Source organism: Castanea sativa, chromosome 4 (assembly GCF_040712315.1).
Source record: "Castanea sativa cultivar Marrone di Chiusa Pesio chromosome 4, ASM4071231v1".
NCBI classification, from domain to species: Eukaryota; Viridiplantae; Streptophyta; class Magnoliopsida; order Fagales; family Fagaceae; genus Castanea; species Castanea sativa.
In genome coordinates, this window is record NC_134016.1 from 51,616,197 (window position 1) to 51,740,884 (window position 124,688).

The 124,688-nt window shown below is 35.6% G+C and overlaps 11 protein-coding genes across 25 annotated transcripts; 9 read left to right on the top strand and 2 right to left on the bottom strand.

The window, feature by feature from the left end:
* The first annotated feature begins 2,159 nt into the window (after window positions 1-2,159).
* Window positions 2,160-15,809, top strand: LOC142631556 (uncharacterized). Of its 7 annotated transcripts, XM_075805736.1 has the most exons (9): window positions 2,166-2,298; window positions 4,151-5,002; window positions 5,532-5,690; window positions 6,241-6,501; window positions 6,866-6,903; window positions 12,186-12,984; window positions 13,618-13,776; window positions 14,460-14,729; window positions 15,294-15,809. In XM_075805736.1, the coding sequence occupies exons 2-9, from the start codon at window positions 4,157-4,159 to the stop codon at window positions 15,303-15,305; spliced, it is 2,544 nt and encodes an 847-aa protein (XP_075661851.1). In that variant the 5' UTR covers window positions 2,166-2,298; window positions 4,151-4,156; the 3' UTR covers window positions 15,306-15,809. The 7 variants fall into 7 exon arrangements, with proteins under 7 accessions (XP_075661849.1, XP_075661851.1, XP_075661850.1 ...); XM_075805733.1 differs by lacking the exons at window positions 2,166-2,298; window positions 4,151-5,002; window positions 5,532-5,690; window positions 6,241-6,501; window positions 6,866-6,903 and adding an exon at window positions 10,905-11,043 and having other exon boundaries at window positions 12,114-12,984; window positions 15,261-15,809; XM_075805731.1 differs by lacking the exons at window positions 2,166-2,298; window positions 4,151-5,002; window positions 5,532-5,690; window positions 6,241-6,501; window positions 6,866-6,903 and adding an exon at window positions 10,905-11,043 and having other exon boundaries at window positions 12,114-12,984.
* Window positions 15,810-21,078: 5,269 nt separating this feature from the next.
* LOC142633111 (calcium-dependent mitochondrial ATP-magnesium/phosphate carrier protein 2-like) lies at window positions 21,079-24,354 on the top strand. Its single transcript, XM_075807382.1, has 4 exons — window positions 21,079-21,748; window positions 22,468-23,253; window positions 23,380-23,470; window positions 23,628-24,354. Exons 1-4 carry the CDS (start codon window positions 21,283-21,285, stop codon window positions 23,818-23,820), a joined length of 1,536 nt encoding a protein of 511 aa, XP_075663497.1. The 5' UTR covers window positions 21,079-21,282; the 3' UTR covers window positions 23,821-24,354.
* Window positions 24,355-26,927: 2,573 nt separating this feature from the next.
* Window positions 26,928-28,602, top strand: LOC142631193 (pentatricopeptide repeat-containing protein At5g61800). Its single transcript, XM_075805292.1, has one exon. It carries the CDS (start codon window positions 27,038-27,040, stop codon window positions 28,583-28,585), a length of 1,548 nt encoding a protein of 515 aa, XP_075661407.1. The 5' UTR covers window positions 26,928-27,037; the 3' UTR covers window positions 28,586-28,602.
* Window positions 28,603-29,763: 1,161 nt separating this feature from the next.
* On the top strand, window positions 29,764-30,770 carry LOC142631194 (uncharacterized). The gene is made up of 2 exons (XM_075805293.1): window positions 29,764-30,059; window positions 30,160-30,770. Exons 1-2 carry the CDS (start codon window positions 30,042-30,044, stop codon window positions 30,619-30,621), a joined length of 480 nt encoding a protein of 159 aa, XP_075661408.1. The 5' UTR covers window positions 29,764-30,041; the 3' UTR covers window positions 30,622-30,770.
* A 1,926-nt stretch (window positions 30,771-32,696) lies between these two features.
* On the top strand, window positions 32,697-36,092 carry LOC142631192 (calnexin homolog). Its single transcript, XM_075805291.1, has 6 exons — window positions 32,697-32,962; window positions 33,056-33,125; window positions 34,106-35,235; window positions 35,333-35,404; window positions 35,489-35,605; window positions 35,720-36,092. Exons 1-6 carry the CDS (start codon window positions 32,864-32,866, stop codon window positions 35,858-35,860), a joined length of 1,629 nt encoding a protein of 542 aa, XP_075661406.1. The 5' UTR covers window positions 32,697-32,863; the 3' UTR covers window positions 35,861-36,092.
* Window positions 36,093-47,863: 11,771 nt separating this feature from the next.
* Window positions 47,864-55,899, bottom strand: LOC142631852 (ribonuclease TUDOR 1). Its single transcript, XM_075806174.1, has 17 exons — window positions 55,631-55,899; window positions 54,878-55,053; window positions 54,379-54,453; window positions 54,179-54,292; window positions 53,981-54,085; window positions 52,994-53,200; window positions 52,656-52,871; window positions 52,467-52,574; window positions 51,576-51,746; window positions 51,289-51,486; window positions 50,848-51,210; window positions 50,522-50,752; window positions 50,253-50,441; window positions 50,101-50,178; window positions 49,820-50,014; window positions 48,789-49,166; window positions 47,864-48,326 (listed from the first exon to the last, which is right to left on the bottom strand). The coding sequence occupies exons 2-17, from the start codon at window positions 55,034-55,036 to the stop codon at window positions 48,138-48,140; spliced, it is 2,976 nt and encodes a 991-aa protein (XP_075662289.1). The 5' UTR covers window positions 55,037-55,053; window positions 55,631-55,899; the 3' UTR covers window positions 47,864-48,137.
* Window positions 55,900-65,333: 9,434 nt separating this feature from the next.
* LOC142630809 (uncharacterized) lies at window positions 65,334-74,763 on the bottom strand. Of its 3 annotated transcripts, none has more exons than XM_075804857.1 (12): window positions 74,313-74,763; window positions 73,236-73,337; window positions 72,880-73,104; window positions 70,492-70,574; window positions 70,297-70,397; window positions 69,291-69,414; window positions 69,043-69,197; window positions 68,110-68,246; window positions 67,854-68,024; window positions 67,447-67,671; window positions 66,128-66,361; window positions 65,334-65,809 (listed from the first exon to the last, which is right to left on the bottom strand). In XM_075804857.1, the coding sequence occupies exons 1-12, from the start codon at window positions 74,439-74,441 to the stop codon at window positions 65,672-65,674; spliced, it is 1,824 nt and encodes a 607-aa protein (XP_075660972.1). In that variant the 5' UTR covers window positions 74,442-74,763; the 3' UTR covers window positions 65,334-65,671. The 3 variants fall into 3 exon arrangements, with proteins under 3 accessions (XP_075660972.1, XP_075660974.1, XP_075660973.1); XM_075804859.1 differs by having other exon boundaries at window positions 73,236-73,332; window positions 74,313-74,452; XM_075804858.1 differs by lacking the exon at window positions 74,313-74,763 and adding an exon at window positions 73,428-73,792 and having other exon boundaries at window positions 73,236-73,332.
* Window positions 74,739-81,171, top strand: LOC142630810 (inositol polyphosphate multikinase beta). 5 transcript variants are annotated; one of them, XM_075804863.1, is made up of 2 exons: window positions 74,739-75,260; window positions 79,968-81,171. In XM_075804863.1, the coding sequence occupies exon 2, from the start codon at window positions 79,996-79,998 to the stop codon at window positions 80,905-80,907; it is 912 nt and encodes a 303-aa protein (XP_075660978.1). In that variant the 5' UTR covers window positions 74,739-75,260; window positions 79,968-79,995; the 3' UTR covers window positions 80,908-81,171. The 5 variants fall into 5 exon arrangements, with proteins under 5 accessions (XP_075660978.1, XP_075660975.1, XP_075660976.1 ...); XM_075804860.1 differs by having other exon boundaries at window positions 74,743-75,260; window positions 79,961-81,171; XM_075804861.1 differs by lacking the exon at window positions 74,739-75,260 and adding an exon at window positions 75,504-75,816 and having other exon boundaries at window positions 79,961-81,171.
* Window positions 81,172-83,020: 1,849 nt separating this feature from the next.
* On the top strand, window positions 83,021-83,960 carry LOC142631916 (germin-like protein subfamily 3 member 4). Its single transcript, XM_075806272.1, has one exon. The coding sequence runs from the start codon at window positions 83,064-83,066 to the stop codon at window positions 83,736-83,738; it is 675 nt and encodes a 224-aa protein (XP_075662387.1). The 5' UTR covers window positions 83,021-83,063; the 3' UTR covers window positions 83,739-83,960.
* Window positions 83,961-92,150: 8,190 nt separating this feature from the next.
* On the top strand, window positions 92,151-99,400 carry LOC142630907 (uncharacterized). 3 transcript variants are annotated; one of them, XM_075804966.1, is made up of 12 exons: window positions 92,151-92,294; window positions 92,457-92,567; window positions 92,729-92,843; window positions 92,938-93,074; window positions 93,190-93,334; window positions 93,779-93,957; window positions 95,438-95,675; window positions 96,159-96,257; window positions 96,423-96,568; window positions 97,151-97,258; window positions 97,715-97,803; window positions 98,652-99,400. In XM_075804966.1, exons 1-12 carry the CDS (start codon window positions 92,226-92,228, stop codon window positions 99,157-99,159), a joined length of 1,944 nt encoding a protein of 647 aa, XP_075661081.1. In that variant the 5' UTR covers window positions 92,151-92,225; the 3' UTR covers window positions 99,160-99,400. The 3 variants fall into 3 exon arrangements, with proteins under 3 accessions (XP_075661081.1, XP_075661083.1, XP_075661082.1); XM_075804967.1 differs by having other exon boundaries at window positions 92,279-92,358; XM_075804968.1 differs by lacking the exons at window positions 92,938-93,074; window positions 93,190-93,334.
* A 3,849-nt stretch (window positions 99,401-103,249) lies between these two features.
* LOC142631989 (protein FRIGIDA) lies at window positions 103,250-107,221 on the top strand. The gene is made up of 3 exons (XM_075806400.1): window positions 103,250-104,315; window positions 105,946-106,118; window positions 106,216-107,221. Exons 1-3 carry the CDS (start codon window positions 103,352-103,354, stop codon window positions 106,963-106,965), a joined length of 1,887 nt encoding a protein of 628 aa, XP_075662515.1. The 5' UTR covers window positions 103,250-103,351; the 3' UTR covers window positions 106,966-107,221.
* Window positions 107,222-124,688: the final 17,467 nt, after the last annotated feature.

Here is a 124,688-nt window from a genome sequence, read left to right on the forward strand (position 1 = left end):
AACATAACAAATTAATAACCTATAAAAAAATCAGAAAAGAAAAGAAAAGAAAAGCCCAAAAAAATCAGAAAAGAAAAGGCTAAAGGGCAAGGCAACAAAGAAATGAGGAATATTTAATCCAATATATATCTTCTTTTGTAGTCTAGACTCTAGAGGTTGATAAAAATAAATAAATAAATAAGGACTTAATTGAGAATTGAGATGGTAGAAATAGGGTACAGATAGACTCATAGAGAAGTTAGTGTGTAACATATTAGGGCATGTTTGGTTGGTTAGTTTGAGTAATATTGTTTGGGTGTTTTTGATATACGTGTGGGTGAAAAAGTATGTTGAAATACGTGTAAGATTGTTTAAAATGTGAAAATGTTGGTTAGAACTAACCAACCAAACAAACCCATAATGTGAATGAAGTAATGATGTTGACTTGAAACGTTGAAATTAATTACTATATCTGAGATTTGAGGTTTCCCTAAACTAAAATCTAAAAAGGGTTACACACATGACCCATCAACCTCGACTCAAACCAAATCGTCCATTTCCCTTCCCCGAGACAGCAAAAAAGCTTGGCCATCAAAATTGCCGCATTCAGAAAAAGATTTTTTCCTAAATTAGTTTGGAGATAAACCCTTTAAATTTTTTCTATATCTTTTGTTTGGATGTGAAATTTGAAAATATAATTGTTGGATTGCATGTTCTTATTATATCATCTATGCTTGCAAAATTTCAAGAAGATCAAAGATTAATAGTTATAAAATCAATGACATGTTTAAATCTCAAGTTTCTGTGGTAAAGCAATACATAAAATATAAGTTTGTTAATTGAATAGTACATAAAACTCTATTTGAATGAAATTTGACATGCGTGTGAAGAACATAAAAAAAATGCAATCTAATGATTAAATTTTCAAAATTCACATTTAGTAAAATGATATATGAGGAGTTTGAACTTTGAAAGGCTTCTCTCCAAACTAATTTGGAGAGAGACCTTGTTTGACAAGGATGGATTTATATATATATATATATATATATATATATATATATATATATGTATGTATGTATGAGAAGTGTTATGTCCGCAACATTTTCACAGCGAATTATAGATGGTTAGTTGTTATCAGTTCAAATTTAAACCTACCACTGATATTACTTTTTTGCTCTAACAATAACAACCAACCTGCCACTTAAGATTTATTGTGAAAATGTTGTGGACATAACATTTCTCTCTCTCTCTCTCTCTCTCTCTCTCTCTCTCTCTCTCTCTCTCTCTCTCTCTCTCTCTCTCTCTCTCTCTCTCTCTCTCTCTCTCTATATATATATATATATTCATGAGTTTTGTTTGAACTGCACTTGCTTCTGTATGACTATTATGTCTCATGTTCATTAAAAAAAAAAAAAAACTCAAAGTTACAAACCTCATTTTTTCCTTTATAGAAATTTGTTGTGTTCTCATATATATCCTTGTAATTATCTATGTATTTGTTAGTCCTCCTCAATAGATCACAATCAGTTTTAGAATAAGAATAAGAATCATAATCAAATGACCTTTCCATTACAATAGAAATGCCGTTTCAATTTGACTATTATGTTTGAGTTTGGTTTATTTAGTAATCGACCCTAAATTTAAGGCTTTAACTTGGCTTGTTTTTTAAATAAATAAACACAAACAAAGCTTTTTCCCAAATCGAGCTTGAGTGGTTTATAAATAAATTGGTTCATGTACAGTACTATTTAGTGGTAAGAAATTCACGTTGCCCTATCATAGGTGCTTGCATGAGTTGTGAGATTTAAGTAGTAGCATGCTTCATTGTTACTTTGGTGGCACCTGTAGTATCACCTATTAGTGTCACGGGAAGCGGGGTTAGTCAGTACATACTAGAAACTCCATTTTCCATTAAGGAAAAGGGGGAAAAAATAGTGTAAAAGTTAAAAACATTATTGATGATTTTTTTTTTTTTATGAAAATTGAATATAATGCATTTTTGAAAAATATTTTGACATATAATAGTAATATACTAAATATGTCACAGATTAGGCCATCGCCATGTCGTTTTCCTAAACTTGCATGTGAAGAAATTTGGACTAGAGTAAATAATAATACGGTAACATGCGTAAGCAGTGGCCTCATCATTTCCATTTCCAAAACGAGAGTCGAGTAAAATACTTGGCTCCAAAGTCCAAAGGACTCTGTCCGCACACACTGTATATTTTATATATAGTCTTCAATTCCTCTTTGAATTCCTCCGTTGTTCCCTGTAATCTGAAGTACTTTGGAATTGGTTGGCTCCTTTTCTTTTATTGGGTACGCTTTTTCTCCTCTCTTTCTTTCACTATTTTTTCTTACATAAATCATCTAGGGAACATGGTACGCCAATCCAATTCTATTCAATAAATCAGCTTATTGGTTAACCTGGGATCGATGGATCATTTTAATCTTAATGCCTGTCTGTTTGGTGTTTAGAGTCGAAATAGTTACACCCGAGTGATGTTTTCATGCTCCTTCCTCGTACAGAGTATATCTCTTTTTTTTTTTTTCTTTTTTCTTTTTTAATTGAGAAACAAAGTATATCAAATGTTCGCTCGCTTTTCTCTGTGAATGATTACCAATTTTTTTTTGGTATTTCAAAATAACCCACATGTAATTTGGGCATCAACATCAAGATTCATTTAATTTACTAATTGCCCATTTATATTTTTATCAATTTTCTTTTTTCTCTATAGCCTTGTGCCGTTGTGCGGTTATCCATTGTGTAGGATAGGAAAGTGTGTTGGAAATAAAAGAATTTACTTGATTTGAGTTAGTCACTCTCCAAAAAAAGAAGAAGAAAGGGTGATTAGGAAGAGAGCTTAGAAAGGATTTTGCATCAACAAAAGCTCAAGATTGTCTCTTTACCCAGCTAATTAATTGTACAACAACTAGTAACTAACTAACAAACTATTCTTGGAGTTGTGCTGCTCTTTGTTCCTGATATTATCCATGCATACACATACTTTGGTATTTCCACACATGTCCTTCTTAGTTGGGTTGAGCTGGACTTGTTGCACTCGATTTGGGTTCATTATACAAATCCAATATATTATACAGATAATTTCGGCCCTTGCCTTTTTTTGTGATTTCCTTCTTTTTGTTTGTTTCCTCTGACATGGATAGAAACGGACTGCAGGAAGGACACAATTTCAAATGATAATTATAATCTTGATTGATATTGCCAATTCTGAGACAAACAAGTTGTTTAATTCCTTCATGCTCTCTTTTGGTATCGCTTACTTACCTAATATTGTTTTTGCTATGTTTGATTGGAGTTATTTTGGGATGATGAAAAAAAAAAAAAAGTGGAAAATAGGAGAGAAAATAGATGGGAAGCGTGTTTGGTTGAAAGGAGGACGGGAGAAAATTTACGGAGTACTAAAATTTTCTCTCGAAACCCACCAAAATTAGAGAGAAAATAAGCATGGAAATGAAAGCTCATTGGCATTTTGGACAAAATTAACCTTCAATTTTGAACAAAAAATTGAACTAGCCAATGCCACGCTCACAAGCACATTCGCTCTTCACCCAGCCATGTTTAAAAATTTGAAATTTTTTTTGTCTTTTTTCTCTTGGCTATTCTCCTAGCCACGTTCAAGAAGTTCTCATTCTTCTTTATTTATTTAGGTTTCTTTTCATGCCAGTTTTTATTTATTTATTTAAATTTTAAGAAAACAGTTTTGATTTTTAAACTTCTTGTGATTTTTTATTATACTTTTTTTTGATGAAGTATTCATTGATACATAAATTTTAAATAATAATATAATGTATTACTTTTGTTTTATCTAATTGGGACATAATAGTAAGTTTTTACCAATTCAATTTTCTATCTTCTCATTTTCTTCTCAATCAAATAAAAAAAAAGTTGTCCATCCCTCAATTATTCCACCCTTTCAACTAAACACATATGAGATAAAGCTAAATTTCTTTTATCCTTTCACTTTTCTATTCCTTCAACATTTTTTATACTCCCACTTTTTACCCCTCCAACCAACGGATCCTTAGTCTTATTTATTTATTTATTTACATTATATGTGGGTTTCACTTGGTTCTTTTAGAGATGACTGTTGAGCTTATTATCTGAGAATCTTTGGTTTTATTTTATGACACAGTTTGTTTTGGGCAGAAAAACATGCTTCACTGTTTTCGAGTTCCGTTGGCAATACTATTACTGGCATTAAGCATAACTTGCTCACATGCTTTCCGGAAATATAGACATCCTGAGATAAAATCTGCAGTTTTCCTATCCCCTAAGTTTGTGCTGGATCAAGGATCAGTGGTGAACGAAAATTACTACAATCTTGACTTCCTAAGAGGTCATATTGCTCTCAAGGGTTTCAATGCTGAAGTAGTTGATGAAGCAGGGCATCCTGTCCCTCTTCACGAAACTTATCTCCACCACTGGGTCCTTGCAAGATATTATCAACGTCTAAATGCAACAAATCCTGAGCATGATGACCACAAACATAACCAACCTGATCATATTCTTGTGAGGAACAGTGGAATATGCCAGAATAATTCTGGTGGCCAGTATTATGGCCTCGGATCTGAAACACGAGGAACAAACACAGATGTACCACATCCTTATGGAATAGAGGTTGGTAATTCTGCTGATATTCCTGCTGGGTATGAGGAGGGGTGGATGCTTAATGTCCATGCAATTGATACTCGGGGAGTGGAAGATAAGTTGGGATGCACTGAATGCAGGTGTGATCTATATAACGTTACAAAGGATGAATACGGCCGGCCCTTGAGGCCGGACTATATAGGAGGTTTAAGATGTTGCTATGATCACACTCAATGCAGATTGAGAGAAGTCTCTGAGGGTGCTAAGAGAAACCTTTACATGAGATACACGGTGAAGTGGATTGATTGGGATGAATTTATTGTGCCTGTCAAGATTTATATATTGGATGTCACTGATACTTGGAAACAATTGGACAATTCAACAGGACAAAGTTCAGAACATGAATGCCATGTATGTGAGCTTCTCTACGATTCTATTATACTCTCCTAATACATTGAATCATTGATATAAATAGTATTTGTAATTACTGATCTCTCTCCCTCCCTCTCTCACACACATATACTCTTCTGAATAAGGATATGAAAGTAGAAATTGGATTAAAAATTAAAAATTGGCTATATTACAATTTAGGTTCTCGAAATATATGTTCATTGCAACTTGTTCTCCAGAGTTTAGGAAGTTACAAATTAGTCTTTTATATATATTAATAATGTAAGTTAATGGAATAGGTGTCTATTTCCTGTGAACTTGAGCTTTCCTCCTCTCTTTTAAGAGTAAATTTTTGTTATAGCTGCATCTTAGTGAGCTTTCTGTTTTTAATATCTCACCCTTAATCATCTTGAAGTGTAAGTTTCAAAAATCAAGAAGTTGTACAAAATTGAAATTTCATTCGACCGCTGTATTCTGTTGCATTGTTAGTATTTTTTGTTAACTCAATACTCTTTCTAAGAGACTCAATAACAGAATTTCTTTGGTACAGGTTGAGTATGACGTTGAGTCTTGTAGTGCATCTGGTATGGCTGATAATAGGTGCACTGACTCCAAAAGGACAAGCCTCGTTTTGCCAACTGGTGGCTATATAGTCTACGGTGTGGCCCATCAACATTCGGGGGGTCTCGGTTCAGCTCTTTATGGAGAGGTGATTCAACACTTACCTTTTCTGTTTGTAGTGATATGAGTGCCACATTTCTGATTTTCTTTGTTATTTGGTATGTCAGTTATGATCTCCTGTGGAATATCATAAGACTTACCCGGTTTGATGATCTTCAATGGAGAGTATCAGGAATTGTCACTCTCACAAGCTAGCAAAAGTAGTTCACACGCATTCATATTTTCTCCGTACTTTATGTCTCCATATATTTATGACATCAACTAGATAGTTGGATTTGTAGCAAGAATCTTTTTAATTTAGTCACACTGAATAACCTATTGTAAAGATAATTTATAATTCACAACAAAATCTCATGTTGTATTAGGCTATGAACTTCATCTTGATCTGCATGTGCTCTATATATATACATTTTTTTTGGAGTTCAAAATTTTATTGTTCCTCTAGCTCCGGATTAGTTATTTGATTCTATCTTTCCTCTCAATCATCTAGTTCCACAAATCTGTGAAAATTTGTCATATTTTGAGGAGTTTAATAATGTAAAAGCTTCTTTTGCTCATGCTTTTATGTGGTGTTTCAGGATGGACGGGTTTTATGTTCTTCAATACCAACTTATGGACAAGGTAAGGAAGCAGGAAATGAGGCTGGTTATATCGCAGGAATGTCCACTTGTTATCCTCAACCCGGCTCTGTGAAGGTAAACGCTGGGGAGACTCTGATTCTGGAATCTAATTACAGTAGCGCCCAGAGGCACACAGGAGTCATGGGGCTCTTCTACATTTTGGTTGCAGACCAATTGCCAAAGCCTAGGCTTTCCCTACGAGTTCCAATTGCAAAGAAAGTTAATAAGGTATAAGCATTTGCATTGATGTAGAATGCAAATGATAATAAATAAAGCAGCAGTCTGATTGACAAGGATCGATGGATGCGTTGATCAATTATATTTCGGATGCGTTGATCGATTATATTTCACCTATCGTGAAGTTTCTTCAACAATGCTTAGCAGTATGTCAATAGAAATAAGGCTGCTGGATTCTTAATGAATTGTGATGTTATTCCATGAATACTTTATGTGCCTAGTCCCCACTAAGAGAGAGAGAGAGAGAGTACTACTTGTATAATAGATGTAGAATCCACCACCTTTTAGATATATAAAAATAAATTTTACAATAAGTAGTGTAACTTTTTGTAGTACTGGTTTCAAGTTCTTGTTATGGGTCTTTCTTCTTCTTGTTCTTCTTTCGTGATTGCTTTTCTCCCCCCGTATTGGATTGCTTTCTATTTTACAATAAGAAGTGTAACTTTTTGTAGTACTGGTTTCAAGTTCTTGTTATGGGTCTTTCTTCTTCTTGTTCTTCTTTCGTGATTGCTTTTCTCCTCCCGTATTGGATTGCTTTCTATGATGTATAGCTGCAGATGGCATGAAGTCTTTTTAATTTTATTTTCAAGGTATATGCATAGTGGAGATCTGGCAAGGTAAGAGCATCCTCATCATAAATGGCTCTTTGTCATTACGATCAACCCCATTATCTCTTATCTCTGGCCGTTCTCAAATGATATTTATATTTGTTGAACCTATCACCACTTATGGTCCGTTTGGATTGAGGGGGAGAGAGGAGAATTAAAGTAGAGCTGGCCAAAAATTAATGAAAGTATTATTGCAAACACTGTACACATTATTTTTTGAACTAAAATTATATGTTGAAGTCACAATTTCAGTTCAAAAAGTTTTAAATTGAAATCTTGAGTTTTGAACTAAAATCGTGACTTTATGACAAATTTTTAATTCTAAAGCCTAATTGTGTGTGTGTTGTGTGTAATAGACATTTCCCATTCAAATCAACCATCCTTAAATATGAAATTCAATCATTCTTTTGAGGCTTAGGTTAGATATACAATATCTAAGTTAACTTAATTCTTAATTTCAAAAATGAACAAAGACATGTAGTTGGTCCAAAAACTATTTTATTAAAAATCGTGTATTACAACTCATAATTAAATATTTTATATTTTTTAACATGTGCATTTAGCATACCTATTAACAACTCCAAATTATGTATTACAATTGAAAGTAATTATACAATAGTTTGAGAGCACAATAATGTTGTACTTCCACATCTTACATATTAGTAGATTTCATTAATTAAATTTATAATGTGACTCACTATTCACGTGAGAGGAGAAAGTAAAACACTATTGTATTTATAATTTTAGGGACACAACCAATTGCACTCCTAATTGCCCAATATGCTAATGTGTGCAACTGTGGGTGTATGAAACTTCCTCTAGAGACTTGAACTCTGATCCTTACCCACCCCACTTTTTAAAAACTTATACTTGTAGAGTAATCATTACGCTAAAGGTACACTAATATTCTAAAAATGTTACTTTAGTGTACGTAATTAATAACTTATAAAAAAATCAGAAAAGAAAGGAAAAGAAAATGCCAGAAAAATCAAAAAAGAAAAGGCTAGAGGGCAGGGCAGCAGAGAAATGAGGAATACTCAATCCAATATATACCCCTTCTCTAGTCTCGACTCTAGACTCTAGATGTTGATAAAAATAGATAAACAAGGATTTAAATGAGAATTGAGATGGTAGAAATAGAGAACACAGAGACACAGAAAAGTTAGTGTGTAACGTAATGTAAATAAAGTAGTGATGTTGACTTGAAACGTTGAAGGGACTAAAATTAATCCAACGGAGCTTGCCAGGCAAATCCCAAGAGTTTATCAAGAACACAAGCGGGCTTGGAGTGAGCAACTCATGAGGCCAAATAAAGATGCGTTTTGGTCTCCGCCTCCATCCAATTGGATTAAACTGAACTTTGATGCTACAATAAGGGAGGAAAAACCACAATAGCATTTGTAAGCAGAGAATCAATGGGCAATACATTGCAAGCATGGTTTGGCCAGTTTGTTCCCAGCAGTCCTTTGGTGGGGGAAGCTAGAGCAACATGGAATGCCATTAAATTTCCTGCTTGTAAAGGCTATGAAAATATTATACTAGAGGGAGATGTTTGGAATGTCATTGAGCCACTTCGTAATGCAGATGTTGATCCCCATTGGAGTAATAAAATTTTATGTGATGACATTTGTATTTTGTAAAACTTTTTACCAGTGTAAAATTTTCCTTTGTTTGTAGGAAGGGATGTCATTGCCCATAACTGCTCTTGTAAGTTGAACTGGGCCGATTTTCATCTCATATCTACATATTTCTATTTTGTAGGCTTTGAATAGCGATGAAATTTGGCCCAATTTTTTTTTTTCTCTCTTATTTCGGGTTAAGTGATAAAATATTTATTTAGGAAAAAATTATTGTATCTGAAATTTGAGATTTCCCTAAACTAAAATCTGAAAAATGCCACACACGACTCCTCAACCTCAACTCAAACCAAATGGTCCCTTTTCCTTTCCCAAGTTGGCAAAAGAGCTGGGCCACCGAAATTGTCACATAGACAAGGGTGGATTTATATATATATATAAAACAAAAATAGTCAAATACTACTATTTATTTTTTAAAATTATTTACGTTTTACTACAATTTCAGAAATATTTAACTATTTATCATTTTTTTTTTCGAGGGGGATTTATCATTTTTTTTAAACTTGAGTTTAATGAAATCTGAGTAACATAAAAAAATGTCACACGGAACTTGACTTGGGGCAATGTGTTACTCGACTTTAAGACTCGAGTACCATACAGCACTCGCACAGTTAACAATAGCACTCACACAGCCACAATTGTTGACTTCCAGTTTTGTTTCTTATAGCCACAATTATTGACTTCCAATTTTGTTTCTTACAGCGACAATTGTACTTCCAATTTTGTTTCTTACTCTTCCAGTTTTCTCATTGGCAGTTTGGCACCCAAGGGTGGGTTTCTCTTTTTTTCCTTCTTTTGTTAGGATCACGTGGGATGGGAGATAAGTTAACAATTGTCAAAAAGGTAGCGAAAGAGTTTGAAACACTGGCAATAAATTTTATGGGAAATGTTAACGTTTCCTTTGGTGTGTTTCTCTTAAAAAGGAAAAAAAATTGTCAAAAAAGTTGCTAAAAAAAAATTTTAAAAAAATTGTCAAAAATTGATAAACTATCTAAAGTTGAAAAAGTTATCTAAAATATTACTCAAAAATGTGTTGTTTATGGGCACTTTTACGGTGTCCATTAACACAATTCAAATTTTATATCACAAAGAACTTGGGTTCCAAGACTTGGGACTTTTTAAAATAACTCCATTTTTATAAACTCGAATTTCATGTCAAACTCAAATTTCAAAAAGTAGTATATTGCTATATATTTCTCAAATAGTGATAAAACACTAATAATTTTGGAAAAAAAAAGGGGTAATATTTGGCTATTTTTGCCTATATATATATATATTTGTGAGTTTTGTCTAAAGTATGACTATTATGTGTCATATTCATTAAAAAAAAAAAAAATCCAAAGTTACCAACCTCGTTTTTTCCTTCATAGAAATTAGTTGCTTTCTCCTTTTGAGTTTGGTAATTGTCTTTGTATTTGTTAGTCTTCCAGATCACAATTAGAATCAAAATCAAAATCAAATGGCCTTTCCATTACAATAAAAATGCCATTTCAATTTGACTATTATGTTCGAGCTTGGCTTATTTAGTAATCAAGCCTAAACTTAAGACTTGAACTTGGTTTGTTTTCTAAACAAACAAACACAAATAAAGCTTCTTCTCGAATTAAGCTTGAGTTGTTCATAAAAAGTTCCGTTTATTTACAGTCTTATTTAGCGGTAAGAAGTTCTCATTGCCCTATTTATAGGTGGTTGCAAGAATTATGAAATTCAAGTAGTAGCACGCTCCATTGTTACTTGAGTGGTACGGGTGGTACCACTCTATTGTTAGTGTCATGGGATGTGGGCCAGCGAGTCCACACAAAAAATCTCATTTTTCATTTAGAAAAAGGTTAAAAAAAAAAATGAAAAAGTTAGAAATGTTATTGATGAAAATTGAATATAATGCATTTTTGAAAGAAAAAAAAAATTTGACATATAATAGTAATATTCTAATATTTTATAGCTTTTTTTTTTTTTTTTTGGGCGGAATCTAATATGTTATAGCTTAGGCCATGACTATGTCGTTTCCTAAACTTGGATGTTATGAAATTTGGACCAAAGTAAATAATACTACGGTGACATGGAATCATGGCGTAAGCAGTGGCCTCATCATTTCCATCCAAAATGAGTGAAAAATAGTAATACTATAAATTACATTACTTTCTTTTGTTGGCTTCAAAGGGCTCTGTCCACACACTCTGTATATTTTATATATAAATCTTTCAAATCCGTGGAACTCTTCCGTGGTTCTCTGTAATCTGAACTACGTTGGAATTGGCTGGTTCCTTTTCTTTTATTGGGTACGCTCTTTCCCCTCTCCTTCTTTCACTATTTTTTTTTTTTTTTTTTAATTATCTAAGAAACATGGTACGCCAATCCAACTCTATTCAATAAATCACCTTATTGGTTAACCGGGGATCGATGAATCATTTTAAACTTCATGCCTGTCTGTTTCGTATTTAGAGTCAAAATAGTTACACCCGAGGAATGTTTTCATGCTCCTTCCTCGTACAGAGTATATCAAATGTTCGCTCGTTTTTCTCTGTGAATGATTACCGAAGTTTTTTTTTTTTTTTTTTTTTTCTGGTATTCAAAATAACCCACATGTAATTTGGGCATCAACATCAAGATTCATTTAATTTACTAATTGCCCATTTATATTTTTATCAATTTTAGTTGTTTCTCTATAGCCTTGTGCCGTTGTGCGGTCAACCATTGTGTAGGATAGGAAAGTGTGTTGGAAATAAAAGAATTTACTTGATTTGAGGTAGTCATCCTCCAAAAGAACAAGAAGAAAGGGTGATTAGGAAGAGAGCTTAGAAAGGGAATTGAGGATTTTGCATCAACAAAAGCTCAAGATTGTCTCTTTAACCAACTAATTAATTGTACAACAACTAGTGACTAACTAGCAAACTATTTTTGGGGTTGTCTTGCTCTTTGTTCCTGATATTATCCTTGCATACACATCCTTTGGTATTTTCACACATGTCCTTCTTAGTTGGGTTGAGCTAGACTTGTTGCACTCGCTTTGGGTTCATTATACAAGTCTAACATATTATAGACAATTTCGGCCCTTACCTTTTTTTTTGTGATTTCCTTCTTTTTGTTAGTTTCCCCTAACATGGCTAGAAATGGACCGTAAGAAGGACACAATTTCAAATGATAATAACTCCTATAATCTTGACTGATATTGCCAATTCTGAGACAAACAAGTTGTTTAAGTCCTTCATGCTCTCTTTTCCATATCACCTACCTTACCTAATATTGTATAATCTTATTTATTTACTTTATATGTGGGTTTCACTTGTTATTTTAGAGATGATTGTTGAGATTATTATCTGAGAATGTTGGGTTTTATTTTATGACACAGTTTGTTTTGGACAGAAAAAAAAATGCTTCACTTTTTTCGAGTTCCATTAACAATACTATTACTGGCATTAAGCATAACTGGCTCACATGCTTTCCGGAAATATAGACATCCTGAGATAAAATCTGCAGTTTTCCTATCCCCCAAGTTTGTGCTGGATCAAGGATCAGTGGTGAACGAATATTACACCAATATTGACTTCCCAAGAGGTCATATTGCTATCAAGGGTTTGAATGCTGAAGTAGTTGATGAAGCAGGGCATCCTGTCCCTCTTCACGAAACTTATCTTCACCACTGGGTCATTGCAAGATATTATCAACGTCTAAATGCAACAAATCCTGAGCATGACGACCACCAAAAAAATAAGAAACCTGATCATATTTTTGTGAGGAACAGTGGGATATGCCAGAATAATTCTCTTGGCCAGTATTATGGCCTTGGATCTGAAACCCGAGGAACAGTCACAGATGTTCCAGATCCTTATGGAATAGAGATTGGTAATCCTGCTGATATTCCTGCTGGGTATGAAGAGGGGTGGCTTCTTAATGTCCATGCAATTGATACTCGGGGAGTGGAAGATAAGTTGGGATGCACTGAATGCAGGTGTGATCTATATAACGTTTCAAAGGATGAATATGGCCGACCCTTGAGATCAGACTATATAGGAGGTTTAGGATGTTGTTATGACCACACACAATGCAGATTGAGAGATGACTCTGAGAGTGCTAAGAGAAACCTTTACCTGAGATATACGGTGAAGTGGATTGATTGGGATGAATTTATTGTGCCTGTCAAGATTTATATATTTGATGTCACTGATACTTGGAAACGATTGGACAATTCAACAGGGCAAAATTCAGAACATGAATGCCATGTAAGTGAACTTCTCTACAATTATATTATACTCTCCTAATATATTGTTATAAACAGTATTTGTAATTACTGATCTCTCTCTCTCAAACACTCATACACTTCTGAACTAGAGATATAAAAAGTATAAATTTGATTAAAGTTGGCTATATTACACTTTAGATTCATAAACTATATGTTCATTGCAACTTATTTCCAGAGTTTAGAAAATTACAATTTTTTTTTAAATTTTAATAATGTAAGTTAATGGAATAGGTGTCTATATCCAGTGAACTTGAGCTTTCCTCTTCTCTCTTTTATGAGTAAAATTTTCTTATAGCTGCATCTTAGGGACCTTTCTGTTTTTTAATATCTCACCCTTAATGATCCTGTTTAAAAGCAAATTTGCTTGCTTTATTTAAGTTGTGACAATCTAGTAAATCTTGAAGTGAAAGAAGTTTCAAAAAACATGTAACAATCTAGTAAATCTTTTTTTTGATAAATAACAATCTAGTAAATCTTGAAGTGTAAGTTTCAAAAACCAAGAACTGGTACAAAATTGAAATTTCATTCAACTGATCCGTACTCTGTTGCATTCTTAGTATTTTTTGTTAATTCAATACTCTTTCTTAATGACAACAGAATTTCTTTGGGACAGGTTGAGTATAACATTGAGCCTTGTAGTACATCTGGTATGACCGATATTCGGTGCACTGACTCCAAAAGGATAAGCCTCCTTATGCCAATTGGTGGCTATATCATCTACGGCGTGGCCCATCAACATTCAGGGGGTATCGGTTCAACTCTTTATGGAGAGGTGATTCAACACTTACCTTGTCTATTTGTAGTGATATGAGTGACACATTTCTGATGTTCTTTGTTATCTGATATATCAGTTATGATCTCTTGTGGAATATCATAATACTTACTCGATTTGATGATCTTCTATGGAGATGTATCAGGAATTGTCACTCTCACAAGCAAAAGTAGTTCACACGCGTTCATATTTTCTCCATACTTTGTCTCCATATATTTATGACCAACTAGATAGTTGGATGTGTAGCTAGAATCTTTTTAATTTAGTTTCACTGAATAAACTATTGTAAAGATATATATATTTTTTGATAAGTATTGTAAAGATATTTTATAATTCACGACAAGATATTTTGTGCCACTATAGTACACTTCCTGTGTACTTGGTTTTTTTCTAATAAAATTTCTTACGTTACTTATCCAAGAAAAAAAAAATTCACAACAAAATCTCATGTTGTATTCGGCTATGAACTTCATCATGATCTGCATGTGCTCTATATACATTTTTTTTTTTTTTTTTTTTTGGGTTTCAAAATTTTATTGTTCCTATAGCTCTGGATTAGTTATTTGATTCTATCTTTCCTTTCAATCATCTATTACCACACATCTGTGAAATTTTTTTTCATATTTTGAGGAGTTTAATCATGTAACAGCTTCTTTTGCTCATGCTTTTGTGTGGAGTTTCAGGATGGACGTGTTTTATGTTCTTCGATACCAACTTATGGACAAGGGAAGGAAGCAGGAAATGAGGCTGGTTATATTGTAGGAATGTCCACTTGTTATCCTCAACCAGGCTCTGTGAAGATAAATGTTGGGGAGACTCTGACTCTGGAATCTAATTACAGTAGCGCCCAAAGGCACACAGGAGTCATGGGGCTCTTCTACATTTTGGTTGCAGACCAATTGCCAAAGCCTAGGCTTTCCCTACGAGTTCCAATTGCAAAGCAAGTTAATAAGGTATAAGCATTTGCATTGATGTAGAATGCAAATGATAATAAATAACGCTGCTATCTGATTCACAAGGATCAATGGATGCGTTGATCAATTATATTTCACCTATAGTGAAGTTTTCTTCAAAATGGTTAGAAATATTATGTCAATAGAAATAAGGCTACTGGATTCTTAATGAATTGAGATCATGCCTCTAGAGTTTATTGGTTCTTTCAGGGTTGGGAGTAGCAATAGCTGTTGCTGCTAGTGCTTGCCAACTTTAGAATGATACAAAATATGGTTAGCAGTCACTTATGATGTTATTCCATGAACACTTTATGTGCCCAGTCCCCACTAAGAGAGAGGGAGAGTACTACTTGTATAATATATGTAGAATCCACCACCTTTTAGATATATAAAAATAAATTTTACAATAAGTAGCGTAACTTTTTGAAGCAGTGGTTTCAAGTTCTTGTTATGGGTCTTTCTTCTTCTTGTTCTCCTTACGTGATTGCTTTTCTCCCTCTATTGGATTTGCTTTCTATGATGTAACTGCAGATGCCATGAAGGTCTTTCTATTTTATTTTCAAGGTATATGCATAGTGGAGATCTGGAAAGCAGGCATTGTGAGATGGATAAGAGCGTCCTTATCATAAATGGCTCTTCGTCATTCACAATCAACCCCATTCTCTCTTATCTCTGGCCATTCTCAAATTATATTTATATTTGCTATACTATTCACCACTTGTGGTTCATTTTGGTTTGAGAGGAAGGGATGAGAAGTAAAGTAGAGTTGGCCAGAAATTAGCCTAATTTTCAGCCAACTTGGCTAATTTTTTACCAATTTTACCCTATTCTTTGCTCCCTCTCCTTCCTCCCTCAATCCAAACAAACACTTACTGATATGAGAGCCTTTGAATGGCATGTTGAAAAACGTGATCAATTTGTTAGCCGTTGACATTAATGTCTTTATTTTTGGGACCATGTAGGGATGGGATTCATGTATTAGGAGTTAAAGGACTGGTAGTATCAAGTGCACTTTTCTCTAGAAATCTGAACTTTTCAAGTTTTTGGAACATTTGAAGAAACGTATATGTTTGCCTGAAATTGAGATGCCATCGCAATCATCAATGTTATGATACACTTGTGAGTGAAGTCATATATTTAATAAAAATGACAAGAGTAAATGGTTTATGTAATATAGTTAGGCCACAAGTCATTGGCTTAAGTGGTGTTTGTATATGTTTTATATCTTTGGACATACCAACCTTGACCTCACAATTTCTTTTATATCCCTCTAAATTCTAAAATGCCACACTGTTACCAAATCCCAAGCTAGACTTGACCTCAGTCGCTGAAATTCACTTTCATTTTTTTCTCTAACAACTGAAATCATTATTGCAGTCACTATACACACATTATTATTTGGATTAAAATGTCACAATTTCACTTCAAAAAGTTTTAAACTAAAATCTTATGTTTTGAATTAAAATCGTGACTTTAAGACATTTATTATTGCACTCACCATAGACACATTATTATTTGAATTAAAATATCGCAATTTCAATTCAAAAAGTTTTGAACTGAAATCTTGTGTTTTGAATTAAAATCGTGACTTTAAGACATATTTTCAATTCAAAAGTCTAATTATATGTGCTTTGTGTGTAATATGGTAGTGTGTTATAGACATTGCCCCATACCAAAATCAACCTTCATTAAACATGAAATCAACTCATTCTTTTATGGCTTAAGTTAGCAATACAATATCAAAGTTACCTTATTTCTTAATTTAAAAAAGGAACATATATATGTAGCTGGACCAAAAACTATTTTATTAAAAATTGTGCATTGCAACTCATAACTAAACATTTTATATTTTTTAATATGTGCATTAGGCATACTGTTAACAATCCCAAAGTATGTATTACAATTGAAAGCAATTATACAATAGTTTGAGGGCCAAAATGGCCAAATACCATCTTTTTCTGAAATTTGTAGCAAAAAAATACTGTTTTGAAACTAAATAGGAAAATACCACTTTTATGGTACTCGAGTTTGGTAAACTCGAGTACCATTTGGAACTCAAGTGTCTTAAACTTGAGTTCACCAAGCTTGAGTTTAAGACACTTGAGTTCCTAGAAGTTTTGCCACCGTGGCACTGCTAAGGTGGAAATTGGGCGATTAAAAAAAAATGTGTTACTCGAGCTTGGTATACTCGAGTACCATGCAACACAATACTTGAGTACCTTTTATAAATAAAATGCTTTTTATTTTATTTTTACGGTACTCGAGCTCACCAAGCTCGAGTAACTTGTAACTTTTTTTTTTTGGGATTATCAACAAATAAACATAAACATAAAATGCTGCTTATTTTATTCCTATGATACTCGAGCTCACCAAGCTTGAGTACCTTGTAACTTTTTTTTTTTTTTTTTGGGATTATCAACGAATAAACATAAACATAAAATCCTGTTTATTTTATTTCTACAGTACTCGAGTTCACCAAGCTCAAGTACCCTGTAACTTTTTTTTTTTTTTTGGGATTATCGACAAATAAACATAAACATAAAAATAAGTAGTTTTTTTTATGTTTTTATTTATTTAAATAGAAGCATTGTAAAATACAAAGATTTTAATTTCAAAATATGAATTTAATTTCTACATTAAGTAAAATTGTTCACTGTTTTCTCATAAAAATTGTTCACTATTTTCTACATAAACTATTTATAGCATTCTGCGTAAAATTATTTTCTGTTCAGCATTATTTTAAAAATCGTTCACTTTCTTTTCTGCGTAAATTATTTTCAAAATTTAAACGCCAAATCTGAATGCTTTTTCATGTTTGAATTTCACAATAATCGAATCTATTTTTCTGCATTGATAAAATTTGTTTCTACATTAATAAAATTTGCTCTCTGCACATCATGTTTACTGTATATTCGAATCTTCTTACTGCATTCATAAAATCTGTTTTTTGCATTAATTAAAATTGTTCACTGTCTTCTCATAAAAGTTGTTCATTGTTTTCTGCATAAACTGTTTTTATCATTGGTATAAAATTATTTTCTGTTCAGCATTATTTAAAAAATTGTTCACTGTTTTCTTATAAAACACCTAGTGAAATCGTGTTTTCTAAATTTAAAAACCAAATCTGAATGTTTTTTCATGTTTAAATTTCACAATGAACGAATTTGTTTTTTTGCATTAATAAAATCTATGTCTACATTTATAAAATTTGCTCGCTGCATATCATGTTTATTGTATATTTGAATCTGCTACTGCATTCATAAAATCTGTTTTTTGCATTAAGTAAAATTGTTCACTGTTTTCTCATAAAAATTGTTCACTATTTTTTGCATAAACTATTTTTAGCATTCTGCATAAAATTATTTTCTGTTCAGCATTATTTAAAAAATTATTCACTCTCTTTTTTGTGTAAATTATTTTATGTTCACTATTTAAAAAATTATTCATTGTTTTCTCATAAAACACCTAGTGAAATCGTGTTTTCTAAATTTAAACGCCAAATCTGAATGCTTTTTTATGTTTGAATTTCATAATAATCGAATCTATTTTTTTGCATTAATAAAATCTGTTTCTAAATTAATAAAATTTGCTCTCTGCACATCATGTTTACTGTGTATTCAAATCTGCTTACTGCATTCATAAAATCTGTTTTCTGCATTAATTAAAACTGTTCATTGTTTTCTCATAAAAAATGTTCATTGTTTTCTGCATAAACTATTTCTACGATTTTGCATAAAATTATTTTCTGCTCAGCATTAATTAAAAAAATGTTCACTCTCTTTTTTGTATAAATTATTTTTTGTTCACTATTTAAAAAATTGTTCACTGTTTTCTCATAAAACACCTAGTGAAATCGTGTTTTCTAAATTTAAAAGCCATATTTGAATGCTTTTTCAGGTTTAAATTTCACAATAATTGAATTTGTTTTTCTGCATTGATAAAATCTACTTTTAGCCATACAGTCTACCTTTCTAGAGCATCAAGTAGCTGAATGATTGTGTCCGTCTATTTGTCTACCTTCAAGCTTTGCAAGTAACAAATCCACTTTTAAAAGTGGTATCAACTAAAAAGATAACAAAAGTGAAATGTACTACGATTTTTAAAAGATTTTTGTTTTTCATAAGAAAAAAAAGAAGAAGATATTTGTTTTGTGATGCGCTTGGATGGCTATCAAGCTATCTATCATTTTGCCATTTTGGAAGGAATGTAATAGAATGATTATATATATATATATATATATATATATATATATATAGAAGGATTTGTTCAAAATTTAAATTGGAAGAAATGAATCAAATAATATCCTTAAAGTGTGGATGAAATGTTTTATAATGCTTAAATTTATAAAAGATACTAGTGAAAATTCCATGCGTTGCATGGCTTTAATCCTGAATTTTCTTTATATATATATTTTTGAGAAATTATAACTAAATGAGTTATTATTACATAATTTTAGAATTATTTTCTAACTAAATGAATGATTATTATAATATAACATATATATATATATTGATAAGGGTGAATCCAACATGACGGTAAGGCCTGTATGATTACAATAAGGTGATGGGTACTATGACCCAAAGAGGACGGATGGGTGGTAGACGGGCAAGAAGAATTCATGCGTTGTTCTCCATGCTACCTCAAACCACGCTAGGTTATTAGGGCTGACGTGGCTCTGAGTGTAATTCACACAAACATAAATACGAAGAATTCTTGCACTACACGTTAGCCTTAATCAGAGGAATTTCATAAGAAAAGGAATTCTTGAAGGTATGAGAATGGAAGGAGTTTCAATCATAAAAGGAAAGAGCTTGATAATCAAGGGAGGGAAGTCGACTCTACACCCCTATAAATACATCCAAAACCCCCATGACTCGAGGTACGCACATTTGACTCAACTCTAGCACTTTAGGGTTGAAAAGAAATTCTAACTTGACCTTCAGAGGGTTTTTGGCCGGTACTACACCGGTACTCTCTTTTAGGTCTCCTTGTTTTCTTTTTGCAGGTTCGATTTGAGTTGGAGAGTACTTGCAACTTATTGGTGATATTTTCGACATCATCATATATATATATACACCTTCCTAAAGCAAGGGAAGGTCACCTGCCAAACTCTCATGGTTTAAGACCATGTGAGGAATTGGCTATAACTTAAAATTGTTTAAGTGGAATTTTAAAAACTGCTATTGCACTCACTCTGCTAGATTACTTCGTCCCGAGTGCTTTGTTTTAATTTGTTCATGATAGAAAGAACTACAAATAACATGCTATCATGCTGAGAAAGAACTACAAATAACATGAGATTATTATGCTGAGAAAGAAGACAAGAATTACAATTAATTAACAGCGGCACTGGCACACAATGACACAAACACAAACCTACACACCTGTATCTCATAAAAATAGAAAACATGCTATTATGTTCTTGATAAAATCTATTATGAGAAAGACTGTCGAATGCAATCAATAATTTAATATTATATAAATTTGCTTTTAATAAAGTCAAAGAAAACATTAAAGTGGTATCTTATTTCCAACTTTGTTAGAGAGAAAAAAATTTACAATTTAATTCTTATTAATGCGAGATGAGACAGGTGGAGATGGGGCGGGATGGGTCTAAAAAATCTAAACTCATTTTCGCCCCATTTCGTGATACAGGTCTAAAATCTTGTCTTATTCCCTTCTTACCGCATTTACAATACAGGGAAAACTCACCGGAACAAAGCTGAGAGGTGCAGGTTAAACAGATTTTGACAATATTGTCATCCTAATAATTAATAACCAATAAAAAAAAATTAGAAAAGAAAAGAAAAGAAAAAGGCAAAAAAATCAGAAAGGAAAAGACTAAAAGGGCAGGCAGCAGAGAAATGAGGAATATTTAAATCCAATATGAAGTACTGTAATGATGTTGAAAAATATTCAGAGAGATTGGAGGTATCCCTAAGCTAAAATCGTCCCTTTCCCTTCCCCAAGCCGGCAAAACAAAAGAGCTGGGCCACCGAAATTGCCGCATTGATTTGTATATATGGGAGTGAACTGCATTCTCTTCTCTACGACTATGACCGTGAGTCGTCATATTCATTAAAAAAAAGAAAAAAAGAAAACCAAGTTACTGACCTCGTTTTTTTCCTTTCATAGAAGAAAAATTCTGGTGCGACACCTAGTGCACAATAATGCCCACAACTCACCTATCTGGCGAGTTGTAGTTGGAGAGAGGGGCTGTTGGTGGATTCATGTGGGGACACCCCTCTACCGACCGTAACTCGCCAGCTGTGCAATCGTGTATGGCACCAGAACTTTCTCTTCGTAGAAATTAGTTGTATTCTCATTTCAAGTCTGGTATAGTGTCTTTGTATTTGTCAGTCCCCGTCAATAGATTACAATCACAATCAGATTCAGAATCAAATGGCCTTTCCATTACAATAGAAAGAAAGGCCGTTTCAATTTGACTACTACTAGTTGTAGTGATAGTGGTAGTAGTAGTAGTCATAATTTGAAGTCTGATAAGAATTATCGGAGAGTGGTTGTTGGAAAAACGAACATCGACTCAGATCAGATGGACGCAGCAAAGCCCACAAGAACTGACACTCAAAACCAAAACCAACGGCGTCCTAATGTGAACCCCAACCCCAACCCCAACCCCAACAGCAAGAGCAAGAAGAAGAAAGGTGGACCCATTTCCATGGATCACGTGCTTCTGGCATTGCAGGAGACCAAGGACGAGAGGGATCTCAGAATCCGAGCTCTGTTCGACTTCTTCGATGCTGGCAACCTGGGATACTTGGACTATCCCCAGATCGAGGCTGGACTCTCGGCTCTCCAAATACCCTCACACTACAAGTACGCTAAGGATCTCTTCAAGGTTTGTGACGCCAACAGAGACGGCAGGGTTGATTACCATGAATTCCGTCGCTACATGGACGATAAGGAGCTCGAGCTCTATCGCATCTTTCAGGCCATTGATGTCAAACACAGTGGCTGCATTTTTCCCGAAGAGCTCTGGGATGCGCTTCTTAAGGCTGGTACTCTTAATCTTTCCCTTTTTTTTTTTTTTTTCCTTTGAGATCAATTACAACAACTGGTGTCAATATGCATGCTCAAGTAGAAGTATTTGATTAGGAATGAGGAAGATTTGTAATAATGTGCATAAGCCCCCCCAAGGTACCATGTACAACCAACACATATAATAAGCTAAGTGTGATGACAAAGGAGGGTTTAAATTAAATGCTGACCAAAAGATATACTAACTTGGATTTCATAGGATACAAGTAAAAAATGTAGGGAAAAAAAGAGGTTGGACAGGTGGACAAGATCACCTTAAATAGGATAGACTGGCAAAATGAAATTATGTAATTAGGATAGGATGATGCTATTGCTAGGATTACTATGGATTTTACTACATAAGGTTGAGTTGAATTGATGGGACAATGTGAATATGTCGCTTTATCGGTACCCTGTTCCCCATGGTGGTTTTCTTGTAATTTTATACTTGTACCACCCCAAACTTTGCATTCGCTTGGTACATTGGAAGCTATTGTTTCATCATGTGTTATTTGAACTCTTTTCATAAACTTTATGTGTGCCTTAACTAATTGGTGTTGAAATTTTGTAGTGATGCAATTGATATGGTTTCTTGTTTGATTCTTTTTCATGGTTACTATGGTTGCTTTTCCTCCAGCCTGTAATTTGGAGTATACCATTTGTTTTTATCTTATAAGCCCTGGCAGTTTCTGTTTTCCAGGAATTGAGATCAATGATGAAGAACTTGCACGTTTTGTGGAGCACGTTGATAAGGACAATAATGGAATTATCACTTTTGAAGAGTGGAGAGATTTTCTTCTACTCTATCCACATGAAGCTACTATTGAAAATATATATCAGCATTGGGAAAGGGTATGCCTTGTAGATATAGGAGAACAGGCTGTCATTCCTGAGGGCATCAGTAAGCATGTTCATCGAGGCAAATATTTCATTGCAGGAGGAATAGCAGGGGCCACATCTCGTACTGCAACTGCTCCTCTTGATCGCCTGAAGGTGGTTTTACAAGTCCAGACAACACGTGCTTCAATTGTCCCAGCTATAAAGAAGATATGGAAGGAGGGAGGTTTCTTGGGGTTTTTCCGAGGTAATGGCTTGAATGTTGTGAAGGTAACACCTGAAAGTGCCATCAAGTTTTATGCTTATGAAAGTTTAAAGAATATCATTGGAGATGGTAGAGGGAAAGACAAAGGTGATATTGGTGCTTCTGGAAGACTTTTGGCTGGTGGTATGGCAGGTGCGGTTGCACAATCTGCTATCTATCCATTGGACCTTGTGAAAACTCGCTTACAAACTTGTGAATGTGAAGGTGGGAAGGTTCCTAAGCTAGGGAAACTGACAAAAGATATATGGGTTCAGGAGGGACCTCGAGCCTTTTACAAAGGCCTTGTACCATCACTTTTGGGGATAATTCCTTATGCTGGCATTGAACTTGCTGCCTATGAGACCTTGAAAGATATGTCAAAGACATATATTCTTCATGATACGGGTATTTGCCCTCTATGTTATGGTTTCAAGTTTGTCATTTTCTTCTCTTAAGCATTGTAATCTCTTTACCTCTGCATATGGATAAACTGAGAAAAATTCTTTCTAAAAACTTTGAACTGTCCTACAGAACCTGGCCCTCTTGTGCAACTAGGTTGTGGGACAATTTCAGGAGCACTTGGAGCAACATGTGTTTACCCCTTGCAGGTTATTCGAACAAGGTACAATATTTATGTGTGGAATTCGTTCTTCTTTCTTGGGTTCAAATAATTTTTATTTATCATTATCTTTTCTACTTTTCCTTTGGCTCATCTGAACAAGTGATGCTTTATTTTAATGTGCACTCCTTATTGAGGTTAGTATAATATTGCCTTTCAGAATGCAAGCTCAACGTTCTAATGCTGCTGCTGCTTATAAGGGAATGTCTGATGTATTTTGGAGAACCCTTCAACATGAAGGTTATAGAGGTTTCTACAAAGGACTCTTTCCGAATCTCCTCAAAGTTGTGCCAGCAGCAAGCATTACCTATTTAGCTTATGAAACAATGAAGGATAGACTAGATCTTGATTAGGGAGTGCTGCAGATTTGCCCAAATGGTAACTAAGCTTATTCCAGAGTAGGAAATGGTGGTGCTGTTGATGATGAAGATAAAGAAGAATAGTATAATCAATCAGGTAGGTCATATGATCATTTGAGCTATATTATATATTGTAATCCCTGTCAGGGTACAGGGCACATGATTTTGTATTCAGATAGTTTTTCCCCATGCTTATCTGAATCAACTGTTGAGGAACATTTTGAAGTCTGACTGCAAGGTAGCTTGGACAATTATAAAGCTATCACCCAATTTCCACTTTATCAATGTAGGAGGACACCTATGGCTGGATCCAATATAGATCCCCCACTGCTAAGTACATTGAGGAAGGAAATGAGTAGATAATGGCTATATAAGTGCCTAATCTATCCTAGGAGTCAAAATGATTCTTTTGAGTTGGCATGGGAGTTTTCTGTTTGCATATATTTATAGTTAGGCATAAGTATCAAATTTGTTTTCCCAAAAAAATTGATTGGTAGACTTGCAGGTTGGCAACATATCTTTTATTCACTAAATTGCTTATTGGTTACTGGCATCTTAAATGATTGAGAGTGATAAGTAGACATTGCCTTGCACTTTGAGTGAAACATATATTGCATTTATTTGGAGGATAGATTCATCTGTTTGAGCACAAATAGTTGGCAAGTCAGAAGTTTTAAATGCGTGCTCTGTATATCCAAACATATGTGATGGTGTGATTGTTGAATGATTGGCTCCCTTAATTCTCTGAAAATTCCTATAAAATACACTCAAATTGATCTTGAATTTTTATTCAAGTGAAGTATTTCTGTTTTGAGTACATGATTTTAATGCTTGCATATGTATCTATGTTGGTTGCGTAGACAACTTGCAAACTGAACTTCCTTCTGAGGAACTGTCTACGGCTGGTGTATGTATGTCTAATAACACATATACACGCTTGCACCTATGGATACAAACACGTATTTATTGATAATCATAAATACAAACCGGCGTTGAGATGTTCCAGCAACTGCATGGGCTAAAATATATATGTATATATATTTATAAAAAAAAAAAACCTTATTTACTATATATGATTTTTCTAATTCTGCCTACTTGCGTATGTGAAACAAGGTTTCCTGTGGGGGTTTGAAGTTTGATATACTAGGTAGCAGAAAGAAACTGCATATGATAGCATTAACAAAACTATATATGGTGTACATTAAAGATGGCCTGGCATAGGTAACTACTGGTAGAGATGCAGTTTGGCCAGTGAAATAAAAAACCTAGAAGAAAGGCTTTGCCTTCCCTTTGCCTCAATGACTTGCCCTTTCCCCCCTCGCACCCAACTAGAGGTTCAAGAGGGTACCATTATCATCATGATCACTATCTTTTTTTTCTTCTTCTTCTTCTTCGAACGCATCCTGTGTGCCACAGAGCTCAAGAGTTCAGAAAGAAGATGAGAAAGAGATGGCTATTGTATCTGTTATTTCAAATATATATATAGACCTCCCTGCCAAGAGTCTTCAGTGACAGCATTTTGATTTTCAAACTTAAAATAACAAAAAGGAAAAGAAAGAAAACAGATCAGAGGAGAAGATCACATTTCAAATGGTCCCCCTTAAGCATTATTCTCTTATTAGGTAAGTGTCTAGTGTTTATCTTCCATTAAGAATATCATTATTCCCTTCTTTACACAAATAAGAACAGTACTCTATTTAAAAGAGGGAGGGATGTAGCCTAGTCACTCCATATAGATTATAAAAAAAAATCATGAAGATCTCAAAGAGGGAAAAGAACAGGTGTTGGTTCCTCCAACATAAGTGACTGAAAATAATAAACAATTGGAAAGTTGGTTAAAGCAGTTATGGAAACAAAAAATGGAATTGCACTCAACTTTTTTATTAGGACAGGACAAGGTAAAATCATTTTGCACCGTCCAAGGGCACTAATCTAATTATTTATTAGTGGCAAAAAAAATGGAATTGCCCTATTTTAAAATGCTTAAGAGAATCTATGAGGTCAGGGGCACTCCACTAATCCAGTTATCAGTGGGGGTGCTAGTAGATAAGGTACGTCCACAATTTACATTTCCTTTGAAAGTTTTGACTATTCTTTAATTGTTATACAATGTTTAGTCGATAAAAATTGTACGGTTATCAGCCCATTGTTGGGATGCCTATGGGCCATAGTTTGGATAAAAGTCCTTCATCAAACCCAATTCATGATGATCGGTTGAGATAATTGTGAGTTGTTTCTTAGGGTTTGATGTAGCTCGGGGCCCACTCCAGGGTACCTCGGTAATGCCTCGAGAGAGGTCGCTGCCGAGCAGCATTCGACGTCTATTACAAGTCCCTAAATTGAGGCACATATTTCCAAAGTGGGGACCCATCTTGTCAGGAATAATCCTAAAGGGCTCCACCTACACGAAAAATCATGAAAAGTGATCATTACTGACCCGCTCAGAAAGCCTATAAATAGTGAGAAAATGAAGGAGAAGAGGTTAGACACTGGAGGGAGAGAAAACATAGGATCAGAGTAAGTAAGAGGTAACCTCAGAGTAAACTTGTTAAGGAGGACTAGTTGGTTGCGCCTTAGATAAGGACTCTTGCCCTTAGAGCATTCTCATCAAAACTTTTAAAAATGTTAGCATTTAATATCTCAAAAAGTTACTTTATCAATTTTAACAACTTATTTTATAATACATCTAACATCAAAGGTTCTATATTTTTACCATTTCATTTAAAATAATATAAACAACTCATTAAAATAATAAAAAACAACTATACAAACTACCTTTTCCACCACAAGTATTAAAATGATAATATTTTTTTAAGATTGGGCTACAGTCAACTTTCAAAGATGAAAGCTCACTTAGCTCAGGTTCTATTTTTTTTTTTTTTTTAAACTTTAGCATGTTTGTTGTAACTTGTTTTTTTGGTGCTTTTTAAAAACTTGAGGTTAAAATTCAGCATTCTTAATGAGAATGCTCTTAAGAGCTTCCGTTATAAGATATCCATATACCTGCAACGATAAATTGATTGTGAGTCCAGTTAGGTGGCGAGCCCATCAACCGTGCTGCACAAAAATAATTGGGGTGATTATACAATTTTTGAGATTTTTGTAAAGCCATGTTATGCAAGAAATAAGAAAAAGTAGTGTCTAATTATAAGTTCTTCTTCCAGTTCCGGCATTTTGAGAAAATAATAATAATCATAAGAAGAAGAAAGCAATGCAATTATGCAAAAGCATGAAACAGCTCCACCAAATTCACGCCCACACCATCGCCACTGGCCTCCTCTTTCTCCATTCAACGAGTCCTATTTTAAGTAACATCCTCCACACCTTCACCATTATTCTCAACCCCAACAACAACTCTATAAGCTTATTGAGTTATGCACTCTCAATCTTTAATTCCATTCCAAACCCATCGACCTTTTGCTACAACAACATCATTAGAGCTCACACCCTCCTCTCTTCCCCTCTCTCAGCTCTTCTCCTCTATGCTCGCATGCGTCGCTTCTCTATACCTCCTGACTTTCACACCTTCCCATTTACTCTTAAGGCTTGCACCCAACTTCATGCCTTTCCCACTGCCAAAACCCTTCACTCCCAAGCTTTCAAGTTTGGCTTCGCTGCCAATTTGTTTGTCCTGAATTCCCTCATTCACGTTTACTCAGTATCCGACCGCATTGATGATGCATACCGGGTGTTCAATGAGAGCTCTTACAGGGACGTTGTTTCTTACAATGCAATGATTGATGGCTTTGTCAAGGCTGGTGAAATTGCACAAGCACATCGGCTGTTTGACGAAATGCCTGTAAGAGATACCGTGTCATGGGGCACCATTATAACTGGGTGTGCCCAGATGAACCGATGCAAAGAGGCCATTGAACTCTTCAACCAAATGCTGGCTTTAGATTTCAAGCCTGATAATATTGCATTGGTTTCTGCTCTTTCTGCTTGTGCTCAGTTGGGAGAATTGGAACATGGCAAGACCATTCACAGCTACATTAAACAAAATAGGATTCGGATAGATTCCTTCTTGTCCACTGGGTTGGTGGATTTGTATGCTAAGTGTGGCTGTATGGAAACTGCCGGGGAGATTTTTGAGTCTAGCCCGGATAAGAATTTGTTTACGTGGAATGCCATGCTTGTTGGGCTTGCAATGCATGGGCACGGCCAGCTATTGTTGCACTACTTCTCTGGAATGGTAGAAGCTGGAGTTAAACCGGACGGTGTGAGCTTCTTAGGTGTCTTGGTTGGGTGTAGCCATGCAGGTCTAGTCCATGAAGCCCAGAAGCTTTTTAATGAGATGGAATCTGTCTATGGGGTTCCTCGAGAACTCAAACACTATGGGTGCATGGCTGATTTGCTCGGACGCTCTGGTTTTATTGGGGAAGCAATGGAAATGATAAAGAGTATGCCAATGGCGGGTGATGTGTTTGTGTGGGGTGGGTTGCTGGGAGGATGTAGAATCTATGGAGATGTTGAGATTGCAAAGAAGGCAGCTGAGCATGTGATGGAATTGAAGCCTGAAGATGGCGGGGTATATTCAGTCATGGCTAACGTTTATGCCAATGCAGAGCAATGGGATGATGTGGTTCAGATTAGGAGGTCAATGAGTGCTAAGAGGGTCAAGAAGAACGCTGGTTGTAGCTTTATTAAGTTGAATGGAAATACCCATGAGTTCATTGCAGGGGATAGCCTGCATCCTCAGAGTAATGAGATATATTCTGTCTTAGATGGAATTGGAAAACATCAGTTTGAAGTATGTTAGCAACATATTCCTGTTTACACTGGCTGAATCTATATTTTAGCATGTCACATAGTGTGTGTGTACAACATTTATTGGTAAGGAAGGCACCAGCGGATTCAATTTGATATGCTATCTTCTAGCAAATCTAGCCAAACTGACATCCGTTTGGTATGCTAGCCTCAAGCCAAACCAACATGGAAAATTCAATTACTGGACATTCAGCTGCGGGGCTTTTCCTTCCCTGGGGTACAAATAGGCAATGGGTACTATTCTTTAGGTTGTCAGCTACTGTAACTTAAGTTTTCCAATTAAATTCAGTAATCCTATAGATATTCCTGCTGGGTATGAGGAGAGATGGTTTCTTAATGTCCAAGCGATTGATAAGTTGGGATGCACTGAATACAGGTGTGGTCTATTTAATGTGTCATGGGAGGAATATGGCTGACCCTTGAGGCTAGACTATATAGGAGGTTTATTATGTTGCTATGATCATACACAATGCAGAGTGAGAGAAGTCTCTGAGGGTGACAGAGAAACCTTTACCTGAGATATATGGTGAAGTGGATTGATTGGGGAGTACTAATGAAAAAGAAGGGGAATAGAACATTTGCGAGAGTGCTAAAATAGAAATAAAAATCTTTTGAAAATAGTAATTGGACATTTGTAAAAAGATAAAAACAAATTATCTATATAAATAATTTAAATTACATAGATGTTAGAGGCAGAGCTAGTGAACCCATCCCACTTTGTCAGCTTAGAGACGTTGAAAATTAGTGAGAGGTAAAAAGTGGTAAGATTGGTCAAGTGGGGTGAATAAATTTTCCGGTCCCTAATTGAAAAAGATATGAATTATGAACATGATGGCTTATGTGGAGAAGTGCATCAAAGTTCAGAGTATTGTGTAATCGTATAATATCTATAAAGTTAAAAGGAATATTTTGGTAAAATTTCTATAAGACCAACTATACTCTCTAGTCTCTAGTATGAAATGTTATGCATAGTGTAGTTGAAATGATGAAAGAGGATATGAAATGATTAAATTATCGGACAATACAACTATAAGATTAATTTTAATTGAAAAATTAAAATAGTCTTCTTTAAGTAAAAAAAGAAGAAGAATTAAATAGAAAAGAGGTAAAAATGACGTGCTGCTTCAAGAGGCTTCTACGATTCGGTGTACAGTTTGATATCGTGACAAGTGTCCATTCGGCTTCTATATTATGCTACGCGGCTCTAGAACCCTCTCCTAATTTCAATTTTAAAAAAAAAAACACTTTCACCTTATATATCTCCTTTGATAAGGATCTTATCAGTAAGAGTAAAGAGCAAGAGTGAGTTCCAGTATCTGCACAGCAACAAGCAAGCTAGGAATCTCCTTTTCATCAGTTTCCGAAAGTTTTAACTACTAACTGTCTAGGATACGCTAGCTTAATTCTGTGTGTTTCTATACTTTGTATCACCGAGCGAGCGAGCAAGCATGGCTTTCAGGTCTACGGTATGTTTTCCTTACTTTATTACTTATTGCTCGAGTATTAATTATAGTCTTTGGCTTCTTTGACTCTTACTGTATATATATACGAGGTTGGTGCGTGCAGAGTATTTGGAAACGGATGGTGAGTGGTTTAGGAGGAGGACGCGCAACATATGCGACCTCAACTTCACCAAAACTCAAGGCTTTTGCTCCAACTGCAGATTTTGCGCATGATGGGAGTACGAGTAGTGTTGCTGTGAAGGGTGACTTTGTACCTGTGTATGTGGCCATTGGGATGATATCGCTGTCAGTGAGTCTGGGGATCTACACCGCAACGCAACACCTGATGAACGACCCAACAGTGCGGGTCAATAAGAAAAGAAGAGAGACCATTCCTGAGGTGGTTGAGCCTGAGCATGTGGTGAATGAGGCCGAGAGGTATTTCAAGAAATCATGTTTTAGGAAGGTGGCTCACATCCAGGAGTTCAACCATGTCATCCCTGATACCATCCGTAAAGATATTTACGCATACAGCCCCCGCGTTGAGACTCTTCAGTCCGTTGGAATTGATCCAAAGCAGCTTTAAATTTAATTTCTACTTATATTAGTATTAATCTTTTGGTTTTTCCACCAGTAAAGTAGAAATCAGCTGTATGTTTTTAAGTTATTTCTGCTTCGACGACTTGGGACTAAAGGGTAGTATCATTATCAATCAATCCTTGTAAATTGTAATAATGTTGGTTTGTTGGCTTCTGCTCCTATGATTTTTTTTTTTTTATTTGATTGGATGCTCCTATGATAATGATTATGATGTTGTATATATCCACTGAAATACGGAAGTACTATTAACATTGTTCTAATTAGGCCAATTAGGTTTCAACAGATACGTTTAGCTGATGCTGCTCACAGTACTGCGGTGCAGCTGTCCTTTTTATCTTATCCATACCCGGCCGGTCATGTTCAGTTCCACAGTCGACCCTGTCACCCATCAACTTTTCTCGATGCCACCTTCATTACTCATTAAGCACTAGCATTGGGTGTAAACACCACCTACAACTTTAGACAGTACAATCCCATTTCATCCGGATTTATATGCTATAAAAAAATTGTAACTTATGAATGAATTGTAAGTATATGATTGGATATTGTATATTTTGTTGAAATTAAAAGTTTATTGTTGAGAAAATTGAAGATAAAAGTAAAAGCTAGTTAAAATAGTATAGCGGTTCTATATATCGTGTTGTTAAAAAATATAGTGGGTTTATGTATGGTAGTAAAAATAAGTTAAAAGTGAATTATAAGGGTTTATGTACGGTAGTAAAAATAAGTTAATTGGTAAAATAATTTATAATTATAATTTACTTTTAACGTAAGCTAAGTTTGCAACTTTAGTATTTATTGAGTGTAAAAGAAAAAATAATATTTAATTTTGTGGTTGCTTGGAAAAGATTGGTAGAGGAGAGGGAGATAAAAATATTTTTTAATATTTTATTAGATAATTTATATTATTTTATTGGGTTATATGTAAAAATAAAAATTAGGATTTAGAGAGACATGTAAAATAAGTTAGTAAAATAGATAAAGTAGTGTTTAAGATTGTAAAATAGGTTTTTTTTTTTTTTTTTTGCATCTCTTTTTTTTTTTTTTTAGAATTAATTATAATATGTTATTAACTTTGTAGTTTGAACATTTTTTTCTTTAGACCTTAAGTATTTTATGTATAGAGGTGCCAATTTTATTAGTGCTCTTTTCTTTTTAGAATTAATTATAACATGTTGCTAATTTTGTAATTTGAACTTTTTTTCTCCAGATTTTAAGCACTTTATGCGTGAAGAGATGTCAATTTAGCTACAAGATCTTTGGCAAATCATTAGAGTATACATCCTACTGGTGCTCTAAACGGCAATGCTGTGGTAGTTTGTAAATTATATTTGGGTGCTGAATTGGATCAATAACCTATTTATTTATTTATCTTAAAGTTATAAAATGGAACAGCTAAAACTTGAATAATGTTACGTACAAAATTCATTCTAAATTTAATGATGATGTACTTCAATGAATGGTTCCGGTTATTAAATTAGTACACTTATCTTGTTCAATTTAATCCTCCATAAATCTAATAGATAAATCGAATCCAAATTGACTCTACAATTTGAATTTTAACAAACTAACAGGGAGCTCCGTTTGCTTCAACTAGTAATTTTTTTAGGAACAAAATATCTTTTATTAAATTTTTTTTTTATAAGTTGATATGACATATTTTATCTTATACATTTTTATTATATGGAAAAAAAAAATTGTGTTAGTTAAACTTAAACCATTTTTATTGGGTTTGGGTTGTGAAGATAAAGCCCGTCAACACTTTGGTGTGTTAGGTGATTCAGAAGAAAAAGCCCAGTTTAGTTGATGAAGAAGGATTGGGCCTTGAGGATGAGAAGTCCATGTGTCTGTTTTTGGCAAATGACTAGTAAAAAAGGAAAGGCGAATGGGTCAAAGTCCAGTAAGGCGTGTACGAGTTGCGAGAAGAGACTCATTGTTACGCAGTCTTGTATACGTGGCGATTTTCAATTGGTGAATATAACGTGGCGGTTAACCTGATTGGTCGAAACAGCGCGAAGGCAGTGGGTAGAGAGAGAGAGAGATCTAAATGGCCTGCATTAAAATGAGAAATCTCTTTAACTACATTATATTATAATTAGATCTGTTCTATTCCAATTTTGTGTATAAAAACGATCACAACAACGAGGATAGGAATACTAACTAGATCATTTTTCTCATATCATATTATAGCTTTAGATTTGTTTTGAGAGAGTGAGAGAAAAGAGAGAATGGGGAGAGGGACTCAGCTATTTGTTGCTGGGCTGCTGTTTCTCGTAGCATGCTCTTCCTTCCATCAGCTTTGCGCTTCTGATGATGATGATCATACGGTAAATACTCTTTACTCTTTGTGTCTGTCTACTGTCTACTACAGACTAGACTAGATCTATCTGATTCTGATATTTTTTGTTTTTGGATTTTAGATATTTTACGACTCATTCGATGACTCGTTCGAAGGCCGTTGGATCGTTTCTGACAAAGAAGAATATCAAGGTATTTACTTACTTTTTTGATAATCAAATCACAAATTACAACGATGGTAGAAAAATTACTCAAATATGCCTTCTTTGATTGATGTTGAAAAGAAATGGAATCATTCATTTTTCAATTTACATGATTTCCTTTTTTTATTTTTTTTTTATTTTATTATTATCAGTTTAGATTTAACACGATCACTCTGAACATTGTCCACTGTTTAAAGTAATCTAGATTACAATGTTGCTCACGCACTTTACTTTTATCTTTATCAAATCTTTGTATCCATGAGCTACATACAAACCATATAAAAAAAATAGCAACTATTTCTACTTCCTTCGCCAACAAACATTAGCAACATTTATTATTTCAACCATAGAAACAACAACATCAATCAATTTGCGCGTGTGTTTGTAGTTTTTATTTATTTAAAATGATGCTAGCCTAAGTTAAGTCTTCTCCTTGACTGGTAGAAACAGTACTCATTAGAAGTAGAAATCGTACGTATGCAGAGCACAACAATTATTTTTTATAGATTTATTTTATTTTATAATATTAGTTAAGTGATTAAATTCACCACCATTTCCTATTAGTTCGAACACCTTTGTCCGCTCTACCTCCCATCTCAACAGGAGTCTACGCCAACATGTAAGGGGAGTCTTAGAATATTAATTAACCATGAAATTTTAAGATTTCCTATCATTTTAAGCTTTTCATAAAATTTGGGAATTATAAGTTAAATAAATTCATAAAAAAGAAAAAAAAAATCATATTAGTGATTGAATGCTTTCCCATTTTTAAGTGTCAAAAGTTTGCTGAAATCCTGCACCTTGAGACAGTTGGATTTTGTTTCTATTATCTACTTATTATTAACTCAGATGGTGAACTAATGTTTGGTTGATTTTGTTGTGATGAGATTTCAAACAATATTATTAGCATTTATGGGTATTCCGAACCTTTTTTTGACTTTTTTTTTAAAAAAAAAATTTGGGTTCAAGGTGTGTGGAAGCATTCTAAGAGTGAAGGACATGATGATTATGGGCTTCTTGTGAGTGAGAAGGCCAGGAAGTATGCAATAGTGAAAGAGCTTGATAGCCATGTCAGTCTTAAGGATGGAACTGTTGTCCTTCAATTTGAGACGCGCCTCCAGAATGGGCTTGAATGTGGTGGTGCCTATCTCAAATATCTTCGACCACAGGACGCCGGATGGAAGGCTAAGGAATTTGACAATGAGTCTCCTTATACTATCATGTTTGGACCTGACAAATGTGGGGCCACAAATAAGGTTCACTTCATTTTAAAGCATAAGAATCCCAAGAATGGGAAATACGTGGAACATCACCTCAAGTTCCCGCCCTCTGTCCCATCAGACAAGCTATCTCATGTGTATACTGCCATTTTGAAACCGAACAATGACGTGCGAATTCTCATCGATGGGGAGGAGAAGAAGAAGGCCAATTTCCTCTCAGCTGAAGATTTTGAGCCTCCACTCATTCCTGCCAAGACAATTCCTGATCCAGATGATAAGAAGCCTGAAGACTGGGATGAGAGAGCGCAAATTCCTGACCCCAATGCAGTAAAGCCAGACGATTGGGATGAGGATGCACCCATGGAAATTGAAGATGAGGAAGCTGTGAAACCTGAAGGATGGCTAGATGATGAGCCTGAGGAGATAGACGATCCTGATGCAGCAAAACCAGAAGACTGGGATGATGAAGAGGATGGTGAATTTGAGGCTCCCAAGATTGATAACCCTAAGTGTGAGTCAGCCCCTGGTTGCGGTGAATGGAAGAAGCCCATGAAGAGTAATCCAGCTTACAAGGGAAAATGGTATCCCCCACTTATTGATAACCCCAACTACAAGGGCATTTGGAAGCCTCAGGAAATTCCAAACCCTGACTACTTTGAACTTGAAAGACCTGACTTTGAGCCTGTTGCGGCTATTGGAATTGAGATTTGGACAATGCAAGACGGTATTTTGTTTGACAATTTTTTGATTGCGAAAGATGAGAAGACTGCTGAGTCATACCGGGAGACCACTTGGAAGCCAAAATTTGAGGTTGAGAAAGAAAAACAGAAGGCTGAAGATTTAGCTGCTGGTTCAGATAGTAGTCTTACAAGCTTCCAGGTAATGAGATGGGTAGTCTTAATTTTGGGGTTTTTATTTTTTATTTTTATTGATTGGTACTCTATATATGACCAAAAGTTGCATTTAATTCCTGCAGAAGAAAGTATTTGACATCCTATACAAGATTGCAGATCTTCCGATTTTAAGTACATACAAGCTTAAGATATATGTAAGTTATGGGACTCTCCTCTCAATATCTCCACTTGTGGATGATTTTAGGAATATGCCCTGAAATCGGAGCTTGTCTTTGCAGGATCTCATTGAGAAGGGAGAGAAACAGCCAAATCTCTCAATTGGCATCCTTGTCTCGATTGTTGTGATTGTCTTCACAGTAATCTTTAAGCTTATTTTTGGTGGGAAGAAGAAGCAGGTGAGTGTTGAAGTTGAACTCCTCTCCTCTTATTTGGCATTTTGTTTTCTGTCCTAGTGAGCTTCTATGGAAATCCTTGAGGAGTTTTTTACACTTTTATTTTTTCATGAGCAGGCAAGAGTGGAAAAGGAGAAAACAGAAGTTGCTGACACTTCTAATAATCAAGGAAGCAGTGGAGATAATGAAGAAGAGAAGGAGAAGAAGGAAGATGCTGCTGCTCCTCGTCGAAGGGGGGGATCCAGACGTGAAACTTAAAACGATAGAAAAGGGGGAGTTTTGATGTTATCACTTTCATTTTTGGTAAATTTTGAGCTTAGTTGCTTGCGTAGGTCAATTCTTGGCTGGTCGTATCATATGACCATCTGGCTTTGTTACGAACATTTAAACGCATGAAGAGTGTAAATCTGGTAATCTTATCAGGCTGTGATAGATCCTTTCCTTACTGTGTCCAAGTTAAAATTAATTTACAAGTGGAGGATTTTGAAAATTATGGATTTTATTTTTGTTGTCAGAAAAGTTGATGATTGATGGAATGCCAGATAGTACTTATATATAACCATCATAATGCATTTGTGTGCGCCCATGAATCAGAATTTGTGTGTATGCCCAATTGCCCATGATTATTATCAAGTGTATTTTTTTTTTCTTCAAAAAAATTTTATATTATAACTCTGAACTTAATCTTAAACCTATTCGGGCACTTGCTTACCGTGCCCTTTATATATTGGTGCCTTTCACAATATAATATCAGGATGTTATTATCAAAACTGGAAAATTCTTAAATACTCTCGGAGCACGAAGAAATGGTGCTTCTTCCTCTCACATTCATGGTAGATCCTATTGTAAAATTAATGAGGGGACCTTACCATGAATGTGAGAGAATTAAGCACTATTTTTTGTACTCTAAGAATACCTAAGAATTACCCATCAAAACAATACATATATAAAAGCTTTCTGAAAAAAGAAATTATATAATTATATATATATAGCAGACTTTATGCAAGAGTGCATAAGGTCCTGCCAAGTATCGCTCTAATTTTGCATTTATCCTTGTTTTTATCTCTTTTATTAAGATTTTTTTATTGTTACCTAAAAGTTCATATTGACTAATTTTACTGTTATCTCATTAATATTTTATTAATTGCCTAAGTTTACACAACACATTTCTTTATTTGTCATGTCTTTTAACATACTCACTGTTTTAGTATTAAAAAAAAAAAAAAAGAGTAAGGGCTAATAATAATAACTAACCAGATAAGCCCGGAGAGAGATTGAGAGACATAAATATTGTCTATTGTTAAATAAAATGCATTATTTCACTATATATTACCAAAATTAAATACAACATTTGAAAGTGAGAAAAATCTGAGAGGTCATTACTTCCATTATACAGGCCTCTCTACTAGTAATTTTTTTTCTTTTTTCTTTTTAAATTAGTGCCTTAAATATGATTTTAGATTTAGGCAATTTGGTTGGATAGTTTTTGTTTTGGGTATATAAGTAGAGATAATATTTTGGGCACAATGTAAAGTCATTTTCTACCATGGTTTAATTTTAAATCATCTATAAGACACATGTAGTTATGCATACACACTTGCCCACTCCATGTCTTAATGTCACACTATCGATGAGTGGAAGACGGTCAGAGAGGTGGGCATATTTTCATTTTATGGTATGAAATATGTGAATACAATACAAATTAGTTGATTTTCATGATCCCATTATTTTTTGCATTTATTTTTGGTTTTATGATTTTTTTTTTAATCTTACCTTAAAAATGTTACAAATATGTAGTAAAACTACTAAACTAATTTTTAATATTTCAAAATATATATGTTTCTTTGCTCTAATTTAATTTACTTTTTCTTTATAATATATGTACAACATTATCCAAAACTGTCTTACATAAATTATCACAAAATTATCCTTGCATCGCATAAACAACTTACTAGTATAACTAATTGGCAAGTCTAAGGCTGTAAAAATGTCAAACTTTGTCAAGTAGTGAATGATTAAATTTGCGCATGTACTAAGCCTATAAATAACGTTTGAGATTGCCAAAAAGTTTAAAAGCTTGCTTATCAAAAAAAAAATTAAAAGCTTGAGTTCAGCTTGATTCATTAATCAAGCTGAACTCAAGCTCAATTTCAAGCTTTTGATTTTGAGATCTAATGCAAGTACATCACCATGCATATATAAAGCCTATTTGGTTTGGACAAATGGACCAAATGATCACAACTCCCAATTGCTTAAAAGTTTCGTAAGATGTGAGTTTAATTGTAAAACTCATATCACGCTTATTACCAAACTCATAAACAGGCTTTTGTATCATGCCCTCATGTTCATTAGCCTGTTCATGAACCATTTCTTTTTTTTCTTCTTTCTTTTTCCTTGCTTGGGTTTGTCTTGTTTATTAAACAAGCCTAAAACTAATGCTCAACTTAATTTGTCTATAAACATGAATGAACTTTTAATTGAGTCAAACTCAAACTGTTTATGAATACCTTGGTTAATTTCAACCCTACATAACAATGACTAGAGGATTTTTAAAAAAAAAATTAAAAGTCTATAATAATGACTTAATTTAATTTCTTAAGCCATTACTATTTATAAAAATAATAATAAACAATCACTATTATCAAATTTAAATAACTCAAACTCATTCTCAAAAAAAAAAAAAAAAACTCAAACTCAATAAAATAAATGCGAAAAACCTATTTTCGTCCCTACATTTTCACGCAATTCTCACTTTGGTCCCTAACTTTTTTTTTCCACCGCTTTTAGTCCCTATCTTGGAAAACGCGTCTCGTTTTAGTCCCTGCCGTTACATTAGAGACGAAAATTGCACATATGGAAAACAGAACTATTAAAATAATAAAAATAAAAATTATTTTGGCATTAAAAAATACCACGTTAGCATCTAAATTAAAAATAATAATTTATTAATTTTAACTAAATAAAAAAATTAAAAACAGAAAGAAAAACAAAAAATCATATGAATTGAGCTCTAAGTGTGTCTTAAATAAGAACACAATCCCAGATCCAAGAACACGAACTCAGAAATTAAAATCAAAAAATTAAAAATCTCAAAATCACCATTTTCTCAATCCCAACAAAATCATCAAATCCTAAAGTTCCAAAATACCAAATTAATCCAAAAATACAACACAACCAATCCAAACAAAAAAAAATCTCAAACTCATAAAAAATCCATGTAGAATTTACATATTATACCTAGCTGCCCAGATCTCTAGAAGATCTAACTAGGGTTGTTGACGAGCTACTCCGATCTATTACCCTTTTGCGGTCCCCTCTACCACCACTAGGTAGACTGCAAATAGGATATATAGAAATTGACGGTAGATCGTAGATCCTCCTCAGATGCCCTGGCCGATAGTTATGTATCAATCGGTAGATGGTATGGATTGGTCACATTGAATTGCAGCCCAAGTCGTAGCCGGACTTTAATAGCCTCCACTCGATCACCGGCACCGGCTTTTTACCCACTAGCAAGGCTACCCCACTGATACCGATCACCGCTTCTAACCGCACCACAAACCAGTCTGTTGGCGTCTCCACCTCTCGGTCCGACCCACTGTAAACGAGTCAAATCGGCCTGAGATGTGGTCAGGGATCTCCCTTCTCTAATCTGATATCTCTCCTCAGTCCTCTCTCTCTCTCTCTCTCTCTCTGCATTGTGTGAAGCAGAGATGTGGTCTCCCAGATCTCAAATCTCAAATCTACTTGCTTGAGATGGGTTTTTCTGAGTTTGAGATTTTTTTGTTTGGATTGGTTGGGTTGTATTTTTGGATTGATTTGCTACTTTGGAACTTGATGATTTTGTTGGGTTTGAGAAAATGGTGATTTTGAGATTTTTAATTTTTGGATTTTAATTTATGAGTTTGTGTTTTTAGATCTGAGATTGTGTTCTTGTTCAAGACACACTTAGATCTCAATTCATATGATTTTTTGTTCTTCTTTCTGTTTTTAAATTTTTTATTTAGTTAAAATTAATAAATTAATTTTTTTTAATTTAGATGCTCACGTCACATTTTTTAATGCCAAAATAAAAATTTTTATTATTATTTTAATAGTTCTGTTTGTCATATGTGCAATTTCCGTCTCTGATGTAACAACAAGGACTAAAACGAAACGCGTTTTTCAAGATAGGGACTAAAAGCGGTGGAAAAAAAAGTTAAGGACCAAAGTAGGAATCGCGTGAAAATGTAAAGACGAAAATGGATTTTTCGCCTAAAATAAAATAATTTAACAATCAGCAAATCAGTTTTGTTAAGCCCGTTTTTTATTAACCTGTTCTTTTGTCGATTGAGCAAGTATTGCCCAACAAGATTGGGCCACATGGCATGTGAAAAAAATGTCTCCAAACAACAATGTATGGTTAAAAGTGTTTTGATAAATTTAATTTAAAGGTGTATAGTTTAGTTTTTATTTATATTTTAAAGTGATATTATATACACATTTAGTTATGTATAACTAGCATGGTTTTAAAAACCAAAACATTCAAAGAACCAAAAAAGAAACCGATTTTTGACTAGTTTTGGCCAGTTTTTACCGAACCGATTTCAATTCTTAGTTCAATAGGCCAGTCCGGTCTAATTTTTAAAACTGTGATAATTAAATCTCAACAAATTTACTTTATCTAGAAATTAATTGTGCCAAATTACTCATTTGTTTCTTTAATATCTTTCCTTCTCCCACAAGAAACAGGTATACCTAATTATTTAAGGTTTGGGATTCTTTCCAATTTCCATGCATCTCATTTAAAAGTCTTACATAGTAGCATTATGAAAAATTATATTGTGAGTAAATTTTGACTAAATTGCAATTTGACTTTAAAAGTTTGTGATAATTTTAATTTTAATTCTTAAAGTTTGAAAATTTGGATTGTAGCTATAATGTTCCCCTAGTGTTTTGATTGAACCCTTCTATCCATGCCTAGTGCTAATATGTGTATTAAGTACTAACTAAGCTCAAAACAACATAGTTTTAAGACACTAAAAGTATGTAATTTTAAACACTATGAAAAGGAAATAAAATTCCTTTTTATTTGTTTCTATTTTCCTCATCTTTTTCCTTTTTTCCATCTATTTTCCTCCCCCTCTTAGCCACCACTACTTGATCTCCTCTACTGCCTGCTGCAACTCATTCCTCTATCCATGTTGGCTGATTTAATGGTTTTTAAGTTTATGGTGATCAATTATAAGAATATGTACCTCTTCCTAATGGGTTTCCCAAGGTTCCCCAAGTAAGGCAGTAAATAAGTTGAGTCAAGCAAAGTATTAAAAGTTCAAGCTTGTTCATTTATTTTTATTGTGAATATGAGCTAAGCTCGAGCTCATCACAAAACAAGTTTACATGTTCAAGTTTGGTTCATTTTATTGTCAAACAAGCTTAAGCTTGTTCACAAGCTACTTGATTACTTTTTTTTATTTTCGTATATTGTAAATGTGAGAAAATCTAAAACAATGGAAGAAATTAACATACCTCATGCCATTGTTGTCTAAATATTCTATAGAGAAAACTTACTATAAAATGAAGAATCACATAGAAGAACATACCACGAATGAAGAATTATGAATGAATTCATCTATTCTATGGCTTCTCCTTAGAAACCCTTTGATGGGAAGTTTTTTCAAGGCTAGACTAGGGATCCCCATTTAATAATGGTTCTATATTTATACTCCTTCTATCAAGGAGATGTCTGATCACCAAAAGGCAACTCTTTATTGAATAACATTGGTTCTCTATTTACACCTATTGCTCTTATTATAAAATAAATCTGAATATATAACAATTAAATTATTCAAATAAATGTGGGTTATAGTTAGCTCAATTGGTAAAATTTCTAATTCTTGAATAAGAAATCTGAGGTTCAATCCCCGCCTACACCAAAAACCATTTGGTGTTTTGGTCTGATGATAAAGAGCATCATCAGGAGTGAACGCTATAGGTTGAAACTCTCTCAAATTTTTTTTTTTTAGGTCAAAAAAAATTATTCAAATAAATGCTATATGTACCACATTAAGTCTCCTAATGGATACAATCTTACAGTAAAACCAAGCTTAAAATTTTTTTAATCTCTTCACAAATTTATGAATTTATACTATAAGTGGATTGTTTATATTATCAATAAACTCCAAATAATAATTGTATGTCATATAAGCTTATTTACAAACTTAAAAAATCCAAACTTAAATCTATAGAAGTATATATTTAGACAAGATAAAAATATAATACTATATATAGTTAAATTGAGACTTATGCTCATGAACTTGTTCAAAAAGACATCATTATATTTGAGCTTAACTTGTTTTTAATTAAAGAAACATAAATAGACATTTTTCCGAGTCTAGCTTGAGCTATTTATAAATATCTTCATTCAAATAAAACCCTATCTCCAAGTGTACCTTTATGGGTATGGTATGGACCTTTAGTGGTACGACTTTTTTTTTTTTTTTTTTGAGAAAAAAAAAGGTATGGACCTTTGGTGGCATGATCTTTGTGTTGTTTATTGCATTGCCGGTATCTCAAGCAATGGCAGTAGGGTGTAAAACCCATATTTACACCATCCAATTAGAAATTGTTACATCAGCATTTTACTTAAAATTCAATGCTTCCTACCACATTTAATAATTTTTCAATAAACTCTCAATTTAGTTGGATTTATATATGGGTATTAGAATTGATTGGGTGTGGTTATACTTATTTTTAAATATGTGATAAGATGATGTGGCATATTGGAATTGAATGGATAAAATATGGGTATTACACCACATCCTTACATGATTTAATCCCATATATATATAATTAAATCCAAAGAATAACACACACATATATATCACATTCATTTATTTTTTACACATTAAGAATGTTTGTAATTTGATTTAACATATAATATTTCTTATGTAAACAAAAATATTTGCATCAAATAAGTATTTACATTTTTGCAAAGAAAATAAATAAATAAAGGTAACTCTTGACATGTCTAAAATTGTACCAGTCAATTTTTAATAAAATAAAACATAATTAAATTATGTATGGTATACACTAAATAAACTTTAATTTTATGAACTCTATATGACATAAGAGTAATTAGAGGATCAAAGAATTCATTAGTCAACTATATAAATGCATTATATGTTTTTAATAAAAATCTACAAGGGACCATTATTTCTGTCCATGGCCCCCCCCTTAGCTCTCCCCCTCCCCTGATCTCAAGTACCCTCCCTCTTTGGTTGTCCTTTTTTTTTTTTTTTCTCTTTGATTAATTTTAAAAATATATATTTTAGCTTATTCTTTTAGAAGCTTCTATGGTTCTAACGGAGTCTCTTGGTTGTGATTAGCTTATTGTAAGTGCACACTTGCACCTGGCCCCAAGAACAGTTACGGGCTCAGGCCCAATGAGCCTTAAACAATATGAATTTGTAGAGTGTGGGCTTGAAACCCAGGTTAAAAGTGTCTGAGGATTAAATGACAAGCTAAAGATTGCAAACGCTTGAAAACAACAAGGAATATTGTAATCAACCTGCTCGGACGTAAGCCGAGAGCTGTTCTTATATTATCTCTTTCTCTTTTTTTCTTTTTCTTTTAGATTACAAAAAAAGGAACCCCTTCTTCCTGTTCTAGGTTGCTCCTTAAATACTCCTCTTTTTGATACTTTGTACACGTGTTGCCCCAACTCCCCCTTAGCCTAGATATTTCTTTTCTCAGTGCCTTTGAATAGTAACCAGTAGTTTCCCTTCCACTGTTCAGGTGTCACTTCCCCATTAATGCGGCCAGGGTGGTAGGTGCAGGGTCTTTAATATGGAGGTGGCAGCCTTTATCTTTGGTATTTCTCTAACATCGGTGCTTCTAGGACATTCAAGGGTTCACTCCCTTTAACCATTGGTCTTGACCGTGTCATTCCCTAACCTTTACCATGAAGTCCCGGGTCCTCCGGTGTCCGTCCGAAGGAAAATTCACCCCCGGCTGGATCCTCGGATCCTCGGCGTATGGGCCGACCCGTAATACTAACAAGTTCTAAACCCAAGAGTAGGTCGGCCTTCCTTAGCATGGCCCAAAGGCCCACATCCCCATCAGGGTCTTTTTACTCCCCACACTTATTCTTTTTTAATGTATGTCTGTCAAATTATGCTCTTTTTAGTAATGATTTATATCTTATTTTTGAGCACTTAGCTGCTTATAATCAGCCAGAGATATATTCTTGTAGTCCTTTAAACCTTTACTTATCTTCAATTTCTCTCTCTTGAGTATATTCTTGTAGTCTAATTTTCTCTCCAATATATATATATATATATATATATATCAAAAGCAACCAATTTTATTTTTTTAAAACAGTAAGTATTTTCTTTGTTGACCACATGTACTGAAATGCGACCACATGTACTGAAATGCGACCACTTGCTCTAAAATGCAACGATAGTCTCCTGTCTTAAATTAAGGACAGTACAAAACCATCACTAGTTCACTGCCTTAGTAAACTAGTAATGGGAAACATTTCCATGCAACTCTTCAAAGAAGTTATTGCAGTAATGACCTAACACTCTAAGAAAAAGGAAAGTACAGACACTGTCTCACCATGCAAAATTGCCTTACTGATTTGCCCATTAGGAAAAGGGAAAAAAATGACATTTATTGCTAATCAAATGTTATTATCTTGGGAATTTTTGGCTTTTTAGTGTCTTTTGTGTAATTTTGGACATTTTAGGGATATTTTGGTAATTTTGGATGTCCAAGGGTATATTGGTAATCTTGAAAGTGTAGGAGCATTTGAGTTATTTTGGGTATTTAAGGGTATTTTGGTAATTTTGAAAGTCAATAGGATATTCAACTAGTTTTAGAGGTATTTTGGTCATATTGGGTTAAATGGGTGGATTACTGATTAAATGGATTTTAGAGGTATTTTGGTCATATTGGGTTAAATGGGTGGATTACTAATTAAATGGATTGAGCGGGTAATGGATAATTAATTTATATATAAATGAGTCATAAATGAGTAATCACACCACCGACCCATTTATGACCCAACCCGCCCATTTGCCTCCCCTATTTGTGATATGTTTGTTAAAGTTTTTCCCGGAAAAAATGAGGAAGGAAAGAAATGTGCAAAAAAGATCGTCTTTTTATTTCTTTTTCAAGCTGTTTTTTCATCCATTAATTTACTTTCTTATGCGTGGGAGGTGGAATACTTTGGGAAGGAAAAATCGTGAAAGCCAACGTGCACAAATACTAACACAAACATTTGTAAAAATGATTCTTCTCGAAGGGTTCACCGGTGACACTAATGATAAGGCCAACTTTAGTTCCAATGATAAAATCATGCTGAGTCTAGTTCAACAAAGTAACAACTTTATTTTTGTGAGTTCTTATAGTCACTCCCTTATGTATAAATGGTAGGACTATTTATAGGTAATGATTGATCCCCTTTTCCCTGCTCCCGCTTTGACATGTACTACTAATCTTGAGTTTCGGGGTTTATGTGACTTCTATCACTCTAACATGCCAATATATAAAGCATAATTAGGCAGATTTGACCTACCCAATGAGGGGATAGATTGTATAGCATTAAATATGATATAAGGTAATTGTCGTACACTATATACATAAATGACTTAAATGATTTACTCTTCTTTTGAGGCAAAGCAAAACAACCGACACTCTTTTTCAAGTTGAGCTTGTTGGCATCATGTTATTAGAATCGATCAGTAAAATTCATGAGTTCAGTCTCCCTTTGTGGCTTTTCGGTTTGACCCTCACGTCATGTATATGAGAACCAAAATGAGGGTTAATGATTTTTTTGTACCGGCTCTTTCCCTTATATATATATATATATATATATATATATTTGGCTTTTTGTTTTAAGGGATTTGTTAAAATTTTGCTACTTATCTCCTAAACTTCTATTTGGTTTCTTTTACCTTAAGAAACCAAGAAAATAAGTTTGCATCTTATGAAGGCTTTGACTAGAAATAGAATCTTTTGAATGTTGAGTGTTTATAATTCGCTTTATTATCACTTGAACCCCATAAAATTTGACATTTGCTTGATTTTTTTGGCTGTGACAAAGTCAAGATCGAACCCTGGACAACAAGCCTTACAAAGGAGGAAAGAAAGAAGGAAGATTGGAAGAAATAGAGAGCTGTAATCTGAGTCTTATTGGCAAATTCGTAACTTGCAAAGCTTTCAACACAACTGCAGTAAAGAATACCATACGTAGAGCTTGGGGATTGGAAAATAAGCTCCACATTTTGGAGGTCGGACCAAATTTGTTCCAGTTCAAGTTCAATAGTGAATTTGACATGAGCAGAGTAATAAAGGGGGGGGGGGGGGGGTGGGGGGGGCATGGACCTTTGACAATCAACTTCTTATGATTAAAAGGTGGCATAAGGGAATGACTGCAACAAACATCAAATGGGACACTGCATCTATTTGGGTTCAAATCTGGGGGCCCCTTTTGACATGATTTCTTCCGTTGTGGCGTCAAGGATAGGGAGCAGATTGGGTGCTGTGGAGGAGGTTGAAAAATGGAGGCGACAGGAGGAACAAAATTTATTTATGAGAGTTCGGGTTGCCCTTCCAATTACTAAACCTCTTCGACGTGGAGGTTACATAGCTGGGACGGCGGATGGGGAGCGCACGTGGGTTACCTTTAAGTATGAGAGGTTGCTTATGTTCTGCCATTTTTGTGGTCTTTTGGGACATGATATAAGGCATTGTGCAGAGCATTTTGCTGCAAAAAAAGGCAATGGAGAGGTCGAATACCAGTATGGTAACTGGTTAAAAGCCTCGGGAAGTCGTCCAAGAACTCCACAGAAGTATGACATGAATCAATCCCACAGTGGTAAGGAAGGCGGGATGAGTGATCAAAATCCGGTGATGGCGGCGCCGGTGATAACCTCTGAGACCAATAGAGTTAACCTTAAGGAGAGCATTAATGACGATGTTGAAAGGAGCAAGATTATAGGAAGTATCCCGACAGATCAGTAGCCTAATCATGAGCATAACAGATTCAACGGCACACTTAATGGGAACGTTACACACGGGACTGGGAAGGCAGTGATTAGCGCGGTTTCAAAAAAAATGAAGAGGTGCCAGATTTCTCAACGGACGATGTAGTGGAGCCTGATCATGTATCTAATGGGCTGCTCACGTCCAAGCCCAAATCCACATGGGTGAAACTGAACAGAATGGATTGTGAGCCTGGTGGGATAAGTAAGGCTTCTATAACAAGTTATTGAGTAGTGTAATATTGCTGAGAGCTAAACCTAGTGTAACTTGAACCTTACCATATATATATATATATATATATATATATATATATATATATATATATATATATAATAACTTCTTCTTTTTGCACATATTTTATAACTATTTTCTAAAATATTTGTTTTCTTCCTCTTTTGGTACTCTTACGACTACTATTATTAATGTCAGAACCACCTTATAAGTATGGTAAAATCCCTCCAACATGCCTCAAACCTAATCTACCCCCCCCCCACACACACACACAGGTTTTCCCCACCTAGAGAAGGGGCAGGGTAAGTAATTCTGCTTCACCTTGTTTTCAATTAAATTCAACCGTGCATACAAAAGGTGTTTATCTTTCACCAAGAACAATTAAAATTTTCAATTAAATCGTGTACAAAAGGTGTTTATCTTTCTCCAAGAACCATTAAATTCAATATGTGACTCACTGGCTAATGCAACCATATGATTAAAATTGATTATGAACAGGTACAATGCCTAAAGAAATGTCACTTAGCTTTGTCTACTATTTTTTGTGGCTACAAATGTTGGTCTTGCAAACTCAAAAAAAGTAAATATTTTATTCCTTTATGAAAAGCTTTTTCAGATCAGATCCTATTTAGCTTCAGGGACCCAAACCGTCTTAAAAATTTACTTAAAAACTTAAATAAGTCAAATTACCTCAAGAACATTAAAGCAAATCCTAGACCTATCCTTAATCGATTGTTTTGACTCTATGAATTTGATGCTTCTCAATTTGCCTCCATATGTAGGTGATAGTATGCCTAGTTGTGTTTCTTGTTTGCAAAACTAGGTTGCTCAATATGTCAGTTGTCATTCCTTGTCGCCTGAGTGGCTCTATTAACATGCAGCGTTACAGCCTTACAGGAGTTGCTTCTGGGTGTGACATTATCACCTAACTGAATATATAAAAGTTATCAATTTGTAGGAGGATACTGACTATAGGTATAGAATAAAGACACCCCAAAATTAACACAACCTTTCAACTTTGATATGAGGAAAAATTGTCTACGATGCCCCCAACAGGAGACGGGGATTATGTTCACCTTATTAAGATGTGTAAAAAAATTGTCGCTCAGCTAACAATAAATTAAAAAGGGGGAAAAAAAAACAAAAACAAAACTTACGCAAGTTTACTGCTGTCACTTTTTTTTGCTCTGATACACTAGAAGCAATCAATCATGCCTATAATTAGATTCTTCTTAGGCTTGCTTGAGTTGCTGTATCCTCACTAAACTCATATCTATCGCCGGCCACCAGCCTTTCTAACAGGAGGAGCTGTATCCTCATCATCTGACTGGATATCACCATACTGCCACATCCCTCGCCTAGCAGTCCGTGCTTCATCCTGGAACTTCTCCAAATTATCAAGGGCCAACTGTCTATCCTTGTGGTCCCACTTCTTCCTCTTTTCTGTTCTAGCAAGTCCTTCCTGAAAATTCAGAAAATGCCATATAAGTGGTGTATTTCTAATCATTCTGCATCAAAATAGGTCCAAATGTTGTACCACCAAACCAACAAACACAGATAGAACTAAAGCATTACAAGACTGACTTGTCTGGGTTGTCAAAAAACCAACCAAAAAAATAAGGTGAATGGTGGAAAGCTCATAAGGTAAATCAAGAAGAGTTCCTCCACAATTTAAGATTTCAGCATGATACATGGTTACATTTTTCATGATAAACAATTTAGAATTGGGTAGCTCGGGTGAGAAACTGCAAGCATCAAATTTCTTTACATAGTAGTTTCCATGACAACGGTGCAATTTATCATTTTGCAGAATATGTGAGGCTATGCCAATTCTATTACTTGCACATTTTGCAAGAGGAGATAGTACCAAGAGCCTCTATCTTCTCAGGAAAAACAAAGCAAACAAGACAGATGCTATTCATACCTGAAGCATGGCAGCATTTATACTAATCTCAGCATCCACAGCAACAAGAGTTACAACAAGAGTTGGCCCAGTTCCCTGCCCTTTCACTTTTCCTCCAGAAGTGTCCCTTTCCTCAACCTTGGCCCTGAACTCTTTTGAACTGTTCAATGTGTGCTCACTCAGAAATTCAGCTGCTTCTTGGCCAAAATCTTCCTCCAAGGCTGGAACCTTCATATATGCAAGGCTGCATAGCTGAGCAAGACCAGGTGCAGAAGATACTGAGGAATCAATAGGACGTAACTGACTGTAAGGAACGACCTCTTGATTCCCATAATCAATGTAGAACACTTCGAACTTGTCTTTTGGGGACTCCACAGGTCCTCGGGGTGCATTGACAATCTTGACAAATCAATTGGAAAAAAATTATGGAAACATAAAGGCAAATAAATCATACATTTAAATGCATATAAGCAGAGAGGAAATGTGAGAAAGGGGAAGAAAAGAGAAGATGTGGGGTTATTTTATTTTATTTTATTTTTTAAAAGGGGGGGAAACAGTAGTCTATGTGCAGGTTGTTTCATAACTAGAACAAAACAGTATGAAAGATAATTGAGCTAGCTGAAGAAAGAAAATGATCAGATTATAGGTTATTGGTCCAACCACTTTAGCTAACTGCTATTGAAATGTGACTCATTGTTCTAAGAAAAGGACAAAAAGGTTTACAATTAGTTATTATATTTAGTATCTTTAAGATGTTTCAAAAACATTTCCACTGTGCATCTCATCAACTTGCTCCTTGAGATCCCAGTTTCCAATTCCCCACTTCCTGCAACCCACTCTCACACTCATTGAGGCAATTAATCCAGAGTTCTTGGAGAAGCCAAATGCTGAAATACTTGAACAGTAATTTACTATACCAAGTAATGAATACAAAAACTACACAGCAAATAGTAATGTGCCTCTTAACATCAAGGAAGTAGTTTAGCGTGTATGTGAGAGAGAGCAAGAGAGAGATTTAACAGTTAGAACCTAGGTATCAGTCAGTTACTAACCATAGCTCGATTCCAGGAATTGTCAGCACTAAACTGAGCAAGGACTATATCACCCTTCTTAGGATTAAAAGCACCAATTACAGGAGCTTCTTGAAGACTTAATGAAGCAAGCTGCTGCTGAATTGAGGCCACTTTCTGATCCCCAACTGTCTGGACGTAAAATTTACCACCGCCCAAGACTTCTGTAACCATTACCTGAAAATTATATCAATAATACATGTCATTTACCATTGCACAACACATGAAAAGGGTATTACTTGATGCACTTGCATTCCAAGCACCTTTAGCACTTCTTTCTGTTTGCTTTCCACAACTGCACCATTGGGCACTTCCTCCCCTTCAACATAATTCTCCCAAATCTGCAACATAATCTCCATTTAGCATATTTGACAGAGGAAAATGGTGGTAATATAATGCAAGTTCTGCTTCTTACTTTCAGTTTTTGCCTCTTGGCTGATTTCTCAGCTTGTTCAAGAAGGTGGATGTCAGGAATCCTGTCACTGCCAAAGGAAGTTTGAAGTTTTGCTAGGCCAGCTTCAAGGAGAGAAACTGCCAGATTTGTCTTTGATTCCCACATGGATCCCAGGAAAGTTCCATTTCTATCAACAGTTTCAACTTCAATCTGTACAATAGATACAGATTTATCAAAGCAGTAGAAGCAACAAGTGGGAAATTACCAGTTTCTCAGAGATAGGGGAAAACCTCAACATCTCTCTGCATTATCTTTCTTCTCATTAGTGCAATAGCTTCATCTGAATAGGGCTCATCACGACCAGGACACCTGACCCCAGAGAATGCGAAGGCAATACTACACGTTTCTTTGGGAATCAACAACTTAAAACGATGACCACTGAGGACATATTCAACAACGGCAGGTATTCTCCTACTCCGATGCAGGAATGGCAAAAAATCCTTAGCTTTCTTGGCTGAAGCCTGAATGATACACACAAAATAACAAAAATAATTAAACTTATAATGCAGAATATGATAGTAAGAAAAGAATTTAGTATAATGGTAACATTTCTCACCGTAAGCAGGTCTGTTATGTGCATTACCGGAGGATCCTTAGCTGAATGAATACCTTTCTTACCAGAAATGGCACGGGATTCAGCAGCAAGAAGGGCATCGTAATGGTTTGATCTCTCCTCAAAATCTCGATGCCTAATAACAGTGCCAAATCCACGGGCAACCAAAAGCTCAGCTACATTAACCCCAGCCTGGCTGCTAGAAGCGGGTGGAGCAGGTGAGGGGGTATCATCACCCTCAACCTTAATAGGAGACAATAGGAAAACTGATCCAAAATCCATTACTCTGGAATCTGCAGACGCAGTAGCAGCTGCAGGTCCATCTGCCATGCTGACCTTCCTAGAATACTCCATTTGAACATTCACCTGAAAAAGTCATACAATCAATAATTAAATCAAAATTTATATTATAACAAAAAAAGGTATAGTAATGACAGTTCATACTTGTCGGCCAATAAGTCGTGTTCTCAAGAACTCCCTGGCTTCACGGGCATAGGGAGCCGGCTTTTCCTCCCTCCGAGGATTGCCGATTTTTGGACACCTAATACTTGACAGATTGACCCGACGCTCTGCTGATGGACTTCCATATGGGACAGAGTCATCAGCTACAATAACACAGTCCCCACTTACAACCTCCACCACCTGGAAAAAGCCAAATGCAATTTAGAATAAATTTTTGGCATGGAGAAATAAATAAATTGAGATAAGCATTGCTTGGGACTCATTATTACCTTTCCTGTGAAATTCTGGTCATGGATTGCCTTTGAATTTGTAGCCGGAGGAACATAGTTTGTCCAAATCCTCAACCTTGTTTTCTTGGCTTGAAGCTCTGCAGCCTTCAGCCGCCGCTTGGCATCTTCTTCCATCATATTTGCACTCCATTCAACATACTTCGCTAAACCCTGGAGGGATAGAGAGAAGAATTTTTGTTATTAGCAGTCTATGCACTCATCCTTTTAGATGGCCTTATTAACAATTGTCAGGTAGAGACATCTAGCACATGAAATAAACTTTAGGCAAGCAATGACTCAAATACCGCACACAAGACGAATAAGTTTTCAAAAGAAAAAAAAGAAAAAAAAAATTATAAAGCCTCGAGAGAATGTAATCACAAGTAAAAAGAATGTAACAGTTAGTACTAAATGCCAAATTCGTGTCATGTCAATAAGGTCCAAGTCAGGCCACAGAATTCAAAGGGAAATACTTGGCAGTTTTTGACCAAACAACATAGCCTCATCCTTCTTTGCCTTCAACACCACCAGAGAATCCTAAAATATAGAATGTAAAAGACATTTTTTTTTCCTCAGATTCTAACATCTAATATTTCTTTGTGAATGATGCACAGTTCAAGCATTGAAAATATGCCTTTTGAAGCTGCCTTACTCTATAATCTACAAATCTCATGTCAATAGAATGATTAAATGGACACATGATCTGTTACAAGCCAAAACCACACAAGATGTGTCACCAAAAACATAAAGTGGAGCAGAAAAAAAAAAAAAGAATCCATAATTTAATATTATAAAAATTTTAATCATTTATCTCACACACACACACACACACACACACATATATATTTATTTATTTATTTGTAGTAATTGCACTACAATGTAAGCACATACAGTTTCAACAAGCTCCAGTGCAAGGTCTTTTGCTGAGTCCCCATCAGGATAATATACCGATCCAATCAAATTGCTGAACTTGTCAACACCTTCCAGGACAATACGAACCTATACATCATTTAGAAAATTTCATAAGGAGGGGAAAAAAAACCCAATGTGCAACATAACCTCTAGCAACAATTTACATACATCTCTATTTAAAACACGAAGCTCTGTGAAAAATTTGGCTTCAGCACCAAATGGATCAGGAGAAACTTCAGTAGATGATGCTGCTGAGACTGCAAGCCTCTGCGCAGATGTTAGAGGTGCTCGAGATTCAGCAGAAACATCTCCATTTGGTTCTTCAGTGATCACTTCTGTTTCAGCAGCACTTTCAGTTACGGTCCTTCTTCCCATGGACGGGGCCTAATATTAAAAAAAAGAACATAATGTATATACGCAGGAAACACATTGATAAGAGCATAAGGTTGAGAAAAGAAGAAAAGAATTCATGTGGACAGGCACTAATCACAGAATAGGATGTGTACCTGAATTCCTGCAACAAACACTTGGACAAACTGAAACTCTGGAAGCAGATATACCCGAATGGTACTGCCATCACGAACCTGCTCGACAATACCTTGCATGGGACTGCCCTTGTTTGAAGCTAACAGACCCATGGCATTGAAGTTGCTAGGATCACCAATCGCAGAAGGCGGTAGATTCCTGATTGCTGCTTCAGCAGCACCTGGAACCTGCAATCAGGAAATTAAGGACCATGTATTAATCTGTTTTGCAGAAAGCTTCCATCTGATCTCAAACAAGACAATGTACATGTAATGCAATGCAGGTGTTTTACCTCATTCTAAATTTCTAATACCTCCTTTAATTATTAAAGCTGATGAATCTCAGGTGGTAGTTTCCATGGTTTTTTTTTCTTCATTTTGAAATTGCCTAAATTCAAGATGAATGTATAGGTTCATATTGTCCTCAAAGGTATTGACAAATTTATTTGAAATTTCTTAGTCTATTGGTCTCCAGGTTGAATTTCTTTCAAAATTGTGTTGGTTTAAGTCGGATTTTAGATGAAACACTGGAGATAGTTTGCACCCATTTCTGTCTAAACGTTTCTTGCAATTTTAAAATTTAACTGAAATTTTTTTTTCTTTTGTAAAAAACTGACATATTCCAATTGAACTGAACTCCCCTATACTTGTTTGGCTTGGGATCGCTCCCCTTGGTCCGTGTCAGTTTGTGTTTGTAAAAAATGACATATTCCATTAAGTAGAAAATTCACCCCCAAAGCCAACCAAGTCAAACCAATTTCTGCCCTAAAAATAATAAAAATCCAGTCGTCTTGATGACACCTTAAAATCCCAATATGCTCTAATTACAAGGACAGGACTCTCATACTCCAAAACAAGTAATAATACAGAGGATATAAGGAGACCTCTAGGCAATGGAAGTAATAGGTAATATATAAGTGAGCAATTTAGAGTTCGATAAAGAAGAGGAGAGAGAATTAAAATGTGAACCTTGCTCCAGCGACCAAGACCTTGTTGCTTGGCTTGCTCTTCCAGACGTAGCAGTTCTGGAAGGAAAGGACTCACTTCTCCTTTCTGTTGACCTTGCTCCCTGACCTGCAGGACAAGATTCAGCTAATGCCCATACAGAGAAATCACAAGTCACAATCTTTGCAGTATGTATTAATAAATAAATAAAAGGGACATAACCTTTGCCCAGCCTTCAGAAACCACCAGCAAGGCAACATTTTTGTCACCAATAAAAACAGAGCCAAATTCACGGCCTATGGATGGCACAGTGTAATCCACTTTGAAGGCAACCTCCTGCAAGAAAAAAGATGTAACATCCTTATTTAAAGGAAGGTACTTTAATTTAGCCAATGGCAAGTGAAATAATATCAAAAAGGCACCTTTCCTATGCAGAGTTTCCTCAAGTACTCTCTGCTGTCCCAGGCAAATGGCTCATCAACACCACCTCTTCGGGCCTGGGAAGAAAAGACAAAAGGGAAAGCCATTGTAATGTCAGCAACAACTCTCACTCATAATCATTTTTTTTTTAAAAAGACTAATACTTTGTTTGTTAAACGGGACAAGAACTGAAGTACCCACAAAAAGAAAAACTCAGGACCAAAGACACTTTAGAAGAATAAACAAATTTCTGTTTTTAATCACCCAAATCACAATCATTCAAAAACTTTTCTTTTCAGAATTTTGAATGATAATTAACAGAAACGAATCACAAAGGAAAGAAGCTGATCACAAAGAAAAATGGTCATGAAACAAAATAATCCAATTGCGCGCGCGCACAAGCTGATCCGATTCAAATGAAGGCAAGAATTAAGAAACAAGTAAAACAACAGGGGCAATACCGAAAGCAGCAATTCAAAAGTGAAGGAAGGAAGGGAGTACCAGTCTTGGAGCAACAAGAGATGACAAAGTAAGGGTCTTCTCAGGTGGGGGTCCAACCCTATTAGCAGCCACCGCCATTATAACCAAGCAGTCCCCTGAAAGAACTGCTTTCACTTTTCCTTTGTACCATCCTGAGCCCCCAGCTGTTGATGATGCCATCTCTCAACAGCCACGATCTACAATTTTATTTTTTCTCACTTTCTTAGACATAATTCAACCGCATAATACACAATTAAGATCAAATATACATATTATTTACCAATAATTAAGAAACAATTCCGGTTTTATTTTTATAATATTAATAATTGAAATAAGAAAACATTGAGATCCACAATATTGAGACAAGCACATGCAACGATAGAGCATTGACAAAACAGGTCGATCTATCATTATAGCAAGCAAATCAAATAGAAAAAGCCAACCACCTTAATTATTAAGAATTTATTTATTTATTATTAATAATAATAAAAATAAGAGAGAAAGAAGAAGAAAAAGTGGGCAACAGTGAGTGGAGTGTAACATATTTGTATAAAGAGGAGACTAAAAGCTAAGTGCATGCAAATCTGCTGCAAAATGAAGACGCATATCATTACATTAGATTATTATAGATATATAGATATATAAATATATATATATATATATATATATATATATATATATATATAGCAGCAGACAATTACAGAGAGTACGCAAAATGAAATCTGATAACGATCACGTAGAGAGAGAAACGAATGAGGGTGCAGTGAGTTAAACCTTGATCAGATCAGACGGTGAGGAAGTCCGAAGGCAGAGGTCGCCTCCCTCTGGATCTGTCGAAATTACCAAATCGCAAAGTCAATCCAAAACAAAACAGCAAATTGCAGCAGCTATGGAGGCTATGGAGGGAGATCTGTAATATTGAGGAGAGAAAAGTAAGAGATGCAAAGCCCTGGCCGTGGATATGGAGGCGGATCAAACAGACGAAGCGAGACAGAGAGAGAGAGAGAGCGAGATGAGATGAGATGAGAGAGGACCTGCGTTATGAACTTAAAAGAGGCATATATATTATTTTAGGCAGCCTGAGATGGTAGATAGCTGACAGTGCATATACCCCTCCTTATCGGGTATATTTACTCAATTACCATTACATACTCCAAAATTGAACAAATCCTTTATCTGATTCTCACAGTCAAACAAAACATCGTTTTTTTTTTCTTTTTTTCTTTTTGCTTTTATAAAAATAGTAATATCCTTTGAAAAAAAAAAATTATTATAAAAGGTTTTACCCTTTTAGCAACGTACCAAATCTTTGCATTCATATCTACCAGCTGCCATTTTCATCTATCTACAGTCTACACACAAAAAGTAACCGGCCCCCTTTGATGACCCTCGTTTTCGCACCTAGAAACAAATAAGTCATTAAATGAAAACAATATTAATGTCTTCCCTGAAAACAATATTAATTTTATGACCACGATAAGGGATATTTGGTATATGCACTTAAAATATATATTTTGTTATTTGAAGATATGTGTAGAAATACATACAAGTGAAAAAGTGTGAAAATACATGTAATTTTGTTTAAAAACATGTTTTATTTTCTTTAAATGGTGTACCAAATAGAGTCTAATTATCGCAACCTTTTTTACAATTATTTATTGAATCATGTTACTTGTTTTCACTCTCATCCTCCTTCTCTTATATATGTGTGTGTTTCTCAAAAAGAAAAAAATGTTACCTGTTTTCACAATATAAAAAGCTGCTACAAAAGTTAATTGTTTTATTATTTCCTCATAAAATGTTGAATAAGGTTAGAGATACAAACTATTTTACAAAAAAATTTACAAATTGTTGATATAGTGAGTAATTAGTGATAAATAGAAAAATGATATTAATAGTGGGCCTAAATGAAAACCAATTAGAGGTTGGCTACATTAATATTTTGTAAAAATATTGTAAAATAGTTTGTAACTGTAGCATGTTAACTAAAGCTAGAGATACAAACTATTTTACAAAATTGTTTCTACAAATAATTCATAAATCAATACTTTTAAGACATCTATTGACATTTTCCTTACTTTATGTGACCGACGATGACCGATTACTTATTATTTTCAAGTAGCCAATTATTTTACAAGTACCTTATGCAGTATTAGATATTTTGCTTTATTTATTTTCAAAGCTTTTAAAAATAGAGTCTTGTTAATAGTATCTTTAGGTCATTTGTTAATATATCATTTTTAAAAAAAATTAATACCACTTTTCGAAAAACATAAAAAATTGTCAAAATAGTCCGTCTTTATTTCTTCACATAAAAAGTTTCTAAAAATTTTTCTTCATTAGTCATTGGTTTAGTTTTCCCTTAAAAATAAACAATAAAAGAAACTATATATATTTATAGAGAAAATTAGGATTTTTTTTACCTAACATATTATATTTAATTCTTAATTCTCTATATGCTGTATGTGTTTGAATTCGTTTTTTTATTTTTATTTTTATTTTTTCAAGCTTATTTTGCTAGTACAACTCTTTAAAAACATCAATTTTTATTTAATGTACAAAAATAATTTAGTCTATAAGTTATTTTAACTTCTTTTTTTGGCTGAGAATAAGTTATTTTAACTTTATTTTTATGCTTCCCGTGTAATATGTATACACGTTTTCATTTAGCCCAAAAGTTCTTTTAACCTTATTTTATGTTTCCCGCATAATATGGATTATACACGTTTTCATTTCTTACCCATTGCACTAAAATTACAAGAGAAACAAATCGTAAAGGTTTTGCCTTCTATGCTTTTAATCAGAGGTATAGTTTTACTATGACTACACATTTTGCCACAATTTGATAAAATAGTCGACGGTGACTAATTAACATATTATCAATCACTTTTACACGAAGTCATAATTTTTTTCCAATAATATCTCTTTTGAGCTGTGTTAAAAATTGTGAAATAAAAGCTGTATCATTAAATTTTCACATAAAATATATAGTGATGGTCCATATAAAATCAAAGTTACACTAATCACACTCCACCATCTAAGGTATTATGAAGTTTGTCGTGTCTCACCCCAAGAACAAACAAATATTGTCTTGCTCTAAAATTGCTATGATCATAGTCACAGCTAAGTTATATTTATCGACATTTTAGTTCTATGGCAACACATTGTATAATAACAGAGTTGATGCCTCTTTGTCCGTGAACCCATTTAACATTTATGATACCACGACATTTTTATTGTTGGATCCGGCTTGTGTCTAGTGGATAGTGTCATTGGACACGTTAGGATATAGACACGTGTCCAGTGGCCAGTGACATTGGACATGTGTCCGTATCCTAACATGTCTGTATCCACATCGCAACGTGTCCAATGGCACTGACCACTAGACACAAGCTCCACCCTTTATTGTTAATGGATGTTTAATTGGAATCCTAAATTTAAACCAACAAGATAAGATAAGTCTTATAATTTAATGTACTTTCAGTTACGTGATCCTCCCCCCTTAACCAAAAAAAAAAAAAAAATCATACTTTCATTTAAGTAAAAAATATTAGAAAAAGTTGTATTTTTAATCTAGATAAAGTGATACATTAAACAAATACATGTAAAAAGTGGGGGGGGGGGGGGGGGAAGCCAAATCAAACAAGAGAAGATAAGTTGTGTGATTTAACGTAATTTTATTTGAGTGATACTCCCCCCCTCAACAAATAAATAGATAAATAAATAAATCTCACTTTCATTTAAGTAATAAATATTAGAAAATTTTGTATTTTTAATATAGATAAAGTGATACATTAAACAAATACATGTAAAAAATGGGGGGAAGAGGGGAAAGGAGAATGATTATCCTCCACCTTATTTGAACATTTTTAAATTTAAGAGGAGGAGAATAATTAGCATTTTCATAGTTTGTAATTTTGTTAATATGGTAAGGGTAAATTTGGTAATTTATTTGGTTAAGCATTTCTATGCTCTACTCTTCCTCCAAATCTCTCAAATTTGGAGAATTAAAAATAAGGAATTAGAAGTAGTTAGAACCCTTCCAAACCCCTCCAAATCCCTCCCCCTCCTCCCTTAAAAAACGTCCAAATAAGGTAATTTAACTTACTCTCTCTCTCTCTCTCTACTTTACTCCCCTCTACTCCCCTTCCATCCAAACAAGCTATAAATATTAAGTGAAATAATAAAATGTTGGCAAAAGCACAATATGCACCTAATAATTGGTCAATTATCATTTTAGCCTACTAATTTTTTTTTTCATTTTAGTTTGTTAACTTTGACAATGCTATCATCTTTTCTTTTCTTTTTCTTTTTTTAATAAAAATAATGCTATCATTTTAGTCCTTTAACTCTCTTAAAATGACGACATTTCTAGAGTCATTTTCTAATATTACAAATGAAGTCATTTTAAGAGAGTTAACGTCTTTCAAATGGCAATAGACAAAATGACTTAAAATGATAGAACTGTCAAAAATTTTTTTTTTTTTTGAGCACATGGCATTGTCAAAGTTAACTTAATATGCGTTTGGATACCGCTCATTTTGCTGGAAAAAAAAAAATCCAGTTACTGTTCATGAATGAAAATACTATGCATTTGTCTTGATGCACTTTTCATGTCCCATGAACAATGCACCAAGCGTTGGAATAATAAATAAAAAGCCAAAAAAGCATCTGCGTGAAAATGCAGATGCAATCGAAACAAAGCTTTACTATGATAAAATTTAAAGTTACAAACCACTGATATTCCTAAACTTAAGCCGAAATTCAAACTTCCTTTACAAAAGACAATAAATATTTGTATTTTTTCATATTCATTCCTTATTTCTTGATTTTTCTCTTATTTAAGGTCATTTCAAATGACACTTGATGGAGAATTATTTCTTCTTCTTCTTTTTCAAGAGTGGAGAATTATTTCCTTGAATCTTACTATTGTGGTAAATGGCATGTAATTGTTGGCATTGGCACATTGGTTCATGTTTTTATTGGCTCTTTACATGGAGATCATGGTTACTAATTGGCATTCGATAAGACATATGGTTAGTTGAAACTAGAGGTGGCAATTCATGTTAGCGTGTCGGATTCGTGTCGTGTCGACTAATAAGCATTTGATTATATGGGTCAACACTAACTAGACATGTTTATTAAACGGGTCAAAATTCCTCAACCCTAACGCGACCCATTTATTAAATGGGTCAATTGTGTCAACCTGTTTATTAGATTTAATAATAATAATAAAAAAATCAACAACAACAAATTTTAATATGAACCAAATTGATATAAATTATGAAAAACCAAACATAAAAATATTTTTAATATAAAATTCAAAACGAACGAGTAACTGCGTCACAAATAATTATTCAAAACTAAAGCATATCTCAATATTACAAAATAATCAATCATAATATGTCAAAGAAAATAAGCCACAACAACTAATAAGTTTATATACCTAGGGTTTTAAGGGTATATTGGTAAAATGTCATTTAATTAAACGGGTCAAATAGGTCAAACGAGTTCTATATGATGGACACTAACCCAACCTGTTTATTATACATGTCAATCATGTCAACCCGAATATGACATGAACCTATTAAGTCTCAACCCATAACCTGCTAATTTTGTGTCGTGTTATGTCGGATTCGTGGATCATGTCCAATTTTTCCACCCCTAGTTGAAACGACATCGTATTGTTGTGTCAAGTAGGTGACATTTTGCCTGGCCAAGTAGATTATTATTATTTTGACTCCGTTTGCTTCAAAGTAAAATATTTTCAAATGTAAAATATTTTACAAGTAAAAGATTTTACAATAAAATATTTTCAGTAAAACATTTTCAGGTGTTTGGATTAACATAAACAATTGAAAATGAAAGCAAAAATTAGCCACCACCAACCACCACTAGATGTAAGCACAATCCACTACCAACTGTACTAAATCTAGATTGGGAAGAAGACAAAAAAAAAAAAAAAAAAGAAGAAGAAGAAGCCATCGCTACTGTTTCCACCAAAATCCAACATTGAAAGCCTGAAACACAACCATCCACATCACCGCAATAGCCACCCCCCATAGCACTACAACAACAAGACGAAAAAAAAATCCAAGATCAATGATTAACGAAAACCCACCCTAATCAGCTACCACCCACAACACTGCAACAATGAGAAGAATAAAAATCCAAGATCAATTAATAATGAAAACCCACGCCAATCAGCCACCATCAACATCGGAACCCACCCCCTATGCACCACCATTGAACTGACGAACCATCCATCACTCAGCCACCAAAACCCAAAACTAAACCCACCTACCAAACTCAAACCCAAACCCACCATCGTTGACCCACCAATCCAGATCTGAGAGATGCAGCCCGAAAGAAATTAGGAACACGATGAAGAGTGCAGAGGGAACAGAGAGATACAACAACCCTGATCAACGATCTGCACTGCACTTACTACGGGAACCTCTATGCTGGAGACATCGACGTCAAATGCCTCAGTGCTTATCAATAGGAGTCACAGTGGACTGCCAAAGTAAAAAGAAGAGAGAGCAAGGATAATTGAGAAGGCCAGAAGGGAGAGTAGTTGTGAGAGAGGGAGAGATAGCATGAGAGGGACTAAGGTCAAAGGTAGTGAAAGTATCGGATAAAGCATTGGGTAAAAGCAAGGAGAGCACTTTCCAAAAAAGAAAAAAAAAATGAGGAGAGCAAATGTAAAATATTTTACCAAAATTTTAAGTATAAAATCTTTTACAAAAATTTGCCTAGCCTGATTTAGTTGACTGAAAATATTTTACTTTTGACTAAATATATTTACTGTAAAACAAACACCGTAAAATGGGAAACTATTTTTAGAATGTAAATGTGGTAGTAATTTTTGTAGTCATGTGGTGTAACAAAAAGTGATCAATAAAAAGTCAAACGTTTCGACTATTAGTTATTACTAGTCGCTAACCCGTACGATGCACTAGATAGTTAAATAAAAATTAAAGGTATTTGTGAGGTGCCGAAGACTCGAAAACCCGAGGATCCAAAGAGCCGAAGACCATGAGACATACTGAAAGGTCTAATAAGTAGAGGAGAATAAAGAAATATGCCCGAGGATGAAGTGGGATGGTCGGGTAAAGGAAGAAAGAGAAATTGATGATGTATGGGACATATTGCAAATATCCGGGTGGGGCTGAAATAACTTTGAGCATTGCATTAAATGTCCTGTACCAACCGTTCTGGTTGAATTAAATAGGGAATACTAGCTTTGTTCGCTGCATTAATGTAGACATGACCTGAACAGTACAGAGCACAGAGCTAGAACTTTTCTCCATTACCGACGGACAGGTGTCAGGGAAAGGGATTGAGTAGATGGAGAGGTGTAGGGCTGAGATGATAAGGGCAAAGGGTATAAATAAGAGAGGAGAGACACAGAAGGGGGGGACTTTTGTTGTTGTTACCCTCTCTACAAATTCATTGTATTCGGATCTCTAGTCATAAAATGTATTGTGGCAGTCTATGTGTTGGATGATTTTTGGTCCTTACAATATTTATTTTGCTTAAAAGTTTATGACTTAATTTTAAAAAATGTATAACTTGAAAATGAATGAAAATAAGTAATTTTTTTTTCAATGTTTAGAAAAATTCTTTTTCTCTCGTATCATTGGTTCCACATAACACATTCCGGTGTGGGCCATTCTATGGTGATGACTTCACATAATACTCAACTGCAATTAAATCTACTATCCATCACCAATCTAATCTATGTTATCTTGATAGTAGATGTACAAATTGCATTCTCATATCCTTAAAGCTTGCCACATTATTATTATTATTATTATTTATATATAATATAAAACCAAAATTTTTGACTTTTTGAGAGACTTACGTTAGAATTAGGATATAAAAATAATTATAATTTTTTTAATTAGACCTCACATTAGAATTTTTTTTTTAATTTTTAAAATGACTCACTTTAGGTTTCAAAAAAAAAAAAAAACAAAAAAAAACAAAACAAAGAAACTCATATAAAAAAAAACTTTAAGATTAAGGAAAAAAGAGAGAGAGAGAGACTCTTGTTAGAATTCTTTCACTATTTAGTTTAAAAAGGCCACACATTAGAATTTTTATTTTTTTAAAAAGGACTCACTTTAGGTTTCAAAAAAAAAAAAAGGACTTACATAAAAACAAAAAAAACTTTAGGATTAAGGAAAAAAGAGAGAAAGACTCTTGTTAGGACTTCTGTTAGAATTTTATAAATGAAAATGATGATATAGAAAATTGTAGGAATTTTAGAGGTTTCGGTTTTATATATATATATATATATATATATATATATATATATATATATATATATATATATATATATATAAGATGGGTTCAAGTTTCTTCAAAGTTACACATTTTTTAAACCATTGGATTTAAGTAGATCCAATGGTCAAAAAAATACACTCATTAATGCTGATATTTTGATAAGGATCTCATTTATTATCCTTATTTACAATATTTTATACTTATCTCTAATCCCAAAAATAGGTATTTTTCTCTCTGCTCTCTCTTTCTCATCAACTACACGTTTCTCTCTCCTCCATTGCTCTTCCACCTCCATTTTCATAAGGTTCCACCTTCACAGTCACATAGAATTTGATACAAAAAATCTATGGCTGTGGAGGTGGAACCTTATGAAAATCACATGTTTTATGTTGGACTGATACTACTAAAGCCCGTGTTTAGGTTGGACTAAAATCTATGGTTAAAGCCGTTAATTTGATAAATGGACCTTAAAAACATTAGCTTTAAATTCCTTGGTATGCTCTTACGTTAAGATGCTTTGATTCAAAGACAAATCAAAGCAATTGTTTGATATTATTATTTCTTTCTTCATAAGTGCCATGGGGCATTGCAAATGCATAATCTATGCTATCAATTATTCAACTATGTATTGTTTTTTTCCCTTCGTAATTTTTTTATACAACATGACAAACAATAGTTAGGAAATACTTCCATTTCTCTCTATTTGGTTGCTGTGAGAACCGAAGATGTACCTATGAATTTTGCATATAAGTCTTGAGTGGAGCACTTTTCTGTTACAATTCCCCCCCCCCCCCCCCCCAAAAAAAAAAAAAAAAACTTAATTGTACTCCTTCTTCCCTACAGTTTCTTGGTCATCATTTTCTTTCTTTTTTTCCATATATTGTAAATTTTGTGATGCTTGATACTTCGAAAATTTTCATGTTGGATGACTTTAGTCTGATTTGCCATGTTTGATGTGCGTAGCATGTTAATTGGCTTGAGATAACCCCAGATAACTCCATTTTCATAAGATTTTTTGTATCAAATTCTATGTGACTGTGAAAGTGGAACCTTATAAAAATGGAGGTGGAAGAGCAATGGAGGAGAGAGAAACGTGTAGTGGATGAAAAAGAGAGAGTAGAGAAAAAAATATACCTATTTTTGGAATTAGAGATATGTATGTAAATGTAATGTTATAAATAAGGATAATAAATGAGATTTTTATCAGAATATTAGCATTCATGAGTGCATATTTTTACCGTTGGATTTACTTAAATCTAATGGTTTAAAAAAGGTGTAACTTGAACCCATCTCTCTCTATATATATATGAGTTGGGTTCAAGTTACACCTGGTGTAACTCTAAGCAATATTACACCACCCAATAACTTATTATTGAATTAATATTTTAAAAATCTAACCGTTGAACTACATACTCTATATGTTCTTAACATGCATGCCAATTTTCATATCAATCAGATGCTATTTACCATTTGATCCATAAACTCATTTTTTATGCATTATTTTAAATTACAAAAAATTGAATTTTAACAATTGATTGATGACATGACTATTAATTCTTGATCATCTTGAAATTTTGCAATCATTAATAATATACAAAGATAATGTAATCTAACGGTGGATTTGTTAATATTCTCATCCAATTAAAAAATATTGAGTAGTATAATATTGCTTAGAGTTACACTAGGTGTACCTTGAACCTAACCCTATATATATATATATATATATATATATATATATATATATATATATATATATATATATATATATATATATATATATATCAAATTCAAATTATATTCAATATTTAAACCCTTAATTAAGATTCAGATTAAAATTTTATAAAAAAGTCTAGTATCACAAAAAGCAATGCAACTTTTCCCACAATCTGTACGCATTGTGAATGGTAGATAAAAAGCGATGACCTCATATAAATCCACGATTCCATCACTCCTAACTTGCCATGCAAGCGAGTTGTGGCAAAAATTGTACATTTCTTATGACACTAGACTTTATGAAATTTTATATTATTTAAATGGTAAAATAAATAGTTTCATATTAAAACACAATACTTTTCTTAATTTAGTTGAATTTTATTCTATATTTAAACTCTCAATAAATCTTGCCATATTATATTTTCTTAAAATGTTAGTATCAAATCATTTCATACATAAACGAAATTATAATGATTCTCCAAAAATAAAAATTACAATAAATGGCTATTAAAATGACCATACTTATCAAATTTCAAAATTAGCCACGAGACCTGGTAAATTCTGCGTTGTGAAAGATAAAAAAAACACTAAAAGCAGATAGTCATTGGGAATTCTGGGCATCTTCCTCTCTTTCATTGAATGATTCAGTGCCCATGATATATGCTTATAAAAATGTCAATGTTCAGTCCCAAAATAAACTTGATATTTCCCATTAAAAAAAAAAAAACTTGATCTACCATATCGATCATCAACGATGAAACTGTTGTCACAAGTCACAACAACATCATCAAAGGTAGCATTGGAGTGGCATCAGATATACAATAGTCTGGGAGGGGAGGTAACTGTTGGTGGATTTGGAATTGAGTCGTTTGGCCCAAGATTATTAATAGGTGGGCGTTGTTTGTGGTGATCAGTGACTGATTGGTAAGCCATTGCCAGTGCTAAAGCCTGCAACATAGGTAAAAAGATCAATCAGCTTGGTTCTAGGTCATTGTGCATAACAAATGGAAATCACCAGCTCATACTTTGACCAAACTTTAATACTTCTAGGAATTACTAGATGGCATGAGACGTCACTAAATTCATCTGATATCAACAATCTAATTGAACAATCCATTAATTGAGCAGGGCAAGAACGGTTCAAAAACCTCATGCAGCAAAGCATAGGTGAGGCCCTCCAGAATTATCAGATTTGGAACTTAATATATTGATTACTTGCAATCTGAATCAATTAATAAGGGAGAAAAAATTACAGGTTCTTCTTACAATGTGATCGTGATGAGGGGGTGCATATATGCCAGTGGTGATGGTGGTTCTCCGTGGGCTGCCACTAGAAGGTGGATTTGATATATTTTTAAATCCAGTTGGGACTACAATTACAGGCAGACCCACGAGATTTCCCATGCAAACTTTCTCCCAGTCAGTTGCATTGCCAATGAACGCATCAACAGTAAAAATTTCTCTTACTTCCTGGATTAACTTTCCCCGTGCTCTTTGTGCCTGTGGGCAAAAATTGAAAGCTTGATACTTAAACTTACAAAACAGCTCTAATAAGAACAATAAATCCATTCAATACACCATGATTATATACAATAACAACAACCAGGCTTTAGTCCCAAATTTTTTGGGGCTAACTATATATCTTTAACAGGTTAGTCAAGATTGGCCACATGTATTCTTTTTTGCCATTCTATTTTAATCAAAGTCATACTTTTTGTTATTTAACTGACATGACCTTTCTACTATTTCTACTAATGTTATATGAAGAACTAAAATAAACAATTATATAAAAAAAAACTTCTGTGGCGATCAGCACAAATTATTATTGGATTTGATAAACTCATGCCCAAGAGTGCCAATGCATTGCCATTCAACCTTAAATAAAAGCTTAAAACTTTTATGAACAACAAGCTACTCAATCCAAAGAGCGTCATCTTGTCAACCTTAGAAATCAAAGGTTAGAAGTTTTATGGTGAAGATGTGTTCTGGACATGTTTGTGACGACTCTGCAGGATGACACTGCAGACCTAGTAAATTTTGCCTAAATCAGCTGCAGTAGTTTCTCCTACACAGATTTGGGTACTCAAATATGAACACTGTCTTCTGCCATCAGACTATATAAACCCTCTGTGCCTACTGGTAGATTAGTTGCTCAGAATCTGGGGTCTACTTACAACAAATTCTGCTATCAATTTTTTATAAGAATACTTTTATCAACAAGGGAATAACTGAAAACAGAGGGAAACTCAAGGTTCCTGATTGACAGATGATGGATGTAATGTGGTTTATTTATGTTGGATATTGAGGCTACCTAAAGACCACAAATCCCCTCACCAATTACAAAGACCTCATGTAAAAGCTACTCAGTCTAATCTGCTAGAGAACTAAAATCTATTGTTGAACTACTTAACCCAAAAACTTTAGAAAACAAAGCTCATTTGAAGATTATGCCATAAGGTTTATGTCATACTTTTGTTCTATTTCTATAGTAAACGATATATAACAAAATTTTTTTTGTAAAATAATTAGTCAACCACATTAAGACTGAAAGCTCCTATCACTCTAAATGGTAATCAGATGAAAACCTGAACATAGTCTACTGCTGGAATCATGCGTGCACGACGTAGTTCAATGGGCCATTGATCTTGAGCTTCATAATCATCATCCTGCCCTGAGCGTTGCCACTTATCAAAGTGAGACAACATATCAACATCCATTGTAAAATTCAGGATACCTTGAACAGAGTCAACTGTGTAATTCAGTTTGAATGGGATCACATTAACACCCTTGGATGCAAGAACTTGAACAACCTGAAATTGCCATCCAAAGAAAGTTTAGGAATAACTTGAAGGTTGCCATCCAAAGAAAGTATAGGAATATCTTGAAGGGTTTAAATGAGAGAAAAGAAGAAGAAGCAATGGCATCCATCAAGAGTGGTCACTATCATCTTATGTGGAGCTTCAACTTTAGGAAAACAAAATGGACTACCAACCTCCATCTCGGCATCATCAAGATAACCAACAGTAAGTTTGGTGATGTCAACCAAGAATGGATCATCAAGGGGACTGTCTCTTGATGAGAGATCACCTGGATCCCTTCCTCGAATAGTATCTAGAATAACAGTGCAATCTGTGGCGCTTCTACAGAATGGGCCAAGCTTATCCTGGTAAACAGATGATATGTAAATTCAACTACTAACTGCACCCCTGTTAACTAAAAGGCATGCAAAAAGAAAATTGATGTAGTACCAAGCTTTCAGATATGCTCATTACACCAGTTCTACCGACAGTACCAAATGTTGGCCTTAATGCTGTCACACCACAACGAGCAGCCGGATATGTGATTGAGCCAGCCGTTTCCGAACCAATTGCAAATGGAACCATACCTGAGATGATATAAATAATATTTCAGTTGAAGCAAAGCACTTTTTTTTTTTTTTTTTAATTATTATAAAAAATTCTTCAGATAAATCTGTGACAAGTTCAACTGCTGGTTATAAGGAAGAAACTGTGATATGAAGTGCAGCAAGTTTCCAACCTCAACACATGCATGCATACAAACTACTCAGGGAAAGTAAAATTTTTTACCCATGTAACAAACTATAGTTTCAAAAGTAATAAATTAAAGTTTGAGGTTTAAAAAAGTAAAAGTAACAAATTACACACTATAGTTTCAAAAGTTAAACCTTAACTCACTTAAGTGAACCAACATTGACTTTGGAGTTTGATATATGATGAGGGTTTAATTTGTTACTTATTGTGTTAGATTAAAATCACAATTTCTTAAAAGTTTAAGCTTTTGACATTTGTAATTTTATACTGATAGAAAAGCACCTTACCTTCCATTTAAAAGATTACTACGTGTTGGCCACACTTAATAAGGGCCATTTAGAGCCAAACATGAATTGGGAGTGTTAGATTAAATGATTAAATTTATCATTTTCTAATAGCTTAAGCTTTAGGACAATCAATATGTCATATCGAGACACCGTGGTTTAATTTGTTACTTTTGAAAATAATATGGTTTAATTTGTTACACCCTTAAATTATAGGGTTTAAAATTTAATTTTTCCCAACTACTTACAACAATGAAAAGCACACTGGAGAGCTGTTAAGCCAAGCAGACCCCAAAACAGATGAAAAGGACTAAAAAGTTTTAACAAATCAAAATTTAAACTATACCAGCTGATGTGCATGCAGCAGGCCCAGCTGATGAACCTGTTGTAAATTCCTCAATGTTCCATGGGTTCCTTGTCCTACCGCCATACCAGATGTCATCATATGCTAGAGATCCAGCAACAAGCTTTGCAACAAGAACTGCCCCTGCAGCCTTCAACCTATATTAAACGGAGTCATAGCTCCGCACGCAAAATAAAACTTAAAATATACTTTCTAGTTGAAGATTTCACATTTTAAAACATGCTCAATACCTCTTGTATACCCAAGCTTCAATGTCAATAACTTGATCTTTAAAAGTTTTTGAACCCCAAGTTGTTTTGTAATGGGGTACTGAAATTATATCCTTCAACCCATAAGGGATTCCATGGAGAGGACCTAAAGCACAAGAAAGCGTAACCAAAATTAAATGGAGACATACCAAAAAAAAGAAAAAAAAAAAAGAAAAGAAAAAGAAATTGGCATTTTCAAAATGAAGGTGATGTTCCATAAAAATGGAGCCTTCTTTAAAATATAATGAGTTGTTCCAGTAGGTTGCTGCTACTTTGCTGCATCCCCCTCCCCATACATACAAGATACTTACCCTAAATTATTTATTTTACTTCAAGAAAGGATTGAGGAGTAAAAAACATCAAGTATATATATATACTTTGCTGCACTCATTGGTTTCGATTCCATGCACTTACCATCAATCGTTTCCTCTTTTTTTTTTTGGTTTCTTCTTCTGGGAAGTGGGGATGAGGGGGGGGGGGGATGCTGTTTGAGGTAGAGCTCATTGGCACACACTGGACCTAAATTATTAAAAAGGATATTGCATACATTTAGCAGATAAACGTACAGGTGTGTAGTTACATGATCTGTGTCTGTTTGGCAAGAGCTTTTTCTTTTAGCTTTTTAGTTATACTATTAACCAACTTTTAGCAAATAAGCAAAAAGCTACATCCAAATGCACATGTTATCCAGTTCAAGCTGGCTTGAATTATGGGGACTTTTGCTAAGATAATGAAGGAACCAGTATCTACAATTTAGCAGTACAGTGGTAGAACATCAAACCAATAGCCGATAGGTGACCTTTCACTCTATCAACAAAAAAATCCCAGATCATTTGGCTGGCATGCTCTAAGAATATAAGGGAGAATTTACATGCCATTAAGGTAAACAGCACATCCCTGACCCTTACCACCCAACAAGCAACCTAAGAAATTGTTATATCATTCTATTAGGGTGATGGTACATTGCAATAATTGAAAAGATGTATACCCAGATACACCCCTTGGGCAAGCAACTCATCAGCATGTTTTGCTTGCTTGTATGCTAGTTCTTCAGTATAAGAGACCACAGCTTCAAGAACATGATTGTACCTAGTGTATTTTCACAATGTCTTATTAGAAAGAGATCTTAAATATTACAATATGAAAATAAAGAAACCAGGGGTGTTTTTATGCTCACTACTACCTTTTCAACCTCTGCAAGAAAATGCAAGTAAGCTCCTCTGAAGTAATTTGTTTTGTCTTAATCAATTCCCCTAATTCAAGAACCTGAACAACAGGCAACAAAAAATTATAAATGAGACAAAAGCAGCATGGTAGAGCATATACATTTGCGTGGGGAGCAATCCAAAAATTTCAAAAACTTAAGGTCAGTCAAAATTTAGAAAAGTATGAGTGTTTATTCAATTGCACCAACTGGCATAGGAAATTGAATGGTTTGGCTAAGATTTGTACATTAACAGAGTTGATTACTTTACTTTTCATAATTTTTGGTAGATTAAAACTATTGCTTTTGGTGTGCCAAAATGGAATTGATTTCTTAGAATATCTTTCAGGATTTACAATTTAGCATTTTAGATAAAACCCCCTATTTACATCATCTAATTACATCTTGCTGCATTAATTTTTCATTTAAAAAAAGAAAAGAAAAAGAATGAGTAGCTCCATGTTGCAGGACAATCCTAAAAGAAACCAATTAACTACCATAATTATCAAATTCCATGTTGAAAGGGAAAAAGAGGACACAGGGTTTGACTGCCTATTTCATTTTTCTCTATTTTCTACAAATATTGTAAGACTTGTTTTTCATGTTTAAAACTAATTTATCTAGGTGATTTTTACTAAAATAAAAGATACAAAAACAGGGGAAAAAAAAAAAAAAAAAAAGAACCTCCTCTCTAAATTTCATTTTGAGCCCTAAAAATAATCCACAGGGTTTACCTTTGGTCACACAATCCCATTTTTAGATTTTGCTAGGTCATAGCCCAAAAGGGCTTATGATGGTCTCCAAGAAGCAACCTACAGTGGTTAATATATTTCTATTAGGACTGTGCTTATATGTGGAGTAAAAAAGTATATATATATATATATATATTTAGAGAGAGAGAGAGAGAGAGAGAGAGAGAGAGAGATGAGTTTAAGTTACACCTGGTGTAACTTGACAAGAGTTATGCCATTTGTAAACCGTAGATTTGTAATTGATCTAATAGTTAAAAAAATAGCATTAAATGCTAATTGATTTTACACCTCATTCACTTAATTAATAGCAATTCTGTTTCTCTCTCCTTATTTAATATTTAAAACCTTTTACATATATTCCTTTTTTTTTGCCAATGACTTTACAAATATATTATTTGTGTTTTGTTTCCAGTTTCAATTTGAAGGTATAGAGGACACGCAAGGAATCTAGGACTTGATTATTCTATGGTACCGTGCCATTGATAATCATATTGTGAGGTTTCCTCAACCTCCATGGGATGCAAATTTAATATCTTAAGACACTTAATACAGTAGAGAAACTTTCATTTTTTTGCTCATTTTAGGCAATGAAGTAGTTTAGTGCTGAATTATCTCTCTTCATTCAAGGCCAATCCTAGCCAACTAACACTTCCAGTTCAACGATATATTGTTCTATTACCTCATAATTACAATCTTATTCTTCCTTTAAATTTCTTCTTTGTAATAATGGTTTTTGAACTCTTTAAAACTTACTTGTTCAACTTTTTGACATGAGGCCAAAAATTATCAGTATTCATGTTCATAAGGACTTAGACTAAGGACGAGGATCCCAGGTATCATAGTGATATAGTTTGATGCAACTCTTCATTGGTAATCTAAGTACATAAGTGTTGTAGTAGTGCCACTGCCTTTTCCCACTGAGTCGTAGATTTTCAGCAAACTGTTTTTAATCAAAAGGAACTATGTACTTAATTTCCTCATTTGTTGTAATTACTTCTTCTTCTTTGTTTTCTCCATATATTTAAAACCTCGTTAAACAACACTTAGCCATTGATTTATTTTTAAGGAGACAGGAAATATATTCACAATTGATAAGACTATAAGAGTAAGACAGACTTAAAAGAAGAAAGAAAAAAAAAAAAAAAGAGTAGTACGAACTTAACAAAAAAAAAAGTATTGCAAATATATTTGTAAAGTCATTGGCAAAAAAATGAATATATGTAAAAGGTTTTAAATAATAAATAAGGAGAGAGAAACAAAATTTCTATTAACTAAGTGAATGAGGTGTAAGTCAAGTAGCATTTAATACTATTTTTTTAACCATTAGATCAAGTGCAAATTTACGGTCTATTTTTTTTTTTAAACCCATCTCATAGACATATATATATATATATATATATATATATATATATATATATATATAATGTGACAAAATACAATTGGATGGTGTAAGGGTCCTAAGGCATTTTATAGGGTGTCCTCATAGAATTTAAATCTATTTAGTATTGTTAAATCAAGACATTGGCTGAAGAAATGCATAAGATCATAAGATGAATTAAACTCATTAGGAAGCAGGGGAGACCTAGAGAGAGGAGCATGGTGGCAACAGACTTACACTCATGAAAGCAATATCTTCTTCATTTTTTGGTCTCTTAGTGCCAATGAGAGAAGGGTAATGAAATCTTTTGCCTATGCTTTGTGGTTGCTCCTTGCTCCACTCAGGATTGAACACCAAAACAGATGGATTATGCAGCCCTCCATTAACAGAAGCAACTAATTTCCGATTAGCTCTGATAATAGGGATATTGAGCTCTTTCACTCCCTTGACAATCTCCAGAATCTAAATTAGATTGAGACTTTAGATACTTGTTTGAGTTAAAGTTAAAATTACCATTACAACATGGATTATTTTGTAATTTACATATATAAAGCAACACCAAAACACCAGTATTACAAGTTATACAAATTCACCTTTTTATCGTTGAAGAAGTTGGCATCAAATAACTCAAATGCACATCTAAGGGATGCAACTTCATTAATCTTTTCCGGACACTCACCATTCTTCTTACTGTCCTGATCAAACAACACAAGATTAATCTATAAGAGAATGTGGTAGACAAGCAGCTGTACCTGTACTTTGCCTTACAGTTTAATAGGCGTTACCTGAATGTGAAACTATCCAAATGTACCTGAACTTTCTGATGGAACATTTTCCAGATTTTTTTTTTATAGGTTCTCACCTGTTTTATTTAAGTTAGGGTGCAAAAACAAATGGAGTTTAGCACCACAGTAAGTACTTAAAGCATTGGTGATTTCCAGGTCAGCATAGAGCGACATATTTTGGAAACTTATTAATGTGGTGAAATTTGAAGATTCAGGTGAACTCAATTCAACTAGCCTTAATAAAGCCTTCAGCACTATACACGTCAACAAGATATTTCAGTATATTATACCAAAAAAAAGTCAGTGTGGCCATGAACATATTTTAAGTCATTTCCGGGTCTTCATTTAGTGATATATCATATATTTCATTCGAATATGACGAAAAAATGTACGTCTAACATGTTCTCGTATATGTGTATATATATATATATTTTTTTTTAAAAAAAAAAAAAAAAAAAAAAAATTAATACCCATAACAGAGATATTTTGCTGAGGTATTCACAAACATGAACGCCAGATTTTAAGAAACAGGCTTATTGTACTAAAATTCTCTAGAACTATCAAAATCATGATCCTAATTGAAGATAAGGATGGGATAAATCTGAAAGTTGAGGTGGTGCAAGAATAGATGGATCAAGTTAGTTTGTTGATGAAATAATATATAGACGAATAATCAAAAGAGCTAAAATTAATATTGGACTGAAATACTAATATATCATCAATGAATAAAAAGGAAAAAGAGCAACGTTGACTTTTGGCATATGTCGGAAATGCAAATTAAATTGAAGTTGAAGAATGACACAAATTAGAGCAAGACATAGACCAAGAGCAATTACGCCCATTGAACAAAAAAGAAAAAAAATTAAGGAAAAAGAGAGATCATACCACCGTATTGGGGGCTAATGTAACGCGAGGGGGATTAGTAGTGGAGTTGTGGGGCTGAGATGGAGATGGAATAACCGGAGTAATTGCACAGCAACAAAGTGCAATTACAATTAACAACCGCTTCATCATGATGATGGAGCTGCTACGTGTCAAGCAATCGGGTATTGGAGGAGGACACTTGTCTAGACTAGCAGCATGGATTCACATCCACATCCACGTCCACATCCACTCACAATTACAACTCAACAGTGGATTAGTGGCACCAGATGCATATGCAATAGGGCTCCCTTTGCTTTCTGCGTTTCTCTAGTCTGCTTTCTGCCTTCAGATCTATCTCTTCTCTGCTTGACTGCTGTGCCTGTGGCCCACAAGCCAAAGTGGACCAACATAAAAAACATAAAAAAAACAACAGTGTGTATAGTCAGCTTTTCCCACGTGACACATTTCATTTCACAAACAAATTCAAAATATCCTAGTGCACAAAAAACACCCCTTCCTTCCTTCCTTCCTTCCTTCGTGCCCTCCATTTCTCTGTTCTACACCACCACCACCACAAAAACCCACAACCCAGCATCAACCGACCCACAAAACCCACAACCCATGTGACCCACAGCCCACAACCTCCATGCCACCACTGCACCACCCAAAACCCAGCAGCAACCCACAAAATCTCAACCCACAACCACCCAAAATCAACCACAAAATCACACCAAGATGGGTTGAGAAATCGGTGGCATGGTGATAGGAAAAGATTTCGTCGGCATTAAGAAAGCAATAGAGACCGGCGGCAGCAGGTTTGGGTGGTTGATAAGCAGCTCGAGCGATCCTCGCCGTCCACCTCCAGACCTTCGTTGATCAACGGCAAGGATAAGTCCATGTTCATGCCTAAACCTCCACTCGATCACAGAGACTCTCTCCCCAACAACAACAACAACAATTGCTCCGATGGTATATAACACACACTTTTCTTTGAACCATTCTACAAAAAACGAAGATGAGGTTACAGAGATGTGGTTGTTCTTTGAGCCTCTGTTTTGTGCACGTTTTGTTTTCAGTTTTCGCTCCTAATTTTTTTTTTTTTTTTTTTTTTTTTTTCAGTAGCTTGTCCGGTGAGTTAACAGAGATGTGGCTCTGTTTTGTGCACGGACAGGTTCTCTTTTTCCTCCTAAAAGGTGTTTTTTGTTTTCCAGTAGCTTTTGTAACCCTCTGGTTTAAGTCTTTAACTATAGTTAAGTGTGAGTTTACATTTTAATTGAGGTGGCATCATTTTGACCCTTAATGATTTTTAAATAAATCCTGACCCTCAAATGGACACTCTCACTTCCTTCCTTCCTTCGTGCCCTCCCACTTCACTCACGTAGCTCAAAGTTAGAAAAATCTGAAAGCAAAAGGCCGCGAGTGGATCTGCAGATTACGGCGGCAAGCTTCAGGTTCAGAAATAGAAACGGAAATACAAAGTCTCTATTCTATTCTGTTCTATTTTATTTGAGACATTTTCAAATAGGTAACCTCCTTCTTCCACCATTCTCAAAATCTATCAACTTTTTATTTTGGTTGGTTGTTTCAAATAGCTCTAATTTCGTATGATTTATTCAATTACTTCATGCCTGCCTTGAATCGATGTGCTAATTTACATCCATGTTCGAAGATTGTTTTTCTTAAAATGGTAGTATAGGAATCTCTTCTTATTGATAAGATAAGCGTCTTTGTTTTCCATTTAAACTATATGATCTAGATCTAATTCTTCATTCACTGATTTAACTACGTCTGTATTTATCTATAAAATTTATGATTTGTCATCTATTGACTCATTAAAACACAAATTCAAAAGTAAAAGATATGATTTGGGTATGCAAGCCATCCATTCTCTAACTACATGCAATTGTTGCATCAGGACATGCATTGTTCAGCTCAATTCCCTTCAATGTAAATATATGATGTATGTTTGTTGACTTCCTTAGGTCTTTGCCTGAAAATTATATTCATAGTAGTATATCAGTGGACTGCATTTGTTATAAACCGCAGCTACGGCTATTTTGGGCTTTCTTATTGCAAAAATGTATACCTGTCTTGTTTGCAAGAAGAACCAGGGTCAATAATTCCTTTTTTTAGCCAACCATTATGGTATTGGGCTCACAGATTGTATTTCTCCAAAGGGGATGACTGCATAAATAAATAGTGGGTGAGATAGAAGTGTACAAACATGCTTTACATTATGAATAGCTATTAAAATTTTGTTTCATAGGAATTTGGATAGCATGAATACACCTGATGTTTTCTTTTGTTTTTGAACAATAATACACAGCTCATCTTCCTTTAGAGATTTTTGTTGATTTGGATTTGGAGTGATCTCATTATTAGGATATCCTTATATAGACATCTTATGAATATGAGAAATTTTCTCCTAGGTTAAGAAATGCTAGATATCACAACATCATTTCTGTTGGACCATGTACCAGTTTTATGCCAATCATGCATGAGCAGTCTTATCAACTAACCATAAAAAGGGGGTATAGTACTATAGTAGCTGTATTTTTATTAAAAAAAATAACGAGTAAAAGTTATTAGTTCAGAGTTCCTTAATGCAGAATTTGAGGTGAGAATGCATTCAGGGATTGTCTAAACATTTAATTGATGGTATCTTAAGAACAAATTATCTGCATTGATCAAAGTTGTTAAATTATGGTTTTTCACATAACATTTATGTTAGCTTTATTCTATGACAAAAAGTGTTGTAATTGCATTAATTTATTTCCTTGTATTTTGTGGGATTTATTGTAATGAGTTTAGTATTAAGTTGGTGAAGATTGATCAAGACAGTGAAGTTCGTGACTTGCTTGCGACTGTCTCGCAAGTGGACGATCTGCGAAAGGTTACATGAGAAGCACATGCTGGAAGCTGAAGAGTCAAGTGCTAGGCTGTATTTAGTGAGTTACTTCGCGGCTTGGCTAACTTGTGAGTGACCTGCGAAACTCTCTGCTTAGAGGATTTTAAGTGTGACTTTTATGCCCTTCACTCATACTATATATGTCCTCGTTACCCACAAAATTATAAGACGGCTATTCAAAAGAAAATTCTAAAAAAGTTTATACAACACACCCACTTTGCTAGAGAGAGCTACTCATCCTCAAAAGAGAAATCCTTGTAGTCTCTTCTTCTCCCCTCTTTTATTGTTATACCTTGAGAGGAGATTTGTACCAAAATACAACCCACATTTATTCAGAGTATAGAGAGTATTTTGGAGCTTGGGAAACATTTGGTATTTGCCAAAATTAGCCGGTGAGGCTTGGCGGTGCAATTGGGCAGTATTGCGGGACCCGGATAACTAGTGAAGATAAGACTCCAAGAAGTCCTTTGGTAGCTGGAGCTTAGAGGGTTCAAGTACTTTGGGTAGATTAGGTTTGAAGGTTTTTTTTGGTATCCTTTCTTTTGGATAAGTAATAAAGATTTATTGATATAAAAAATAGAGAGACACCCATGTACACAGGGAGTATATAGGGGTGTAACATATCAAATACAAAAATTACATAAATCAAGTAAACCCAAAATTGAAGAAAAAGGTTGGTTTCTCCACATTGAGAACTAGTCCAATAAGGTTTTGAAAAATAGAAGCTTGAGATCAGGCATAGAACGCACATTGTCTTCAAAACACCTACTATGTCTTTCCTTCCAAATACACCACATCAAGCAATGAGGAATAACCATCTATATATCTCCATTACGATGGCTACCAAATTGACCTTGCCAGCAAGTAAGAAGCTCAACAATAGACATTGGCATAACCCAACAAACTCCAAATAAACTAAAAACCATATCCCATAACTCCAGAGCAACCGGACAATGAAGGAATAGATGGTCAACAGTTTCACTATTACACTTGTCGCCATTGAGCATTCCTTTCTTGCCCAAACCTCCATAATCACTTCCCTAATAAAGCTACATTAAAGGTTCTCAAGTTCCTAATCCCCAAACCACTTGAAGAAAGTGGAGTATAAATCGTAGTCCAATTAACAAGATGAAATTTGGGATCATCCCCTAGGCCACCCCATAGAAAGTCCCATTGAAGTCTTGCAATTCGGTTGGCTACTGAAGCAGGAATAGGAAATAAAAAAAGAAAATAAGTAGGAAGATTTGAGAGAGTGCTTTTAATTAAAGTGACTCTACCTCTCTTGGATAAATATAATTTTTTTCAACCTACTAATTTTCTTTCCATCTTCTCCAGAATTGGATTTCAAATTGTCTTGTCCTTGAATTTTGCCCCCAAAGGAAGACCCAAATATTTCATTGGAAGAGACCCTTGCTTATAGCCTAAGACAGCCACCAAAAGTTCAATGTTATGAATTGCCCCCATAGCCACCAGTTTAGACTTACCCAAATTTACCTTCAGACTTGACATAGTCTCAAACCAAATGAGCACCATACAGAGAATCAACATTTGATCAATATTAGCATCACAAAAAATTAGAGTATCATTAGCGAAAAGGAGATGGGAAACTACCAAAGATCCTCCTACATAATCACCTAAACAAAAACTTAACAGACGGCCTTCATGGACAACCTTATCCAATATTCTACCAACGGCTTCCATAACCAACACAAATAACAAAGGGGACAAAGGATCGCCGTGCCGCAACCCCCTTGAACTCCCAAAAAACCTATGGGGAGAACCATTTATAAAGATAGAAAAACAAATGGTTGATAAAAAAAATGAAATCCATCGCCTCCACTTATCAGATTAGCCACAACGCTCAAGCAAGTGTGTAAGAAATCCTCAATTTACATGATTGGAGGCTTTCTCTATGTCCAATTTACATAACAACCCTGGCTGACCAGACTTCAATCTACTATCAAGACGTTCATTAGCAATAAGAACGGAATCAAGAATCTGCCTATTTAAAACAAAGGCATTCTAAGGATTATTTTGACTTGGAGGGTGTCTAGACATAACAACCCTATTTTTTGGTATTATTGTACTCCAACTTATTCACTAGTGGATCATTTCGACTTGGAGGGTCACAAAGAGGTTTTTCACCGAGTACTTCGGTTTCCTCTTTGATAACACATTGCTGTGTTATCTTGGGTTTGCTATTTTTTTACCCACTGCCTTTTCCATTTTAGCATTGTACTTATTTGTTCATCCATGCAATTGTTGAATGCTTCGAGTGATTAATTTGCTAATCATATATATTCCGCATCAAGTGTGTTTAGATTAAAATTAATCAAGCCATAATTAAGAATTGGGGGTCTAAACAAACAATAGTGTTTTACACTATTTGAGCTTTCAAAAGTTATGACTTCTTGAGAATCAGAATTTAAGAGTGCTTAATTCTAAAGATTAGTCCATTTCTTGTCTTGTATCCTTGAAGTTATTTTCCATAACTTGAAGATTTATTTTTCTTTGTGGAAAAAAGAATAAACAGATTGATCCATATATATTTTTCCTCTGACTTCCTTGGCGAGGGGTTTGGTGGACGCTTGGAAGGGTTTATGATTGTTGATATCTTGTTTCCATCAATGAAGTTCATTCTAAAATGGTGGTCACAATTTTATTGCTTGTTTTATATGGAGACCATTGCCGTTCTTTATTATGCAGTCTTCATATATTTTTTTTGTTCATAAAATGTTTAACTGTGGAATATCCATTCAAGTCTGTAGGAGGCACTTGTTTCTTATCCTCTGTAGCATGCTTAAGGTCCCAGATCATCAGGTTGCTGGCCACCGGGCCGGTGATGGAAAGCTCGGTCCTTTGATAGATGATTCAGGGAAATTCTACAAGCCTATTCAAAGTGATGGTCGTGGGTCCAAAGAAGTAGCCTTCTATACATCAGTCTCTTCCTACACTAATATTCCAAGTCACATCCGCAGATTCTTTCCTATTTTTCATGGCACTAAGCTTATAGAGGCATCCGACGGGTCGGGGCAGCAACCTCATCTTGTGTTGCAAAATGTCTTCTCCGGTTACCTCAATCCATCTATCATAGACATTAAGATAGGATCCAGAACATGGTACCCTCAAGCATCAGAGGAGTATATCCAAAAGTGCTTTATGAAAGACAGAGAAACATCAAGCCTTGCCCTGGGGTTTAGGATATCTGGGTTGCAGATTGAGAGCAAAGGATCAGCGTTTTGGAAGCCTGATAGGAAGCTTATCCGAAAATTTACTGCGGAGGAAGTTAGGTTAGTCCTGAGGCAGTTTGTTTCTTCTAACTCATCTGCAGATTCTGGTGTGGACCCTGATTGTACTTTCGTATCAACTGTTTATGGTGGTTCTGGTGGAATTTTGGCACAACTGCTGGAGCTCAAAGAATGGTTTGAGCATCAAACAATTTTACATTTCTATTCTTGTTCAGTTCTTATGGTGTATGGGAAGGAATCAGTAGTGAAAGAAGCGAGTTCTGGTGCTGAAGTTAAACTAGTTGATTTTGCACATGTTTTTGAAGGCAATGGTGTTATTGATCATAACTTCTTGGGTGGGCTCTGCTCTTTGATAAATTTTATCTCAGAGATTCTGACATGCTCAGATGTGCATACAGCCAAAGCTTCTCTGCAAGACCCTAAGAACTACTGTTATACCAATTGTGACACTCAGAATTGAACAGGATGTCTTGAATGTAGGCTTCCTCACCTCACTGATTGGCCTGTGGCTTACCCCAGGATGTTGAAATCTAAAGAACTGTTTAGGATTGTATTACTTTGTATTTTATTTTGAATTAAATTTTTATTGACATTGTTGAGGCCTTTTCAGCGTATGACTGCTCAAGCTGTTTCCTCAATGCTATTATTGCCCTTGTGGATTGTAAGATTATTTATCTTGACACGCATGACCATTGAATTTTGATTTGTGGTGCTTACTACATTATTACTTAATTTTATTAGTTATATTCCCACTATGTTGTTTGATATGTAGTATCTGATGACCTGTCCTTGCTTTTGGATAGTTAGGGCACTCACATTTGCATTTGGATAGTTAGAGAATAGAAAAATATGTAAAATTTACTTAGTTTTGCAAAAAAATGACTCATATTAGTAAGTGTATAATTGTGTAAATTTATAAGTTAGTTATAGTAATCGTGTAAATTCACATTATCACTATTTATTTTACATTTAGTTTTTTATTATTTCTTTATGTATCCCTATGACGAAGGAAGAATATGAATGGTAGTTGTTGTGTGCAAAGAAAGAAAAACAAATAAAGAAATTTGATATTTTAATGAAATGTAATGTAAAATAAATATTGTGATGTAGGCTGTTTTGAAAAGTAAGTATTTAAATAGAAAAAATAGGTTTTTAGGCAAAAATAAACAGAAATTTTTATGTGAGATGCAAATGGTCTTATAGTGGTGTGGGGTGGGCCATGGGAGTGTTTACTAGTCATATTTTAATGAAAAGATACGGTATGACTAGGAATATAAATATATTAATATATTTTAGCCATTATTACCCATACTACTAAGTGCCTGTTTGTGATGCACTTATAAGCCAGTCTATTGCTTATTCTTCTTACTATTTGCAAATTTCACGTGACTTAACTATTAATTTTTGGCTAACTCTACTCTCTTTCTCTTACCTTCTCCTCAATCCAAACTGGTCCTAACTAACAAGGGGAAAAATATGGTGTTTGGGCTGCTGCTGCGAGACTTGCAATCAATGGAAAACTGGAAAGCAGCTAATTTTTAGACCCTTTAAGCAGCGAATTTCCTGTGCATCTTCAAATTCTGAGGGCACAGAGCCATGGCCCAGACTCCAGAGGGAGCAGATGCCTGGCAATCATAGGATGCCATAATGTTGGACCCTTTTTTTAATGAATTTTCCTGCAATAATGAGATCCTCCCTTCTGCAAGTCTATAAAGAATATTGGATGCTGTTCATAAACAGGTTTTGCTTTGTGCACAGTTCTCATTGGTTCAAATGTTTCAAAAGTTCCCTACAATCCACAGAGTGCTGGACCTGTCCTGAGTAGCGTAGATTTTGGCTTATGGTTGGTTAAATTAATATGATTCTATAGCTTGCAGTAGCTAGAGGAAATCGAGGAAAGAAAAATAGGCCTTATTATTAAGGGATCTGATAGACATGTGATGGAAGAATTTTTAGTCCCACAAATCTTGTACCCTCAATATTGAACTCTTCTGTATCTCCAAAAAAGAATAAAAAAAAATTGAACTTTCTGGCAATCCCTTCAAGAACTCATATACATGACATGCCAAGGCTTAATTTTATTTATTTATTGTTAATATTATTATAAATTTTATAAAAATAAACTAATAGTAGTTGTATAATTGAGATGTCCTTTTGCGTGGTGCCGTAGTTTTGATTAAACCAATAGTCACATTGCTTCTCCAGGGGTTATGCTCAAAGGCCTGTGATGTTTGTATTTGCTTTAAGAAACATTGGAGGTTCATGAATTATTAATAAGATTTTAATGATTTTCAAAGACATGAAAATGTTTGGGGTCCATTATAGGATTTTCTATCACCGACCTTCAAGATAAGGAGCAATATCAGCCTCAAGAATAATCTTGGTATTTCAAGAACGCAATTCTTACAGCAACGCAATTCTTAAAGCAACGCAATTCTTACAACATAATCTACTCCAAATCCAGTAGTGAACTCCAAGCCTCAATGTCACTTCCATTTTGGGCAACCAACCTCAAGGCATTTTATGTATTAATATATTTTATATAAATTTGTTAAAATTTAAAAACCAAAGAAGTCAGTCATAGACATAGAGAGAGCTTCGCAAGAGCAACCAAAGATGAAGAAATCTTGCCTTCTCGTATGCATTGTCATCTTCATTTGCATGGAATATATATGCTTAGCAGATTTTGGAAATCTCCAGGACACTTGCCCAACGGCTACACAAGCAAAACAAACAGTCTTCATCAATGGCTTCAATTGCAAGAATCCAGCCAACATCGCTTCCTCTGATTTCAAGACTTCAAATTTGAACCATACCGGCAATATAGACAACATTTTTCTTTCCGCGGTAACCATTGCCACTGCAGCAGATTTTCCAGGCCTGAATACTCTTGGCCTCTCAATTGCTAGAACTGATCTAGAAGTGGATGGCCTGGTATTGGCTCATTCCCACCCCAGGGCTTCTGAGATGTTCTTTGTCAGCAAAGGTAATGTTGTTGCCGGTTTCATTGATACCAGAAACAAAGTTTTCCAACTTGGTCTGAACGAAGGTGATGTGTTTGTGTTTCCCCGGGGTCTGCTTCACTTTTGCTTTAATTCTGGCTTTGAACCTGCTACTGTTTTCTCAGTGCTTAACAGCCAGAATCCGGGGGTGGTAACCCTTTCTGGTGCCATGTTCGGACCAGATTCAGATAATGTATTAGACAAGCTAGTGAGGCAACTAATCTCTCTTTCTGGATCCAAGCATAATGGCGTTGGAAATATGACTCTGGCCGGGTTTTCAATCATGTAGTTAGCAATTTCAAAAATATTACTCTACCATCTTTACATTTGATGTGAGAATAACAATAGTTTTATGTTGTGTGTTTAACTTTTACAGTATCTCTTGTGTTCAAACTTTAACAATAAAGAGCATACTGTGTAAAAGATTTCTGTTATTACTAGTATGAAGTTGTGGGCAATGTAATTGCAATAATTATCACAAGGAGTAGAATTTGTGATTCGGTTTTTATTATTTGTAAGTGCACAAGATGACATGATGATATTGGGAATTACTTAAAAAATTTTAAAAAATTATTTGAAGGAGATATTCTTATATTTTTGGCAAAAAAGAGGACACACTTCTCAAGTGAAAACAGATACACGATAGGGGTTATTTAGGTATATTGGTGACAACAAGTAAAAAAATAAAGTATAATTAAAATTTTAGGTACAATTTTTTTAGTGTTGTATTTAGGTGTATCTTAAGTGACACGACCAAAATCTAGACTAGGATTTAATAATCGGGACCGACATGGTATATATTAACATAAGCCCTCTAAGATGTATATAAAATTTTTCCTTTTACTCTTGCTTATCCAGAAAATATTATTATACTTTGTCTTAATATGATAATATGAAGAGCTTAGCTCAAATTAAGAAGTGATAACATCAGAGCATCTAATTCTCCAGTACATAAACATATATATCCATTTCATTGTCCCCATTATGCTCCATAATTACATCATTACAACTCAAAATACGACGGAAGACCTCATGTTGGAAATGATAACACCTCACGTAGGAAATGATAACAGATCACGATACTATACACGTCCTCACAACCATATAAAAACTTACATCCAAAATGGGGGTATACCCCTTTCGGGCAAAAGTTCCAACAAAATGCCTTTTATCTGAAACTATTTAAGTATATGTCTTTGTTTTAAACTCGATTTTTAGAAAATTGAGTTATAGGCAATCAAACTTTAAAAAAAAAACCTGTGTGGAACTTGAGTTCAAGGAACTCAAGTTCAAGGAACTCGAGTTCCATGCAGTTTTTTTCAAGCAACTCGATTTTTGACAAATCGAGTTTTTTTATTTATTTTTTTTATTGAAACTCGCTTTTCTACAAATCGAGTTTCAAAACAGGATCATATCTCTAAATACTTTCAGATAGGAGGCATTTTGCTAAAACTTTTCGGCGAAAGAGGTATATTCTCAGTTTGTCCAAAAACTTACCTAAGATCTAGGCTTATTAAATGGAGCATACTAATCTACACCTCAAATCATTCATGTTAGCTTTAGAATTGAATCCTCAATTCAATTCAAGGATTCAAGTTGAAACTCTCTAAAAAAAAAAGAAAAAAAAAGAATTGAATCCTCAAAGTTACGTACGTCAGTTACTATTTACTGTGTATTCCAAGAATAGATGTCTAGTTAATGCCATAATATTTTCATAGCCAAAGAACAAGGTCATGGTTTATTAAAACAATCATACAAGCTAACATTCTCAAACCTGCCGTGGACAGAATTCCAGTCAACTTAGAAATTGTACCATGATTTTTACATTCATCTAATTAATGTGGGACCAATTCCATATATTGTACCATCATTTTTATATTCGTCGAATTGATGTGAGACTGATTCCATTAAGACCATATGTGTGGCTCTTAGCTTTCATAGGAACTACCCAAGGTATCCAAATTCACAGTATACAATTATTTATTACATAATTTTTGATGTGTTCATTTATTACATAATTTTTTATGAGTGAAGTCAGTGAACACAGAATTTATAACTGTTAAGAGTGCCAGTTTTAACACATTTACACATAAAATAATTGCCATTGGTCTTATTTTCATGTGGGAATTTTTATCCTATGCTAGACATGATAACATGCATTAATAGGCAACCAATTAAGCATTTTAATAATTATGACATCGAATTGAAAATTAGTTCCTAAAAGAGATTTCCTACTCACCAAGCCAATTCTTACCATTAACTATTACTGGGTTTACATGGATTATTGAGTGAAAGACTTGGGTTTTCCCCTTATCTATGCTTAGAGATTTACTAGAATCACTCCACTTTAAGTCTTTGACGAGAATTTTGAGAAGAAATAGATATTTTCCCCCTTTAGAACTGTTGGAATCGTGAGGTGAGGAGGGAGAGAGCTTGGAGAGTATCTTTCTTCCTTCTAGTTCTTTTGTGAAACGAAATAAATTAGAGTGGTTTTAGACTCTTAGGACCCGTTTGGATTGAGAGAGGGGAGGGGAAGTGGAGGGGAGTATAGTAGAGTTAGCTGAAAATAGGCTGATTTTGGGCTAACTCTACTCTATTGCCCATTTCTCCCCCTTAATCCAAACGGACCATTAGGCCTTTACATGGCTGACCATGAGGCTAATTTTAGGCTTTAGTGTGGAGCTTGTGTCACCATGCATTATACTTTGGTATTACACGTGCCTAATTTTAATCGGTTGCAGGTGAAGGTGAAATTACTACTGTATCCTTCCCTTGACTACCTAGTCATGCTATAATATATCAAGCATTATATGTTGCATTATTCTAACTTATATACCATACCATAAGTTGAACTTTTATCTAGCAACTTTTAAAATTAACTTACGTAGAAGTAAATAGTTACTAAGCATATATCACTCATTCTAAATGCGAGGGGTAATAATTTTTCCACCTAGTAGTAGGCCATTGACTGAAGGCCCAATTGGTAATAAAGAGGGTCCAGTAATAAAGAGGCCCAATTGTCCACCTAGCCCATCAATCCACAAGTCATACCAAGGAGCCTCGTTTGGCCCCAATTGCACTTGTCAAAGAGAGTTTCACCTAAATTGGCATGTTCAGAAGAGCTTGCCCAAGGTATGTGCCTGAGGAATTGCAATACTTGGGAATGCACTCCCAATTGAGCACATTCCTCAAGGTATGATTTTAATCATAAGGAATAACAGTAGTGGCAATGTTAGAAGGGGACAACAAAGTCCCACACAGTGATTGTTGAAGTGACCAGTATGAATAGTGAGCTAGACACATATTCCCACTATGATTTTTAAAAAGGGGGTGAGACACCTGATAGAGTAGGGCCCCTGTCATTACAAGCTCACCATTTACACTTACATAAATAGGAGGAACAACCCCCCCCCCCCCCCCCCCCAAAAAAAGGTTTAGAAAAATTAGAGGGGAAGAGAGACAAAAAGACAAAGAGAATATATCTTAACTTCCATGAGTGTTATAGGCATTATATCTCCTCCACAATCCTATTTCAAGGTTCCTTCTCTTTGGATCTCCCGTCATAAACTATTTTCTTGTTCCCACGTATAAATAAATTGTGATACTTGTTAGGCCTTAAGTTAACCGGACCTCCAAACTAAATTAATTTAACTTAGTTTAATTAAGGTATTAAATAGTGCGGGACATTATATTAGGTTTTAAATTAAATTCAAACGCATAGTTACATTGGTTAATATAGATATGCATTTGAATTTGATTAAGAAATTTAATAAAAAATTATACCAAAATTTTACCATTATATATATAATATAGGATTGTACTTTTGGGCAAATATCAAGTGAACTTTTTTTCTTTTAATATTTCACTCTAGCTTTGAATTTTCTTGAGATATTCAAAGTAACTTAATAGAATTTATCATTTCTTAATAGCACGACAATAAATAATTTATCATGATATAAAAATGTAGTCTTGAGTTCGGATCATATTTCCACTTTATTTCATATTAGGAAAAAAGGTTAAAAATCCTTCATGTTGGGACCCATTTATTAAGGGGAGTATGAGCTTACTCGTGAAGATGAGTGTTTAAATTATGTTTAAATAATTAAATTCACAATTTTATAATAATTTAAATTTTTGGAGCAATCAATAATTTATTATAACTCTTGTATGTCTTTTAATTGTCATGAAATTAAGCCAAAAAACTTAACAAACTTAGGGATTCAATTGATAATCTGGTGGTAGTGGAATTGTTTATGGTGCCTTATGTTTATTGTTAAAATTGAACATCCCCCTTGGTTGACCATATGAACACAACATTCATTCTTCATATTAATTAAGGATAAATAAAAAATAATTTACTTTTTTATAATTTATATTTAATATTTTTATATATATTTTAAGCAAATCATATGTAATGTTTGTTGAGGACAAAATTTTCACGCCACATGGCTTTATTTTATTGGCAACCCGCACCACATCAACATTATTATGAATTTTGGGAAATTCTACTTTAAAGCCCAAAAGAGCCCATATTTACACAAAATGATGCCAAAGCCAACGGTCCAATGCTTATGGCGATATTATCTCATCAAAGCCCATGGTTCAAGCTCATGGCACATCAGTTCATTTTCGATTTACGATCCAAGCTCATGAGTCTCATCGGGGGAATTTCGGGAGTAGTAGTTTTGGAGGGCCAAGAAATATGTTCAATAAAGCTCTACTAGTTCAAAGTTGATAAAGAAAAACATGTTGCTTGGCATGTCTTCCCCAATTCGTTGAACTCTGATGGGTCAGTATGCAATAGGTAGCATTTGGTAAGCCTCTTATATCACATAACACTTAAAATGTTAAAACTTTCCATGTTTTTTACATAAAATTTAATGTTCATCATATAATATAAGTTAAAAAATGTAATTATATTATTTCATATAAATTATATTATTATTTTCATTTAAATCAATTCCAAGCACATGGCTAAATCTATATTACATCTCTAAGACTTAGTCAAAACACAAAGAGACTTAGTAACAAATGCGCTCCTTGCTCTCTAAGACTTAGTCAAAACACAAAGAGACCATAATTACATCTCTAAAATTTCATCAAATATTAACCAATTAGTTTATTACTTATCAAAATTATATTGTAATAAAACCATGGACTAAACATATAATTTTTCAAAAGGGAAAACTTAGCCAAAAAGTACTAGCAGTTACTCCAGCAGAAGTTGTAGTAGCTCCAATAGAAACAACAACAACTCTAGTAGAAGTTGCAATAGTTCTAGCAGCAACTACAATAGCTCCAACAGTAGCTTAGACAATTGACACATGTCCAAAGTGACATCATCAACCCTTTAATGCCCACTCCCAACAACTTGCTGCCATACCCAAAGAAGCAAATATCCTATAAAAGAAATCCTACCATTTAAGCTAAGATCCTTAGTCTCTAGCCGCAATACCAAAAATAGAAAGATTCTATAAAAGTTATCTTACCATTTTTAGTCAAACCCATGAATTTAATGCAAAATATTTTCTTCAGCAGAAGAGCTCACTTAGCTAACATCATCCAACTGTGTCTGGACAGCTACGGCTGTAAAGCTGTTAGCTCCAACAACTACTGTTGTATTGCTGTGTTAGTTGCTGCAGCAGCCTTAAAGTTTAAAACTTTCTTGTTTTGGCTAAAAACTAAAAACCTACTAAAGAAATTACTTACTTTACTAAAGACTTTTCCTTATTTGTTAATTTTCCTTTCAACTAATTCTAATTTAGTTACATACTTAGCTCTATATAAAGAAGATCAAGCCACGCACTAGAACACCACTATCTATCTCTCTCTTACTCTCTTATTCTGAAACTTCATCATTTTTGTACCCAAAAATACATCTTCATATCTTTCTCCATTTCTCTTACAAAATCTCTCTTCTTAGATAACACTATTACAACATACCTATTGTGGGGAGTAAAGGACCTAAGCAGGCATTTGGGCCTTTGGGCTCTAGCAAGGAGAGCCGAACTGCTCTTGAGCTAAGGATTTGTTAGTACTGCGAATCGGCCCATACGCCGAGGGTCCGAGAATACAGCCGAGGGCGAGTTTCTCCTAGGACAGATCCAAGAGAACTCGGAGATTCACTACGAAGGTCAAGGCAGAATTCTGGAAAGACTGTTGGTTAAAAGGGGGAAACCCTGAACCTTCTAGATACACCGATGTTAGAAAAATACCAAGAGCAAAGGCTGCCACCTCCACATTAAAGACTCTGTACCTACCTCCCTGGCCGCATTAATGGGGAAGTGACTCCTGAACAGTAGAACTGAAACTTCTGGTCACTATTCAAAGGCACTAAGAAAAGAAATATCTAGAGGGGGTTTGAGCAACACGTGGATAAAGTATCAGGAAAGGAAGTATTTAAGAGGGGTGAAGGCCAAAGAAGAGGGGGCGGAAAAAAGAAAGAAATTAAGAATTGTAATCTTTAAGAGAGAAAGAGGAATAATACGGAGTTAGTCCTCGGCTTACGTCCGAGGAGGACTTTTTGCAATTATCATTTGTTATTTACAAGTGTTTGCACGCCAAAGCCTGTTTTCAAGTTCTCAGTACCTTTAGTCTAGATTTCAAGCCCACACTCTACAAATTTCATTGTTTAAGACTCATTAGGCCTGAGCCCATAATTTTCTTTGGGTCCAGGTGCAATTGTGCACTTACACCTATTACATAACACCACTACCTATCATATACTTACTCTCTCATCCTTAATATTCTAAAATAATATCATTTTGCTGCCCATAAACACATCTTCATCTTATTCTCCATCTCTCTCACAAAATCTCTCTTCTTTGAAGGCAACATAACCTATGATATAACACAAAAAGCCACTCTAGCAGCAGTTATAATCTCATGTATTTACTATATTTAACCTCAATATCTTGCCACTTCAGCAGCAGCTATAATCTCATATATTTATTATATTTAACTTTAATATCTCTCATACTTTCCTATATTCTACAAACATATTCTTTACAAAATATCCATACATACTTCTCATATATCTTTAAACTCTATGTCTCACAAAGTATATATATAAGACCCATATTCAACAAAGTGTTTACATAAACTTCCCATACATATTACAAAAACCATTTCTCACAAAACGTATATATTTCTTTTCATCTCTGTATGCCTTAAAAGACATCAAACACTCTTTTAAGAACATATTACAAAAGCCCTTTCTCATGAAAAGCATATGAACATTAAAGACTAAAAGTTTTTTTCCTAGAAGGTACAATGATTTTATATTAAAGTTATTCTCATGAAAGACATAAATTTCTAACATTAAAAGTCCTTCTTATGGAAGACAATATCACACATATTTAACTAAAAACTAAAAGAGTATTACATGGAGAAAATCATTTAAATGTATGATAAAGAGGATAAACTTAATCAACCTATGCACACAATTGAACATATTCTCTTTCCTTCCAGTTGCACCGATTTTTCCCATTCAATGGTAAAGTTACCATAAAAGAACTCATAATATCACATTGTATCGCTGGACTCATTTTATCATGCTATTGAAATGTTATAAGTCTACTGATATTTACGGCTGGAGCCACAAACTATGAAAATTAGTCATTATATTTTTATCTCCAAAATTATACTATTGAGTATATTTTAATTCATTACCATTGTACCGCTATACTTATATTATTATGCCACTGAAATATTATCAGCTCACCAATGCTATACGGCTGGAGTCACAAATCATACAAAGAATAAAGTATTGTTATTCGACTGGAGTCAGAAACATATAAGATAAGTCAATATTTCTTTATCTTCAAGATTACATTATTAAGTATACGTTAACTTATCACTATTGCACCGCTGGATGCAAACTACTTTAATATTTTCTCACTATTTAATAAGCATGGATTCACTAATGCTTCATTAATGAACATATATAATAATAAATTGAATCTATATCACCACCAGACTCATATTATTTGGATACAAACTACCGCTGGACATATATCATTTGGACATGAACCACCGTTGAATATATATTATTTAGACATGAAGCACGGTTGGATATAAATTCTTTCACATACATTACTTGGATATAGACCATTGTTAGACATACCTTATTATGTTGAATATGAACCATGAACTGCAACTGGATAAAAACTATTTTGGGCTCATCCCATTACTAGATATATGACACTCAATTAATTACTTTCTAATATTGAACATCACTTAATATACATAATAATGATGTTCAACTAATTATTTATTCAAAGCTATTCAATTAAATATATTATTTATTTATTTCAACTATTATGTGGATTCTTATACTTTGAACTTTATCTATTTTATAGGCTTAAAAATACACCGAAAGCCATTGGTCTATGTGGTCCAATATCGAATTCCGGATTGAACTCTCCAAAACAAATTTAGGTCTAGCAAAGTTACACATTCAATGAAAGATACGCAAAAACCACCACCAGCAGTGTTTGAAGGTTTCTTTCTTCTTTGTTAATTTAGGAGAAATAAATTTTTTTTTTTTTTTTTTTTTATTGAAAAGATTTCAAAATAAAGTATAGGTCCAATTGTCCAAGTCCAATGAAAAATATAAATGCCATGATAAAATGTGTATATATACATATTAATTTTATTTTTCCCGGATCCTTTATAAACTCTCCCTCTGAATCACGTCATTTCATTCCCCAATTGGCAGTTATTTGCAATTTCGCGCCAAATAAGAGAGAGGAGAAGAGAAGAAGAAAAGGAGGAAATGGTACTGGTGTGTTTTGTGATTGATCTGCGGAGCTTACCTCCTCAGTTGCTCAGAGACGTAAAGCAGGTAAAAGTAAAACAATATAATCGGAACCGTCCTCTCTCTCTCTCTCTCGATTGCTTCGCTTATGGTTCGTTTCGCTCTTTCAAATTTTAAATGTTCCTTTCTGAAAGCTAATTTAATTGATTGATGAATTTTAAATTTTGTTCGTCAAAACGAAATTGTCAGTCCTTACTAGAGGTAGCTAATTTCTACGCCATTTCGTCGGAATCTGAGAGTCTGAGAGATAAGATTGGGTTGTGCTACGTGTTCAGGAATCGCATTTCTTCTTCTAATGAGGTACTGTACTACACTCTACTCATCTCATCGCTTTTATATACTAGTAATTTCTTGGCATGCTTGAAACTTGAAATGCAATGCAATGCACTGCACTGCACTGCACATGTTTGTTGTATTTCGGAAACAGCTGAAGATCGCTTACAGTTGTATTTCGGAAACAGCTGAAGATCGCTTACAGTCCCAGTCCTAGAGGGAACTTCGATCTACGCGACTTCCACCATGCTGTCAATCACTTGCCTACCGATTCTTTTCTTCCTGAAATCGACGATCCCGGGGGTTAGCAACTGGAAAGCTCTATTTTTCTCACACTGTTTATCCTATATGTATATATTGCTTATAATTATTGGTTTAATTGTACCACTCCTAGCAGATCTAAAACTTCCAAACATCCTGAATGATCAAGTTTTATATTCCTGGGGAGTTGATAAAGATATCGTGAGGAAAGTCATAGTCCTCAGCTCCTGCTTTCCACAATATGTAGACTCTCACTTGCAAAAATCTCTCATGGTTAGTCTTAGCCTAAAAAATATTTTTAACATTTCAGTTTTTCCCCTTATTTTCGTGGCTCTTAACCTTTCAATCATCATTATTATTATTATTATTTTGGCTTTTCCTTTCCTAGGATGCGGCCGAGAAGTGTGTTTCTGTTGAATTTCTGTTATTTGAGCAAAAATCAGACCATCTCACTGATACACTCCAAAATGTCAGCAATTTCCTCAGATCCATCTCAGATCTCGATAATTGCTCCCTTCAAACCTATCTTCCTAGTTAAGCTCTCTCTCACTGCAATTACCAAGAATGATTTCTTCCTAGGATGCTCCACTTTAATTACCAAGAATGATTTCTCTTGTTTATGATTACTTACTAATGCAAACTGCTTAACCTTTTAGGACTATGAATGATCAAAATCCCACTTGTGAACTCTTTTCTGACATATTTATTAAGGTTTTCTGTTGTTGTTGAAGTCACTAAATTTGGGTCATAAACTCTTTCTTATAACTTTTGTATATGTCAAGTTTGTTTATGCTCAATCTTGGAATAGTCGAAGAACCTCATGACTGGGCTCCAATATATGCTTGTTGCAATTAATATAGTTTTCCTTTTCCATCTGTGCATGAATCATTGTCAAATATATAGCCTATGTCAAGAGGTGCCATTTGAAGGGGAATGTGGTGTATTGTTTATGTTAAGCATTTAACAAACTTTTGCAGATGTCAGAGTGTTGCATGGCCTGGTTAAACAATGGATAGAGGATTTAAAGGATGACATGGAAAAACCATTACAAGCTCGTTTTCTCTTTAAGACCAACCTTGTAGGATCGATGAATCAGATCTCCTGCAACTTGTACGTATCTGTCAATAAAATAGTTGATGGGTTCAGTCCCTGTCAGGTATATATAGTACAATTACTTTGTCTACATTCTAAAGTATTCATTCATATATCATTCGTGTTGATGAACCACTTAATTGCAATTTAGGTAGAAAATTGAGAAAATCTTAAGTTGAAAGAAATCATATTTATGTAGATAATTCAGGCTAAGCATCACATATATCTCAAGACACCAAATGATTACGGGTGAAGGAAAATTTTTTCTTTTCTGAATTCTATGTACTTGTATTTTTTTTTAAGTACCTTTATGGCCTGTTTGGGAGTTTAGAGAAGGAGGAGAGTAGAGGGGAGGGGAGTAGTGAGGAGGAGAGTAGAGGAGAATGATTACCCTCCACCTTGTTTGGATGTTTTTATAATTAGTAAGGGGGAAGGGAGTAATTAGCCCTTCCCTTGTTTTTAACATTGTAATTTTATAAATATAATAAGGGTAAATTAGGTAATTTACTTTATCAATAATTTTATGTGCTCTATTCTCCCTCCAAATCTCTCCAATTTGGGGGAATTAAAAATGAGGGGTTGGAAGTAGTTGAAACCCCTTCAAACCCCTCCAAACCCCTCCCCCTCCTTCCTTAAAAAACTCCCAAACAAGGTAATTGAATTACTCCCCTTCCCTCTACTCTACTCCCCCTCATTTTTTAAACATCCAAACAGGCCATTAGAGTAAAGTTTGAAATTTTGACTTTGAACAATTGAGTCCCAGCATTGGGTCTGAAACTCTTTGATAGTCTCAGTCAGTGAAACTGATCCTAAAATCTGGTTTTACCACTATTTAAATTTCAACAGAAAACAGGGAAAGCAGTTCAAAAAGACATACAGTTCTGATTTATGAACAGGTTATAATCTCGTAAATTGTCTTTGCTTCATAAACATATTGCATCAGTGTCAAAAATTGCTCAATATAATGAGGTAAGTGGTGTGATGGGCTGCCAAATACTTCAAAGGCTAACAAGCATGCTTGTGGTATTTTTGGACAGCAATGAGGGGGAATCATGTTCAGAAACTTTTTTTGACAAGATAACGATTTATTTAGGACACAAAGGCACAACTGTAACAAAGGCACAATTGTAGCCTCTGGAAAATATACAAGAGAAACGCAGAAAAAGACTATGATCTGAAATTAAAAGGTCTAGCACATTAGTAATGTTGAAGACTAGGGAGTTTTAATTTGTTAATAATAGTAGTTCTAGATCTTATAAGAGCATGACTGGCAAAAGATGGCTATATAATGTGATATCTATGCTTTAAGTTTCTAGTTATAGTACAAAATTGATTAAGAGATGTTTATTGTCCATTTTAATATCTTAATTGATGATATCTGGTATTTGCCAGTATGCTCCTACATTATATATTGTGAAAGGAAAATAGTGGACATTAATCTATATGTATCTTTTTGTTCAACAATTCTTCCTCTTTCTTTGTTTTACCACTTTCACACCTCAAGGAAAAACTAGCATTTTGGTAATTGGCGGTACCTTGTATAGACATGCAGGTGTCATGGAATGCTGTTAGAAGATGGCATAAGAAACAGGATACATGGATATTCTTGTCCAGTCACTGGCCATGGTCTGGAAACATGCAATGTGATAGAAAACTCAGTGAAGGTTGGAGAAAAAACGCTCCTGTTTCTGCCGTCATTCCAGAGCTCTATGAAGTTTCAGCGAATTGCTTCAATTGACTTCCATGTTATTGAGCGGATTAACTTGGGGTCTCTAAGTGAAGGTAGATCTTAAGCTCTTTGACAGTACCATCAGTTCTTGTGCACATTACATATTTCTATAGATGCTTGTATTTTTAATTAAATTGCAACATCAGTTGTAGGGGCTGCTTTATGTGATGTAAGGAATTGTGCTTGAACACGTAAAGCTAGTATTAAGTGAATTTTGATAATTAAGCTTGGTTTCAGCTATAGAAGATTACCCATATGGATTGTACCTACTCTGATATACACATAAGCTACATATCTTACATATTGATGACTGCCGCCGACTGCAACAATTAAGTATGAATTCTAAACAGTACTGAAAGTTAAATATCATTACTACTTTGGCATTTGATGGCAAACATTCAACACCATTATTGTTGTGTAGTACAGTGCACTCACTATTTGAGATACAGATTCAAGACAGCAAGTTACTTCAATATCTCTTCTTTGATGGCCATATCATGCTTTTACTGTAAATTATCTCTTTCTATTTGACACAGGCAGTATAATGGGTGATTCCTATTTCGTAATTCCATCAGCTTGTCATGAGGTAGAAGCTGCTTCAGATGACATTGATCAGTCAGAGTTGAATGCTCAAGGTGAGTGGAAGGCAGTCCTTTGAGTATTTAGTTGCAGTATGAATGCTTAATCAAAGACTTAATATAGGGCGTTTCAATTTTTATTTATCAAGGTTATATTTGTCACCAATTCTTTATGACCACCATGTTTCTTCCATCTTTCTGAGTTGGACTATAATTTGGCAGTTTTTCAAGGGCTTTGTGGTGCTCTACATTCACTGGACCAGGGTTTGGTATGCTCTTCAAATTGTAATATAGAAACCATGAGAGAGGTTGCTTTCCACTGCTATTATATTCTTCAACCTTCAGACAATGGTCCAATGCTTCTCAGGGTGAAGACTAAGCCTCTTATCTTATAGGCTAAAATATGGGAAAATTACACTTTACTATCCTAAACTATACCTTTAATTACACTTTACATCCTAAACTTTTCAAATGCATATTTTGCACTCTAAATTATGATCTTTGTTACACTTTGCATTCCAACGTTTTGCCGCTAACTTGGTTGGAAAAGTATGGCACTACGTAAAAAGACTTGATTACCCATCTTCTCAATACCTTAAAAACTAAGGAAAAATTACACTTTATCACCCTAAACTATATTTCTGATTACACTTTGTACCCTAAACTTTAAATTCCCATCTAAGTTAATGGCAAACTTAACGTCAAGGTGTAAAGTGTAACAAGGGTCATAGTTTAAGGTGTAGAACGTGCATTAAAAAAGTTTAAGGTGCAAAGTGTAATATGAGGTATGGTTTAGGGTAATAAAATGTAATTTCTCCCTAAAATATTTGTTTTCTTAAATAACTGTGATTAAAAACATAGCAAGCAAGGCATATTCTAGCTTATCTTTTCTACCACTGTATTTCTCTCTCTTTTGTATGTATTTTAACCAATTATAGTGATATCTGCAGCGTCTTGCAGGATCAGAGGAAGTCTCTCGTGTTCCTGACCTCAATCGATGTATTCTTTCTTCAATAACTAAGGAAATTCAGGACTCCATTCAAGCCTCCTTGTCAAAGGTCAGATTTTGTCAAAAGAAAATTTTTTCCCTGGTTGCATTCTTATTTTGGAACCCGAGTTTTGTGAAATTGTTAAAACAAACTTCCCATATGATGGCTGAATAATTTAATTGAGAAAAAACCTCCCATGTAGAAGTTACTGCATAGGACCATAGTTTTGTTAATGACTATTAGACAAGATTGTTCTGGTTTTCCATTGCATGCAGCAACCAAAAGCTGCACTCTGTACCAAAAGGTTAATGACTGCTTTATTTGATACTGAGAGTGATTGCGCAGATCATTTGGTTCCTTCAGATCTGTGGAAGAGTTAGAATACCAGTTTTGTATTGTACCCGAATTCTTCCCCATGTAAACTCACTAGATACACAATAGCATTCCCCCCGCCCCCTCCCCCCCCCCCAAAAAAAAAGGGTGCATATCATAATTTTTTCCTTAAATCCTTTAACTTCCCTGCAGATTGAACTAAAAGACTATGATCCGATGCTGCATGAGAGAGGCTTCCATCGAAAACTAAACATGCTCGTTAAAGAAAGCTTACAATTCGGGTAATTTTTATCTTCATCAAAATTGATCCTTCATAGCATTTAGGAAGAATTACTCCTGTTAAGAGTTTAAAATTCTTCTTCCAAGAGCTCCCTGGACTACAAAGTTTGGATAGCATTCTGACCATTTGTTAGTAAATTATTACATACATGAAAGATGTGTGTTTTTTTTTAATTATAATTTTTTAATTATTTATTTTTATCAAATAAGTAGTTGAATATATCACCTACCCTTTGGTGCAGCAAATTCTCACCAATATTTAACAAAGCCCATGAGTAGGAGGTTTATATGAACTTTGTGATAAATTTGGCTTTTACTTTTTTTTTGTTAGATTAGGAAACGGATGCGATTAGTGTTGGATGAATGCTATTTACTAATGCATCCATTCTATACTTTCTTCTGTAGCATTTGTGATGGATTTATTGTCTCTATTGTAGCATTCAAACTGAACATGTTTTATTGCAATTATCGGGGATTCCATGCAGGACTTTTGGATAAAATGTTTCAAATTTTCATTTTCATTTGAGATATACAGGGATGACCTTATGTTTTGTAGTGACTCCATGCTAGGGCTGGCATTGTGCCTTAGATGCTACTGAAAAATTCACAAAATTAATTTGTCTTGGCGGATGTTACAATAGGCACTGTCATGCTCTTTTAGACTTAGAAAATTGATTACATAATTTCAACTTCCCCGTACAATGGAATTGGCCAAGTACATGGCAGTCAACAGAAGTGTTGGACTGAGCTTGCTAAACTCATCAGTTTTAATCATGATTAGCAGCAAAAATATTTTATATAAATGGTTAAAGCTCCTCTAACATCTGCCTCAAACACTTGAATTTTGTAGGTCAATACCTCCTAAACTTGAAGAGGCACCCTCTGAACCAAAGTTAACCCAACTTGATTCTTCAGAAGAGATGGTACAATCCACTTCAAGACTAGATGTTGAACTCACCGAAGAGGAATCGTTAAAGTTGGATATGATTGAAGAGGACAAAACGGGCACGCATATTGCAGAAGAATGGGAGCAGCTGGTTGTCAATGAAGTTCCAAAGATATTTTCTCCAGTTTGTATATCCAAACCCAAGTTGGATCAATCAGTTCTATCGCCTTCAAGTAGTAATAGGCAGTTGGATGTAAAAACTTCAAGGATTTTAGAGAGACTGGAGGTGCCAAGACAGTTGAAAACAAAAGCAATTTCTCCCATTAACACAGGCAGTGGGATGATGGATACCTGTGGTCCAATGAAGAAGCCTCTTATCCCATCGCAGTGCATTGATACTACAGACCAAAGCTCGACTACAAGCCAGTTAATGAAACCAAATTTCCAGAGAATAAAAAGGAAACATAAATGAAACGAAGGCGGCTGCTTTTGCTGATAATGGAGTTATCGTTGCAAAACTGGTCCATGAGGTTGGCGGGTTCCTTCCTTCCTATTTGCTTGTTCTTACTATTTCTCATGTCAAGGATTTTGATTGATATTAGGAAATACACTTATGGCTAAAAGATTTAATTGCTAGATTAAATTTGATAATATCGTGTTGGATGATAAAATGATGAAGATAGGAATGGAAATAGTAACAATTAAATCATGAAGACTTAGGGAAAAAGCTTGCATACAAAATTATTGTTTTTCGACCATAATCTTATTCAATCAACTTAGCATAGATTAGCCCACCCCATGCAAAGTTGGTTGGAGGATGGCTTGGCTTGCATTTTACTTAAATTATTTTATTTATTTAAAATAATTATTTTACTTAAATTAGAAAGCCTCAACCTAAATTATTTATTTATTTAAATGATTAGGAAGCGTTAAAAACATTTTTGGTTTGGAATGCATATTTCACATGAAATACTAGAATTCCACCAAAAACCCCTGTACTAGGACAAAATATTCCGGCTAGGATACTTATAGAGTGGAATGACATTTAAAATATTGGTACAAGCATGGTTGTCAAAATTGTGATCTGGATTGTAGGATCGCACGATTTTATGATCCCACCTCACTAAAACGTTTAGGATCGCACTAGATTCGTAAAAATGGTAGGATTGTGTAGGATTATATAGAATCGTAGGATTGTATGGAATTCTACCGATCCTACCAAAAACATAAATTTTTGGTTTTTTTTTTTTTTTTTTATGGGATAATTTTTTTGTTTTGATGAAGCTGTAAGGGTTTTTATTTTTCCATGTTGTGATAGTATGACCTTTTTTTCATATATAAATGTTAACCTAAGCAAATGTTTTCTAGTTTCTAGTTCACTCGTAATCAAAATAAATGAATGCTTCATCATTTCTAAATGAAGAATTTGATGTTGGCTTTGCTGTCTTTTAAGCTATAATGTTGTTAAATTTGCTGAATGGTATAACTTAAATAGTTGAGTGTAAAATTGTATTTTGATGTCTTTTGCAGCTCTAGTATACAAATATATAATGTCTACATAGATGATGATGATTAGGAATTTAGGACGGTGGTTATAAGAACCTTAGAATGTGAATAATTAAATATTTACTTCACCTTAGTATTCATCTTGCTTTTAGATTTCATATTGTAGTTAGCTAGTTTCCATTTGCTAACTTATTTTGAATTTCAAACTTGGAACTTAGAACTTGAAAAATATTTTCCACATGTTTTGATAAATATTTTGGTATTTGGTTGCTAATTAAACATTTATTGAACTTTTTAGATACATTTGATCAAAACTTAAATACATGCAAATCACATCATATGATGCAAATCTTAGTTTTTTTTATAGATGAGTTTATAATTTACGTGATTATTCAATATACGAAGTCATTATCAATGTGTTTTTTGCTTTAAATCTGAAAATATGTAGGATCTTATGATTCATGATCCAATCCTACGATCTATGATCTTACCTATCTTCAACGATCTTACGTAGCATCCCGATTTTGACAACCTTAGGTACAAGTCTAATGGCCTTTAGGCTCAACACTAGTACTGCACACTAACTTGTATAACATTTATTGCCTGCATATATAAAAGATGGTCTCCTTATCAAGTTTTACACACATACATTAAATTGCTTCTCAATTTTAACATAGTATCAGAGCTAGCGTTCAAACCTTCCTAGCGTGTTTAGGATCAATCTCTATCTTCATTGGTGTTCCTTCGCTGCCTTTGCCTTCTTTGACTTGTCGTCAGAACTCTATAGTGTCCCTCCCTTGATATTAGTCGCCACTAACCTCTACAAGACCACTACCTTCCTCAATACCACCACCTCTGAGCCTCCATTCAACTCACCATCACCATCATCCAAAAGATCTCCCGCCAATCTGATCAATGGTGGACGAATCGACACCATTGGAGGTCACATGCACCAATCAAAATTTCTGTATAAATATCCATGCGCCACACATGTCATCTGCTATCCTTACACGTGCCAGTCGCGTGACTTCTACCACATTGTCAACTCCATTCTGTGCCAGGTTAGTACTAGGCCTATCGTTACACCACGTCAGCGCTAAGTCCGAGCCTTGGAAGGTTGTTGGATGTTGAAGTTATATGTTAAGTGTATGAATGAGTTGAGAGATGGAATATGTTGAGACGTTTTCAAGATATTCACTTTCTCCTATTAAGACCTTTTCAAGGGAGTCTCTTCCTCCAATGTAAGACAATCAAGTCTAAGCAATACAAATGGGCAATTTCATTAAATGAACTAAAAGTGTGATTACAAATATCGGTTATTTTTAGAACCATAAAGCAAATTCTATTGTTGCACATGACCTTGTTTTATAGAGCAGCAAATTTTGAGCACTAGCGTCAAAGTGCCCCTAAGCTAAGAATCTCAAATACCTACTTTGTCAATCAATTTTCTTAACTTCATTACTATTGTTCCACAAAACACAATATTTTTGTGCCAAATACAACATGAGTGAACAAGTTTCTTCATTACTATTGTTCCACAAAACACAATATTTGTGTGCCAAATACAACATGAGTGAACAAGTTTCTTGGGTCCTTGATAACATGCGGAGAATTCTGTCTCTCTTCTAAATTTGTTACCAAAATTTTTCTATTAGTCTTTTATGAAATTTTCCTTGATTAGCTTACTCTTGATTATCTATACTATCTATAACAAGATTTCCCTTTATGATCTGACTTTTTTGAAGGTCAAAAAGACCCCATTCAGGAACTAATGCTTTCTCCTACAAATGTTTTAAGGATATGGTCAATAATGTCAAAAAATTCTCCCATAAAATTATCTTTTTTGAACTGGACTTTTATGCGTTTTGAAAATACCTTTACATTCTAAGTTTAAGCATGACAAATCCTAAGGATAATTTGGTAAAAATACATTTCTAACACCACCTAAAACTTTGCTTACAAAATAGGACCACTCTCCCACCAATCCATATCTTTAAAACAACTCTCTCTCTCTCTCTCTCTCTCTCTCTCTCTCTCTCGTGTTTTGAATTTCTAGTTTCCTTAATCCCTACCTCACGCTTTTGGTTTTTTTGTTTGTTTTTTTTTTTGAATTTTCGGTTCCCTGAATCTCTACTCTTATGTTTTTGTTTTTTTCCTTCTCAAATCTCATTTTCTTTATTTTGAATTTGAAGAAAAAAAAAAAACCCCTACTATAAAACCATTACTATAACTTCTCATCTATATTCCTTAAATTTAGGCACCATCACATATCCTTATTTTTCTTTTTCTAAAAAATGATCCCAATCACAATTTCTAAGAGATGACTATTTGAATTGGTAACATTTGTTCAAACATTCAAAAATTAAAAACTACCAACCCACATAATCATGAATCCATGATTCCATCAGGAAAAAAAAAAAAAAAATCATGAATCCATGATTCCATCAGAAAAAAAAATCATAAATCCATGATCAGTTGCTAGTTGCCACACTTCGGTTTTTTCTCACTTCTCTCGCTTCATTGCACTAAAAAAATAAGATCAATTCAAGCCCAAATTCCACCGGAAGAATATCGATATTTTTGTAGTTGATGATACCATTTTTCTATTGGTGGAGGGGCCTAAAACTTTACCATTCATGACTTTTCCTATCAATCTATTCTCCTACTAGTGTTTTAAGAATATGTATGTTTATAAATTGTATTTTGTTATTTATTAATTTCTTTTTTTATTAATGAAGAATTATGACACTAAACAAAAAAAAAAAAAACCTCATTGTATTCACAAAACCATTTGATGAGCCTAGTTGTTTACTAATAAAAATCATACTTTCTTTAAGGGACAAAATGGTAACCTTGTTGGAGGACCTAACAATGAGGGAATTTTGGACTGGACTCACTCTCACGAATCCAGGTTTGAAGGCCAAGTCAATGAAAGTTCAAGGTGACAAAAAGGGTCAGGATCAATGTTAACAACAAATGTAAAATTTGGGGACTAAATTACAAGATAATAATAATGATATATAAAAAATGTTATTTATCTATTTTTTGTTTATTTCAATTTACGAGTATATATTATTAAAATATTAACATAAGGGTGAAACTGAAACATATAGTAAAGAAAAGCCGTTTAGCCGTTTACTGGGTTTGGCAATTTGGGGATGGCCATGAAAGCTGATGTTGCGGCGGGCGTGAAGGAGGAAGACGATTCAGAAGAATCTTTAGCAGCATCAATAATATCAGAAATTAAACCAGAAGAAGAAGAAGAAGAAAAGGCAGTGTTAGTGAAGGAAGAAGCAGGAGAATCGTTGGATGAATCGCAAAAGCAAAAGCCTGAATTTATGAAATCGGTGGTTGAACTGGACGGCCTCTCCATTGCTATTAATTCATTCACGCGGAGGTTGGATGAATTGCAAAAGCATCTGGAATTCATCGAAAACACCATTGAGTCTAGGTCGAAACAATTGCTTCCCATCGAGAACACCAATCTGGTGGTGGTGGAAACAATTACGGAAGAAGAAGAAGAAAAAGCAGCAGCACAAGGGGGAGAGGGAGAGGGAGAGGAAGTGGTTCCTTCTTCTTCTCGGGGTTCCAAATCTGAAGTTGAATACCTATGTGAGATGATGTGCAGCCGCAGCCTTCGTAAATATATAGTTTCAAATATGTCGGACGAAGCCAAACTCCGCGAAGAAGTCCCTGCAGCTCTCAAGTTTGCCCCTAAACCCGCGAAACTTGTATTGGGCTGCATTGGACGCTTTTACCTTCAGGGAAGCAAAGCCTACACTAAGAACTCTCCCATGATTCCAGCTAGACAAGCTTCCCTTCTCATTTTAGAATTTTTCCTCCTCTCTGACAATGTTAATGTTGAATCACTCAATGAAAAGGAAAAGGATGAAGCCCACTCCGCCGCTCTCGCCTGGAGAAAAAGGCTTGTCACTGAGGGCGGTCTCTCCCGTGCCACTCCCATTGATGCCAGGGGTTTGCTTCTCTTTATTGCTTCTTTTGGTATCCCTTCTCGCTTTTCTAATCAAGATCTCCGGGATCTAATCCTCTTGACTATACTCTCTACCCAAAATATCTCCACTGCTCTTCGCCGCTCTCCCCTTCTTCTTGCCAGGATTCCAGGTTCTATTCTCTGCCTTCTCATGCTCAATTTAAAAAATACTAGTGTTTTTGATTATTTTTTAGTTGAGGGAGAGTTGAGTTACAATTTACAAGGCTGTTAGCACGGTTTTTATAGCGCACATTTCTTTGTTGAAACCTGGTTTACCGTGTGTGTAAAAATCCCAACTTTTGTTGTATACTTTCTGAAAAATCCAAACTTTGTCAAATATTTTTTAATTCTGAGATGCGAAAACCTTTTTGCACTGAGCTGAATTAATTTGATACTATTGGCCACAAAGGATTGGTTCTTTCTTTTTCTGCAAGTTAAGTTATGCGCAATATTGGATTATTTCTAGCTAGTAGAGACTACATGAACCACCTTATGGCAGTTTGTTTTTAGGGTGGTAGAAGAATGCACTATATATATATATATAATGGCTCAAGTCAAGCGGAAAAAATTTGTTTGGTGCCTGGATCATGGAAGATAACAATACATCTTCTACTCTCCTATCTCATTGTTAGGGGAGGTGTCATCTCCATTGTTAATTATAAAAAAATAAAATGTATCATCTCCATTGTAGTAGTCTTATTGTACGAGTGTACAACCTCTGCTAGTGTTACCTTGTATTCCCGGTCCCATGTCAATAGGAGAGTTCTGTTAGGTTAGCAACATTGGTCATAATCATTTTAAATTTTTTATTATGAGTAGTAGGCCATACGTAGCTGCTGGTTTTTGTGTGTAATTTTTTCTGGTTTTCATCAACATCCACATCTGAATTATTTTTTGATAATTCAATAGTTGGGGGAGGGGGATTTGAAAATTTTGGTATTGAATTATTAATTCTTAAGTTTTGTTACTTGGGATGTCTTGTATTTCTTTATAATGAGAATTTGGAATCTGTTTGTCATTCTAGCTTTCATTTTGATGCAGGGCATTTCAAGTTGTTGCATCCAAATCCTCTTGTAACTAGTTAGTTAGTTAGATGATTGCTTAAGCATTAGCCAATAGGATTTAGACACTCGTCAAGCATCTAGAAGGATGCTAATGCCAAACAACTAGTTGAAGTACTAGATTTGAGTTAGTTTGTGATTAATTTTGAATGCAATTACTATTTATATATATAAAAAAAATTTGGATGCAATTACATAGATTAGCCTAGTGCTATTTTCAAGAGATGGATTTCTCTTAAGAAGGTTTTGTCACACCTTGTTCCTTGTTCTAAGCAATGCTCATTTCCCTTAATCAATTCTAAGCCTAAACAGCAGCCCCCTTAGAATCCCTGCATCACATTTTTCTTATCCATTGTTATGAATGACTTGAACCTAATCTTAGCTCTGAAATTTTGAGCACTGAATATAAATGGTACTTAACTATGGCAACTAATTTGGTGGACATGATTCCTGATTAAATTATTCATTGGCATCTTCTATTTCCAGGTGTAAAGGCTCATGATAACTATTCTGAACATAGCTACAAAAATGGAGCTCTTGCATTGCTTTATGGTGTCAACCATTATATATATATATATATATATATATATATATATATATATATATATATATATATTCCTCTTGGCATATGTAGATAATATTGCTTGCTCATTTTCTGTAATGGTCAAGTCTTTGTGATGTAATCTTCTAACTGTCACAGATATTATAGAGGAAATGATGAAAAATGGCAGTAGTGTTGAAGCTGTTGATGTTGCTTTTACTTTTGGGGTTGAGGAAAAATTTCATCCTCAGACAATTTTGACATCATTTTTACGCAAGTCTAAAGAAGCATGGAAGAGGACAAGAGCAGTAGCACATGGTTCTTTGGTACTGGTACGCTATATTGTTCAGCTTCTAATCATCCTTGTTATTGTTATCACTATTTATCATGCATCCATGTGTTAAAAAAGTGGTGTGATGTCTTGTACAGAAAGAAGCGAATGAAAAACAATTAGCTGCTCTGAAATCTGTGATAAGGTGTTTGGAAGATCACAAGATTGATCCCACAAAGCTTCTTCCTGGATGGACAATTAAAGAAAATATAATCAACTTGGAGAAAGAAATTTCTGATCTTGACAATAAAATTGAAGATAAGGTAATGCGGAAAAGAAAAGCAGATGAAATTCAGTCCTCAAATCAAATGAAGAGTCAAGGAATGAAGCGGTTGTTTTTTACTGCCAGAGCACCACCCCTGATGTCTCCTCCAGTTGGTGGCATGCAAGAACAAAGGGTTATTACACAAGTGGAAAGCAAGAGCTCATATGATGGGTTGATGCCAGTAAACTTACTAGATGGTGAACAATCTGGTCATGTCAGTAATTATCCTACTGCTTCGTTTATACCACATGGATCTGGTGCAGGTTTCTTGCCTAAAAATGTTCTTGGCACAACGGTAATTGGTCCAGCATATGGATGGCATGGTCATGGAATTGGAGATGCAACATTTCGGGAGAGATCAATTGGGCAGGGCTTTGTTGGGCAACCTGCATCTTTAGAAGGTTTTCCTGGTCTGCCAAATTCCCCAAGATCTGTGGATGTGACTGATAGGAGTACAACCTCGGATCTTTATCGGTTTGCTGATACTGTATTGGAAGGTGAGGCAGGTCAGGGCAGCGGCTCTCATAAGGTTGGCCCTTTATCTGCTGTTTTGCCTGCGCATAATTCGTATTACCTGTATTAAATAATACACAGTGCATATGTATAATTATCTTTGCTAGAGGAGTTGGTGGCAGGGTGAGATACCCTTATATCAGGGGAAGTTGCTTTGCATTTTTAAAATCTAAATCACAATGGTTTTAGAGGTTTTTACAATTCAGTCAGTCGGTCAGTCGCAAATTTTTGCACGCTGTTGGAGGTATAAGCTGCAGAAGTGTACAATGTGCTAGCTATCGACTTTTAAGCATTTTCTATTTCAAGATTTTTACTGCAAACATTAATTTATTAGAGTTAAATAATTCGTTTGGGGAGGGAGGGGGGTGGTTATAGGAGAAAGTTTGCCGACAACCTAGTTTGGAGGAAGTTTCTCTGAACTGCGAAGTTGACAAGTGTCCTGGCCAACTTACAGCTTAACCATAATTAAACTATTTTATCTTCACTCATCGGCTTAAACCAGTTTGGCTTGGAGAGAAAATAGTTTAATTGTGATTAAGTTTGGTTGAGTTGGTCATATGCATCACACCTGATTAGGACACTTGTCAATTTCCTAATGTGCCACAGCAGTTTGGAGGAACTTCCTCCAAACTAGGTTGTAGGCAAACTCAGCCTGTGGTTATATATGGTTAAGTCGCATTAATAATTGATTAATGAACAAATACCTCATAATGAGGTTCTAATTGTGGAACACTACTTAAAAAGATAAATTTTGTGGAATACTCCATTGATTAATGAAGGTGGGAATGACGAGTTCTTACGGAAATGGAAAGATTGAATGACAGCAAGACATTTGTAGAACTTCGTCTTCTGGTTAAACTAGTTGCTAAATTCCAAAAATGAAATATATATATGAAACATGCTAAAAAGTGTTTCTCTTTTTTGATAATAAAAAAAAAAATTTAAAAGTGATAGAACTTTATTGATAAGATTCCAAGTGTACAATAGAGAGGAGAAAATATGGCTTTCTCTTAATTAAAGCTGAGGGTTAGGGTTCCCTTAACTCCGTAACATTATTAGCCAACTCGTACGATTACTTATCCTTGTCCTGTCTATTTCACAAAAAACATGGATCTATTCTAACCCATTCGAAATCTCCTTCAAGCATGGTTCTTGCAACTCAATTGATGCCATAAACTGTGAGTTGGTGAACTCCGCAATCAATTCCGTGATCCACAGTTCGTGACAAGAGTGTAATGCTCTCAATAGTGTGGCAGCCATCCACAGTGGGTTTCCTTGGCAATGAATTAATTGAGTATGGACTATAATAGGAGAACCATGACTCTCTATAAAAATAATACCCAAACATGCATAATTGGTGGCTTCAAAAAAAGGCCAGTGCCATGTCCAATTTGAGATGAGGAGAAATAGGAGCTACAGTTGTTGAATCACTTTTTTGAACCTAAATACTCAATGGTCCTAAATTGAAATTTTAAGTCAAAACACTACAAATTTCACAAAATCCTATTAAGTAAAAGACATAAATAAGAAGCTAATCAACATTGAAACCCTTTACTTACTAACCCAACTAGGGGTGTGTATGAGTCGGATTGGGCAGGTAAAAGCTACTATTTCTATCCAATCCGCCACCAGAGGGTTGGGAATATTCCAATCTGCTATTGACCCACCAAAGTTGAAATTCGGCGAATTAGGCGGGTTGTGTGGGTTGGTGTGGGGAGTAAAAAGACCCTGATGGGGATGTGGGCCTTTGGGCCATTCTAAGGAAGGCCGACCTGCTCTTGGGTTTAGAACTTGTTAGTATTACGGGTTGGCCTATACGCCGAGGATCCGAGGATCCAGCCGAGAATGAATTTCCCTTCGGACGGACACCGGAGAACCTGAGACTTCATGGTAAAGGTTAGGGAATGACATGGTCAAGACCAATGGTTAAAGGGGGTGAACCCTTGAATGTCCTAGAAGCACCAATGTTAGAGAAATACCAAAGATAAAGGCTGCCACCTCCACGTTAAAGACCCTGCACCTACCACCCTGGCCGCATTAATGGGGAAGTGACACCTGAACAGTGGAAGGGAAACTTCTGGTTACTATTCAAAGGCACTGAGAAAAGAAATATCTAGGCTAAAGGGGAGTTGGGGCAACACGTGTACAAAGTATCAAAAAGAGAAGTATTTAAGGAGAAATCTAGAACAGGAATAGGGGGCTCCCTTTTTTGTAATCTAAAAGAAAAAGAAAGAGAAAAGAAAGAGATAATATAAGAACAGCTCTCGACTTACGTCCGAGCAGGTTGATTTACAATATTCCTTGTTGTTTTCAAGTGTTTGCAATCTTTGGCTTGTCATTTAATCCTCAGACACTTCTAACTTGGGTTTCAAGCCCACACTCTACAAATTCATATTGTTTAAGGCTCATTGGGTCTGAGCCCTTAACTGTTCTGTGGACGTATCGGACCACACCGCGCAGGTCCACTGGAGAAACGCCATTCTCTATGACTTATGGAGCCGAGGCGGTGATACCTCTGGAATCTGGTTTTCCCACCCTAAAGACGAGCTTTTTTAGCCCAGAGAGTAATAAGGGACTCTTGGAGAAAGGTCTTGATTTAGTTGAGGAACGGCGTGAGGCAGCTATGGTCCAAATGACTTATTATCAACAGAAGCTAAAACGGGGATATGATGCCCACGTGAAGCTAAGGCCACTTGCGCCTGGTGATCATGTACTAAGAAAAGTTGTGGGCACCTCTAAGAACCCAGCTTGGGGTAAGCTAGGACCCAACTGGGAAGGCCCCTATCGCATTGTTTCTGTAGCAGGCATAGGGTCATATCGGCTAGCTGATCTAGATGAAAGAATTATACCACGCCCATGGAATGTAAATAACCTGCGAATGTATTATTATTAATAAAGTGTATTTTTGTTGATGATCAGTTCAAAGTTGTAAATACCGCAGGAATTTCAAGTTACAACTCTTAAGAATTAAACAGAAACTTGGTTAAGTGTAGTCCTCGGACCACAAACCTTGTAGAAATTGATATCTTGTCATTTGTTAAACAGAACCTTAGTTATGCCGGGTCCTCGAGCCTTCTACTTTGGGAAAATTAACATTTGAAGCTACTATCTTTAAGAATCAAACAGAAACTTGGTTAAGTGCAGTCCTCGGACCACAAACCTTGTAGAAATTGATATCTTGTCATTTGTTAAACAGAACCTTAGTTATGCCGGGTCCTCGGACCTCCTACTTTGGGAAAATTAACATTTGAAGCTACTATCTTTAAGAATCAAACAGAAACTTGGTTAAGTGCAGTCCTCGGACCACAAACCTTGTAGAAATTGATATCTTGTCATTTGTTAAACGAAACCTTAGTTATGCCGGGTCCTCGAGCCTCCTACTTTGGGAAAATTAACATTTGAAGCTACTATCTTTAAGAATCAAACAGAAACTTGGTTAAGTGCAGTCCTCGGACCACAAACCTTGTAGAATTTGTATCTTGTCATTTGTTAAACAGAACCTTAGTTATGCCGGGTCCTCGGACCTCATACTTTGGGAAAATTAACATTTGAAGCTACTATCTTTAAGAATGAAACAGAAACTTGGTTAAGTGCAGTCCTCGGACCACAAACCTTGTAGAAATTGATATCTTGTCATTTGTTAAACAGAACCTTAGTTATGCCGGGTCCTCGGGCCTCCTACTTTGGGAAAATTAACATTTGAAGCTACTATCTTTAAGAATCAAACAGAAACTTGGTTAAGTGCAGTCCTCGGACCACAAACCTTGTAGAAATTGATATCTTGTCATTTGTTAAACAGAACCTTAGTTATGCCGGGTCCTCGAGCCTCTTACTTTGGGAAAATTAACATTTGAAGCTACTATCTTTAAGAATCAAACAGAAACTTGGTTAAGTGCAGTCCTCAGACCACAAACCTTGTAGAAATTGATATCGTGTCATTTGTTAAATAGAACCTTAGTTATGCCGGGTCCTCGGACCTCCTACTTTGGGAAAATTAACATTTGAAGCTACTATCTTTAAGAATCAAACAGAAACTTGGTTAAGTGCAGTCCTCGGACCACAAACCTTGTAGAAATTGATATCTTGTCATTTGTTAAACAGAACCTTAGTTATGCCGGGTCCTCGGACCTCCTACTTTGGGAAATTCAACGTTTGAAGTTATAACTATCAATAATCAAACAGGAACTTGTCTAAGTACAGTCCTCGGATCACAAATCTTGTTGGTGTCCTTGCCCTTATCACACATGTTAGGGAAATTATTACTTCTCCATTTGTTAAAATCGGATCTTAGGTTCTTCATTTTTGAGTGTCAAATCCGTTCAGATTATAAAAGTTTGATCTTCATGTGAGTTATTTGCACTGTGACATTCGTTAATATCTAAAGTTATATGATAATTTTTGAAGTCATGATGGTTTGCATGGTGGAGTGACATTCCCTGTAACTACTTGTTATTACGAACTTTCATGGCAAACACAAAGAAAATAAAGTAAGGCAAAGGCAACAATAATGAACGCCGAATAAAATGTTTTTTTTATTAAGCATATACAAAGAAGGGGAATACAAAAATTCCTAGACTAGGCCCTAAGCTAGGGAAGGGGAGCTTGATGGGAGCTGCTGCCAGCCTCAGTATTCTTCAATTCCAGTTCAAAGGTTGATAAGGCTTGTTTCCCTTTGTCTGTTGAAGGCATGAGGGGCTCCATGCTTGGGGTTTCCTCCTTCTCGGCACCATCACGCTTGTCCTCCTCTTTATGGGAACCTTCAGGTTCTGTAGGAGTAGGAACAAGCTCTTGTACCACCGAAGGAAGAGCAGGAGAGGCAGGGACAGGAGGGTCTTCAATTTCTTGAATGTCTAGGGGAAGCCAAATATTTTCGGGCTTCCTCAGTTCGGAAACTTGAGGAACCCCTGCCATATTCATGGCCTCCCCCCAGACCTGCTGACAGTATTCACGGCACAAGGCCGCGAAAGCTTCTGTCAGCTCCTCTTGGGTTTTGGTGACCCCCTCCTGATAACTGGCCTTCCTCGCGGCCTCCATGGCGTGCTTGTGGGTGTGAGCTTCCTCTTTAGCCAGCGCAAGCTCCTTTTCAAGATCGGAGCGTGCCTGTTGGATTTGGGCAAGCTCGTCCTCCTTTTGACGGAGGAGCTTACGCTGCGCCTCCACTTGACTCCCCATTGTCTTCAAGCTGGCCTTGTCACCGTCTCTCTCTCTCTCTTCAGATCGGCCAGCTGTGAAGTGAGCCTTCCTTTCTCTGCCAGGGCCTGGTCCAGAGACTTTTCTGCTTCTTGTCTCAACTCCTGTTCCATCCCAGCACGCTTTCGAGAGTTCTCCACGAACTTCTCGGCCGCAAAAACTTCTTGGATGGACTGCAAAAAGGTTAAGAAGGTTAAATGCAACGAAATGTTTATAAATGAATGTAGAAAACAAAAGTGTACAATTGGAGCTTACTAGAGCTAAACCCCTTTTTAACGAGAGGAACAGCTGCGGATGGCCCATCTTCTCCAAAGACTCCATGTCCTTGGGCAGCAGAAGAGAACGCTCCAGCACCTCGGCTAAGTGGTGGGCGTGGCCTTGTTGCACTGCTCTGATGCTGGAGTGGCAGGGAATAGGGGCGCCGTCCAGTCTCAAATCAGGAGACCAGGTGGCTAGCGCTCGTCGCACCTCAGCCACTTCTTTGATCTCCCCACTCTCAACTGAGCGGGCGCGCCCTTTGCCCTTGTCTGGCTTCTGCTGTTGGGCCAGCGGCGGTTGCTGTTTTATTTTCTTTGCCTTCTCCCCACCAGCCACCTCGGCGTCCACCTTTCTTTTCTTCTTAGAATCGTCGGTGGGAGGCTTAGTGTCGACTGGAGGAGGAGGAGGTGGTGGCAAGGCAGGAGGAACTTGGGACCCTCTCGCACCCTTCTTTGCCACACGGGCACCTCTGTCGGACATGAGATCCTTAAGCGTGTCCATTTCTTCTTCGATTGAACTATCGTCTGGACGTGCTATCACTAGACCTGCAATCCCTGAGGTCTCGGCTTCTTCTTCTTCCTCCTCGTCGGAGAGGATAACAAATGGGTTTCCGTGAGGTTGTGGAGAGCCCTCGAACTGAAATTGTTCTATCTCCTCGTCCAAAGTGTTGGAAGAAGACACTCGCTCCTCCGGGATGGCAATGTCCTGAGAATGTGCGGCGAGAGGGATCGCCGCTATGGGCTGTGTGTATAAGATGGTGTGAGGGGCGTCGGGGAGATCGCGGTCGTCCAAAAAGTTGGGCCGGGCTACATTTATTTTTCTTCGCCTTCGGTCACCCGCGACTATGGCGTTTTCTATCTCCTGGAAGTCCGAAGAGATGGGAGTGTACCCCAGAATCAGATGGGCAGCTCGAAGTTGTAACTCCTCACTGACAAACACCTTGGAGCGAAGCACTCGGTTTAGATCGGCAACGCTGCAGTGGCTCAAGCGTGGAAGCACGTGTTGTTTATCTGCAAAGAAAGACGTGGAAGTGAACAACAGGGTCAGATTCACATAGCAAGTGATAAAGTTAAACAAATATAAATACATGTTAGTCTGCATGTTTGTGAGTATTAAAAGAAGTTGTGAGATGGGGAGGTTAATCCTAAGGTGTCGCACCTGGATCTCCCCACTCAACTAGGCAGTGGAGGCCGTCGTGCCAGTTCCCAGAGACGATCAGGTAGTCATCCTTTATGCCTTTGTTGGATTTGGGCAGACAGGAGATTAGCCTAACGACGCTGGAGCGGGATTTAATGTAGTAACCTACGTTGGAGAGTTTATGGGACTCGTATAGAAAGACGACATCGTGCCAGGTGAGGTTTAGACCCATTTGCTCGTTTAGAGCATCGACGCTGCCCAAAACTCTAAAAACGTTTGGGAGGCACTGATCGGGACACAACCGGTGGTTGCGAAGGTACTCCCTAGTTACAGGTTTCATTGGGATGGTCATCCCACCCTCTATAAAGGCTATCATTGGGATGATAACCTCTCCCTCTTTTCTAGAACCGGCCACGGCTTCTGCCGGACAATATTTTAAACCTACATTGCCGGGAATGTTATACTTGGCTCTGAAGCCTTCCATTCCAGCGGCGGTATCAACTAGACACTTAAACCTACCCATCAGAAAAGAACGAAAGGCTAAACTCTAAAGGGGAGAATCTCTACGAGGACAGCCGAGGACTATATCCGAGGAGAAAAGGTTAAGAATAGAGAGAGCAAGAACTTACAAAGTTGAAGGTGTGCAAATTTCCACGATTTTCTGTAGGTAAAGTATGATTGCTGATGTTTTGATGGGATTAGCCCCTCGGAAATTAAATGAAGGCGCAGGTTTCCGAAGCGTCATGATGTGCGGAAAAGCGGCCTCGAAATTACATTCGTCCCGCCCAAATTTTTGTGGAGTAACGAGGACCGTTGGATACCCATCTCACCGTTAAACGTGGGGAACAAAGTGTAGCTTACAGCAATAAATGCGCGCGTTTTTGAAAATAAAACCGCCAAGTGGCATCTTCTGGGACGCGAAACGATTTCCACACGTGCAATCACTCACAAAGTGTGTGGAGTAGGTTCTCGTCAGATCAAAACCCTATTTTTCTCCTCGGACGTTGAAAATTAGAGTTTTGAGGGGCTATTGTGGGGAGTAAAAAGACCCTGATGGGGATGTGGGCCTTTGGGCCATTCTAAGGAAGGCCGACCTGCTCTTGGGTTTAGAACTTGTTAGTACTACGGATCGGCCCATACGCCGAGGATCCGAGGATCCAGCCGAGAATGAATTTCCCTTCGGACGGACACCGGAGAACCTGGGACTTCATGGTAAAGGTTAGGGAATGACACGGTCAAGACCAATGGTTAAAGGGGGTGAACCCTTGAATGTCCTAGAAGCACCAATGTTAGAGAAATACCAAAGATAAATGCTGCCACCTCCACGTTAAAGACCCTGCACCTACCACCCTGGCCGCATTAATGGGGAAGTGACACCTGAACAGTGGAAGGGAAACTTCTGGTTACTATTCAAAGGCACTGAGAAAAGAAATATCTAGGCTAAGGGGGAGTTGGGGCAACACGTGTACAAAGTATCAAAAAGAGAAGTATTTAAGGAGAAATCTAGAACAGGAATAGGGGGCTCCCTTTTTTGTAATCTAAAAGAAAAAGAAAGAGAAAAGAAAGAGATAATATAAGAACAGCTCTCGACTTACGTCCGAGCAGGTTGATTTACAATATTCCTTGTTGTTTTCAAGTGTTTGCAATCTTTGGCTTGTCATTTAATCCTCAGACACTTCTAACCTGGGTTTCAAGCCCACACTCTACAAATTCATATTGTTTAAGGCTCATTGGGCCTGAGCCCTTAACTGTTCTTGGGGCCAGGTGCAATTGTGCACTTACAGTTGGTATTAACAATGTTATTTTTTTTTTTAAATTACGACAATCTACAATTTATTATTGCATAATCTTAAAATATAACTAATGTACACAAAAAATTAAAGGTAAATTTTATTGAATAATCTCAATTCCAACACAAACATAGGGTCAATAAAAAAGAGATATATCATCTCTAATAGACCTTGTCTCCATAAAAAAAGGAAAAAGAAAAAGAAAAAATAGTAAGTTGTTGCCTTACAATTGAGGAAAATTGAATTAACAAACTTAAAGTCTTAACATTCCCAAAGCCACATTAAGGATTCAAAATAATAACATACCAACATAACAAATAAATTTCAAAATGGTATGCATGGTCTCAATATTTACAAGAGTATATGGACCCAATCATAAAGACAAACAACATAATCAATAAAAATATAGATACAAACATTAAGCAATATAAGACATAAAAACAACTACCTTTGTGGTTGTCTAGGAGAGTACATTTGATGGAATTTGAAGAATTGAAGGGATTAAAAAGAAAGAGGTTTCAAAAAGGTTGAGGAAGAAAAAGACAAAACAACATGAAAGAGGGAGGGAGATGAAGTGGCTGAAGTTAATAAAAGAATAATGTATACATGCCTTTTTGTAGAACACCATTCAGATTAATTATAAACATAACACCAATTATGCCATTGTCCATTATTTTGTAAGATCTGCTACGTATTCTCAACATAAAATAGAACACTTCCTAAAAGGGATTACATTATTGCAAGAAAAGTTAAACTGTTTTGTAATACAAATTTAAACAGTTTATGTTAGGAAGTGTGCCCTTAAATCCTATTGTATAATGCTATGTATGACATTATGTATGACTTAATGTTGTGATTAATAAAGTTGTTTTATTATTATCTAAAATAATGGTAACATGAATATTGAGACATTATCATATAGTCCAAGAGATGCATAGTAAGTGATCTATGTGATTTAGTCATAGAAGATATAGATCACAAGTTTTTTGTAAACTCAGAATTTTAGTTTGTAGATGGTGATGAAATTGGGCATTTCATTTGTGAAGACTATAACATATCAACTAAGATGATTTGTTTTTGTAAGATTGAATTTATTTAATCATTTTGTTGGCTTTATTTCGTGCCAATTTGCTTGTAATTTAGCATTTAGAAACCCTTGTATTTAGGTGGAAATCATGTAAGGGCAGTGTGTGAGAAAGTTTGAAGAAAAGCTCCGGAGTGTGCACTCAAGCAAGGCCCTGCGACTGGATCTCGCGACTGGCGAGTCGCCAAAAGAGGCACACGTGTGAAGCATACAGGGGGAGTTGAAGGGTCACGCCAGCTGTCGCACTACAGGACAAAACCTCCAACTGGCTAGGCTGTTAGCTCGCGACTCAAACTTGCAACTCGTTCCAGTCGCAAGCTTGAGTCGCCAGAATGCCCTATTTGGCTAAAACTGACCTTTCGCATTCCAAACACACACCAGTATAAATACCCCTTATATCCACGTATTGTAGAGAGCTTCCGGAGAGAATTTTGAGAGAGAAACCCTAGAGAAAAACAAGATTGACTCATTCACAATCTTCATCATTTGATTCTCCAAATTTCTCTACTCTCACCCTCTTCATTGTCACATCCTTGAGAGGGACATTAGCCAAATCCTTATCTCACCATACCCATATTTGTGAGGAGGAATTTTAGCACTTGGGAAGCAGTTAGGAAGGGACCAATTAATTTTGGTTGATGTAATGGGCAATTGCGGGATCCGATAAGCTAGAGAAGATAAGGTTCGGCGTAACCCTGTTGGAGCAAGAAGCTTGGAGGGCTTAGGTGCACTGGGTAGATTAGGCTTGGAGGGTCTTCTGCTATTCATGTATCCCAACTTTATTCTCTAGTGGATTATTGACCACTTGGAGGGCGGTGGAGAGATTTTTCGCCGAGGACTTTGGTTTCCCCTTCGATAACACATCGTTGTGTTGTCTTTGTGTTTGCATCTCTCTTCCCTTTCTCTTTACCTTTTAATTGCTGTTGTGTTTGTGATTAAATATGGTTTAGAATGTGTTACCGATTTGGTCATAGCTTATATTTCATTTTCTGCACATATATTGTTTGATTATAAGCTTATGTTGGTAATTTTAATTTTGGGGTCTAAACATTCATAGGTGTTTTACATACTATTTGAACATTCAATTGGTATAAGAGCGGGTGCACTTGTTGTGGTTTAATTACCTAAGTGCGATCCTAGACCCCTTAGCTATGGATGAAGCTATGGAAAAGACTATGTTAAATTGTGGTTTAAATGTTTGTGATAATGACTCTATAACTATGTTTGAAGGCTGTCCTAACAATGAACTCCTAGAGTTATTAAAAACAAAGAAACATGCTAGAATGTTTGTTCACATGCTGAAATATTTTGAAAATGAGAACCAAATCTTACACAATAGTCTATGTGAGTCTGATTCTTTGATTAAGAAGTATAAAAGAAGAAATAGAATATTGTGTGATAAGGTTGATAATCTGAAAAAGAAAATTCAATCTAACAAGACCTTGGAAAATGAAGATAATTTTTTGTTTGAAGGTCAAGAGTGTTTGTCCCATGCTTGTTTATTTGTACACACTTCTTTGAAGGTATTTAATTCATGTTTATGGTATCTTGATAGCAGTTGTTTTCGTCATATGACAGGAGATAAATCACTGTTTAAGTCACTCAAAGAGAAGGTTAGTGACTATGTGACATTTGGCGATGGGAGTTATGCTTAAGTTCTCGGCAAAGGGACTATTGAGATACCGGGATTACCTCTATTGAAGGATGTCTTATACATCAAAGGGCTAAAGACAAATCTCTTAAGCATCACTCAAATATGTGATGGAGACTTCCTTGTTCAATTCTCAAAGAAGAGGTGCATAATCATTGATGAAGAAGGGATTCAAGTCTTAGAGGGAAATAGGACTACCGGCAATTGCTACGGTGTAGTTCCTACGGCACTAATTTCCTGTAGAAGTGCTCATGTTGACATGTTGGAACTTTGACATCACAAATTTGGGCATGTAAATTTCAAACAAGTAGCTAAAGTATCTAAACTTGAAGTTGTTGAGGGACTTCCAAAATTTGGAAAGGTAGAAAAGACAATTTGTGGTGCATGCCGAATGGGAAAGCAAACAAAGGCAAGTCATCACAAGGTGAATGTGATTGCTACCTCATGTTGTTTAGAGCTTCTACATGTTAATTTAATGTGGCCTACAAGAACTGAAAGTCTAGGAGGAAAGAGGTACATTATGGTCATAGTTGATGATTTCTCAAGATACACTTGGGTGGAGTTTCTTAGAGAAAAATCAGAAGCATGTGAGAAATTTGAAATTTTGTGTAAGAGACTACAAAACGAGAAAGGGGTTCCGATTGTCAAGATAGGGAGTGATCATGGCAAGGAGTTTGAGAATACAAGTTTTGAGTCGTTTTGTGAGAAGAATGGGATCAAAAAAGAACTTACAGCCCTCAAAACTCCTCAACAAAATGGGGTGGTTGAGAGAAAAAATCGGGTGATTCAAGAAATAGCAAGAGTTATGCTAATCAACAAGCAAATTCCTCAAAAGTTTTGGGGAGCAGCCGTGAACACCTCATGTCACATTGGAAATAGGATATTCTTCCGAGCGGGAACAAAGAAGAACGCTTATGAAATTTGGCATGGAAAGAAGCCGAAAGTGAAGTACTTCCGAGTGTTTGGAAGCAGGTGTTACATTCTAAATGATCAGGAGAATCTTGAAAAATTTGATGCAAAAAGTGATGAAGGCATCTTCCTTGGGTATTCTACTACTAGCTGGGCATATAGAGTTTACAACAAGAGAACAAAGACGGTAATGGAATCCATCAATGTAGAAATTGATGATGCTATAACAAAAGTAGAGATGGTTGATGATGGAGAAGGGCCAAGCACCAAAGAGCCCACAACTGAGGTCAAAGCTCTTGTTATTGAAGTTGAAGGAGTTTCACCAAAGAAGGAATTAACTCCCGTGAACTCAAGAATGGAAATAAGATCAATGTCTAGAACATCAAGTCCTCTCACTCCTTCGGAAGTTCATCCTCCTATCTCCTAGAAAGATGAAGTGTTCACATCAAAGAAGCCATCATCAAGAGTGATTAAAAACCATCCGAACAGCAACATCATTGGGTCTTTAGATTAAGGTCTTCGCCTTAGAAAGGGAAACATACTTATGGCCATTGCTCCCGTACAATCTTCAGATGATTTGAGTGTGCTAGTGGAAGAGCTTGGTGAGCACACTGATTTGGAGTTGATGGGGATAGTAAAAGAATCTGATGATGAGGAAGGTGAAAGAACAGTGGGACTACAAGAAACCTACAATTCCCTCCTTAAGAAGACTGGTGATTATGCAAAAGTGGCTAAAGCAGCCATTAAGAAAATGAAGAGAGCAGAGCAAGACTACAAGAGTCTTTTAGTTCAATATAAGGAGACTAAGTGTGAAGTCGAGACGCTGAATGGAGAGCTGACTGAAGCCTACTCAAAGAAAAAATTTCTTGAGCTTGAGGTGATTCAAGATAATGCTAAAGTAGAGTGGGTTTCCTTCAAGAAGCTTGATGAAGTGCTTGCTCATCAAAAACCTTTTTCCGACAAAATCAGATTGGGATACACCAGAGAAAGTAGTTCAGTTGCTAATATATCCTAGGAAATGAAATTTGTGAAAGCTAAGGAACAAGTGGCAGAACCTTCTGTTGTTGAGAAAGTAAAGCCTGAAAAGAAGCAGAACGTGACTGACCAAGGGTTTTTGACTAAGCCTCCTAACCAATCAGTGGTCAAACCTAAGGGTAAGGGAAAATCTCTCCCAAAGTCACAAAGAGGTCTTAGAACTCAACATTTCTGCAATCACTGTGGAATTTTAGGACACACCAGACCAAATTGTCATAAGCTCCAAGCATTGAAGAATTCAAGTGCTCAAAGGTCGAGAGGACCAAGACATGGAAAAGGAAATTGAACTACTAAGCAACCTAAAGGTTAATAAAGTAATCCCAGAATGAGGGATGTGATGAAGATGATTGACGCTTTCACCACCTGCTTGACAAGCTTCACCAGAAGGTTCGAAATTCAAAACAATGGTACCCAATCCTCTAAGGATATCACCCCAAACGCAAGTGTCGTGTGGGTGAAGAAGGGTACTCTGCACAAGCATTACAACATGTCCATGCATTAATTCTTCCTATGTTTTGTGACTTTGTTTGGTTGTGTGTTTTTTGTTATCATTCCAACATGTGTTGAAAATTCTGTTTTGTTTGCTTTTCACTTTGAATGTTTTTACATTTGTTTGTTTTTTGATCAATCTTTTCTTGCTTTTGAGTCAAAAATCCAAAAACACATAAAAAGTAGAAAATTCAAAAAGTTTGATTGGCATTGTTGTGTTTTGTCACAAGCATATTTTGCCTTGTACCTTTGTACTAATGACTTTTTGCATTTAAGAGCATAGCTTGTTCTCTATGCACTCATATCATTGTGGGAGAAATCTTGACATCTATGTGACTGTTGTAAATAGATCTTCGAACTTGTCATAAATGATTAGCCAATGGTTTTGTTGATCTTAAAACTTGCATAGACTTGTGCTTATATATCTTCCCACTCTTTTATTTTTTTGTGTAAAAAGCTCAACAAATGTAAATCTCAAAATGAAAATAGATAATGAGTTGCAAAAGCCTTAGCACATACTAGTATTTGATTAGGAAAATGGAAAAACGACTTTTGTGAAAAATTGTATGATGCCTAAAAAGCCAAAGGCTTGTTCATCAAATTGAAATATCAAAAATTTCAGGCATCGATCTCAAAATGAGATGTATTGTTTCTAAAAGATCAAATGATATGATGTAAATTGAGCCAAATGAAAAACTTCAAAATAATGTTATCAAGTTTTGTGAGAGGTCATATATGCATATTTCTATAATTGAGGTGGATTACTTTTCCTCGTGCTAATTGTGTATGCCTTGGTTGGTATGATCATTGAAACTTCACATTAGACTAAGGCTATCTCATTTTTGGTACCCACACACATCACATTTGTCCATGTTCAATAAATGCCTTATTCATTTGTGTGATTGTACTTGTTTAAATGTGTTGCACATGCTCAACTATATGTTAATCAAACACAAAAATATTTTTGAGTGTTTTAGTTGTTTTTGGAAAGAATTTTTGTTTTGAAAAATTTAAAAAATTTGTGCAACCCTGTTTTGGCGACTTGCCTCGTGGGTCAAGCCAGTCGCATGCCTCAGTTGCGAGCTAACTCAGAAGGTTTTCGTGACTCTCTGGCGGGTCAAAGTCCTAATCGCAAAAAAGACTTAGAAAATTTTTCAAAAACTGAGTTTTTGAATTTCTCGCGACTCAGTTTGGCGACTTGTTCGCGAGTGGAAGCTTCAGTCGTGAGTTTACTTAGAAGGTTTGGCGACTCCTGTCGCGTCTTACTCGTGGGTGGAACTTCCAGTTGCAAAAAACACTTAGCAAAATTTTTCAAAATTTTGTCTTAAGGGTTTTTGGCTGCTTATTTTGGTGACTTAATCTAGTTGCGAAAATTGCGTGTTTTGCACTCTGAAGGTTATTTTTAGGGTAGTTTTCAAAAACTTTTTAGTTTTTTTTCCCTCGCACATTGTGACTGTTCATTGTCTCCCTCTTCCAATCTCTCCGTGTTCTCTCTCAAAAACTCCATTTCCTTCATCCCTTACCTTCGTTTCTCCTTCACCCTCTGTCTACTCGTGACAAAAAAGGCGAGAGTGTACTCTAGAGAGTATATCGGAGACTATCCTCGTGCACATTTGTAGGGGTAGAGACATAGGGGAGATGCACATACTAAGGGGGAGAAGACATTGTGTTATTAAGAAAACTCTATTTTGTCTATTTTCTGGTTTGCTTTATGGTGCTTTGAGTTATGTTTAGTATCTATGCTTTGTTGTTCTCATTGCATCGTGTTTGTGTGGGACATGCATACATCCTTATGCTATTGTGCTTCATTGAATGCATGTTCGGATGATCATTTGCTTTGCTACGTGATCATTGTAGTCATTTCTTTATAACTGTTTTGGTATATGGTCAAGTTGCTCATATTCATCATGTTTACTTGATCACAATTTACTTGTTACATTATACTTGTCCTTTTATCACTTGCTTTACCTTGAGGGTCAAATATATTTTGTGAAAGTGTTTCAGGTTACAGGTATATATGTTACAAGTTCATCACAGCTCCTATGATTCATGATAGGGGGAGTAAGAGAGAAAGAGCTTTGTGTTATATTAACTATGTTTTTGCTTTGCTCATAGTTCATGATTATGTTCTATATTTTATTTTGTACCCATGCTTTGTAGCTTAGTACTTGTTGTTAATGTTTTGCATTTCTTTAAGTATATCACTCTTGTGCCTTTGTTGGATTTTATATCCTTGATGCAATTACCTTGTGTTGTTGTATCGGTTGAGTGTTGAACATGCAAATGATTCTTTGCATTGAGCTTATAAGCTTGCATGTCCGGATGTTCATTCCTTGAGTGAATGATCATTGTAGTCTCTATTTATAGTGATTGTTCGTTTTTGGTCAAGCCATGCTTTACTGTTGTTATTCATTATTGCTTGATCGCATTGTGCTTGCTCTATATGCATTTCAAGTTTTCTGCTTACAATGATCGTATTGTGTTGTTGTTTTCAGGATATACTTGTCCGTATGGTTCAAGAGCTTCATAGATTCTAGAGTTAGGTGTGAGTGAGTTTTGTTCAACTGTTCCCAATTCACATGTTGAGTCTAGAGTTTGTTTAGGGTTTAGGGTTTAGGGTTTAGGGTTTAGGGTTTAGGGTTTAGGGTTTAGGGTTTAGGGTTTTAGGGTTTAGGGTTTAGGGTTTAGGGTTTAGGGTTTTAGGGTTTAGGGTTTAGGCCTAGTGGCCTGTGGCCCAGGGTTTCAGGGTTTAGGTTTAGGGTTTTAGGGTTTAGGCCTAGGGTTTAGGGTTTTAGGTTTAGGGTTTAGGGTTTAGGGTTTGTGGCCTTAGGGTTTTAGGGTTTTTGGTTTATGGTTTTAGGGTTTTAGGGTTTAGGGTTTAGGGTTTGTGGTTTAGGTTTGTAGGTTTGTGGTTTCAGTGGCCTGGGAGAGCCTAGGGCTTTAGTGGTTTGGGAGAGTTTAGGGTTTGTGGTTTAGTGGTTTAGGGTTTTAGGTTTTAGGTTTCAGTGGCCTGTGGCCTGTGGTTTTAGGTTTTAGGTTTAGGGTTTTAGGCCTGGGTTTAGGGTTTTAGGGTCATGGTTTTAGGCCTAGGTTTAGGGTTTAGGCCTAGTGGCCTTAGGCCTCAGGGCCTAGGGCCTAGGGTTAAAGGGTTGGGCGGTTGTGCGGGGCTTTGGGCTCAGTGTGGCCTAGGGCTCAGGCCTAGGCCCAGGGCCTAGGCCTTTAGGGCCTGTGGCCTAGGCCTCAGGGCTCCTTTGTGGCCTTTTAGGCCTTGTGGCCTAGGCCCAGGCCTAGGCTCAGGCCTAGGCCCAGGGCCCAGTGGCCTAGGCCTAGGCCTTTGTGGCCCAGGCCTTTAGGCCTTAGGCCTTGTGGTTAGGCGGTTAAGGGCCCAGGGGTCATAGGCCTGTGGCCACAGGCCACAGGGCCATAGGCCCAGGGCCTAGGCCTAGGTGGGCCTGTGGCCTAAGGGGTTGGGGCCAGTGGTCAGGGGTCAGGGCCAGGGGTCAGTGGCCCTGGGGTCTGGGGCCTGGGGTCAGGGGGCTCAGTGGCCCAGGGCCTAGGGCCTAGGCCCAGGGCTTGGCGGGCCCAAGGGCTCATGGCCTAGGCCTGGGCGGGCTCAAGGGCTCAGGGCCCAGGCCCAGGGCTCAGGGCTCAGGCCTAGGCTCAGGCTCCAGTGGCCCAGGGCCTCAGTGGCCTGTGGCCTAGGCCTAGGGCTCAGGCCATGTGGCCATAGGCCCAGGGCCTAGGCCATGTGGCATAGGGTCAGGCCATGTGGGCACAGGCACAGGGCATGACTGGTGGCTCAGGGCCTAGGCTCATTAGGGCTCAGTGGCTTCATTGTGGCAGGGCTCAGGGCTCATTAGGCTCAGTGTGCAGGGCTCAGTGCCCAGGTGCAGGGCTCAGGGCCTAGGCCCAGGGCCTAGGCCCAGGCCTAGGCCCAGGGCTCAGGGCCCAGGGCTCAGGGCCCAGGGCCTAGGCCCAGGCTCAGGGCCCAGGTGGCCCAGGCTCAGGCCTGTGGCTCAGGGCTCAGTGGCCCAGGCCCAGGGCTCAGTGGCCTAGGCCTAGGCCTAGGCCTAGGCCCAGGGCTCAGGCCTAGGCCTCAGGGCTCAGGCCTAGGCCTGTGGCCTAGGCCTAGGCCTAGTGGCCCAGGGCTTCAAGGCTCAGGCCTGTGGCTCAGGCCTCAGGGCCTAGGCCTAGGCCTAGGCCTAGGCCTAGGCTCAGGCCTCAGGGCTCAGTGGCTCAGGGCCTAGGCT

Bases quoted from the DNA above. Each gene is read 5' to 3' on its own strand.
- LOC142631556 (XM_075805736.1), top strand. From the start codon at position 4,157: ATGCTTCACTGTTTTCGAGTTCCGTTGGCAATACTATTACTGGCATTA. The intron at 5,003-5,531 runs GTATGTGAGCTT...TCTTTGGTACAG, and splicing joins GTTCAGAACATGAATGCCAT to GTTGAGTATGACGTTGAGTC. The intron at 5,691-6,240 runs GTGATTCAACAC...GTGGTGTTTCAG, and splicing joins GTTCAGCTCTTTATGGAGAG to GATGGACGGGTTTTATGTTC.
- LOC142633111 (XM_075807382.1), top strand. From the start codon at position 21,283: ATGGACGCAGCAAAGCCCACAAGAACTGACACTCAAAACCAAAACCAA. The intron at 21,749-22,467 runs GTACTCTTAATC...TCTGTTTTCCAG, and splicing joins GGATGCGCTTCTTAAGGCTG to GAATTGAGATCAATGATGAA. The intron at 23,254-23,379 runs GTATTTGCCCTC...ACTGTCCTACAG, and splicing joins ATATATTCTTCATGATACGG to AACCTGGCCCTCTTGTGCAA.
- LOC142631193 (XM_075805292.1), top strand. From the start codon at position 27,038: ATGCAATTATGCAAAAGCATGAAACAGCTCCACCAAATTCACGCCCAC.
- LOC142631192 (XM_075805291.1), top strand. From the start codon at position 32,864: ATGGGGAGAGGGACTCAGCTATTTGTTGCTGGGCTGCTGTTTCTCGTA. The intron at 32,963-33,055 runs GTAAATACTCTT...TTTGGATTTTAG, and splicing joins CTGATGATGATGATCATACG to ATATTTTACGACTCATTCGA. The intron at 35,606-35,719 runs GTGAGTGTTGAA...TTTCATGAGCAG, and splicing joins TTGGTGGGAAGAAGAAGCAG to GCAAGAGTGGAAAAGGAGAA.
- LOC142631852 (XM_075806174.1), bottom strand. From the start codon at position 55,036: ATGGCATCATCAACAGCTGGGGGCTCAGGATGGTACAAAGGAAAAGTG. The intron at 52,575-52,655 runs GTATGTAAATTG...AATGATGTATAG, and splicing joins TTCGTGTTTTAAATAGAGAT to GTTCGTATTGTCCTGGAAGG. The intron at 48,327-48,788 runs GTATGAATAGCA...CTGAATTTTCAG, and splicing joins TAAATGCTGCCATGCTTCAG to GAAGGACTTGCTAGAACAGA.
- LOC142630809 (XM_075804857.1), bottom strand. From the start codon at position 74,441: ATGATGAAGCGGTTGTTAATTGTAATTGCACTTTGTTGCTGTGCAATT. The intron at 68,247-69,042 runs GTATAGTTTAAA...ATATCATCTCAG, and splicing joins TGCTGCATGCACATCAGCTG to GTATGGTTCCATTTGCAATT. The intron at 66,362-67,446 runs GTTTTCATCTGA...TTTTGCCCACAG, and splicing joins CAGCAGTAGACTATGTTCAG to GCACAAAGAGCACGGGGAAA.
- LOC142630810 (XM_075804860.1), top strand. From the start codon at position 75,188: ATGTTCATGCCTAAACCTCCACTCGATCACAGAGACTCTCTCCCCAAC. The intron at 75,261-79,960 runs GTATATAACACA...TATCCATTCAAG, and splicing joins CAACAACAATTGCTCCGATG to TCTGTAGGAGGCACTTGTTT.
- LOC142631916 (XM_075806272.1), top strand. From the start codon at position 83,064: ATGAAGAAATCTTGCCTTCTCGTATGCATTGTCATCTTCATTTGCATG.
- LOC142630907 (XM_075804966.1), top strand. From the start codon at position 92,226: ATGGTACTGGTGTGTTTTGTGATTGATCTGCGGAGCTTACCTCCTCAG. The intron at 96,258-96,422 runs GTGAGTGGAAGG...ATAATTTGGCAG, and splicing joins GTCAGAGTTGAATGCTCAAG to TTTTTCAAGGGCTTTGTGGT. The intron at 97,259-97,714 runs GTCAGATTTTGT...ACTTCCCTGCAG, and splicing joins TTCAAGCCTCCTTGTCAAAG to ATTGAACTAAAAGACTATGA.
- LOC142631989 (XM_075806400.1), top strand. From the start codon at position 103,352: ATGGCCATGAAAGCTGATGTTGCGGCGGGCGTGAAGGAGGAAGACGAT. The intron at 104,316-105,945 runs GTTCTATTCTCT...TAACTGTCACAG, and splicing joins TCTTCTTGCCAGGATTCCAG to ATATTATAGAGGAAATGATG. The intron at 106,119-106,215 runs GTACGCTATATT...TGTCTTGTACAG, and splicing joins CACATGGTTCTTTGGTACTG to AAAGAAGCGAATGAAAAACA.